At 43.7% G+C, this 144,179-nt stretch overlaps 2 protein-coding genes across 2 annotated transcripts; one reads left to right on the top strand and one right to left on the bottom strand.

Moving 5' to 3' along the window:
• The first annotated feature begins 7,795 nt into the window (after positions 1–7,795).
• GDPD1 (glycerophosphodiester phosphodiesterase domain containing 1) lies at positions 7,796–101,364 on the top strand. The gene is made up of 10 exons (XM_066599817.1): positions 7,796–8,335; positions 43,787–43,829; positions 59,590–59,725; positions 74,359–74,404; positions 76,455–76,576; positions 82,430–82,519; positions 84,644–84,777; positions 89,569–89,628; positions 93,558–93,609; positions 95,912–101,364. The coding sequence occupies exons 1-10, from the start codon at positions 8,200–8,202 to the stop codon at positions 96,032–96,034; spliced, it is 942 nt and encodes a 313-aa protein (XP_066455914.1). The 5' UTR covers positions 7,796–8,199; the 3' UTR covers positions 96,035–101,364.
• Positions 101,365–119,748: 18,384 nt separating this feature from the next.
• On the bottom strand, positions 119,749–138,995 carry LOC136625551 (eosinophil peroxidase-like). Its single transcript, XM_066599819.1, has 13 exons — positions 138,871–138,995; positions 135,520–135,613; positions 134,913–135,088; positions 133,551–133,671; positions 132,937–133,066; positions 132,412–132,612; positions 131,258–131,582; positions 130,930–131,090; positions 129,869–130,121; positions 126,897–127,067; positions 123,911–124,148; positions 122,788–122,999; positions 119,749–120,121 (listed from the first exon to the last, which is right to left on the bottom strand). The coding sequence occupies exons 1-13, from the start codon at positions 138,944–138,946 to the stop codon at positions 120,099–120,101; spliced, it is 2,181 nt and encodes a 726-aa protein (XP_066455916.1). The 5' UTR covers positions 138,947–138,995; the 3' UTR covers positions 119,749–120,098.
• Positions 138,996–144,179: the final 5,184 nt, after the last annotated feature.

The raw sequence follows: 144,179 nt of genomic DNA on the forward strand, positions 1-144,179 counted from the left end.
TTACAGCCATGCGTCACTCATTGAAGTGAATGGGCAACGGCTTTAGCGCTGCTGAAAACAAGGCACAAAGGGAATACTCACCTAGCTGATGCTGGCTGGGACTCTATGGAGCTCCATGCAGGCTGCTAGGCACTTGTCAAGCCGACAGAGGATCTTCTGCTAGTGACGGGGATTGAAATCCCCTACCTCCAGCAAGAGATTGCTCTGATTGGCTGAGTGTCCGCTGGCTCTGCCACTCGCAGCCAACGCTGGGTGCATGGCTGTGATTGGCTCAGCCTGCTGACACTCAGCTGCCCTCAGCCAATCAGAGCAATCTCTTGCTGGAGGTGGGGGATTTTAATCCCTGTCACTAGCAGAAGATCTTCTGTTGGCTTGACAAGTGTCGGGAGCTCCAGAGAGCAGTGGCAGGGACCAGACAACGGCAGCTCGGTGAGTATTGAGGGTTTTTTTTTTTTCAACATCCCTGGCTGTATTTTCAGCGGTGCTGAAAACCCTGGCATAATGCATGCCAGCGCTGCTGAAACACTGCGTTTCTGCAAACGCCTGTGTGAGGGAGGCCTAACTATCTTGAGATATCTTGTGTTAGATTTAAGAACTGGTGAAGATTAAAGATGACCTCTCAGATGTAATACAGACCAGGAGCATGCAGCAGGCGCACGCTTGCAAAGGCCTATGACAACACTACCTGTTCCGGTATGTAGCACACGGAATTTGCAGGCACATGTTGTGACTCTAAATCGTCTTTCACAAAAAATCAAAGTATACATAAATCACAGGCAATATTTTAAGCCAGTGAGGAGTCTCTCGCCACACTCCGCTCTGGGTTATAAGAGGGTCTTAAGCACAGGACTTCGCCTTCTATTAAAGGAGTTCCCTCACTAATTACCCTCTAAACACAGGTTAGGAGGTAAATGTCTGTTTGAAATAGTTACAACTAGTAGTGTAGCGTGCCAGCCAGGATGGGGATGGTGCCTTTGTGGCCGAGCATGTGAGAGGTAGTCTTGGGGCCAGACACCCCTCCATGGCAGCCACCCCCCTCTCCTCAGTTTCCCCCAAAACGGCAGCGACTGACAAATTGGTGTAAAATGATATAAAACAGCTACTCTTAAGGCCCATTTAGAAACAACGATTATTGCTCAAAATTCGCTCATCTTCCTTATTTTGAGCGATAATCGTTGTGTCTAAACACACGGCCGTCGTGCCTGTTTTGCTGATCGCTGACTTTTAGCTTGCGCTCCAGCTGTGCACTCCAAGAAGAAAACAGCAGTATACAGAAGACAAGCGGTCCCGCTTATCTTCTGTATACCTTGGCTGTTATACAGCTGAGCGCTCTGCGAAGAGTACAGCTGTATACAGACGATAGCGGTCCTGCTTGTCTTCTGCATACAGTGTGAACATCATTTACACACTGATAAGCTGTTAAGTAGCTAGTTAGCTACTTTACAGCTTATGCGAAGTAAATGCTCAAAACTGTCACTCAAACTGCCGTCTGAGTGAATTTTGAGCGATCGGCGCTCCGTGTAAATGCACACAACGATTATCGCTCAAAAGATGAGCGAATTTTAAGCGATAATCATTGTGTGTAAATGGGCCCCTGCTCGCATAGAGGTGATGGTATTAATTGTCGTGATGCCAGACCTGAGCCCACTGTGAACAAAGTTCTTAAGGGGAATGCGGGTAATTGTCCCTTCCCCTGCAAGGTGGTGGTGTACTTGGTACTATGCAGATGGTCTTGGGTGAGGAAGAAAGCTCCAGGAATCAGGTTAACAGGTAATAGTACAACTCCCCTTTAGTCTTAATTTCCACTTTATGCAGTTGACAATGTAAAATATTTATTTTGGATTTTGAGTATAATTTCTGTATATTCCTTTTACTTCTACCTTTCCTTTCTCAATAAAATCTCCTATAAATATGTCTCCTTTATACTGCCTTTCTATATTTCTCTTGTTCCTTGCTGTCACTGAACTAGACCTCTTCCTTCCCACCGCGCTCTCCCCTTCTCTCCCTCCTGCATTTACTTGTTCCTCCCTCCTCTGACTGACTCCTCACTCGCTGATTTTCCTTACTGACTTTTCAACTGGCATCCCGGGCGGGACTTTCCTCTATTTTTACCCAATCACAAGCCTCCTCTCATAATCGTTTCACTGTCTGCCAGCTAATACAACCACTGTTACCGTTCTGCAGAATGGCCACTAGGGAACAGGGCGGTTGTCGGGAAGATTTACAATAACCTTTACATCTCCGAAATCCTTTATTTACTAAACATATAAGGGCATATATACACAAAAAAAATCTTACCCCGTTAAACCTTATGTAGTGCCCACTTCGGGCTACTACGCTGAGACTCCCTGTGGTCCCAAGCCTTCCCCATGTGAATGGAACAACTAATGTGGGACAGGTGCATAGTGAAGCGCTCGGAATTCTCCATCCATCCTGTAGGAGTAAATAAGCGGCGGTCGTGCGTCTGCATTACTGCGGCATTCTTGCTCACTTTTTACTCTTGAGATCTGGGCATCACATGAACAGCACTGACACGCCAGAGCAGTAGGTTACAGAAGAATTTGTTTCCCAACAGGTCAGGTTTTCAGGATTTCCTCAGTATTGCCCAGATGATAAAATTGTCAGTGTGTCAGACTTTGCCACAGGTGTTCCTACTATAAGATATCCTGAAAATATGACCTGTTGGCGTCCCTGAGGACTGGAGTTAGGAAACACTTATGTAGTGTCTTAGACTGCTGATGCAGCCTAATGCACAGTGCAGATCGGGTAGTCAGAGAAGCCGTCCATCTTTGCTTGTCCAAGACCAGCGGGTTCAATCTTTCACATTGCCATCCACATGAGTTGGTGAACTTTATACTTATATGGAGCTGATGCCTTGACTGATTGTTGCACCCATCACATCTGAGTAAGTTTACTTACTTATAAGAGTTCTTATGTGTTGAGTCTCCGTGGTGTTATATTCAGATGCATTGTAATTTTAGTAACGCTAAAACAGACTTTTCAAAAAACTTTTTGTTCATAGTTACAATAATCTTTATATAGTGCCCACATATTCTGCAGCACTTTACAAACCACAGGGTGCATGTATATAATAACACATTACATATAGTACTAAAGCCAATAAACAACTTAAACAATAAGAATGGGGACACTGCTTGCATGAGCTTAGAAAAAGCGTCTCAGAAGAAGTCTTGGAGCCAGGAGTGTGATGATCAGACTGCAGTAGCAGGTAGGGTAGTAGACGGTGATAGAGGCAGTGCAGTGCTGTGGATGAGAGTGAGGAGTTTATCATAGTCTATCATGGAAGTGCAACGACTGGCACAGGGGAGAGTAAGGCCCCCTGTCCACAGCTGTGACGGAATATCACTAGCGATACTCTACTGCAGGGCGGAGAGCTGTCAGGTCTCTGCGCTGAGCCTATCTGACAGATAGGCTCACTGCAGAGAATCGCAACATGCCGCGATTTGAATTCTGCAAGTGGAGAATCGCTATGGTTCTCTGCTGGTGGACGTCGTGCTGCTATGGAAAGCGTTACCCGCGGCCGGATTGTTGCTGCGAATAACCCGTGGACAAGAGCTCTTGGGCAAAAAAAATGAGCCTGGCTGTTCTGTTCAGGGTGGATTAGGGAGGAGGAGACTGATGAGTAGTGAGTTACAGTAGGCCAGGAGTAATGGATCAGGGCAACAAATACTTTTTTTTTGTTTCTACAGAAAAAAAAAATGATGGGTTCTGGAGACGTTTTTGAGGTGCAAGTGACAAGTGTGCAAATGATTAAACATGGGCAGCAAAGGAAAGATCAGAGTCTGGTATAACCCCAAGAGAGTGGGCATGGTGCCTAGTGTTGTAGCACCACACACTCAAATGGAAATATCCGATCAGGCCTCCCTAACACATGGCGCTTTTTACCATGATTAACGTGGTGTTTTGAATGCTGCGTTGATCCTCGCTATAACATTCCCATTAAAATCAATGGCGCCTCGCAGAAATACATTCGATCACGTTGCTGGACGGCCTTTTCCAGCACTGTCTGCTCTATTTGTCTTGTATAGTGCACCTCGTTACCCATCAAAATGATGGGGTGCACTGAAACACGCTGTCGGCTGCAGGGAGCTGCGGACGCAAGTGAAATTTAAATAGCTGCTAAGACCGTGTTTGATATCGCAGCGCTTTGCTGAGTTTATTTGTGAGAGGGCCCTTGAGGGTTTGCATGGCCGTAAGTGTAAAACGCCACGGGGCTCCTGCAGCATTTTACAGCTGTGAACCGACTGTGCCCTGTATATGACGGCAAAATAGTTGATTAGATTTCCCGCGCCTTTGATTACCGGATGGCCGACGGATATACTTGTCATATGCAATGTATATACACGATAATAAAGAAAAAGAGCCTCTGTGTCACGTATATACACGGCAAAATAGAACATGCTACGTTCTATTTTGCGCTCGTGTATTAATTACATCCAACACATGTGAGCGGAACTGTGTATAGCAATGTAATTGATTGCCTGCGAGTTACCGTGTATCAGATGGGCGATAAGATTCTGCGTAATTTGCGGTAAACATGGTCGTGTTAGCTTGGCCTTAGGCTTTTTGCACACATGATTTTTTTGCTATCCGATTTTCGGACAGAAATCGAACTCATTTCGAATCGGTGTATTCGTGTGTTTTTTTTTGCACTTGGACAAATAGTTCACTGCTCCTGCTCACTCAGTTTCTTTCCCATTGCATCATCTAGGTTTCTTCTGGCATCATAGTCATCGCGCTCTACCTCTTCTCCTGATTTTTCTCACCGTGGAGCCATCTGACATCCTTGGCCTCCTATCGGCAGATGCATCTACTGCTGGTTACACCCTTGGGCCGCTTTCACTCTGAAGTATTTTGCATCAGTATTTGCAAGCCAAAACACAGCAGAGATGTAAATCTTTCCATTATCCTTTTTCTCTGTAGATTCCACCCCCGGTTTTGGCTTACAAATCCCGATGTGTGAAGTGATGTTAGGCCGTTTTCACACATTCTTTTGAATGTGCTTATACACCTGAGCATTACCTCCCCCCCATCTCATTGCACCATGATGCAATGCAGGAAACAAATCGCAGCACGGCCTCTCTTTAGCATCGCATCTCCCATTGTCTTCAATGCGGCCGGCGGCAGAATCACACCCCTTGCCAGGTGAACGTGGTGAAATGTGAGGTTTCCCCATTGAAAACAATGGGAGAGACTCCGCAATCCGCCGCCGCAGTGGAGGATCGCTACTTCCTCGAAGTGATGTGAGATGGTTTTACTATAGGACTGCCCTTACCCTGGCATGAAAATTGCGCACAAATATCCCCATTCTTTTGAATGGGTTCATTCACATTAGCGATGTTTTCCTGCACGGTACCGCCATGCGATGCTTTGCGGGAAAAATATTGCAGCATGTCCTATCAAGCTGCAAGATCTCCCGTTGGTTTCAAACAATGGGAGAGCTCCGCGATCCTCTTCCGCAGCTGTGACAGTCGCACCGGAGGATCCCTGCATCCCCGAAGTGATGCCAGGCTGTTGTCACATGCAAACACCTCGCATCCAGGAGGTTTTCACATGGATGGCGAGTGCGGTATTGTGCCGTGAATCACGTGTCCGTGTGAAATTAGCCTCAGTCTGTGAATATCTGAGGGAGGCCTCTGGTTTTCTTTCTTTTTTTGCAGGGCACGGGGCTTTCTGTTGGTTTAAAACTGAAATCATCTTCAGAGAAAATTGGTCAGAGGCAGGAAAATAGTATTTCCCCATTTTTTTGGTTTTTTTCGTGCTCTGTTTTAGGGTTCATTCACATGCAGCTGATTTGGCGCTGCTTCACATATTTTAATACTGGTTGTCTAAATCACCAAATAAAGGAGAATTTGAACCTAATCGTTCTAGTAATTTGAATGTTTCTGGAGCGCTGCGCCCAGTTATCAGTTTGGTTTATCTCTCCATTCACCCATGCCCACTTATGTGGAGCATTAAGTATCTGGTTGGCAGCACCTCTGTAATAACTTAGATGCTTCAAACCCATATAGCCTTTCCCTTTTCGTTTGGCCACCCCTACCATATGGGTTTTGCTCCACCCATTTTTTCTATTCCGCATCAGTAATTAACGTGTACGTGCACTTTCACACTGGATCACTTGTCCTCTGTCTGGCGGTTTGGGCTCCGTCCAGCAGCTGAAGACTGTCCTATATCGTGCTAAGCTTAGGGGCCATGTTCAACGACAGCGCTATACAGGACCGTCTTCAACGGCCGGGAGGAGTCGAAAACAAGTGGCAGAGCATTATAGCGCTCCAGCGCGAAAGTGCAGGCACTCGTTAAAAGCATTCAAATGTATAGATATGGATGCAAAAACACATCCGTCACACAATGTACCAGAAGGGCTCCTGCAGACTGGCGAGAAAATCACCCAATTTTCTTGCAATGCAAGAGTGAGTGAAAACGCCTGATTATGAAACCACTGATTTTCAATGGTTTCATTCTCATTTGTGATGTTTTCACTCCTGCGATGCTGCGTAAAAAAAAAACCTGCAGCATCTCTTTTCGATTTGCGATATCACCCATTGTTTTCAATGGGGACGGTGGTGGCAGCAGTGTCGGTGAGAACATCAAGATCCCCTGCCGTGGCTGTCACAGCTGGGGCGGGGGATTCCTTCAGCCCTGCAGGGATGTGAGGCTGTGGCATCCAGGGGTTTCTACATGTTTTTACACCGGCCCCATTAAAAATAGTGGGAGAATAGCGCGATCTCCTGCCGCAGCGGGGATGAAGGGAGCCCCTGCAGGGATGTGAGACTGTTTCCATGTGAATACGCCTCGCATCCTGGCGTTTTCAGAAGGATTGCGAGGGCGATATCAGGTCATGATTCACAGCCAGGTATCGCCCTCGCCGGTGTACCGGAGCCCTTGGGGCGCATTCCCACAAACAATATTCTCGCGTGAGGTTTGTGCGATGTGTCCAGCACATGCACCAATATGAAATCCATTCTTTTCAAGAAATTAATTCACACAAGCCATTTTTTACAAGCGCTGCTGCGAGGAAAACAAATCAGCGCGTTCTATTTTTCGCGGTTACCTTGGAACGCCTCATTGATTTCAACGACAGCGCATGGAACTAGCAGGCCGTGCGATGTGCGATTGACGTCAAAGGGAAACGCGATGCTTTCATGGGAGTGAAATGCATGTGAGGATCGCAATTTCACATTTTTTAATCAAAAAATGTATGGCCGTGAAAATCACATGTTGGCAAGAGCGATATGGCGCTCACCCGTGACAATGTAGACTAAGTGTCATTTTTTGACCGTCCAAACTGTAGGGAGGTATGCATGAGGTACGGACGAGGCTCAGCTCCGTACATCATCGCCTGTGGCGCATATTTACACGGTCATGCAGGGGTTAAAGGGGTTATATTCAGATACAGCGATCTGTTGGGGACATTTTCGGTCTTTCCGTTCCTCTTATACGGTTTGTTCTAATGAGAATAAAATGTTGTTTTTTTCAACTAAATGAGACAATTGTGCTACATTTCTGCATCAAAACGGCGGTGCGTGGCAATACTATCAGATTGGTTTATTTCTGACAGTGACCTATATGAGGCCTGCAGCCCTGTTCCACCTCACACACTACACCTCTGGGCTGCTGTGACTAAGCGGAAGCGGTTATGTATAAGTCTATCCAGCCTGTACGGCGGCTCTGTCACATAAACCTGAGGTAAACCTTGTGGATTGCGCATGCGCACTCCCCATCTTTGTTGGCTCCGAGGCGGGAGTGCGCATGCGCTGTCCTCTGGCAGTGACAAGTGTAGATAAACCGGCTAGGAGGAGAGGAAGCTGCTGCAGTGCACCCAGCCTGCCGGCCAGAGCACTGATACTCCCTGCATGCAGATTCCAGATCAGTCACGGCAAGGAGAAGACTTCCAGATCAACGCTTACAACTGGCACAGACAAGGTGCCATCCTCCTGGCACTGCCTGAGCATTTAGGGATACCAAGTCTTATGAGCGGCAAGAAGAAGATCTCTGCTGTCTCAGCGCCCAGAGCAGCAGATCACTGGGAGGAGATACCTCTGTGATCACCAGCAGATCAGATAGCAGCCTGCTATGGGATCTCACTGACCAAGCAGCAGGAGAATCCTCTATTATCACAGCAGATCGCATCAATCTGCCCATCCAGACTGAAAGAAGGCGATCGGATCGTCCAGCAACATGTCAGCAGCCTTCTACTTACTGACCACCCTGGGGGGTTATCTCATCACATCAGCGCTGCTCCTCAAATTCCCCAGCCTCCTCCATAAGAAGAAACGGCAGAAGTTCCGCTGCAGGCACATCTCCCACCGGGGAGGTAAGGGGGTAGGATGCTGTTAGACGTACACGTGTGCTGGTGGGGGACTCGGTGCTGGTGACCTTGAGGACTTGTCAGAAGGGATCTGCAACTAATGGCCACAATGTAACACAATCTAGAACACGGGATTCTAAAATACCCGACAAGTAGCAGTTTTGTATCAACTTCATCCCTTGGAGATGCACATCTGTCACTACTAGGATGAGTAGTCATTGGGATTCAGAAGCATGGCCCATATAGGCTATTAGTGGCCACTAGGGCTCGTGGTGGTTCCGCAGCGCTGCTGTAGGTATGATGTGACATGAGGAGTAGGGTTATGTATTATGCATAGTGTAGAATGAAATAGTAATAATGCTGAATCAGTGGGAAACCGCTCCATCTGTCCGCAGCAGATTTCTAAATGAAGCCAGCTTTCCACCAATGTAAGCGTATTTGCGTGCGTTTTTTTTTTTTGCGGAATGAAAAGTTGCATATTTGCGCACACATCGACACAGTCTACTGTACTTTTTGCACACTCAAAAAAATACGCACCGATGCCCTCAGCCATTGAAATGTGCAAATTCTTTAATAAGTGCCTGACGTGTTCTTTTACTACGCAAATGCGCAGAAAAATGGGGTGAGATTTTTTTTTTTGCGCCATGTAATTGCACACGCAGAATACATGCTTGTGAAACAATATAAATACGCCCATGTGAATCCAACCTCTGTATATTCACATGGACATTTTTTTTTTCCAGTAACGAAATTTTAGAACATTTTTTTAATGCGATTTTCCTACGCCATTTTTATCTGTTTTGCAAGCAATTTTATCGCATGTTAATAAAGCCGCTTCCCGGTTCTCTCTTTTTTTGTTCTTAATTTATGGTTACATGTGTTAAAAATGGATCGCACTGGTATCATGCGAATGCAATCCGTTTTTTTTTTCATCAGATCCATAGACTTCATATGAAAATCGCACCTAAATAGGACATGCTGGGATTATTTTTTACTCGGACTCTTCGTCCGAGTAAAAGAAAAGAAGCCCACGTGAATGTTCATATTCGTACATGCGTCTCCGTACATGTGCGTATCACGTGCATGAAAATCGCATGTTGTTTCAGTAGGAAAAATAAAAAATTGCATTAGGTCATCGATGGTTGATCCGTGTGGGTCATTGAAATCAATGGGTCTCTGACTCTTATTACTGACTGCAAGAGGATAGAGCTAACCACATCTAGCTCAATTGGAGTGAGTGCAGCGCCTGGGTTCAGCTGAGTTCAGCGGACGCAGATGTGAAACCACTGTAATATGTTGCCATATAGAGGAACCAAACTTCAGCACCATGTATGGTTCAGAGTGCTAAGGCAGCAGTATGCAGTCCTAAGCTCTCAGTCACAACCTGAAGGTTGGGAGTTCAATCCCTGCATGGTTCAGGTAGCTGGCTCAAGGTTGACTCAGTCTTCCATCCTTCTGAGGTTGGTAAAATCAGTACCCAGCTTGCTGGGGGGTAATAAATAAATTACTTGAAAGCGCTGCGTTATACAAATAACAAGATTTATTTATTATTTACGTGTCCAAGAACTGTATGACAAAAGAACCGCAGCAGTTCACAGTAAGGATGCCCGCGGCCGTGATGAACTCCGCCAGCAGAATATCGCAGCGGAGTCCGTCATGGTGCCCCCCAAAGACCCCATACTCACCTCTCTGAATCCACTGTGCACGTGCTGCGTGGCAAGTTGGCGCGCATGTGCAGTAGAGCGTGTGACGCGCCGGCATTGCAGGATGACGCAGCCGGCAGTGGTCGGGAATATGCACGGCCGGTTTCCATTGTAGTCAGTGGAAGCCAGCCTTCATGCGGAAGTATAGCATGATGGCCGGCTTCCATTGACTACAATGGAAACCGTCCGCGCATATTCCCGCGGCAAATAGAGCATGTCGCGATTTCTTTCACGCTGCCGAATTCCACCACCATTGAGCTATTAGGTTCAATAGAACCTAATAGCTGTGGCATAACGCCACGGATTTCCGCTGCGTGAAATGCGTCAGAAATTTGGCATTAGCCCTAAAACCTCATTTTATACAATTGTAATTGGAAATAGCTTTATTTCCCATGAGTCGTTATGAATTGGTGCTACAGTATATGTGAGTGCTATTTATTGTAGTGTTGTCCTGCCTGCGCTGTGACAGTACTCCCATTGTATGATACATCGCAGATACCCTATACCATTTGTATTAGGGGCGGTGGTTGGCTGGACTTGTTGGCACGTGCAGTTACATTGTAGGGTTTAGCTTTTCAAGTGCAGCGAGGCTTTACATCTTGCATACATCCAAATGTTGAGCACCTGCTGCCCTCCCATAGCCCGGAGAGCAGAAGATCAATTTGATCTCCTTATTCATTAGAAGAGCAGCTGCAATGTGCTTTTCATTAATGGACAGTATGATAAAGAGCACAGCTGCAGGGCACAGTATACAGAATATGCCAAGCACAACATGGCACCCCTGAGACCGCCTCTATACTGCACACATACAACGAACCACATTGGAATTCTGCTTTTACCAGTTTGGCTTAAAGTATTATAGAAGTAATCACATGAATCAGAGCTGAAATAAACATTTATATGATGCAGCATTTCTAGAAGCCCCGCGGACGGGCAGCATGGTGGCGCTGTGTACGACTGGTGCTCGGGGTTTGTGCTTCCTCCTAGCATTTCGGTGGGTTTCATCAGTTATTATTTCTCTCTGTACCCAGAAAATATATTGATAGTTAATGGACTTTTTAAAGAAATTGGCTTCAGTATCTGAGTCCGATATAGGGAAGTTAAGGTGGTTTCACACGGGTGAGGAAAACGGGTGTTTTTGCCGTGATTTTCGCCTGCTGCGATAGTCAGTTAAAAAAGCAGATTATGAAACCAATGATTGTCAATGGTGTCTTTCCCACTTGCGATGTTCAGGAGATAAAAAATGTTCTCTTTCTGCGTTTTGCGCTTTTAATTTTTTTTAATCTCCCATTGTATTTTATGGAGCCTGCGTTTTATCGCATCGCAATGCTGCAAACATGCGTTGCGATTGTAACATTAGAAACCCCATTGACGCTTGCGTTAAAAAATACGCACAATTTTATCGCAGATGGCAGCGATGCGAGATTATTCTCCCAAAAAAGCATCGCTGGCGCTCACAAAACGCAATGAATAAAAATGCGATTTTGCCACGATTTTCTCGTGGCCAAATCGCAAACACCATGTGGTATTACCCTTAGATTGTGATCCCCATGGGGGTAGGAAACAAGATCTTGGCACGTTCCATTGTATGCTGTAATATGGAGGCACCATATGGGTGCACATGGAGTGCTTTCAGAGTCTTAGGGCAGCTTCACACGTGCGTACGAGTCTTTTTGCGCGCTTATGAGCGTATTTTGCTGTACCTTTTGCGGCTGCAGTCATGGTTTTTTGCGCATGGGATACGACTACACCACAATTTAAATGGCTATTTAGCCTAATGAGTTCCAGATGTGTTCTTTATTGTACTAAATTGCGCAGTTTCTTGCGTATTGTGCGTGCACTTGTGCATCCCAAATAGACTTCTTTGGGGACCATTGGTGCACAAATGTGTAGAAAAGTAGAGCAGGTTACGGTCTTTCTTTGCGCACGCAAAAAAGGAAATGTGAAAAAAAAAAACATTGAAATCAATGGGTTCTATTCTTTGAGTATTGCACACACAATTTTGCGCATGCAAAAAGGCATGAAAAAAAACGCCTGTGTGAATCCGCCCTTAGTGAACCTTAAGTGTGCCACCATTACAGGCTACCTACACATACCTCTGGCAATAAGCAAACGTGGGTAGAAGTTTATACTTTTCTCCATAGTTTTCACTTAGCTTTTGCACAAAAGATTAACGGGAATACTGCAACATTGTAACAAGTATAGAGAAAGTAGATCAGCTGCAGACTGCAGAATATATCTGCATGCCCTTGACATTTTGGAGTTATGGACCTTTTGCATAGACAGAAATTCTGCCTGTTAGGCCTCATCTCCACGGGCGGATCAGATTCTGGGAGCCCGCAGCAGAATCTGACCCTGCCCGCAGCTGAGGACACTGCAGTTACCTGTCCAGGTCTTCTGCTTGCTCTCCGAATCTTCTATTACCGACTCTGCGGATGTGTGCAATACCTTTTTTTTAAACTCCTGCTTTCAAGCGGAATCTGCGGCCCATCCGCAATTGAATTGCGGATGTGTCGCGGAGCGGACAGCTTCCATTGACTTCAATGGGAGCCGTCCAGTCTGTTATTTTACTACAGGCAGTCCTATTGAAGGGATCTTGTCCAGCAACCCCTTTAATGCAATCGTTTATCCTCCTACAGATTGTGTTCATAGGCAGCACTGCCCTTTTACATGGGAGAGCGATGCTGCTGACAAGAGAGAATTTTTATGTCTGCATTAAAGACCTGATCCACCAACAAATAATCAAAAGCCCAGAGTCCGTATACAGATAGGTAAGACCCCATTTACACTGACAGGTGATCGCTCAAACGACAGTATGAGTGACAGTTTTGACTGATCATCTTTGCATAGTCTATAGTAGCTAAGTAGCTACTTAAGAGCTATTCAGGCAGAGCGGGACACCAACGCTATCGCTCGGTGAACAATACAACTGTTCTGCATAAGCAAACAGCTGCATTGTTCTCTGTGATTACAGCCAGCGTCCCGCTGTGAATTACCAGCGGGACACAAGCTGAAAGAATCTTATCAGCACTGCCGACTGTGATAACAGCCTGCACCGCTGATAAGAGTTCATTGCTCAGTTCAAGAAAACTAGAATCTTGAGCGAGAATCGTTGGGTATAAATGGGCCTTAAGACTATCTTCATTTATGGTTCAAAATATTTTTATTCAATTTTGTCTTTTAACAGAAATAAAACATAGATCATCCGGGGCCAGTAATTCTGGCCATATTGCATCATCAAACAATTTTATGTTGTTAACAGTAAACTATTACCAACTACCTCCTGTCTGGTTCTTAGTTGTAATCTGGAACATTATACCTTAAGGTATTTTATAAACCATTTAATATTGTTAACTTAATACAATAGTTGGTACGATTTGTCAGATATAGCTCTAGCAGAATCTAGAGTGTAGAAAAGAGAGAAACAGAGTAAAGTTAGAAGAATAGTATGAAGGGGAGGGGTGAGTGTGTGGGGGGGGGGGAATAGACTGACCTGGTGTTCCTTTCCCTTCAAGTCCGTTTTATATGCCTCTAGTCGTCAAGAGACGGTTGGATCCTGGGGGCGGGAATCATTCCACTTGTGACCCAATTGGAGATCTCAACCGTTTCTCGTTGCGAGGACCAGACATACCATGTCGTCAGGTATTTCTTGAGACGCATTTCATCTCTTGCACACAGTTCCTCCATATATCCGATCTCATCCAATTTTTCTATCCACATCAACCTGGTGGGGGCCAACGGTACCTTCCACTTTAGTGGGATCACTTGTCTAGTCGCCAATACAAAGAACCTCAACAGTGATCTCTTGGCCCCCGCCAGTGACCCCTGAAACATTGACAGTAACGCTATTTCTGGTGTCAGCCGGACAGTTTTCCCGCTGATCCAGGAATATAATGCTCCTACATCCCGCCATAGGGGGCCGATCATCGAGCACGACCACCAGATGTGTGTATATGTGCCCCTCTCCGTGAGACATCTCCAACAGGTATCCGAGTGCTGCGGGAAGATTTTGGCCAACCGCTCTGGTGTTTTATACCATCTCGTCAAAATTTTATAGTTCAGTTCTTGAAATTTGCTTGAGATATTCAATTTATGTGTTAGAATATAGGCTTTTTTCCAGTCCTCCTCGGGGGGCAAGTGGCCCAGCTCCCTCGCCCACTCTCTCTCTAAAGCTATCCCGCACCTCCCAGTGTCTGTTTCTATCATGTAGCGATATAGATCAGAGATTTTACTTTTTGTTTTTGGGTTGAGGACAAATTGGCTTTCGAACGTTGTGGGAGCTGAACCCAACAACCTTATACTTCCTTGGGATCTGACATAGTGGCATAGTTGGAGGTACTGATACCAAGCTCCAGCTGGGGGTCCCCGGTCCCCCAAAATTTCCTCCAGTGTTTTTAGGCCTTCTCCAGTGATCATATCTTTTACTCTTGGTATATCCCCTGGTCGGTTTTCTGTTAACATATTAACAAGAGGTGAGCCCTTAAGGAATGTCGGGATGTTTGTGTTACCCACTAGTGGGGTTAGTGGTCCTGGCCTCTTGATTAATTCCAACCTGGAGGCCACTCCCAGCCACACCGAGACCAACTCCTCTATGAATGGGGATAGCCCCAGCTTTTTGTGTTGTCCGCTACCTGGAATCCAGATAAGGCCTGCTCCCCTATATGGTATCGATTCTTGTTCCATAGTTACCCATCTTTTCTGTGTCTTGTTATGTGTCAGCTCTAGTATACGTCGGGTCAGGGTTGCTTTGTGGTAGAGTGAGATATTTGGGACCCCCATACCCCCTTTGTCTCTTGGCCCTGTAAGGGCCCTCCAGCTGCGCCTCGGCCTCCTACCGCCCCAAATAAATCTCATCATTATTCTCCTGATTCTATGCATGTATGTCCCTGGGAGACGAATGGGCACCGTCTGTAACATATACAGGAACCTGGGGAGGACGTTCATTTTTATTGAACTAATCCTACCGAACCAGGAGAGGGGCGCGCTGCGCCACCTGTCCAGGTCTTCTTCTAATTTTGTTATTAACGGTTGGTAATTTTTTTGGAACAGGTCTTCCATTTTAGAGGTAATGTTTATGCCCAAATATTTAATCCCCTCTTTCTTCCATCTGAATGGAAAAGATGCCTTCAGGGCTGCCTCTTCACTTTCTTGGATATTGACATTTAGGATTTCTGATTTGTTCAGATTTACCTTAAAGTTGGACACCTTGCCAAATTTGCGGAATTCTTCGAGTACGCAGGGGAGCGCCACCCTTGGATTTGTGAGGTATAATAATAAATCATCTGCGTATAGGGCTACTGTTTGTTCACTTTTTGCCACCTGGACCCCTCTGATGCTGGGATTGGCCCTGAGTGCATTTGCCAATGTCTCCATTACCAGGATGTACAGGTATGGTGACAATGGACAGCCCTGTCTTGTGCCGTTTCTGATCTTCACTTGCTGAGAGAGTCTACCGTTCACCCTTACCCTCGCTGTCGGGTTGCTGTATAATGCTTTGATCCACCCCAAGAATCTAGGGCCCAACCCCGACTGCTTTAGGGTCATCTCCAGGAATCCCCAATCGACCCTGTCAAACGCCTTCTCGGCGTCGACGGACAGCAAGCACAATGGTGCACCAGACTCTGTCGCTCTCGAGATCAGGGCCAAGGTCCTAATTGTGCTATCTCCTGCTTCCCTTCCCGGCACAAAGCCCACCTGGTCGCCATGTATCAGGCTAGGTATATGAGTTTTTAATCTACTCGCTAATAATTTAGCAAATAGTTTAGTATCTATATTGAGTAGTGAAATCGGTCTGTAACTCCCACAGCATGACGGGTCCTTGCCCGGCTTAGGGAGGACCGTGATTATCGCCTGTAGGGCCTGCGACGGGAAGGGACATGATCTCGAGATTGCATTGAATGTTTCCAGCATCAGAGGAGCTAGTTTCTCCATGCATATTTTGTAAAAGCGGGGGGTTAGGCCGTCGGGTCCCGGACTCTTTCCGATTTTTAATGTAGTGATTGCTTCCTTTAACTCTTGCAGAGTGAAGTCCTCTTCTAGTGCCCCCGCTTCCTCGCTTGTTATGTGGGTGAGGGAGTTTTCAGTTATGTATGTGTTCTTCTCTGCATCAAGGTTATTCTTGGGGTCCCCTAGGTTCCCCTCCAGGTTGTAGAGTTCCTGGTAATAAGTGTGGAAGCTCTCTAAGATCTCTGTGTTGCTGTGGACCATCCCCTTCCCTGGTTTATGGACCTCAAACACATATGTCTGTGCTTCTCTAGGATTGAGGGCCCTCGCTAACCCCTTACCGCATTTATTTCCGTGCTCATAGTGCAGTCCCTTGAATTTGTCCCTACGGCATAGTGACGCCTGATCTAGTATACGCAGGATTTTAATTCTAGTTGTGGAGATTTCTGCTGCTATACTGTCTGCGGGTGAATTTTTATTTGACGTTTCCAGGCCGTCGAGCTGTATCAACAGCTCTTCTAGCCTAGCCGTCCTCATCTTTTTTAATCGTGCCCCGTGCGATATAAAGATCCCTCTAAGGACGCATTTTAGTGCCTCCCACTTAAAGGGCATGGATGTAGGATCGTTTTTGTGAGTTTCTATGAATGATTCTATTGATTGTTGAATGTCCTGCAGGCAAGCTCCGTCCTCTAGCAAGTTATCATTAAGTCGCCACGTGAGGTTTGTTCTTTCAGTGTTTCCCCCCACCAAGGACCCCCAGACTGGAGCATGGTCTGACCAAAGGAAGGGGCCCATAGAGGCCGACGGCCTTCTGTCCAACAACCCGTGTGAAATAAACAGATGGTCTAGCCTGTGATAACTATTGTGTGCGGGCGAGTGAAAACTAAAGTCCCTCTCTCTGGGATGTAATGTTCGCCATAAGTCAACTAACTTGAGCTTTGCTAATTCCGTGCGAATTCTACGTGTCGTTGAGGGGGAAACCCCCGACTTACCCCCCGAGGAGTCTTTTGCCGGATCCATGATTAAGTTGAAATCTCCACCGAGGATGATGGAGGAGCCGCCTGCGAAAGCCGCCAGGGCCCCCAGCACTCGGATACCGAACTTCTTCTGGTCCTGGTTGGGAAAGTACACATTAGCAAGTGTTATTATGTCGTTATTCACTTGAATTTTTAAGAACACATATCTCCCGTTTTCGTCCATTTCTGAAGAGAGTAATCTGTGCGGAAAGTTTTTATGGATTACTGTGGACGTGCCGCCTGCTTTTTTGTCTGGGTGTGGGCTGTTATGCCAGGTAGTATAGTGGCGATATTTACACTTAGGTATCTTGGTATCCTGGAAATGGGTCTCCTGGAAGAAAACAACCATGATCCCCTTCCGGTGGAGGTGGTCCATGATCTGCCCCCTCTTAGTAGGTCCGTTCAGTCCTCTCACATTAAAGGTGCAAAATGTGATGTCAGCCATTGGTCACCGTGGGCATAAGATAAATTAGCTCTGCTAATGGTTGTAGGTCAGTCAGGTCGGGGTGAGGGTGGTGGGGTGGTTTGGGTAGGGAGAAGAAAGATAGAATTGAGCAAGAAGAGAGAGAAAAAGGTTCATCAGGTAGAACCTTGCGCAGTATCCAGCTACTGCGTTTGGTTTCAGGGAGAACTGCTGGCATATACAATGCCCGCATTCACACTAAATGTGATTGGTCGCCCTGTGTGAGGGACGTGTAGGTACCGGTTAGGACATGCGCCGAACCCCCGCGCCTCCCCCCACAACGCGATCCTTACGATAGTGCTGCAGCCCCTCGTTGGGCCCTGGTCTAAAGCTCTTGAGGCACCAATCATCATTTGCAATCTAAAAGAGAAAACAACAATTTAACTAGTACTATATCATTGTATAACTTGGAATGATATACTATATTAGAGTCTTGGATAACGCCCGTTTCCCGATCTCTGAGGAGCGGGTCATTCTGCTCCTCCGGACGCCAAGTGGGTATCTTCTGGTCTAGTTCGTTTTCTTCCCCAAACATAAACAACTTGGGTGAAGTAGAAGGTCGTGCAGTATGTTGTACTATTTCCTGTATGAGTCAGGTATGCGACTATGCTTGTATGCCAGATATATTTGGTGGATCATACACTACTGCATAATGCGTGGCGGGGTCCCGCAGTAAGATCAGGTGTTTCTGTCCATTGCCTTTTGCTTTTCCCGTCTTGGTTTGGGGTGTGCGCTCTGCCACTGCTCCTGTGCTGTGGGGGCCAGTACCGTCGGTACCATAGGCCAGTCCGGCAGCGCTATCATGGGTAGTTGTAAAGTACCCAGAAAGTTGGGCAAGTCTCCGATTGATCTGAATATGGCAGATTTCCCATCTTTTCTGGCTGTTAAAGAAAAGGGGAACCCCCATCTGTAAGGTATCCCTTTATCTTTCAGGGCCGTCAGCAGGGGTCTTAGGGCACCTCTCATCCGCAGTATGTGGCGTGCCAGGTCCTGCAGAAGAATTATGGGTCTACCATCGTGTTGTAGGTCCCCTTTGTCTCTAGCTTTTCTCAAGATTGCATCTTTATCTCTGAAGAAATGCACTCTGCATATTACATCTCTTGGTCTTTTGGGATCAGCATTTTTTGGTCCGAGGGCCCTGTGGATCCGATCTATTTCGATCATATCTTCCGCTTTGCGATTTAGTAGTTGCCGGAAGAAGGATTGCGCCCAAAGTTCTAAATGCTGCCCTTCTATTTCCTCCGGGAGACCCCTTATTCGCAGGTTGTTGCGCCGGTTTCGGTTTTCTAGGTCATCAAGGTGTGTAATAATGCCGGCAATTTGGTCTGCTTGTGCTTGGATGGCCTGTCTGTGGGTTTCTAAAATGGCTGACGCACCCTCCTGCGCCTCCTCAACTTGTACTATTCTGTGTCCTAGATGCTGTATATCGTTGTGGATATTTTCTAGCGCTTTTTTGTTAGATGCCTCTAATCTCTTGAAGAACTCGTCTAGCTCATTTTTTGTTGGTATGGCCATAATACGACTCTTCCAGGCTTCTTCACTTATTTTGTCAGGGGAGTTGCTAAATCTTTTTTGAGGTGGGCTGCTTGTGGTGCTGTATGCAGGGGAGTGTTGCCATGCTGTGCTACTACCTTCATCAGCTATGGGAGACTGCATTGTGGGTTGGGGGGAGCCATATTTGGGGCAGGGGCTGCTCTCTGTTGTACTCACAGTTCCTTTATATCCTGCTTCCTCCTCCTGTGATGTCTGCTCTGTAGCGTGGTGGTTCTTAGGGCTTCCCCCCGAACTGTGCTGGTTGCTGGCCGGTCTGTGTTCGCTCTCTGCTTCCTCCAGGTGCCCTCCGGGCGGCTGTGCCAGCTCTGCATTGCTCGCCTGTGCCTGCGCCTGTGGTCCCGCGGGAGCCGGCGCCATCTTGGACGCGGCGGCGGCTTCACCTCCGCTGCCGAGAAACCTCTCCAGCGCGCCCCTTCTGCCGACCGGAGTGCAGGACAAAGATCGCGGCAACTTCTTCTTCCCCATGTGGCGTCCGGGGTCCGTTCTCCGCTGCTTAATGGTGCCTCTTAAGCTGCTGGTAGGGTTAGAGACGCGGGAGTTCGCTTAAGGTGCGACTTATCCCGCCATCCGCTAGCCACGCCCCCCCGACTATCTTCATTTAGAGGTCCTTAGACAACAGGGGTCAATGATCAGACAAGCAAACAGTTGTAGGAAAGTTCGTGCGCAACTATTGGTCGTGTAAAATGGCCTTTTACCATTCTAGGTATACTTTGTCTTAATGTTTAGTTTGATTTTAGACAGCAGTTTTGCCTACAATACAAAGAGTGAAGTATTGCATACACAGTACGTGCCAGCTGTGTGTATTATCAGTCTTGACTTTGACAGGTGCAAGGCACCACGTAGCTTTTCCTTGTGACAGTCTGCACGGTCTGGTCTACTAATTGTTGGCTGCGTATCCAAACAATAGGCCAACCAGGGAAGTAGTATTGCAGCATAAGTGCAAACTACTCAGATGTCTTGGACTGTGAGAACATAGTTGTATTCATGGCCATATCCATATTATCTCCTATTGACTCATAGAGTCAATAGGAGATAATATGGATATGGCCATGTTCTATCCTGTAGTGAATCATTTACTACCATATTAGTGTCTTTTATTGATGTCATGTTGCTCTTTGTACCTTTTATCAGATGATGTACCGTGTATCATAAACCACATTTCCATTTGTGTCCATTAGGCTCATGCCAGGAGAATTGTTGCATTGAATAGTCATAATTCTGACCTCCAGTCATTCTCTAGTGATACAACAATCACATGACTCTCGAATACCCAGTGCTTTTAATTATTATGTGCCCCTTCCTTCTTCTTATAGTGGTCACAATAAGGGAGATGTATAAGAAAAGGGAAGAAAGAAAGTGGCCTGTTTGTTTTTGGCAACTTCTCCACTATTCCACCTCATTAATGATTGATACATGTATGTCTAGACTCTTAGATTCTACCCTAAGTTTACTCACTAACATATTTGCATATGTACGGCTTCCAAATTAATTTTCCTAAACGTTTGGGTCTTAGCCAGTAGACCTTTTAGTGGTAGAAGGATGTATACCACATTATTGCCTACTACTGGTTAATTCACGGGTCTCACAAAATAGGGAAGATCACCTGGATTCCTACGGGAACTTTCACATGGACGGAATTTTTCTACATTCCGCACAGCAAATCCGCACTTTAATCCGCCACTGGGAAATCCGTACCAAAATCTGCAAGTCTCATTGTGGATTTTGATATGCAATTGCTGGCAGAAGTAAGCTATCTGAATTCTGTATTAAAAATTCATTCTGAGCCATGCGAATTTTGGTGCGGAATTTACCATGGTTTGTGGTGCGGAAAAGGGCTAGAGCAAACACATCATGCTTGCTGCGTACTTTTATAAGAAAAAGTAAGTGAACCCTTTGGAATTACCTGGTTTTTTGCATAGATTACTATTAAAATGTGGTCTTATTAGTATTATTATCCAAGTCACAATAACAGCTAAACACAATCTTGTTCCGTTCACGTCTTTCATCATGTTTTTTTTCATCATGTACTGAGTACATTTCCAAAATGCAGAATTAAAAGTAAGTGCACCTCTGCGTTAAAAGGGATTTTCCAAGGCAAAAAAATTGTATGGACAAGAAATCGGAAAATAATCACTGCTCACTGATGAGATATGTCCTTGGTCCAGTGCAGCTGCTCTGGCCCTCGTCGCTCCAATCACTGAAGCTGCTGCAGTGGTCATGTGCCAGTTGTCGCCAATAGTATGATGTGGAAGCCAGTAATTGGCTGCAGCAGTCACATGAGAAATGAGAGGCACATGACTGTTGCAGCAGCTTCTGGGATTGGAGTGGCTAGAATATATTAACTGGTGAGTAGTGTTTGTTTTTGCTTTTTTTTCCTTTCCTTGCCCATCCATTTTTTTTTTCACTGAGAAAACCTCTTTAATGACTTCCCCAAGAGCTAATTGCTAAAAGGCATTTCAATTAAGGAGATGAGATGAGAAGTGTAGGTTTCACAGGTGCTTTGCCCATTAAAGTAAAACACACAAGCCTGGTTACTGACAAATCTGTTCTCCATAAGAAAGATTAGTTAGTGTGAACCATGTCTCAATGCAAACCAATTTTCAAAGCATGTTATCCATGCTTAGATAAATTATCTACAAATGCAGTGAATTCAGGACTGTTGCTACTCTTTGTAGGAGTGGGCAGAAGATCACTCCAAGAGTACAATAGGTGATACGAAAAGAGGTGAGAAATAACTCAAAGGTAACAGCAAGAAAACCTATGAAAGATTCTACAAACTGCAGAAACCTATGTTCACCTGTCTACTATTACAAAAAGTTCTTTTAGTGGATGATAGAGAAGTGGAACTTTTTGGCACAAATGCCCAATGCTATGTTTGGAGAAAAGAAAAAGAACCTTCACACCAACACCAAAACCTCATCCAACTCCGAAGCATTGAGGAGAAGACATCATAGTCTGGGACTCCTTCCCTGAATCAGGGCCTGGATGACTTGTGCTTAGAGATGAGCAAGTATACTCACTAAGGCTAACTACTCGAGCGAGTAGTGCCTTAGCCGAGTATCTCCCCGCTCGTCTCTAAAGATTCGGGGAGCGGCGGGGGAGAGCGGGGAGGAACAGAGGGGAGATCTCTCTCTCCCTCTCCCCCCTCCCCCCGCTCCCCGCCGCAACTCACCTGTCACCGGCGCTGGGCCCCGAATCTTTTGAGACAAGCGGGCAGATACTCGACTAAGGCACTACTTGCTCGAGTAATGTGCCTTAGCGAGTATACTCACTCATCTCTACTTGTGATTATAGGTCATCAATAGTTGATGATGGGGATCTACTGCTTGTCATTCCTGCCAATCAGCTGATCCTCAGGCCTACTGTCATTACAGTCGGGCCGGACGTGTCATCAATGGTCAGAGCTAGAAGTGTAATAGACGGCTTCACTTCCATTGAAATCAATGGGAGCAATGTCTCCTATTACACTTCCAGCTCCTCAATGTGATCACAGCCAGAAGTATAATAGGGGACATTGCTCCCATTTATTTCAATGGGCATCAAGCCATCTATTTCACTTCCAGCCCTGACAACTGATGATGACATCCAGCTCCGGTACACTGACAGCAGGCCAGAGGATCAGCAGAGATACCAAGTAGCGGACCCCACCTATAAACTATTGATGACCTGTCCTCTGAAGGTAGGTTGTCAATTGTAAAAACAAAGAATACCCCTTTAACTCTATTGAGATACTGTGGTATGATCTGAAGAGGGCTGTGCATGCAAGTCATCCCAGAAGAATTGATGAACTTTACCGGAGACATTTTGATGGAGGTGATAGCTGCTCAAGGAATACCTAGAAGTCATTAAATTCAAGGGTTTACTTACTTTTTCCCCTGCACTGCGGATGTTTACTCAATGTAAGACATGAACGGTACAACTGTAGGTGGGTTATTAGTTTACTTACATTGGATTTTTATGTAATTGGGACTTAGATAACAATCAGACCAAATTTTATTAGAAATCAATGCAGGGATCGAGGTAATCCAAAAGGGTTCCATTACTTTTCTCGCAACTGTTTATTTATACCATTTACTTAAACGAGAGCTGTCTAAAGATTTATCATTTATCTTCCTTTTATTGGAAGCTGCGGGCTGTCATCATTTTACTGTGTGAGCTGAAGCAGCAGTCAGTTGGTGCCATGTATGAGGAGGCGCTTTACTGGTATGCTTGCTTATGTGGGGCACTGCTCTCAGTATGTCTTGGGGGGGCGCTCTTCTGGAACTGTGTATGTGGGGCATGTTGTAATGTTTATGATGACCACTCTGCGGGCACTCTTTATCTCAACCCTGTGATGGTGCTGTTAGGCTGGGTCCACATGGGGGCTGATTTGCAGCGGAATGTCTGCAGTGGGCATCCCACAGCAGATCAGCAGCGGAAAGCCTGCCTACAAACTCGCACCATTTCATGCCAGTTTTATCACGTATTTCTGTGCAGAATTTACCCCCTAATTGAGAAGAGGTAAATTCTGCAGCGGAAAGCCTGCCTACAAACTCGCACCATTTCATGCGAGGTTTATAACTAGAGATGAGCGAGTATACTCGCTAAGGCACATTACTCGAGCGAGTAGTGCCTTAGCCGAGTATCTCCCCGCTCGTCTCTAAAGATTCGGGGGCCGACAGGGGGCGGGGAGCGGTGGGGGAGAGCGGGGAGGAACGGATCTCTCCCCGCGCTCCTCGCCGCAACTCACCTGTCACCGGCACCGGCCCCCGAATCTTTAGAGATGAGCGGGGAGATACTCGGCTAAGGCACTACTCGCTCGAGTAATGTGCCTTAGCGAGTATACTCGCTCATCTCTAATTATCACGTATTTCTGTGCAGAATTCACCACCTAATTGAGAAGAGGTAAATTCTGCAGCGGAAACGGCAATGAAATTGACCTGTTGCGGGATTGTATTCTGCACCGTTTCCAAACGTGTTTTATGTAGATTATTTCTGAAGCTTGTGGACGAGATTTTCAAAAGGGTCCGCGGCATATCCACCTCGTCTGGACTCTCTCTTAATTAAGGAACTTTGACAGTCATTTTTGTTTTCTCTTACACGGGAAGACTGTCTTGAGCGTCTGACAGCTGTCCCAATGATTACTGCTCCTGTGGGCCTATAGATTTCTGTGGGTGTCCGTTTTCAGGACATGTCACATGGGCATGGTCCCTAAGACACATATCCTGCACATTCAGCTCTGGAGGTAGTGAATGGAGGAGGGAAGAATGGGTGGAGGGCAGATTCCTATTCATGATCTTTTGGGCTTATTTACACGAGCGTATATCGGCCAGCGTTTTCACGGCCGGCCAATATACGCTTCAATCTGAGCAGTTCCCCCTTCCCTCCTCTTCACTGTCTCTTTGCCTCTCTCCTCCATTCCGGAGGGGGCAGTACTGGGGCGGGGCTAAGCTCTGCTCTGTCCCACTCCCATTGCTGGCTGCGGACAAGGGGCAGGAACTTAGCTCCTCCCCACCCCGCCCACTCTCATTGCAAACAACCAGAGGGGAGGAGAGAGAGACAGAGAGTCGGTGAGGGGGAGGGAAGGGGAGGACTGCTCAGATCGAAGCGTATATTGGCTGGCCGGTATACGCTCATGTAAATAAGCCCTTAGGGGAAAAACTGAATAAACCAATAAAATTAATGAATACAGGCCAGCCCAAAAACAGAAGGATCTGTATCAATGTATATTTACTGTACATTAGAATCCCGTTTGTTACTATGGGTAACAGATTTATGTTTCTGCACTACTTTCGTGCAGAATAATGAAGGTCATTCACTGACGGCTACAAGTAAATACTACAATGTTGAATACTGTGTTTCCAGCAAACCACTTGATTACAAGGTCTGCCAAAGGTTGAAAACCATGTTTTTCATGACCAGTTCTAGCAATTTGCTCTTAAATTTGTTTATATCTATTCACAATATGTATATAATAACTTAAAAAACATTGTATCAGGGTTTACGGGTCCGACAGTCACCAACCTGTCACGTACGGCACCCAGGGGCAGACTGCAGGGTCAAATTACTTCCAGCTCCCTGGATCCTGCACTCATGTAAGAGGGAGCCCAAATTGCACCCTGCACGGCCTGGCACACCCCAGCTTACCTCGCTGCTACCACTGATCGTTTCTGACAGGCAGGTCAGCACCTCGGTTTCCACAGCCGACACACAATTAACACACTGCGAGATTATGGATTGCCTAAAGTGTCAAGGACTGGCTAATAGCGTTTAAAACTTTATTCCAGGGGGCCACATAAGCTTTATGGCTGCCTTGAAAGGGCCATTTACAAGAACTCATCCCTCATTCACAAGAGCGTATTTGCACTATATGGTGTGTATTTGTTGCAGGTATGCACCAACTTCCAAGCGTGTGAATGCACGATTCTGTGGGTCCGGGGGTCGCACAGTGCCGAGAGTGAATTAACAGTTCCAAAAATATAACTGCTGTTGAGCTGGGACCTTAAAATGCTCCATAATCCCCTTTATTAGTTTTTTCTTTGTTCCCATATCAGTGGTGGGAAATTACAGACAGCGAGTCTGGGGGTGCATATTGGAAGGGCAAGGAGACAATGGGATCTCCTGTAAATGGCTAATCACTACAACAAAGGACTTCTTTGCTGTTACCAAAAGGAGCAAATGGGATTAAAGGCCCCTCTGGTACAGGTGGGAAGGCAGCTGAATGAATATTGATGAGCTCGGCTTGGCAGGACATGCGCTTAGCTTGTCCTAAATCCACTCAACTTTTCCCAGACCAGAAAAGTGGCAGATTGACACACAAAGATGGGTGATGACCTATCATTTCATCACACATTGCTGTTACTTATTCTGCACAGATCATGTAGTATTTGAGTGCACATAAACTAAAGCTCTTAGACAGCTGAACCTCCCGGAATCTACCCCAAGTGGTGTTGTTCCCGCCATGCAGTGCTAGTAGAATACATTCTCTATGGTATCATTATTTACATAGCAAACATATAATACCATGTTTAGACTTCTCATGGTGTTGATGATTCGTTGTCGCCAGCTGTGAGCATAGTTGATACAGCTGTCCGCGGATCGCTTCTGCATGCAACATTTATTAGCATGGACAGCTGTTTGGCGTTCAGGATGTTTAGTCATCTTACATGAATATCCAAGGAACTTTGGACCTTATGTATAAAAATTAGTGCAGCCGAAAATTGGGAGTCGTTACCCATAGAAATCAGTCACACTGCTTCTTTTATGTTCTAACCTATTTTATTTCTGAAGCTGGATTCTGATTGGCTGCTATGGATGACCACTCTATAACCCCACTTTAGGGTCATAAAATTATATGTAGATAATAACTTAAGCAGAAGTACAATCAGAGGTGTTACAAAACATTGGTCCTATATTACTGATCAAATAAATATGTACAGTTGGGTGCAGAAGTATAATTTAGCCTCTGTACATCATCACAGTGGATGCGAAACAAAGCCATCAATACATGATTGAAGTGTAGACTTTTAGATTTAAAGGGTTAACTCCAGTTCCAAGAAGTTATCCCCAATCCACGGGATTGGGGATAAATAGCTGATGGGTGGGAGTCTGACCGCTGGGACCCCCACTGATCATGAGAATGGGGGCCCACAAGCAAGTGCTGGTCAGGCAGTGCAGGAATGAAGGAAGCGCAGATCGGACAGTGCGGGAATGAAGGAGGCGCATTCTGATGAGATTCAAGGTGTTCTTAGACAGAACGACTGTCATTCAAAAAATTGTTCAAACAAGCAAAAGTGAACGATAATCATACGGTCTAATTGTGAACCAAGGACTGAATGGTGAACAAAAATAGTTCACTTTTCGTTCATCGTTGATTTTATGCAGAAATAAAACCCATCATTCGCTCATTCACTTATCATTCGGTTAAATCAGCAGTTGTTTGGTCGTTCTCATTCACAGCAAATGTGAAAGATGGTACGATTCTTATTTGAAGGAGCCAACGGTGTATCTGCCTGTATAAACAGACTGCACAAGTGCTAACGAGCTAGCCGTGATATCACTCGCTCATTCAAACGAGAATCGGCTCAGCTAAAAGCACCCTCAGTCAAATGCTGCAAAAGTAATAGGACAAGGCTTCACAGTATAGATGGATTATGACCCAACACATAGCACAAGAGCAGCCCAAGAGCTTCTTAAGGCAAAGAAGTGGAATATTCTTCAACAGTCTAGTCAGTCGCCTGAGGTCAACGTGATTTAGCATCTTGATAAAGACAAAATTGAATGCAGAAAGCTCCTAAAACAAGAGCCGACTGAAACGCTGCGGTAAAGGCAGAATGTCTTAAGGGAAGAAACTCAGTATTTGGTGATGTCTAATTGGTTGTAAAGTATTTTCATCCAGGAATGAAAAATACATTTTATAATTATATTAGTTTGTCCAATTACTTTTGAGGTTATGAAAATCAAGGGACTATGTAAGAAATGGCAGTGATTCCTAAGCAGTTATTGCAATAACTTTGTTAAACTCTTTGAAATAAAGGGAATCTGTCCTATAGTCTTGGCTTTCTTTAGAAGCTCAAAGGGATTTTCCAGCACAAAGCTATTGATGATCTTTCCTCAAGATAAGTTATCAATTGCCGATAGCATTCTGATCCTGCAGTACGATTCCAGACTGCTGCACTGTGTACAATAATATGTGTTTCTGGCACACAACGGTTCCAGAAACTAGCACAGTAAGTTAGCAGGGTGCCTCCTCAATCTGCTGTTGATAACCTATTCTGAGGATAAGTTATCAATAGTTTTGTCCTGGAAATCCCTCTAAACTCCTATAGCTGGCATAAAAATAGTCATCAGGCTGCTCAAAATTCGTTCCATTTGAATGGAAATCGTTCAGTCTTTTGAGTGGCTTGAAGACGTGAGGGGAGTAAACAACGTACTCATTGTGTATGACTCAATGAGTACATTGTTTACTCATGACTGGAGAAGACAGTGGAATTCTGTCGGACAGATAATCCCTCGCATAAACACACACTCCAGAGCAAACAACTAGTTCTACTTCTACTAAACTTTACTTTAGCTAACGAGGAAAAAAAGAGATGATTTCAAGCCATGATCTGTATGTGTAATTTTGTGCAAAAAAGTCATCAATTCGTTCAGTTGTTCGGCCATTTAAGTGATAATTGTTGCATGTCAATGGAGTTTAAGGAAGCCATCATTACTTTTTCTGAAGTCATGAACATACTGATTGGATCTTTTATCCTAAGCAACTTGATGTTATTCAGATGTCCTTGAAGAAACAGGGAATAGACTATTTGTCACATTTCTAAATCAAATTAAGGTTTTATTACAACTGACAAACTTACATGTATTCTGTTAAGTGTTTCCCACCAGGGGTTTGTAGGACCTCAACAAGAGTTCCACACTGGTCTGACTGTGATGCAACCACCGTACCCTGTGGCCACAGCTGACTGCAGATTTGCAGAGAAAAAGAAGGCTTTCTATGGAGCTTTCAGTCTAGCGTCTTGTCTTCTATATAGATGTGGGTGTTTCCGGACGTACATTTAATTCTAGTAGGATATATGGGTCCACATTATTGGTGGGCTGACCACTGCCCATCTAAAACATCTACAGAAGAGAAGTAGAACAGCACACCAATGAAATTAAATGCTTACATTGATCTTGTTATATCCAAATAACACTGCTAGTGCCAACACTTGTCATGCCACATCTTGGGTGCGATGATGCTTCATCAGGCTGTGGCATATGGTGAGAAAGAGTCCAGCTACTCTGCTGGACAATATGCCACAGCCTGATGTTGCATGACAAGTCTTGGCCCTAGCCTCCAAAACAGTGATACAGAAAGAAGCGACGGCCTGTGTCAGGACCAGGATGGGGCACTCCGTAGAGTGGCAGCAGTGGGAGTAAAAGGCATAGGCTGCACATGAGTGTCCTCCAGCTGCTCAGAAGCTCCAAGTAAGAGAGCACATTGGGTGAGGTAGTGTCTTCATCATAGGTAACAGAGCACTGCCTGGGGAAATAGTGAAGTTCCTAGCACTGCTATGAAGTAGTCCACCCCATGTATCAGGTACACCTTTAGGCTTCATTCCCATGAGTGCCCATACGCCGCATTTTCACGCCCGGGCACATATATGGTATCCATATGAAGCATTGGTTTCCAATGCAGCCATTCACATGGGCGAATACACGGCGCGTAAATATGCCGGCTGCGTGAAAAATAGAACATATACGCGGACGGTGTATATATGCCCAGCCAAAACATAGTTCTGGAACTATGTTTTGGCCAATATACGCCAGCGGGTTCCATAGACTCCTATGGGAGCAAGGAAAGAGAAGGGAGGGGGAGGCATTTATGCAGCGTCTAACGCTGCAAAAAGCTTACAGGTGCCTCTGTATAGGCACTGGAAGGCATCCCGAGGATTTTGGCAAAGCGAGAGTTTTCCGGGGTGCGGCGTATTTTTTCGCTAAAAACGACGCTCGCGGTTGTGTGAATGGACGAGAAACCGCTGGCCGTGATCGCTGAAAAACGCCTATTAAGGCGCTTATACGGAGCAGGCGTGAAAACGTAAAAACACCATAGCTGTTTATGCGCTTGTGTGAAAGAGCCCAGGTCAGTCAAAGACAAAGCTCCAGTCACTAATTAAGTTATTAAATGGGGGCACTCATGCACTAAACAGAGCTAAAGAGGGCAATACATGGCAGAAATAAGGGGGCAAAAAACAGCAAATGGGCATAAAATTCTGTGCCTCCTTAGTACCCATTTGTCATTTATTGAATTTTTAGTGCCCGCTTGTGACAGAAGATTGCTAAGAGGGCAATGAATGGCAAATGGGCACTCAGAAGGCACTGAATTTTAGTACTCATTTGCTGCCTCCTTAATGTCCTTCTGTGCAGTGCACCGTTTCTGTCTAATTGTCATTCATTGCTTTTTTAGTGCCCTTATGTGAGAGAAGGGTGCAGAAGTGACAATTAATGTCAAATGGGCACGGAACAGAAGGATACTAAGGTGACAATGAAAGCTTTAATTGTTGAAACTGTCATTTTCTGCTACTTTTGGGTGCCTACCCACTTGCGATTTTTTTTCCTGTGATGTTTTGCGTTTTTTCTCAAGAGCAATTAGTATAGAATGTGTTCTTGTCCATCTGAGGTTTTTTTTCCGTTTCATGGGGTTTTTTCACATAGGAACTGTCAGTTGCATATGTCTCCTTATTTTTCTCTTAATGCACCCATGATTGTCAATGGAGGGCTGCAAAAAACGCCGCGTAAAACGCGCGAAAATCGGCAACGCAAGTGGCGCCCTTTCTCTGCAAAAAAGGGTGAAAACTTTTGAGTCATCCATGCCCACAGATTAAAAAAATAAAAATTCTGTAATTAATTGGTAGGGGTTTCCCAAGGTAAGACTTTTTTCCGATGAGTTCCCCAATGCTGACTAGGTTATAGTGCTCCCTAGTTTACAACACAACACATTCTCTCGCTGAGTTCACCTTCCTTGTTTGCCTTGTTTTTACATTGAAAATTGCAGAGATTGTAGGAAAACGACTGCATTGCAGTCTGCAGCATTCTCTCTGTACTCCTGATTAGCAGATCAGCAGACGTGTGGAGTAGGTGCATGCATTCCTTGGCTGGGAATTAGACAAGGATGTTGTCTGTGTCTCTGCTTGTGCCACAAAGTCAAATGTTCTGTGCAGATAATGAATACACAGATTATACTAAACCCTTTTGTGTCTCTTCAGGACAGGCTTTCATTAGATACGTCCTTTTTGTCTTCCTAAAATAATCCGCTTGACCACTTTTTATTTCGCTCATTAAAATGTAGGAGGCGCAAATTAGGCCTTTTCAGAAGTAATTATATACATTTCCGTGTAATGGAGGCAGCATCATTACATTAATCAATCAGATACATGTCATATGGAAGCTGGGAAAAAGTCCCATAGAATTTCATTTGCATCAGAGCCATGCATTTACGCTTATATTTGTGTGGCGCACTGCACTTGTTTTGTGACAATTGGGTGTAAAAAGTATGATTTGGGACTTAAAATAACAATTTTGGCAATTGAAAGGCTGCTTGCAATAATTAGTGGGTGAGCATATTGGTAAAAAGGAGTTATCCGGGACTGAACTATTGATGACCTATGCTTAGGATAGGTTATCAGTAGTTGATCAGTGGCGTCCACCGTCCAGTATCCTTGCTGATCAGCTGCTTGTCTGGTCTTTGTGCTCATGCTCTGAGCCGATTTCTGCAGGAAGCAGATAGCTCCATTCTCACTACAATGTCCAGGCTTGGTGTTGCAAGCCAAGTTCCCATTCACTTCAGTGAGAGCTTTGCTTGCAATACAAAGCTTGGCCACTGCACTGAGAACAGAGCTGTCTGCATCCTGCAGAAATCAGCTCAGTACATGAGTACAGTGGCCCAATGAACAGCTGATTGGTAGGGTTCAGGGCTGCGGGCCCCAGCTGATCTACTATAGATGACCTATCCTAAGGATAGATCATCAATAGTTTACAACCCCTTTAAGGCTGTTTTTTTAATGCAAGCGTATTTTTGGCTTTAGATTACTCCTGTGAAACCCAACCAACAGCAGGTCTAATGCGTTGAACTTGCGGCATCAGGCTGGGATTTCTGGTTTGATTTGCATATGAAGATTTTTTGAGCCAAAAACTGGAATGAATCCAAAACAGAAAAAAGCACTGTATAAAGTCAATATTGTCTTTTGGCATCGAGTCCAAAAATGCATTGCTTTCATGTGAATCTGGTTTTATCCAGTTTTGAGATTGTCTTCTCTGTCATGATCTCGTAATACGCAAATACTGTGTACGTTTATGATTACAGCATTTCTGAATGCAGACTGTTAGATTTTGGAGATGTTATTTCTGTATGGGATGTGGCAGTGGATCTGAAGGTGATATATGCAGATATATGGGAGTTGTCACTATATACTATTAGGTACCGTATATTTCTGTTGAAAGGACCCGGTCAAATTGAGAGTCTGTTGTTCTATATTCCTTTTATCTTGAGACAACTCACCCCCCAACTTTGGAAATAGACTACCTCTCCATCAAGGGTGCTATGGGTTGAGGGGTTTCAGTTCTTCCATGTGCCTTAAAGAGTCAGATTCCTAGATGATAATTTTACCAACAATGTCCATTCTTCCTGGGCCTTATGGATAGACTTCAGGGATAAACTTTGCCAGCTTTTCCTGCTTTGTTATCGAACAGTACCCTTGGTTCCCTCAGTGAACCTAGATGTAGCATGCTGGCGGTCGATCTGGCTGCCCGCCTCCACGCACAGGACACAGGCCGATGGTGTTTGATATTCATGCCTGGTCTCCCGGCTGCCCGCCTCCACGCACAGTACACAGGCCGATGGTGTTGTTTGATATTCATGTCTGGTCTTCCGGCTGCCCGCCTCCACGCACAGTACACAGGCCGAAGGTGTTTGATATTCCTGCTTGGTCTTCCGGCTGCCCACCTCCACGCACAGTACACAGGCCAATGGTGTTTGATATTCATGCCTGGTCTTCCGGCTGCCCACCTCCACGCACAGTACACAGGCCGATGGTGTTTGATATTCATGCCTGGTCTCCCGGCTGCCCGCCTCCACGCACAGTACACAGGCCGATGGTGTTTGATATTCATGCCTGGTCTCCCGGCTGCCCGCCTCCGCGCACAGTACATAGGCCGATGGTGTTATTTGATATTCATGCATGGTCTTCCGGCTGCCCGCCTCCATGCACAGTACACAGGCCGATGGTGTTTGATATTCATACCTGGTCTCCCGGCTGCCCGCCTCCACGCACAGTACACAGGCCGATGGTGTTTGATATTCATGCCTGGTCTCCCGGCTGCCCGCCTCCGCGCACAGTACATAGGCCGATGGTGTTATTTGATATTCATGCATGGTCTTCCGGCTGCCCACCTCCACGCACAGTACACAGGCCGATGGTGTTTGATATTTGTGCCTGGTCTTCAGGCTGCCTGCCTCCATGCACAGTACACAGGCCGATGGTGTTTGATATTCATGCCTGGTCTTCCGGCTGCCCGCCTCCACGCACAGTACACAGGCCAATGGTGTTTGATATTCGTGCCTGGTCTTCAGGCTGCCCGCCTCAACGCACAGTACACAGGCCGATGGTGTTTGATATTCGTGCCTGGTCTTCAGGCTGCCTGCCTCCACGCACAGTACACAGGCCGATGGTGTTGTTTGATATTCATGCCTGGTCTTCCGGCTGCCCGCCTCCATGCACAGTACACAGGCCGATGGTGTTATTTGATATTCATGCCTGGTCTTCCGGCTGCCCACCTCCACGCACAGTACACAGGCCGATGGTGTTGTTTGATATCCTGCAGGCATTTAAACTGAATAACTATTCAGATTCCTGTGATCCAGTGAGAATTTGAACGATAACCTTGGGGAACAAAAAAGCACTTTTTTCACAGTTCCTGGAATTTTAGACCTTATTCTGGGTATTTTTGTGCCGTTGATTCTGAAAATAGTATCCAATTTTGTTCTAGAAGCTTTCATTTTTGAGATATTCCTGATGACATTATCTATTTTTTCCACCAATATTTGCTTACTATAAGTACATATGGTACATATCACCACAACTGCACATCAAACTTGGTAGGATGAAACTATTTGTAAAGACATTGAAGAGAAATGGAATGTTTTTCGGCTACAAAAGTAGAACATTTCCTGCGATGACATGGAGAAGCTAAAAGCAGCTAAATTCGATGGACCACAAATCTGGGAACTCATGAAAGACCAGTGTTTCCAAGATTCAGTGGACAACTTTGAGGCGCGTGCGCGGTCATTGTTTTGTATGGTTTTAAAGCATTTCCTTGGGAAAGTAAAGCCGCAAACTAATGTCAACTTGTGGAGAGGATGCTCACTTCTATTTTTGAACACTTGGTTGCAACATGAGCATCACATTGCAGGACCTTCAGTCATTTTGAATCGACTTGGTGATGTAAGTGGTGAACAGGGTGAACGATTTCACCAGCAAATAAGGACCATGGAAGAACAGGACTGTGGACGATGGGATACGCATATGATGGCGGACTACTGGTGACCGTGAAAGAACAGTACTGTGAACGATGGGATACACATAAGATGGCGGACTACTGGTGACCATGGAAGAACAGGACTGTGAACAATGGGATACACATATGATGGCGGACTACTGGTGACCGTGGAAGAACAGGACTGTGAACGATGGGATACACATATGATGGCGGACTACTGGTGAAACATCCAGTGCAAATGTCCAAGGATATCTCATTGCAGAAAATCACAAAGATGTAGTTTCAACATCTCAATGAAGAAACTCTTGTTTTATTTGTGTTCTAGGTTTTTTGGGATTTATCTTTGTACCTTTAGCTTTTGATTGGCAGTCATTACATGTATAATACAATCTGTGTACATTTATATGGACATATGGCATATCTTGATGAGCAGACCTGATGGAGAAAAACTAATGCCATTTTCAGAATCTATTACCACAAAATACCTCAAAAAAGTTCTAACATCTCAGTCACCAAAAATTGTGTTCCCTAGGGAATTGTTCAGTGTCTTTAGTGTCTATGAATAAGCCCTATGTAATCAACTGTGTATAATAAATCCTTCAAAGGACACAAAAGAGACAAAGAGGAATTTATGGCTCAAGAATGTTTATTCCGAAATCTCATATCCACATAAATTGCTAACAACAGTGTTCAACACAGAAACTGAAGAGGAGTTACACTCTATTTAAAAATACATATCATGCAGAGTTTAAAGGGGTTGTCCCGCGGCAGCAAGTGGGACTATACACTTCTGTATGGCCATATTAATGCACTTTGTAATGTACATTGTGCATTAATTATGAGCCATACAGAAGTTATAAGAAGTTTTTCACTTACCTGCTCCGTTGCTAGCGTCCTCGTTTCCATGGAGCCGACTAATTTTCGGCGTGTAATGGCCAAATTAGCCGCGCTTGCGCAGTCCGGGTCTTCTTCTTTTCTCAATGGGGCCGCTCGTGCAGGATGCCGGCTCCGTGTAGCTCCGCCCCGTCACGTGCCGATTCCAGCCAATCAAGAGGCTGGAATCGGCAATGGACCGCACAGAAGCCCTGCGGTCCACCGAGGGAGAAGATCCCGGCGGCCATCTTCAACCGGTAAGTAAGAAGTCACCGGAGCGCGGGGATTCAGGTAAGCGCTGTGCGTTTTTTTTTTTAAGTCCCTGCATCGGGGTTGTCTCGCGCCGAACAGGGGGGGGGGGTTGAAAAAAAACAAAACCCGTTTCGGCGCGGGACAACCCCTTTAAATAAGTGGTGGTGAAATACACTCAATTGTCAAAAAAACCTATCACCTAGAAAGAGTAGTCAGAATCAAATGAAACGTTCTATGTGTGACTGTAATGTTGATATAAGTGATTACAATATCAGAGCAAAAGGATTCTACTCTGATATAAACTTTAGAATTTACTGTGGAAAACTAAACACTTGAAGGGAGGCTCTAGTAACCTGTTGTACTGCCTCTAGCTTGGATACAAGATGTGATACAGATGGGCATATAGGCTCTAGTACTCTGTTGTACCGCCTCTAACTTGGATTCAAGATGTGATACGGGTGGGCATGGAGGCTCTAGTACCCTGTTGTACCACCTCTAGTTTGGATACAAGATGTGATACAAGCAGGCATGGAGGCTCTAATACCCTGTTGTACCACCTCTAGCTTGGATACAAGATGTGATATGGGCAGGTATGGAGGCTCTAGTACCCTGTTGTACCACCTCTAGTTTGGATACAATATGTGATACAAGCAGGCATGGAGGCTCTAGTACCCTGTTGTACCACCTCTAGCTTGGATGAAAGATGTGATACGGACGGGCATGGAGGCTCTAGTACTCTGATGTACCACCTCTAGCTTGGATGAAAGATGTGATACGGACGGGCATGGAGACTCTAGTACCCTGTTGTACCACCTCTAGCTTGGATACAAGATGTGATATGGGCAGGCATGGAGGCTCTAGTACCCTGTTGTACCACCACTAGCTTGGATGAAAGATGTGATACGGACGGGCATGGAGGCTCTAGTACTCTGATGTACCACCTCTAGCTTGGATACAAGATGTGATACAAGCATGCATGGAGGCTCTAGTACCCTGTTGTACTGCCTCTAGCTTGGATGCAAGATGTTATATGGGCAGGCATGGAGGCTCTAGTACCCTGTTGTACCGCCTCTAGCTTGGATGCAAGATGTTATATGGGCAGGCATGGAGGCTCTAGTAGCCTGTTGTACCGCTTCTAGCTTGGATGCAAGATGTGATACAAGCAGGCATGGAGGCTCTAGTATCCTGTTGGGCCGACTCTAGCTTGGGTACAAGATGTGATATGGTCTGGCATGGAGGCTCTAGTACCCTGTTGTACCGCCTCTAGCTTGGATGCAAGATGTGATGCAGACAGGCATGGAGACTCTAGTACCCTGTTGTACCACCACTAGCTTGGATGCAAGATGTGATTCTGGCAGGCATAGAGGCTGTAGTACCCTGTTGTACCGCCTCTAGCTTGGATTAAAGATATGATACAGGCAGGCATGGAGGCTCAAGTACCTTGTTGTACTGCCTCTAGCTTGGATGCAGGATGTGATGCGGGTGGGCATGAAGGCTCTAGTATACTGTTGGGCCGACTCTAGCTCGGGTACAAGATGTGATACGGTCTGGCATGGAGGATCTAGTACCCTACTGTACTGCCTCTAGCTTGGATACAAGATGTGATACTGGCGGACATGGTGGCTCTAGTACCCTGTTGTGCTGCCTCTAACTTGGATACAAGATGTGATACAGGCAGGGATGGAGGCTGTAGTACCCTGTTGTACCACCTCTAGCTTAGATGCAAGATGGGATATGGGTGGCCATGAAGGCATACATGTTCCATATGGTTTCCTGCAGCATATCGCTCCACATTTGCTGTAACTAAGCCTCTAGATTGCGCAAACACATAGGTTGTCCAAGTTGTTGTCCCAGATGGTTCCATACATGTTCCATTTGTGATAAATCTGGCAACTGGGCAACCACGGAAGTGTGACAATGTTGTGAAGGCATTCCTGTGACACCCTTGTGTGCAGCCAAGTATTATCCTGCTGGAAAATGACTCTTGGAAGCCGCCAAGAGAGGAACACATGCGGCTGCAGGATGTCCTGAACATATTGCTGAGCTGTCATTTTCCCTAGTACCACTACTAGGGGTGACCGACTGTCATATGCAATGGCCCCCAGATCATCGCACCAGCAGTGGGGGTAGGGTGCTGCTCTACAACAACGCAGGATTGAGGGGCTAAACCCTAAGTCTCTTGACATAAACACAGCCATCGTCTGTGCCCAAACTAAACCTGGAGTCACCACTGAAGATAACTCCGTTTCACTCTGTTACAGTTCAGTTTCATCAATTGTAGCTGCTTGTTTTGTTGGACGATTGTTTCTACTAGTGGTCTGTCGAGGCTGTCCTGAGCCCGGTCCCCTTGTGTGTATGCCCACGCACATACACTGGTCCCAACATCTCCTAACAGTCTGGTCAGAACAGCCCAGATGGCGGGCAATTTGTCCATACGACCATCCAGCTTCCCACATTCCAATAATGCACCCCTCTCGAACTCTGTTAACTGGGCAAAATATCTCCAATTGCGTCAGCAGAGGCATCTAATGGTCAACAAGCTCTACACAAATAGAAAAAGAGGTCACTATACACAAGTAATCTCTGAGCACCTTTTTAAAGGCCGAGGGTGGAACCACTTTTAGGACCTCCGATGGTAGGACTGTTCATCTAATCTTGTCACCACTCATTATTTGCATATCCGCCTGAGTTGTAACTGCATGCTGAATTTTGCAGCAAAACGACAACTTCTTCTAAGTGCTTGTTTTTTTTTTTTTTACAAAGAATGTGTCTTGCAACTTTACCATTCTAATTTTTTCTTCTTACTGACGTCATAATTAGAGATGAGCAAACCTACTCGTTTAGGGCGTTTTCGGGGAGCGCCGGGGGTGAGCGGGGGGTTGCAGAGGGGAGGGGGGGAGAGAGAGCTCTCCCTGTTCCCCACTGCTACCCCCCGCTCCACCACGCCACCCCCGGCGCCCCCCGAATCTTTTCGTCCGAGTAGTCAGTTACTCGGAAAAAGCGGTGCTTGAGTGAAAAAACACCCTAAACGAGTACGTTCGCTCATCTCTAGTCATAATATCTTTTAATTAAGCAATATGAATGATTACTGTGCTGATGCACTGAGATTGAGGTTTGCAAAGAAGAGTCTAAAAAGAGAAATCAATAGCATTTTCGTCAAAACACATCACAATCTATATAATAATAATGCAAAAAACATTGATAGCAAATGGGATACATTTCTCAATTTCACTGCAGTAGTTTGACAATTAATGACTTTCATGGTTTACATGTGGAAACTTTATGATTTTACTGCAGCGTTATTGGCTGTTGTAAGGAATATGGAAACCGGGGGGGGGGGTTGGGGTTGTATTGTCCCATTTGTCAGTCAACTTGACCTGCTTGGAGATGCTGATGAATTATTCGCAGCGTTTTAGTTTGTTGAGAAGTAATCTGGCCCCTTGCGTAAAAAGACACGTAAACCATGGCATTTGATGCTTGGTGTCTCTATGGCTGAAGGTTCATGTTGCAAACTTAGTGTTCCCTTTACATCCAAATTATTGATGATGTCACTAAAACACCTCCTGTCTGGTGGAGCTGGGTACTAAATAATTCAGTCTTCAAAGTATCAGCCTTGTTTGTACACTGATATGATATCTTCCTTACATATCATACATCATAAGAAGGGCATGACATTCATGCGAGATATTAATTTGTTACTATATGCTTCTAGATTATGTAAGTGTCAATTTTCCATTGACTTTTTTTTAATAATAATGTTCATGTAACCATCACATTCTGATGTCAGATTTGACAATTATACTGAGATAAGTGGCACCGATGACACAAGGTGCCGTTTATCTCTTCCTGCAAGAGAGATCTGTCACAGGTCACTTTTGCAAGAACTTCCATCTCCTGTGCCATGTCCCTATTGACTAAGTGACTAGTGTAAATGCATTTGGTCTGCTGCTGTCATGTCCGTTCAGTCCTGTTGAGGAAACTGACTGACAGATTCAGAAACAGGGGACAGGCTGAATGATGTGTAGAACACAGGGTAATGTCTGGGTTGCTTGACGTCCAAGACAACAGAAGTGGTAGAAACCAATGTGAGACTTAGGACCTTTCCCTTATTTGCTCCCAACTGGACCTGTCTACAAAGCAGAGCACCCTCCCCGAATAGGGCAACCTTGTTTCTGAAACCTATTATGATTCTTTGTGCATCCTAAATTGAAATATGGAGGGGAGGGAATATATGAGAACAAGGTAAGTCAGAATAAACAAGTTAAGGTCTGAGTATGACAAAAGTCAGTACCAGCCAAAGAGAAGCAGATAGTGATTGTCCAAAGCCCAAAGTCCAATAAAGGAAGGCACTCAAAGATCCTTGGAAGCTTAAAGGCAAAACACAACTAACCTTTGAGGAAAATCAGTATACTAATGTGTTACCGACATTCTCTGCAAAGGGGAGCTTGAATAAATATCCTAAGCAAGCCGCTGATACGATTACTCAGATGATAGACCGCTCAGCCAGCCAGCCTATCAGTGCTACAGCAGAAGGGAGATGTTTCTCTCTCAGTGTCATCACTGAATTCCACTGCGTATGCATTGGTAAGTGCATCATGTGGTCCAGCACGGGTGCTGTGATGTCACTCCGGATTGTAGCAGAGACAAAACAATGTTGCATAAGAAGTGAGGGAAAGGGAGTACAGGACAGTGAACTACTAGCAGAATAGTAGGCTTGCTACACACCTCCTGCATGAAATAACAGGGCAGCAAAAAAATGGGAACGACCACCTGAAAATCAGAACTTTAAAACAATTAAATGGTACAAATAGTGGCAAAGGAGTAGGTAAGAAGAACCTGTTATATTTTAGAAAACTTGTTGAAACTCTGGTATGCTTTAATGCATGGGGATCATATTGAGTAGGGGTTACTGAATAGGAAGCACTTTTGTTCACTTCTCTATTATAACATATCGTATACCACTTATTGATCCAAGCATATGCTAGGGTTTACTTATCACTAAGAACAGTGTAAGCCAAGACTGGAATAAGTGAAGATTGCTAAATGCACTGGGCAGTTAACTCTCAGTGGTTTATGTTATATGGAAAAAGTTGTATTGTAATATAAAAAAATGTCAATCTGGCTTTTCTATTGTGCAGCAGATTTTGGCCTATGCACCATAGTGAAATTATGGGTGAAATCTATGGCATTTATGCAAAAGAATAAGTACACTATGGATTTTAACAGTGATTGAAGGATGGCTGCATATTTGGACGTCAGTCCCTCAAGAGGAGTGCCTGTCTCCTGAATACAACAGACTCATAACTGTGACTCAGCTGTATTCTTTGATCACTCCTGTTAGCCAAACCACACAATATTGCCTTGTGCCATTTTGGCTAATTGTACAGTTGACCTATTCCGACAATATGTTGCACTTATATCCGCAGTATATACAGGTAGCAGATTCACTTTAAAGGGATAGTCCAGAATTAGGGAAAAAATGGCTACTTTTTTTTCAAGAAATTGTAGCTCTTTTCCTTTGCGGGGAATGGGGATAACATGTAGTACCACATACAGCCTGAGGACAATTGTGGCACTGTTTTTGAAAAAGAAAAGGTGTGTTGTTTTTTTTTCTAATCCTAAACAATCCCTTTAAGCATTTTCAACTGCATGACTACACTTTTCTCATCCAGCAGTTATAGGGTTAGGAAACTATGAGCAAACCTTGTTAAAATGCTTAAAAAATTCAGGCTTTCAACACTGACTAATCTTCAATACAATATTAGAATCATACATGATTTTTTTTTTCATTAGCTCCCTTTGATTTTAGTTAATAGTTTGGCCTTGATCTCCTCCATGTAGACATTTCTGCCTGCATTCCTTCCTCTTCGGTAGCAGCTTACATGCGTTAAACAAAGGCTTTCATTGTATATGTATTATTAGTAATATTAAGGGAGCCACAGGAAGGAATTCGGAGATACTATATGGATACCAATATGTTGATGTGGAATTCCTATTATCCCAAGGGGTGTTACAGGGCACTACAAAAGGCGTCTTGTAAGGGGTTTTCTGTTCCTCTAGTTTAGAGTCTGGCCTATTGAGATGGGGGTTTCGCTTACAAAGCACTTTCATAGTAATTGTTCCTCAGCTCTGCACTTTTGTTGTGTGTAAATGTCACATTTAGCACATCAATATGACTCTGCAGATCCTTAGATGACTCACATGTTTGCTGAGTTGTGAAATTCATATAAGGCGTCTTGCAGTTGTCACACTACAAAAGTCATGCTTGTTTAAGGGAAAACTTTAACTTAACACTTTGTAGGGCTCACGCAGATACTGTGGATGTACTTCAGGGCTTCCATAGAATACAATAGCCAGATCTTGTGTAACAGCTTGGAACTGATTAAAGGCCTTTTACACGGAACGATTATCGTTCAAATGAGCGAAAATTAACGATGATCGTTCAGTGTAAACACAGTTAACGATTAAACGTCGAACGATAGTTAAGGTGATCCACGCATTTATGCAAGGGTATGTTAAAGGGGTTTTGCCATTAAAAAAAATTCAATACTCACCTATTCCTCCCCCATCAGTCTTCTTACCGCATCTTCTCCTCGCCAATCTTCTCTTGGCTCCTCCAGTCCCCCGGGTTGTCTTACCTCCAGCCGGCCGGATCCTGATATGAAGTGTACATTCGCTGCTTTCTCCTTCCTGCAGGTCAGTGTACCCGGTCACTAGTGACGTAGTGTTCACTGCCTAGCAGGGAATGCCGAATCCTATGCCGGGCAATTATCGAGACCGTGCATGCGCTGTCTCGTGGTAATAGTATATGAAGTGGCAAGGCAGCGCGCATGTAGAGTCTTGGCATAGGATTCGGCATTCCCTGCTAAACAGCGAACCTTGGTGAAGACTGCCGGGACTTGAAAAAAAAACTGCACAGCGCTTGTCCGATGGCTCGCCCATTGAACCATCCGCAGTACAGGCCGTAAGAGAAAAGGCAGGTACGTGCGGCAGAGAGCTGAGATGAAGCCACTAATGAGCAATTTCGGTCCACTTTTACACGGGACAACTATCACTGGAAATCACTCATTTGATTGGTTTTTGGCCGATAGTAGGCCCATGTAAAAGTGCCTTAAATTGAATTTACCCTGGCATTCCAGCAAGGTTGGTGCCAAGCTCAGTGTGAGCACTGGTGCCTATCTCCTCCAAGCCATTTGGACAGTGGGTCTCCGTACAACTCAGGGCACTTGCCAAGATAGCTAGTGTGCGCCTCAAAAGGAAGCACTGCAGTGGTCTAGCAAGCAGGCAGAGCAGCGTATCCACCGATAGAGAGGGAAGACATAACTAAAGACCATAGCAGAGGAATACAGTGACTAGAAAGACTGGTGACAATGATGTTACACTACGCTGTCTGCTGCCAACAGAACCAAACGCCCTTAAATGCTGACATGTAGAGGGCATCAAGCAGCGTCCCCTTCTTATTGGGATAGTGATACTTCCTGTGCAGTCACAGGGGTCGCACACCCCTACGGCCGGCCTTGAATATAGGACTTGGATAAGAGAAGCTGTCCGAGATTGGGTTGCTACCCTAATTGTGCAATGTATAGCTGTTTCTATTTACTAGACCATGCCTGCTTGTCACTTTAAGAAGTGGTGACACATATTCTTCAACATTTGAGAATACAACATTGGTACAACCGCCGCCTGTACTACACAGATAGAGGAATGGTCAGATTTTCCTTTTTTACTGACTGTAGAGTTTCCAGGTGAGCCACAAATGGCCACAAACCAGAGTGTGCCGGTAATACCTACCACCATAATAGTGTCTGTGACTGCCACAGATGTCCCCTTAAACAAAAAGTGTCATTAGAAGACGACCTATTGTATAAATCAAGTTTTATTATTAAACACATTTTTAAGAATTGTTGGTAATTTTTTAAAAATGTCTAATGTCCCAATCTACCATTACTTTCTAAAATCCTGCAGTTTTCACATTAACCACTACGCCTACTAAGTTGACACTTCCTGTTCTGTAGAGAAAACTTTTCAGCAAATATCTCATGATCATCACAATGAAAGTTACCAGTTATACATAGATAACACAGGATACACTATCCAGAATAGGGGGGGTCACAGCTCACCTCCTCTGCCTTCCGGCACATGACACTTTTCAATGGAGCTGTTGTAAAGTATATTTCTAAATGCTGTTAACTGCAGCTGAGACGAGATAGCATCTCCCATAGTCATGTACAAACATTTACAATCATATGCTACCCCTGCCAAAAAAAAAAAGGTTTCAACTTGCCGGCATTGAGCTATTTTCTGACATGTTTTACTCCACAGTAGCATGCTTATGCACATGTTTAGGGGAAAGCTGTCACCGGGTTCATGCTGCCCAAATCACGGGTATGCTTATTGCCTCTGTGTATGAACCCAGCGATGGGTTCCCTTTGACAAAGAATGGCAGTGGTAAAAGAATGAATGGTTCCCTTTGACAAAGAATGGCAGTGGTAAAAGAATGAATTTTTGAAGAAAACGTAACTTTTTGTAAATGCCATGTTAAATGTAAATGAAAAGATTAATCTCAGAGCCTATAAAATGTAACAACTCTGTATAGTAATTCGTTACATGTAATGTACATATTTATTTTGTATTTCAGGTGCTGGAGAAAATCTAGAAAATACGATGACTGCTTTCAGACAGTGAGTGTTCTGTATATTGTAACTGAATGTAATATGTGTTTGTAAAATGTATGTGTTTTCTATGTAAATGGCAAAACCAGGATAGTATAAAAAAAGAGAAGAGTTTCCTATAGACGTTTTTTAAATTTTTTTGGATCCACACTTGAAAAAAAAAAGGAATAAAAAACTGCATCAAACTCCCCGTGTGTGAGCCTCGTATAAAGGTCATTACCAGGTTTGCCGAAGTCAGCAACATTTAAAGTAAAGAAGAGGTTAAGCGGAGGTCTGTGAAAAGTTTAAAAGTGCTATTTCATGATGGAAGGCACTTATAAACAAAAGTATATACCTGTAGGTATTTTAAGGGGTTGTACCAAGATTATCTCCAATCCCACAGTGATGTTAGAATGAATGGAGCGCTGGCCAAGCATATTTGTTCGACGCTCCATTCATTTCAATGGAGCTGTGGGATATACCCAAGTAGTTGCCACTCGGGTATCTCAGCAGGCCCATTGAAAGTAAATGGAGTATTTGCACGCTTGCATGACCAGCGATTCATTCAGTTTCCTCGCTGCGGGTGCCTTAACCCCGCATTGAGGAGGACAGGGGACATGGGACTCCCGTTCTCAAGATCGTGGGGGTTTGTTTTTATGCTGGAATCCACAGAAGTGCCAGTTTTGTTTCTACTACTATTGATGGTATTCATCGTCTGGCTGTGCACCCAACAGGGAGTATATCCATGCAGATATACTGAAATTTCAATATTCAGGTGAATATAGAATAAAAATGGTAATTAGGAAAAACTTTCTGACAGTGAGGGTGATCAATGAGTGGAACAGGTTACCACGGGAGGTTGTGAGTTCTCCTTCAATGGAAGTGTTCAAACAAAGGCTGGACAAATATCTGTCTGGGATGGTTTAGTGATCCTGCACAGGATTTGGACCAGGGGTTTGGTCCCTTCCAACTCTACCAGTCTATGAGTCTAGTCTATGAATCTATAATGGCAGTATTGCGGAGATGCTACAGGCGATAGCTGATCATGTAATGCTGTGCTGATGCATCGTTGGATTGCTGTGAAAATAGCATCAAGATGGTACCTGATAAGCATCAGACAGGATAATGCACTGCATGGAAGTGACTGCAATATACATAGGAGACGTCCAGAGTTTGACAGGCTATCGGGAGAGAGGGGCAATGATGGGAAAATGTGTTTTCTCTAAAGCAGCCCTACTAATGCAGTAGTACATTCCCTGCTCCTGTATTGTTGCATAACTGGGTACACCTGTCTTTCACAACTCTAGAAACGCCCATGGGAGCTGTAATGTAGCGAAGATTGATTGTCACTAGGCTTTTACAAACACATACAGTATTTTTAATAAATAGCAGAATACAACTACGAGAGTCTTTAGGCCTCCCTCACACACCGCTTTTTGAACGCAGCAAAGCGCCGTTTTAAATCGTGGCGCTTTGCCACGTTTTACTTTCATTCTCAGCCACAGTGATGCTGTGGCCGACACCAGCATTTATCATGATGAGGAGCGTTGCCCCAAAATAGAACATGCACCGCTCGAAAATCATGGCGCTGAAAAGCGCCCCGTTCGATCTGCTGTTTGAGCGGTCCCAATGGGAGCGTTGTACCGCAATTAGCATGGTGCTGGAAGTGTCACGCTAATCATGGTAAAAAGCACCTGTGTGAGGGGGGCCTTATAGTGATTGTCCCCCTTGAAAGCCCAGTTGATTTTGCAATTCAAACCGCTAAATTCCTAATGACTCTGTACTGCTGAATTTCTAATCCCTCTCTCCAACCTCCTCTAATCTAGTAGGTTTTGCAAAGTCAGCGCTTTTCCTGCACTAATGGAGCAGCAGGTATGCTGCAATATTAGGTCAATACCTATATATATATATATTATAACATGATGCCCGGGGGAAATCTTTGGGTAATCCATCCATTTACTTGTTACTTTAGCTGAGTATTGGAATTTTGTGCCTTGTAAGAACATCGTGAGAATACATTTTCTACCCTTGGGGTTAGAGGAAACAATCCCAGAACCCCTGTTGACAAACTTGCAAAATGATAGTTATTATACAGTTTTGACACATACTAGAGGGGAAATGTCAGAATTAAACTCCAGGGATGATACTATTTCCCTGCACATAGCATGCAAGAAGCACTTTTTGGGTTAAAAATAATATCTTCCCGATTCGGCGTTGCCCCCGCCCCCCTCCTTGTCGTTCTAATTAGCAGAGAGGCTTGATATAAGAGCCTAATGGTGTCCTAAAGCCGCCAATCAGGGCAAGAGATGCGTAAAGTGCTGGGGGCTTTCTGATTCCCAGCTTCACTGATTGCATGTCTATCCGACATCAAGTTTATGTTAATAAAAGAGCAGAAGCAGAGAAAGCCTTAGGACAGATCGCATTACAGATATTTTGTAAGAAAAAGAGTCCCTAGGTGCCGAAGAACATGGAATTTTTTTTTTCCTGAACAGATTTGCACAGAAAATCTCTTCCTCTGTCTAATCTACTGCAAATAAAGCAGGATATTACTGTATGCTGTAGAAAGTGTATGTACAAAACTTCCACTAGGGACTAAAGGCCTCCGCCGCTACCAGTTGCTATTAGTCACATGTTGCAGGCTTAGGCTACATTTACTCCGGTGTGTCTGATGTGTCTTGTTTGCCCTATGCTCTGGGAAAGTATGCATCAACTCTACCCATAGGGATCCAATTTAGCCCACAGAGGCCACAATAGTGTCCTTTTGGCCTCCTTCGGGCTGGTATAGCTTTTTCTCTGCTGTATGAAATAGCGCAGAATGCCATACAAAGGCATCCTGAAAAAAGTATATTATGCGGTATATATTTTTTCAACATGGATGTCTATGGGTGGCATATACTACCGTATAACAATATAGTGGCTCACATTGAAGGCATCTGTCAGAGGTTAACAGTGTGCCCAGGCCCTAGACACAAAGATGAACTCCGAAATGAATATATACAGTAAATAAATATCAGGTCATGGATGTAGCAGTAGTATTTACAATTACTTTTAGTTTATTACTTTTTTGGATTGTATTTACAAACTTTTAATCATGTACAAAACAGCAACTGCTTAAAGGGGTTGTCCCGCGAAAGCAAGTGGGTCTATACACTTCTGTATGGCCATAATAATGCACTTTGTAATGTACATTGTGCATTAATTATGAGCCATACAGAAGTTATCAAAAGTTATTCACTTACCTGTTCCGTTGCTAGCGTCCTCGTCTCCATGGTGCCGTCTAATTTTCAGCGTCTAATCGCCAGATTAGACGCGCTTGCGCAGTCCGGGTCTTCTTCTTTTCTGAATGGGGCCGCTCGTGCCGGAGAGCGGCTCCGTGTAGCTCTGCCCCGTCACGTGCCGATTCCAGCCAATCAGGAGGCTGGAATCGGCAATGGACCACACAGAAGCCCTGCGGTCCACCGAGGGAGAAGATCCCAGCGGCCATCTTCACAAGGTAAGTATGAAGACGCCGGACCGCGGGGATTCAGGTAAGTCCCTGCATCGGGTTTGTCTCGCGCCGAACGGGGGGGGCTGTTGAAAAAAAAAAAACCCGTTTCGGCGCGGGACAACCCCTTTAAGGCTGCCTGTCCACAAGCGTTGCGGTATCCCGCAGCGGATCTCCGCCGGTCAGCCTATCTGACAGATAGGCTGACCGCAGAGAATCACAGCAAATCGCAGCATGCTGCTATTTGCTGGCCGCGAGCGGAGAATCGCAATGATTCTCCGCTCGTGGACAGGGGGAGGCGCTCTCCATAGCAATGCTACGGAGAGCTTTCACTGCGTTCCCAGCGGCCACGATTCTCTGCTGCGGGGAACGCAATGAAAACCTGCCTGTGGACAGGCAGCCTAAGGGCTCCAGCATACTGGTAATAAAATCGTGTGATTTCCCAGCGCTGCAAGGCTGCGAGAAATCGCAAAATTATGAAAACAATGGCTTCCAATAGCTCACTTCACATGTGCGATGTTTTAACACTTGCGATGTAGTGTGAAAACAAAATCGCAGCATGTCCATTATTTTCACGATCTCACCCATTGTTTACAATGAGGCCGGCATCCATTCATCCCTGCGGAGAGTCACCTGATCACTGAACACCCTGCCGCTGCTGTCACAGTGTTCAGTGATGAGTGGGCTCCCCTCCGGGATGAAGGAATCCCCTGCTGCTGTGACAGCGTCCGCACGTACCTGTATTTCTCTGTATTGGGGATAGTCCAGACGGCTTGACGTTGAACATGCGCAGTATAGTTTTTCTTTTTAAATTTCTGCTTTACCTGTGCCGTCGCTAGGCGATGCCATGGGTACCCACGACCTTTCCGCAATGTCAATTGCGTAAGGGCCATGGGTCGAACGGGTTCCATTTACTTCAATGGAACACTGCGCAAAAATAGAGCATACTGCAGTTTTTTCTCCACTTGCGAAAAACGCAATTAGTTTCCACGCGTGTGCAGGAAGAAGCGCTTTCCCATAGCATGCTATGAACGGTATTTTCTACAGATCTGCGGTTTGGACGCCCACCGCAGATTCCACAATGCAAATCTGTTCATGTGCAGCCGGCCTAAAGGGGGTTTCACATCTGCGTTGTGGGTTCCGCTTTCCTGCTGCGTTTGGGGAGCAGGAAGGGGAAATCTCCACGGCCGAATTCTCTGTCTCAGGACAGAACCGAACATCGCCGAATGGACCCCACTGACTATAATGGGGTTGGTATGGTTTCCGCCTGGCTTTCGGATAGAAGAAAAAGCAGTGCATGCAGCACATTTTGAAAGCAGATGTGAAAGCGGCCTAAGTTGGTCCTCAACATAGTCTTCCAATAGCAAATAGGTGAGGGTCTGCCACCTGGGAACCCCCTGCCAATTAGCTGATGAGAAAGAACAGTGGACAGCCACTGTAAGCTCAGCAGGCATACATCTAAAGGGGCTGCAGCACTTGTGACCATATCAGGGTTTACCCAGGCACAGCAGCTTATCTCTCTCTATATGCAGTTGTGTCTGGTTCTATAGCTCAGCCATATTTACTTCATAATTGTTAAAGGGGTTTTCCAGCTTTAAGTTGATGATGCCTATCCACAGGATAGGTCATCAATAGTTGATCAACAGGAGTTCTCTACCTGGGACCCCTGATGACCAGCTGATTGCCGATGCAGCACACAGCTCCGTGCATTCTTCAGTGACCTAGAATGATACTGCAGGTACAGCTTCAGTTCAGTTGAATAGGAACTGTGCCCGCAGCACCATTCTAGGCCATTACAAAGTATACAGAGCCGTATATTTCCAGCACACACCAGCTCCGGACATTGACACAGCTCCAGTGAACAGCTGATCAGTACCGATCAACACAGAATAGGTCAACAACGCTTACTATGATCCTTTTGTCCCTGGCCAAAAGTGCTTTATCCCTCAGCAATATAACGTAACCCTTTCCAATCCACTCTCTGACGTCTGAAGACATTCTGATTGAAGGCTGTACAGCTCTCATGTCAGAAGACGTCCAGCAGGGTATTCTTACTGTATATTACTAGCCGCTCTGTTATCGGGGGCCTCTCCAGTATGTCCCATACCACAGTACTGGCTCTACCCAGCAGATGGCGCCATTGTATAATGGCAGAAAAAGAAAGCCCCCTAGGAAAACCCTGAATCCAAAATTGGATTGCAAAGGGTTAAAAAGCGTTTATTGAAGTTTGGACTTCCAGAATGCTATGATATCCCGATATGAACAAAATCAGATACTGTAGATTAAAATGTAATACATCTTTATGATTTCCTATGTATTATAGTAGAGTTTCAGATTGGAATTAATATTTTCTCTTTTTTTTATCCTATTTATAGAGTTTATTGCTGAAATCCATAGATCTGACACAACTATTGTAAAAAAGACTAATGTACAGTTTATTCCACAAATGTTTTTACCGCTTTCCATACCAGTTAATGGTTTTTAATAGCTCTTTGTATTTTTCTAGTATAAATAGTTGCTACTTTCATGGCCTGACAAAGTTAAGTGAGTTTCAGTGTGTTCTGGTTTAATGGCTATATAACCGTATAAATGTCGCCTTTATAACCTTGCTTTATTTTCTACCATGTTCATAAATATATCTTACGTTTTTACGGCAAAACTGTTTTAAAAATGTTTTTTTCTCACACAATTTCCTTCTATTCTTTTGAATCTTATAAAGCAATAGAGCCTAAGGCTACCTACACACGAGCAAGCGCGATATTGTGCTCACCAACGCGCAATTTGCCCGCAGATGTTAGGCGTTTACTTTTAAAAATGCCTCCCATCACTTCAGGTAAAGTAGCGATCGTCTGGAGCAGCTTTCGGGATCGGCAAGTGTTTCCCATCGCCGTGCGATGTGTTTCCCTGTCTCGTTGAACGAGAAACTCGAAATGGCTCCATTCACATGTGCGATGTTTTAGGGCTTGTGATGCAGCATTAAAACTAGAGATGAGCGAGTGTACTCGAGCGAGTATCGTCCTTACCGAGTACCTGACTGCTTGCCCGCAAAGATTCGGCTGCCGGAGTGGGTGAGCGCTGTGTTGCGGGAGTGAGCAGGAGGGAGCGCGGGGAGAGAGAGAGATCTCCCTTCCATTCCCCCCCGCTCCCCGCCGGCACCCGAATCTTTGCGGGCGAGCAGGCAGGTACTCGGTAAGGACGATACTCACTCGAGTACGCTCGCTCATCTCTAGTTAAAACCAAATTGCAGCATATCCATTCTTTTTGCGATCTTGCCCATTGTTTCCAATCAATGGGATCATCAATGGGAGATGATCACGACCCTCTGCCACTGCTGTGACAGCAGTGGCAGGGGATGCTCCGCCGCCAGGATTTTCAGACGGGGGGGGGGGGGGGGGGAGGTGGCATGAAATATAAGCCCTACCCCGAAAATAATCCATAACTGTTTAAAAAAAATACATCACCTTAGAAACGCTGCCATCTCTGGCGCATCTTCTAGCAGGTCCCCAACACTCTTTTTCAGCTTCTCTTCTGGCCGGGGATTGAAAAATCCCCACCTCCTGAAAGCGCTGCCTCTGATTGGCTGAGCACTGTGACCAATCAAGGGCAGCGCTCAGCTGGCATTCAATGAAGGAATCTCCTGCTGTGGCTGTCACAGCAGTGGCATTCAATGAAGGAATCTCCTGCTGTGGCTGTCACAGCAGTGGCAGAGAATCACAATTATCTCCCATTGACTTCAATGGGGCTGGCGCTGCTGCCGCCGGCCCCATTGAGATCAATAGGAGAAGATCAATACCTCCTGCCATGGCTGTGACAGCCACAGCAGGAGATTCCTTCAGCCCTGCTGGGATGGGAGGCTGTTTCCTAGCAGAAACACCTCGCATCCAGGGCTTCAGAAGGATTGCGAGAGGGATATTGGGGCATCAGTCACGTCCTGATATCGTTCTTCCCAGTCTACAAGAGTCCTAAAATGGATTTTGCTTTATCTCACTGTAATTTTGATATATGAAACTGGTTCGGGTTAGTATGGTAGGGATAACGGTTACTAATTGGGTCAATGGGTGGGAATTTTTTTTTACTTTAATAACTTTAATTGTGTGATTTTCTCCAGCCAGAGCTGATCAGGGTCCTAATAGGCTGCAATAGCTCTGACATACCAGTAGCAACCCAATAATCATTTTCACAACCATGTTAATCACTAGTCCTGGAAGCAGCATTGACACTTGTATGCAGTAAGTTAATGAATGGATACTTAAAAGTGGTATAATGTGAGTTTGAAAAAAAATGCAATTTAGGGAGATGGAGCAATACCTCTGTAGCGCCACCTATTGGATGGCAGTATTCCTTCAAATCAATTTTTGACACTTCATAATTCATACTTAACCATGAAAAAAAATGGCTAATTTCACCTATGCAATGTTTATGAAAGGCAAACCAATTTCAATATTGTTCTACAACATTTCTGATCGATATAGAATGGAACCATCAAAGGGTCATGGCTAAATAACTTGATCGTTGTGTATATAATGATCAGGAAGGAAGTCACAGTTACAAAACACCTCTACTTTAAAGTGGTTGTTCCACTTCTAGCTGTTTTGCCTCAGGAAGCAGACAGCTCCATAGGTTGTGCAGAGATCTGGGTTGGTACTGCAGGCTAAGTTTTACTGAAGTGAAAGGGACTGCAGTACCAACCTGCTCCACTGCACAATGTACAGAGCTGTCTGCTTCCTGCAGCAAAACAGCTAGAAGTGGGACAACCCCAGGGTCTTAATTGTTACTGACTGTCTGGTCTTAGACTGCACAATGTCTTTGATACACCATGATAATACGTTATACAATATTGGTGTAAGTAACTATATACGTAGCTGCATAAAACATTACTTGTGGCCTCTTAAGGTCCCAGTTATTATTAGCAGTGGCAATAAATATTAGAGATCCTATTAAATAGATAGTATACATTTCTATAGATTAATATTCATTCTTTGTAACAATTATTGTTTGAAATCACCGATCCCGAGAACAAGTAACATAGTATCATAGACATCCAGTTCAGCCTATTTCTCCCCAAATGCTGATCCAGAGGAAGGCAAAAAGCTCGCCAAATCTGGTGATCGGAATAATCCCAGGATCACGGATATTTCTGAAATAATTAGGGACTTTAACATGTAATATTGTATTGTCCAGGCCCCTCAAACTCTTTTATCGAATTCACCATCATCCTGTCCTCAGGCAGAGAGTTCCATAGTCTCACTGCTCTTACAGTAAGAGAGGGCGCCCTTGTTACAGTCACAGTCCTGGGTATAATAGATGATGGGAGAGATCTCTGTATTGTCCTCTAATATATTTATACATAGTTTTTAGGTCATCCTCAGCCGTCTTTTTCCTAAACTAAATAACCCCAATTTTGATAACCTCTCTGGGTATATTAGTTTGATCATTCCATTTATTACTATAGTTGCTGCCTTTGAACCCCCTCAAACTCTGATATGTCCTTCTTGAGTACCGCTCCCCAAAACTGTACACAATATTGCATGTGTCGTCTGACCAGTGACTTGCAAAAGAGGAAGAACAATATTCTGGTCATGTGCCCTCAGACTTCTTTTGATGCCCCCCATGATCCTATCTGCCTTGGGAGCAGCTGCCTGACACTGGTTGCACTAGTTAAGTTTACTGTTATGGAAAATGACTTGGGCATTTTACTTATCAGTTTTGCCCAAAGGTTTCCCATTTAGTGTGTAATGGCAACATGTATTTCCCTGTCCTTACATTTGTCAGTGTTAAACATAATTTGCCACTTTTCTGGCCAAGCCCCCAACTTATTCAGATCTAATTGCAACCGTATACTGTCCTGTCTTGTGTTAATTACTTTACACAGTTTTGTTTTATCTGCAAATATTGATATTTTACTGGTCAATCCTTCTACAGGTCATTAATAAATATATTAAAAAGAATAGGGCCCAGTACTGACCCCGGTGATACCACACTAGTAACGGTGACCCAACCAGAGTATGTACCATTAATAACCACCCTCTGTTTTCTTTCCTTGAGCCAGTCACTTTCACACATTATACCCCCAGACCAAGCATTCTCATTTTATATACCAATCTTTTATGGGGCACAGCATCAAACATTTGGAAAAGTCCACATGCACAAGATCCAGTGACTCTCCTCGGTCCAGTCTAGAACCTACCTCCTCGTAGATCAGATTGATTTGACAGGAGCGCACCCTCATCTCACCCATGCTGATATGGAGTTATACAGCTATTTTCCTTGAGGTATTCCAGGATAAAATCTCTTAGAAACCTTTCAAACATTTTACCCACAATAGAAGTAAGACTGACCTGTAGTTTCTGGCCGCACTTTTTGACCCCTTTTTAAATATTGGCACCACATTGTCTTTGCGCCAATCCAGTGGTACAGACCCTGTCACTAAAGAGTCCTTGAATACAAGAAACAGCAGTCTGTCTATCACATTACTTAATTTCCTTTAAACCTATGCCACGGGAACCTGGTGATTTGTCTATTTTAATCTTTTTAAGGCAGGTCTGCACTTCTTCATGGGTTAAACTTGTAAAATTTAGTGGAGAGTTTACATTACCACTCTGCATCTAATCTGACGTTTCATTTTCCTCTGTGAATACACTAGAGAAAAACCTATTTAATAGATTTGCTTTCTCCTCATTGTCATGGAATATAAAGTGTTAAGTTTCAGAATGCAATAAGTGTATGTTTCTTACCTTGTATTGGACTATTGGCCCTTAAATAGAAGATTAAGACCTATGCTTTGTAGTGCCGGTAACTAGGATTTTAAGATAAGAAGTCAACAGACAAATTAAATAGGGCTAAGCTATGTTAACAGAGAAGACACACAACTATTGCAGAAATAGTGTCTAATGCAACAGCAAGATCCTGACTAAAGTAATTTCTATGTCTGAGACGAGCCTTAAGAGCTTTGATACTATTTGGTAGATGTCAATAAGCCTTATGATCAATAAGCTTTGTCACCTACTGTGTGTAACACTGATCTTTGAACCAAGTAACTTGTGAATACGTCCTCGTTTTTCTGTATGAGAGTTGCTAATGTTGATAATAAAGTAGAATTCATTGAGTTCTCACTGGAAGTGTCTTGACATAACATGGAGTGATTTCATACTATTGATAGATAATTGCTAGCAAATCTTCTCATCATGGGCTTCCATATCTACCAATTTAGTACCTGGCAACGAGGTCATCAGATCGGTACCGGTGTGGTCCGATAACATCATCATCCTGTACAATTTTTTCTACATTATTTATTAAACGGCCAATACTTTAAATATTAATCATGTTACTATTTATATAATGGAAGAATAGTTTAGGGGTAGTTTAACCCCTTCCCGCTCCTGGACGTACCTGGTACGTCATGGCAGCCTGGTACTTCCCGCAACATGACGTACCTGGTACGTCCTGGAGATAGCACGGGATCACATGTGATCCCGCGCTATCCCGCAGCGGGAGCCGGCTGTCAGTCACAGCCGGCGTCCCGCTCCAACAGCAGGGGGGCATCGGAGATGCGCCCGCCGCTGTTAACCCCTTCCCTGCCGCGATCTAAGTAGATCGCGGCAGGGAAAGAGTTCACAGAGGGATCGCGATCCCTGTGTGTCTCCGGCCGGAACTCGCGATGTTATCGCGAGAGCCCGGCCTGTCACCATGGCAACAGGACGCCAGACACTGGCGTCCTGTATTGCCTGTGCCTATTATCGCTGTACAAGCGATAAGGCATGGCAGAGCAGTAGCTCTGCCATGCCTTATGACAGCGATCATAGGCACAGTGATGTAAGTCCCTCAGAGGGACTCAAATAGTATTAAAAAAAAGAAAAGAAAAGTGTAAAAAAAATAAAAATGTAAAAAAAAAAATGTAAAAAACCCCTTTTTTATGCTTTTTCTAATATTAGCATAAAAAAAGGGAAAAAAAACTAAAACCCCACATATTGGGTATTGACGCGTCCGTAACGACGTGTACAAAAAGTTGAACACGCTTTTTATTTTGTACGACAAAAAGCGTAAAAAAAAACGCTAAAAAACAGAGGCAAAATGCTAATATTTAGCATTTTGCCTCACAAAAAATGCAATAAAAGTGATCAAAAAAGCCGTACATTTCCCAAAATGGTACCAATAAAAACTACAGCTCGTCTCGCAAAAAATAAGCCCTCATAGAGCTCCGTACATAGAAAAATAAAAAAGTTACAGGACTTTGAATGCAGCTATAGAGAAAAAAAAAGATTTCCAAAAAAAGGGGGTTTTATTGCAAAAAAGTGTAAAAACCTAAAAAAAATATAACAATTTTGGTATCGTTGTTACCGTACCGACCCGCAGAAAAATTTTAGTGTGTCATTTATGCTGCATGATTAACGCTGTAAAAAAAAAAAAAAAATCTATGGCAGAATTGATGCGTTTTCTCTCCCTGTTATCATTAAAAAAAAAAAAAAAAAAATTTACGATATTGTCTATATACCCAAAAGTGGCACCGATAAAAACTACAGATCGCCACGCAAAAAACAAGCCCTTACACGGCCGCGTCCACGGAAAAATAAAAAAGTTATGGCTTTTGAAAAATGGAGATGGAAAAATACCAAAAAATCGCTTGGTCCTCAACGCCAAAATAGGCCATGTCATTAAGGGGTTAACTCTTTTTGGCAATAAGTCTCTCTGTCTCCACCTTCGCTGCTTTTATCTGGTTTTTGCATTTTTTTTTTCGTTATAGGTTGTTAGTACTTCTTCGCTGCCTTCTTGTTTTAGTAGTTTAAACACTTTATTTTAGTTGTGTATTGCCCCCTTTACTTCTTTATTATGCCACATAGTTTTTCTCCTATTCCAAAGCCTTTTACCCCTGTAGCGTATGAACCACTCACAGTAAGCATTTAGGATGTTTTTAAACATTTCTCATCTATTGTCTGTACTCTTATTTATGAGGACTTTGTCCCAGACAATAAAGTTAAGGTCATCTCTGAGCTGATCGAACTTTGCCTTCCTAAAGTTTCGTGTTTTCGTAGCTCCCGGATTAAAACTGCCTTTTGAAAGAGAAGTGAAAATTTATTATATTGCGGTCACTATTTCCGACTTGCATCTCTGTTATTCTGCCAAGTCTGTTGATTAATATTAAAGGAGATGTCCCGCGCCGAAACGGGTTTTTTTTTTTTTTAAACCCCCCCCCCCCCGTTCGGCGCGAGACAACCCCGATGCAGGGGTTAAAAAAACCACCCGCACAGCGCTTACCTGAATCCCGGCGGTCCGGCGTCTTCATACTCACCTGCTGAAGATGGCCGCCGGGATCCTCTGTCTTCATGGACCGCAGGGCTTCTGTGCGGTCCATTGCCGATTCCAGCCTCCTGATTGGCTGGAATCGGCACGTGACGGGGCGGAGCTACACGGAGCTACACGGAGCCCCATAGAGAAGAGGAGAAGACCCGGACTGCGCAAGCGCGGCTAATTTGGCCATCGGAGGGCGAAAATTAGTCGGCACCATGGAGACGAGGACGCCAGCAACGGAGCAGGTAAGTATAAAACTTTTTATAACTTCTGTATGGCTCATAATTAATGCACAATGTACATTACAAAGTGCATTATTATGGCCATACAGAAGTGTATAGACCCACTTGCTGCCTCGGGACATCTCCTTTAAATCCAAAATGCCCATCCCTTTAGTTGGGTAAGGTAATTATCTTTAGTTATTAACAGAAACTTATTACCTTTTTAAGATCGGCAGGTTTCGGCTTCCCAATTTATATCCGGATAGTTAAAGTCCCCCATAATAATAACCTCATTGTGATTTGTGCTTTTATCTATTTGCTTCTATAATAGATTTTCAGTAGTTTAGTTGTATTTGGTGGCCTATAGAAAACCCTTATAAGGATTTCATTATTATTTTTCCCTTCATGTATTTCTCTCCATAAAGACTCCACATGTTCATCTCTCACATTTATCCTCTCGTAGTGTGGGTTTTAAACAGGATTTTACATAAAGACAGACTCCTCACCCTTTCTGTTTTTTACGATCCCCTCTGAACAGACTGTAACCCTGTACATTAACTGCTGAGTCACAGCTTTTATCTAATCAGGTCTCAGTTACTCCCATTATGTCCTAGTTTTCCTCCAACATTATTGCTTCCTGTTCAGACTTCTATTGGTCAGACTTCTAGCATTAGTCACCTTATTGGTCAGGCTTCTAGCATTAGTCAACATACAGTTTAGAAGGTTTTGAGTTTTTTTATTTTAAGTGTATAATTAATAACTGTTCTGCCAGTTCTAACAGTTTTAACTCCTCCCACTGCTCCACCCCCATTTTTCTTACTTTGTCCCAGGTCACTGTCTCTACTGTCTTTCCCTCTCAGTGATGTCCCTTACCCCCTAGTGTCTAGTTTAAACACTCCTTCAAACTTGTAGCCATTTTCCCCACCACCACTGTATCCTCCCCATTGAGATGCAGTCCATCCTTACTGTAGAACCTGTAACCAACAACAAAGTTGGCCCAGTTTTCAAGGAACCGAAACCCCTCCTTCCTACACTAAAGGCCCATTTAGACACAACGATTATCGCTCAAAATTCGCTCAAAAGACGTATTTTGAGCGATAATCGTTGTGTATAACTGCCCTTACATCCTGCAGTTTTCATTCTCCCGTCGCTCATCATCGTCTTTAGGCGTGCTGAAAGACAACGATGAGCCTTATCAGGGATTCGCAGCGGGATACAACTGATACCATTGTTTCAGCTGTATCCCGCTCCCTGATAACAGGCTGGGTATGAAGAACAGAGCGGTCCAGCTCTGTTTTCCATACCTGGCACGGAGCGCTCAGCTGTATAACAGCTGGGCGCTCCGTGCACAAGCGGGGACACCCCGCTTGTCTTCTGCATCCTCAGCTCCAACTGGTCAGCTGTTCAGCTGGTGCTTGGAGCAGGGAAACAGCTGTATGCTGAAGACAAGCGGGGCCACTCCGCTTGTCTTCTGCATCCTTAGCTCCGACCACTCGGCTGTTCAGCTGACGCTTGGAGCGAGAAACAGCTGTATGCAGAAGACAAGCGGGGCCACTCCGCTTGTCTTCTGCATCCTCTGCTCCGACCAATCGGCTGTATAACAGCTGGCGCTCGGAGCGGGGAAACAACTGGATGCAGAATACAAACGCGGACACTCCGCTTGTCTTCTGCATCCTCTGCTGGCAGCGCTAGATGATCGCTCATCTTGAGTGGTCATCTTGCGCTGTAAATGACACAACGATGATCGCTCAAAAGTCGCTTGAGCGACATCTTTTGAGCGAATATCGTTGTGTTTAAATGGGCCTTAACTCTGAAGCCACTTGTTTACCTCCAGGATCTGGGCTTCCAAATGTACAGCACGCTCACATCTCATACAGCAGTTCAAGGACTGAACACATGAAACAAGAAGTACACTGGATGGTATCATCAATCATGGAGCACATTCTACATAGGGATCGTATAGATAGATTAAATAAAAGGAATATATGCAAATAAAGGCAGAAATTAAATACAAGTGACTCTTCCAAAGTCCCTGAATCCAAAGTCTATAGTCACCAACTTAAAGCGCACATTTTAGAATACAGCATGCACACTCACTCAGCTCGCACGCTCACTTATGTTGGCTTTATTCTGTAATACTTCTGCTCCTCTGTTTGCAAATTCTTTTTAAGCAAAAAGCTTTTATTCCAAGATGAGAAACAGCGAGAACAGGTTACAAACTTCTTGAGGTTCTTGCAAGACAGGAGTGAAACACCAAGTGGTTATCTTACATAAAGAATACACATATCATATGTTTCTCTCCATAGGTATGTGATGACATCACCTCAGGATGTGCACATCTCTAACCCTCCCCTCTATGTGAGACCTCTTCTCAGTTTGAGATACAAGGTGCCCTTGGGGCTCTCAGACTAGAACAGTAGTTTGTTTCTGTGTTGGCCTGGTGAGAAAATATAAATTTATCACAGTAGTTTAAATATTTGTTTAACTTTAGGGTCTAGGGTGGGCAATAAGACCATCAGATACAGAAAGAATACATATATAATGCACAAAGAAAGCACAAGAAAATAGAATCTTAGTACATGTGTCACACATATGCATACATCCCTGCAGCTAGCCCCAGCCGGGTTGTATACAGCATTGTGCCAGTTAGTTTGTGTAATTCCAATATACTACCGGTAGTGAGATGACTGAGCACAACAAGGTTGACTCTGGTCAAGCCTGATTCTCCTAGAATCATGAGCATACAAAATGTGAGAGAATATTACGATGACTAACATTACATTACCCTTGTACCTTACAGTGCAATTGGCCTTGGAACAGATATGCTGGAACTTGATTGCCATCTTACGAAAGATGAAGAGGTTGTGGTGTCTCATGATGGTAACTTAAAGCGGTCAACTGGTGTCAGTGTCAATATATCAGAGATGAACTACTGTGTAAGTATTTATATATTGAAGTGCTGTAAATATTCTTTGCCTTGAGAGGTGCTATCACTGTTGTGGAGGTGCAACACATGATGGTGTTGGAGTCTTGGAGATTATTGCCTTTGCATCATGACTGTTTAAAAATAGTCCTAAGGTATTAGCTATTTCGAATACATGGAATATCCAGGGCAAACCGTTGTGGAGGTCTCTTCTTTGTCTCATTCTTTCTGCTTGAGCAGCTCAGCACTCCTCTTTGCTATTATATGTTCGAGGACATACCGTAATTTCACAGGATTTAAAGCTTAAAGAGGCATTTACTATTGATGTCCTAGTCTCAGGCGCTCAGGATCTCCAACAATCAACTATAGCTCCTACACCCTTGATGACGCCAGAGTTCTGACGAAACTAGCTGTCTTTTGAGCGATAACCGTTGCGTCTAAATGCATGGACATCGTGCAGTTTTTGTGCACGAGTCGTTCATCTTTCAATTCTAGTTTTCTTGAATTGAGCGATGAACTCTTATCAGCGGTGCAGGCGGTTATCGCAGTCGGCAGTGCTGATAAGATTCTTTCAGCTCATGTCCTGCTGGTAGTTCACAGCAGGATGCGAGCTGTAATCGCAGAGAACAATACAGCTGTTTGCTCATGCAGAACAGCTGTATTGTTCGCCAAGTGATAGCGGTGGTGTCCCTCTCTGCCTGCATAGCTCTTAAGTAGCTAATTAGCTACTATAGACTATGCAAAGATGATTGCTCAAAACTGTCACTCAAACTACCGTTTGAGCAACTTTTGAGCGATCATCTGTCAGTGTAAATCGGGTCTTAGTTTATCTAGCAGCATTTATCTCACATGCTGGCAGTTCGTGCTCGGATCCAATTCCTTGCCATATCTTTAGTACATAGCAGTTTCCTGCTGCATGGCAGCGTGCACCATTTGCAGCAAGTGTTAGTCATGATCCTGATATTGGTGCATAATCAGCAAGGCAGGATAGTGTTTCTCTTAGACCGGTTTTGTCTATTGTATTACATTCACTCACACTACTCTGATCTTTTTAATTCATTGCTACTCTAATATATTTTATTATATATCAATAAAAGTTACTTTTTAAGGGAACCCAACTGAGGATTTCAGCTTATGGCAAAGTCTGTGGTGGGATTGATCTCCACCAATCAGCTGATCCTCCAGCCCATTTCCAGTACATTGGTGATCAAAGCCAGAAGTGTAATAGATAGGCTTTGCTCTCGTTGAAATTATTGGGAATGATGCATTCCATTACACTTCCAGCTCCTTATTGCTATCTAAGCTGGAAGTGTAATAGGAGGCATCACTCCCATTGACTTCAATAGGAGTGAAGCCTTTCTTTTACACTTCCACCAATGCGGACAACCAGGGATGAACTGCCAGGTATCCGGAGCCACAGATTCCCACTGATCAACTATTGATGACTTATGCTGAGGATAAATCACCAATAGTAAATAACTGGAAAACCCCTTTAAAGAGCCACTCTGGCGAACACACATTTTTCCATCCCTACCCTTCTCACTTGATTGCCTGTCATTCTCTGGAGGTCTCCTTTGTGTAATTCAGCCACTTCCCTGCAGTGCAGCCTCCAGTTTGATGCTTATCAGACACCATCATAAGGCTTAGATTTTTTCACTTTCAGTTCCACATCAATGCCATGATCAGCACAGCATTAGCTAAGGCTATACCATTTTTGCCTACTGGGGATCAGTTTTATTATCATTATCTTTTATAGTCACCTAAATAAGCTACAGACCATAACTACAGTCAGGAAGATGAGCTGTTATCTCCTCTGTTATAACTGTCTGACAGGATTCATCATCATCTATAACTGATAGGCGTGTCTATTTCTCTCTCTAGATGGTTTCTGTGGTAAATCCATACAATAGCATCACATAGACTGAGAATTGGACTAGAAAATGAACCCATAACCCCCAAGTAGATCTGAATTTTTCAGAATTGAGATCACATGACTATTTGAGGCAAATGAGGCCAGGAGTCTCAGATAGAGATAAATAACTAACCAAGGTAACACCAACTCACTTATATATACTGGAGGATGGCTACATAATGAATGAATAAAAAAATCACTGGAGTGGTCCTTTAAGTTTGGAATTTGTTTAATCAAGATTTTGCCACAGGATGACTATTGCACAAAATTTATTCAAACAAACGAAAATGTGCGATAATCGTTGCATCTAAATGCGAAGACTTGGTACACTATTCGATTACTTTTCATTTCTTGCTCACTTTCAACCAGCATAAAAATCATTGCTGGTTCGCTCACTTCTTGCTGCGTGCAAATTTAATGAGAAGGGAGTGATTTTCGGCAATGAGCTGCCTGTCTAAATAATCTGCACGAGTGCGAACTATTAATGGTGACGTCACCCACCCCTGCAGATCATTTAGCCAACAGTTGTCTTGTGTAAATAGGGCATAAGGGTCCATTTACACTGGATGATTAAGCACCTGACCGTCGTCCCAGCGATAATTTCTCCTATGCTTTCACACAGGAGCAGTGATTGGCTCAGTGAATGGAGGCGGAGCCGTCAGAGATCGGTCCTGCCTACCCACCTCCCATTTACAGTAAACAGGCACTTGTCTGTAGATGAATCACTGCCTGTTTACATGGGCCGATCGTCGTTTGCTTTTTATGCCTGCCTAAACTGAATGACGAACGATAAGAGAACGAATTATCATTCATCGTTCACTTGCTCATAGCATTTACACCGAACAATTACTATTCAGATTCCTGCAATAAAGCGGGAATTTGAATGATAAACGTTCCATGTAAACGGGCCTTTAGATGTATTTATATAGATATTACATTGTTCTGCAATGTATCTACTGTTTAACAGTTCTACTATTATGATATATCTCTCTTTATACTCATTCTGACCAATCATTGTATAATCTTTTATGAGATTAGAAGAATATTTTTCATAGAGTAGCAATAAATATTTTTAGGAAAATGTGCCATTTTTCAGCCAGTGAGACCTTTACTTGCTTTACCTTAGAAGTTGGCCTTCCGCACCATTCATTTAGTGAGATCATTGGATGGGATCATATCATTATATTGTGCAGGGTTCATACTATGAATAGTTGTCTCATAAGATGTTATAAAGCAATGAATACTCATTTTTAACAATATCACAGAGGACTATTACTTTCTCAGCATTACCATGTAGGGGCCCGATGATTAGGCCCAGTGCCGCAGCACCTTACAGGCAATGTTAACACTAGGTCAGATAGAGCATTCATGTTTTAAGAATACACAGCCAGCACTTATTTCTTATCTGGAACACATTCTTGAAGCATAATAATAGGATCCCTGCATTAATGGGGCATTGCAGATAACCCCTTTGGAGAATGACCTTTACTCTTGTAGACCAGGAATGAGTCACTAAAAAAGAAAAATTGCAGTAAAATTGAATTGGAGCATACACTTTTTGTCCAGAAATGAAACCCCTAGAAGGAGTTGTTGTTTTGCGGCAAGCAGTTACATCTCAGGCAGATACGCAAATGATTAGAGTTGTGGTGTGATTAGATGAACACTCTTGCCATCTGAGGCCCTAAAACTAGTTCCAGCCTATAAAAAGGCTCTTAGAGGCTCCTTGTGTGTAGTGACCTCTTTTTTCGCTTGTGTAGAGCTTGTTGACCACTAGACGCCTCTACGACGCAATCAAAGAGATTTCGCCAGTTAACATTGTTTGATAGGGGGTGCATTATTCGAATGTGAGAAGCTGGATAGTTGCTTCGATGAATTGTCTGCTGTCTCGGCCCTTCTGACCAGACCAGATAAGTTGTTGAGACCAGCGGATTCATGAGGGCACACACACAAGGCAACCGGGCTCAGGACGCCTTTGACAGACCACCAGTGGAGAGAATCCTCTGATCGTCAGACAAGCACAAGCAGCTTCAACTGTTTTGTTGACCGCCATCCAGAGACAGGTAGCACCATTGTTACAGGCCCCTGTGTCTGTTGGAACCAATTCCAGGCGCTTGGCTGAAGGACATTCGGTATTAGAGCACCCATTACGTGAACTGCCTATGAAATTCACCCACTATCACCTTCGTTTGCAGTGGTGTTGTGAGGGACAAAACTGGATTGCTAAGAAGTGGAACTGGGTTGCTGTCCGTGATGAATCCAGGTTTAGTGTGGGTATTGATGACAACCATGTTCATGTCTGGAGACGTAGAGTTGAGTGCCTCAACCCTCTAAGATGCCAACTTCGACAGCCTTCGAGCTTGCGCAATCTATAGGCTCAGTTACAGCAAATGTGGACCGATATAATAATAATAATAATAATCTTTATTTGTATAGCGCCAACTTATTCCGCAGCGCTATGCCGCAGGATACCATAAGACAACTGTATGACTCCATGCCCGCTTATATCACATCTTGTATCTAACCCATAGGTTGCCTAACAGGGTACTAGAGCCTCCATGCCCGCCCGTATCGCATCTTGTATTCAAGCAAGAGGCGGTACAAGAGGGTACTAGAGGCTTGATGCATGCCCTTATCACATCTTGCATCCAAGCTAGAGGCGGTACAACAGGGTACTAGAGCCTGCATGCTTGCCCGTATTACATCTTGCATTCAAGCTAGAGGCAGTACAACTGGGTACTAAATCCTCCATGCCCACCCGTATCACATCTTGTATCCAAGCTAGAGGCAGAACAACAGTGTGCTAGAGCCTCCATGCCCACCCGTATCACATTTTGTATCCAAGCTAGAGGCAGAATAACAGTGTGCTAGAGCCTCCATGCCTGCCAATATCACATCTTGCATCCAAGCAAAGGTGGTACAACAGGGTACTAGAGCCTCCATGCTTGCCCATATCACATCTTGTATCCAAGCTAGAGGCGGCCTAACAGGATACTGGACCCTCTCTTTAAGGGGTTAGTTGTCCACAATAGTAATAAATAATTCTTTTGCTCTGATATTGTAATCACTTACCTATATCAGCATTACAATCGCACAAAGGGAGTCTCATTGCATTCGAAAATTCCTTTGAGGGGCTTGATCTTTATTTTTTACAATCAGTGTATAAGCTTTGTTCAACTAAGTGCCAAAGTTCTCCAGACAGCTGATTTGTAGCTATTGATTTATGCTTATGTTAAGTACTGATTATGCAAAATGCTGGTGTTTGTACCTTACTATCTGTGTTGAACACCAGTCATCTATTTCTCAAGAAGTACTAAGTGCAGCTTAACTTTTGTATTTTTGGGCTTTTGAGATCTTAAATCTATGTTCACATGGCAGAATCCATCACAGATTTTTCTGTATGGATTCTGCCTCTAAAAACCATGGCTACGCTTATTTTGCCACTTATTTTGTTATGGATTTACACACGAATTTATCCCTGTAAACAGGCAAAAATTGGTTGCTGAATTCCTGACATGATTCCGTGTAGATCCCATTAGGAAGTGTGATGTCACTTTTTGGCGCAGACCCGCATGGAACTGTATCAGAAATTCTGTGCACAAATTTTGCCCATTCGCAGGGATAAATGAATGTAAATATGCCGGTTAGCCACTGATTCTTGTCACAACAGAACCCACACTGAAAAATCTGGAGTCCACCGTATGAACATGCCCTAAAGCAATCTGTATTAATGTTTTATCACTCCAGACATAGCAAAATAGCGAAAACCACCTTCTGACAAGCATCTTTGATTTATGGGTTCACGTCTCAATAGTGCATTTCACTTAGCCCCCTACCTATGAGCCACGTTCCTTATGTTCGGTAATTGCTGCAGCGTTCAACTGTGCAATAATAGGCCTATATTGTGCTACTATAGTCTTTGTCAGTTGCACACTTATTACTGATGGCGACAGCACCTCACTTATGGTCTTTGGTTTGGGAGAGTATGATCGCTGTATGGTTTCTCTCAGTAACTGATCTCCGGTTGTTTCATCCAATTACACACAAGTTCCAGGGCTTAGTGTGTAGCAGTCAGGCTGCAGCTTGTGGCCGCTCGCCAAGTAATCCTCAACAAGTTCCTTGCAGCTCTCCAATGTCTCTCTTTCTTTGTTGCAGGAGGTATCAGTTCCTTTGCCCTGTATCCCATTGCGCCATTTTTCTGGCAGTGGTCTTTGCTCTGCAGACCTGGATGTCCTTCACAGAGTCTGCTCACTATCACTTCTCCGGTACATCAACTTTTCCTGCTCCGTCTCACTGCCTGTGTCGCAGCTACAATCCCTTCTCCTAACTCACTTCTTGTGACTTTAGGACCTGTGAAGGGCGGCGTTCTCACCCCTATCCATTACCCCCTATGCCCAGGGATTGACTCTGAACTGGTGACATTATAGAGGAGCTGGTCTCCCTCCTGGCACTCCATAGTGTCTGTGTTAACCCCCTGTGAGTAGCCCCTTACATAGTGACACTGGTGTATCAAGGGGTCGCAATTGCGACCTGGCCCCTTAGCTAGAGGGGCCCATGGGCCCCCTTGCCATATACTGATGCACACTATTTCACCGCCGCAGCCCTAATCTAGTGTGCGGGCCGATTGTGGGTGGCGCTTAGTTAGGGAGGGATTGTAGCTGCGTCACAAGTAGTGGGACTGAGTGGGAAAAGTTGTTGTGCAGGAGCAATGCTGGTGAGCGGACTGTATGAGGGACATTCAAGCCTATAATTCAAATCCCTTGTTACAGTTAAAAACTCACAGCTCATTGTTAACACATGAACCATGATGCTCAATCAGCAATCCGTGCGGAATACACCTTCTGTGTGCTCTCGAGAAGGATCTCCACTTTTGGAATATCTTGTGAGCATTCACTGTGATTTCAGGTTATCTCGGACTATTTATGCTATTGTATATTATATATATTAAATACACAAATTAAAGAAGATAATTGGCTGTATGGTGCATATATCTGTTGATTCACCCAAATAGGAAAGCACTTCATGTTGGAATATATACCACTTTCATATGACCTTTCCAGTAATAAATATACACATCAGCTTTCTATTGGATCCACCACATCAAGGTATTCCCATTAAAATCATTTATAGTATATTCTCAGTGTATACCATAAATTACTGATAGGCACGAGTCCCACTTCTAGTAATCCCTGCTTGCTGATTCCGGACCGCCACACTCTGCATATATTGAATTGGAGATGTAGACAGGTGCATGGCCTTCTCCATTAACACCTATGGCAGTTACAAAAGGCTGAGCAAGCAGCGCTAATAGAAAATGAGGGATAGCTTTGATGTATATAAAATTACAGTGCAAATTGTGTAATTCATGAAATGCGGGAGCTGAGGTGATTAACATTCCTTCGCTCTGGAGGCTGAATGAGCACATGCTGATTTATCTAAAGACACACACTTATGTTGGAAAATAGGAGAAAGGTCAGGCATTGTTACATTGGTGCTGACTGTGCTGAAAAGTAATTGCTATGAAGTATTTTTTTCATTTGTACTTACTATTTGAAGCTCCTTTTCACAAATATAAATGACATTTTGCTAACATATTATATATTCTGATTATTATTATTATTTTGCACAAAGCATTTTAAATACTGTTGTTCCTAACGATAACCAGTGAGGGATGTAGGGAGCCAGACGTTTATCATTTAAAGGGGTTACTCTTCAGGAGGCCCGTGTCCATAACTCCTACTACCATAGGACTTTATAGAGTGCTGCTCTCAGTTGGGGACCTTCTTCAAAGGACCAGAACTGAGGAAGTAACTCTGTAAGACTTAAGTGTTCTGTTACATGGAATGGCTCCTATTTAATACAATATTTTCCTGCAGCCGACAAAATATATGCTTGGTTGCAGCTTTCTTGAGCATAATCTATTAGAGTAAGGCCTCATGTCCACGGGGAAAATCAGGCCCGCTACGGATTTTAATTCTTCTTTTGCCCGTGGACATGTGGCCTAAGTCTTATCTCTGATTGGAACTATTTGTAGTTTCCCAGACATTGCTATACTTAAGACTATTACACATCCATTTTATCTGTATTGTATGGATCTCTAATATGATGTCCATAGGCAACTATGAGCCCATACTATACCACCCTGCCTCAGGCACAAAGAGCATTTATTTTTTACTGGGTTACATTAATCCATAGCTAGACAAATTGTGTACAAGTGGAGAAAATTCAAGACTGTTGTTATTCTCCATAAGAGTGGCCTTCTTGTTAAGATCACTCCAAAATAATAGTGGTTAATCCCAGAAGGGGTCAGAAAGAACCTAAGTAGCAGCAAAAGACCTACTTCAAAACCCTCTATTAACGTGGGTGTCACAAGTGCTTTGCCCATTAAGTAAAGGCATACAAAGCCTGGATATTGACAAAATTGTTCTTCTCAAGAAAGGTTAGTTGGTGTGAACCTTCTCTCCATGCAAACAACTTTCAGAAGGCGTGTTATCCATTGTTAGACAAATTATATATGAATGGAGTAAATTCAGGACTGTTGCTGTTCTGCCTAGGAGTGGTTGGAATTCAGTCCATAAGTACAACGGGTCTTTCTAAAAAAGATGAGAAAAAACTCAAAGGTAATATAAAAAAGATATAGAAAACTGCAACCTCCAGAAACCTCTATTCATGTGTCCACTATTAGAAAAGCAATGAACAAGAAGGGTGTTCATGGAAGGACATCATGAAGGAATCATGGTCCCCCCAAAAAATAAGATTGCCCAGTGCTACCCTAGTGTCTATTAGAGTGATGTAAGAAACTGAGCTAATAAATATCATAGTTCACAATTATCCATGGTTAGAGAGACATAAGGGCTCAGTCACACGGTCGTTTGTACGTGTGTCTGTCAGTTGCGTTTGCTGTCCACATCTATATAGAACCAATGCTTTTCAATAAGAGCGGTCACATGTGCGAATTTTACATGCACACAAACGCTTGCAGCGACAATGATAGGACACCGGTTCTCAAAACGCAGGTAAGTGCGTCAGCTGGTGTTTTTTGTATATGAAACCCCTGGATGCGACTCAATGGGGTTGGCGGCAGCAGCACCAACCCCATTGAGAACATATAGTGAAGATCCAGCTGGCTCTAATGAAAGCAATGGACTGCCGGCAAGCCCTGCAGTGATTTTCAGAGAAGGGCTTAAAATATATTCCCTTCCCTGAAAAGCAACCCAAAGATTTGTAAAAAAAAAAAATCTATACTACTCACCTCTCTGAAGCTGCCGGGGCTGAGGCGCGTCCAGCCGGCTCTTCTCCTGCACTGCTATGAAGAACTTTCAGCAGGCGGGGATTTAAAATCCCTGCCTGCTGAAAAGGCTGGCTCTGATTGGCTGAGCCCTGTGACCAATCAGAGGCAGCTCTCAGCTATTAAATGACAGCTCAGAGCTCCCTGTAGTTGGTCCCTGCGCTCAGCCAATCAGAGGCAGCACTCACCTATTCATGAATTCATGTAATTGATTGCCTGCGAATTACCGTGTATTACACAGGTGTACAGCTCCTGTGTAATACGCGATAATCATATGCCTGTGTGAGCCCGGCCTTTGACAAGTTATCTACAACTGGAGATAATTCAGAACTCTTGCTACTCTCCCTACGAATGGGTATCCTGTTAATATCACTCCTAGGGCACAATCATGAAAGAGGTGGCAAAAAAAATAAACAATAGTAACAGCAGAATTTATAGAAAAGACTCCACAAACTAGAAATATTGACTAAAAGTGGTGTTCCTGGAAGGACACCACAAAAGATACTTCACTATTGCCTGCAATACCATGCTGGGGCACTGCACAACGTACAGAGCTATCTGCTTCTTGCTCTATACACAGTGATCAGTGCTTTGGTGAACAGCTGATCAGCACGGGGCTCTAAGCTGTAGTCTCCTGCCGATCATCTATTGATGACCTATCCTAAAGATAGATAATCAAGTTTTTTGACCTAAAAAAAACTTTATCCTGACCTTTATCTGTAAATTAATTATATCTTGTTAGGCACCAGCTGCCAACCCTTGCAACAAGGTACCACACTAGGTTCTGGAGCTCCAGCTCTTAGCGGGAATCATGGCCCAGTCTCTGACAAGACGTCTTTTGTGTTTAATGTTGATCATTGTGATGTCCGCTAAAAACATATATACAATGTATGTATGTGTATGTCTATAACTCAGTAGAAGGTATGAATAGTACAGTTGCAAACCAGGAAAAGAGTCATTTTTACAGGCTTCATTTACTCTTATGAGGTATGTTTAAGTGAATTTTATGTAACCTGACATGCTTTAATACAGAAATATTGTTACTCCAGTAACCTTTTACGCTGTCTGGGCTTGTTTGGATACCCAAGATCATTCTTCATAGCAGAGATGTTTTGTAAATGCTAAAGCTATATACACTCTTTGTAAAAAAGGAGTTGTTATTTAGCCACAAAACTCATCATGCAGTTACATTTCAGGCAGATATGCAAATGATTAGGATTGTGGTGTGATTAGATGAACGTCTTGTCACCTCAGGCTCTAAAAGTGTTTCCACCCTTGGCCTATAAAAAGATTCTCAGAGGCGCCTTGTGTGTAGTGACCTCTTCTTCCGCTTGTTTAGAGCTGGTTGACCACTAGACGTCTCTACGACCCAATTGAAGAGATTTCGCCCAGTTAACGCTCGCCCGCACACAGCAAGAATGTCCCTGGAATGCTTCCACTATGTTCCATGGCCTGTCCAGTTGCCAGATTTATTGCCAATAAGACTATCTGGGATGCCAACGTATGGTAAAATAATTGGCTCAGTGACAGATATTCACAGTATTGGACTGTGGTGCTAGGACCAACCAGTAGAACTGATTCTGGGGGCCCACTGTACAACTACTGTACATGCAAATATTACCTGATCCTCATTCGCAAATTTCCTGCCACCATATTCTCCATACACATGGATGGAAAGGGGGCTACGTTTTTGTGTGGCCCAGTTTTCACTGAAGTGTATGAAGCATAGGGCAGGTGAGAATTAGTGGACCCCCATTCACCCAATAGGTCAGGATTCCAAAGATGGCATTCATGGCATATTTTGTAGAGCTGAGATCATACCTAACAGCCATACCGTAGTTTATGGGGCTCAAAGGTCATGACAGGTTCCCTTTATGTTTAAACTGTTTTATTGGTATTAGGTAACATAGTCATACAACGTATGGTGCAAAGATTTATCTCTCTACGCATGAATACAACGCCCGTATATATTGAGCACAGCACATCGGGTATCCATATATGATGAGATATCAGTCAAGTAATTGTGAGCTGTTTAGGACTGAAAACTTACAAGGATCCCTTAAGGATTCCCCAGTTGCTCATAAAATAGATATTAACACAAACATCATATCCATAGCAACTGCCATATTTGCCAGTATAGCATTAAAAATATAACCTTTATTAAGAGACTGATTATTACCTAATATTTGTTAAAGGAAAATGGAACAGATAATAGACTCAAGAGAGAGAGAAGAAAGAAAGAAAAAGAGGGAAAAAAGGGGGTGGGGGGTGGGTGAAAGGAAAGAGAAAGGGAGAGAGGGAAGATGGAGGTGAGAGATTGTAGGGGAAGGGGAAGTAAAGAGGAGGTGAGGGGATAAAACGTATCCTGTCTGGTTGTGCTCATTTAACTCAATATTTGAGACTGCCTTGATCTGCCTACCCCAGACATTCCTGGAACTCTGCTGTCTCTAAGAAAAGGTCCAAGCTGACCACTTTCCCATGCAGTCCCCGCGCTCTGGGTAGTCTTCTGACATTAATTCCTCCATGTAATTCAGGTGACACAATTCTTGGAACAAATTCAAGTATCGTGGGGGTCCGTGTACTCAGTCAGTCTCAGGGATCACGGCTCTGACCGCTGTGAGAAAGCGGCATAAGAGGCCCTTTTTAACCCTTTCCAATCCACTGTCTGACGTCTGAAGACATTATTATTTAAGACTGTACAACTCCAATGTTGGAAGACGTCCGTCGGGGTTCTCTTACTGTATATTGCCAGCTTCTCTGCTGTCGGAGCCTATCCGTGTCACCTCATGCAGTACTGGCTTTAGCCAGCAGATAGCACCATTGTATAACAGCAGAAAAATAGTAACCCACCATAGGAAAACCAGGATACAAATTGGATTGAAAAGGGTTAATCGCTGACAGGCTCCCTGGGATAATGGAGAGCAGTGCCAGCTGTGCCGACTGAATGACCACTCCATGTGTCACCCTTTCATACAGGCGGAATACATCATTCCAGAAAGGCTTCAGGTCTGGGCATTCCCACCATATGTGGAGCATCATCCCCGTTGCACCGTTACACTGCCAGCACTGGTCTGAGACTGATGTGTATATATATGAATGATTAGAACTGGGCACCTATACCACCTGGAAAAGGATCTTATAGTTCTTTTCCTGGGCGGCACATGCGGTAGCTTGTGTGAAAACATATGCCCTATCCCAATCAGGGTCCAGTACCAAAACGGTCATTTCTCTCTCCCAACCAAAGTCAAATCAGCGGATGTCTGGTATAATGATACTCAGTAATATACTTTATATCTTAGAAAGGCCATGGAAGCATCTCCCAGTTGGAAGGGTTTTGTTTAGGAAGTGAGAAAGGCTGATAGTTATCTGTGTTCGAACCAGGAGAGCGTCTTGTCTGGATGGCTGGCCAGGAGTGTGAGCAATGAGGGTAACACCCCCCTGGGGCCACCTCTGCCACTTTTACGTTATCTGATACATTCTAAAACAGAAACCTGTGTGCGTGGAAACCGGGTGGAAATGCCGGGTTGCGAAATAAGGGAGCCAAGGCTCCCCTGTGTATTGGGAGACTCTTTTTGGGCACCAACTTGTCCCATACATCACAGGCAATTCGAAGCAACCGGCGAAAACAACATAGAAGAGGGTCTGTCTTCAGGAGACAACCAAGGCAGATCCTGTAAATTAGTTCTGATCGTGGTCATCTCTACCTCCACCCACTGTTTGATAGTGGAATAGAAGTACCATTCGAGAAGTCTGGTAAGTATAGCTGCCAAATAGAATAGTCTAGGGTCCAGGACTCCCACCCCTCCACGTGTTTTATGGCGAGAGAGAGAGAGTATAGAAGCTCAACCTACTCCCTCTACCCCCCATACACATCTGCGGAAAGCTGCTTGGATTTGCTTCAAAAAGTGAGCTGAGATTTTAATAGGAAGTGTCAGGAATATATAGAGGAATCGGGGAATTATGTCCATTTTAAGAACGTTGATTCGCCCAAACCAGGATAAGTGTTTCCTAGAGTACGTGTTTAACTCTCGAGTTGTTTTCTCTAACAGTGGGGCGTAATTTATGTTTAATAAGTTTTTATTAGGACTTTTGTATGGTTTTACACAGGAATAATAAAAGAAACACAACAAATAGCTGGTCTCACAGGACCACAACAATAACATAGAAATTAGAAAAGGAAAAAACAAAAAAGCAATATCGTACCAAAGCAGGGCAGCTACAGCACTTGCTATGTATCTGTCATATACTACCTTGATAAACTATACTTGCATATTAAATCAGTGCAAAATCAGGTCCGTCGCCGCGGCTGGGCCTATACTCATAACAAACCAACCTTCAAACTCCTGAGCCAATAGATGGAAAAAAAGAAAATTTAAATGGAAAAAACAGGAGTTAATAGATCCTGAAACCAAGAAAAGGGGAGAGAAGAAAAAAAAAAGGGACATCCAACAGAAAATGAGAGAAACCCTCCAATGACTGTCAAAGTAAGGCCACTTGGAACCCAACTGCAGGTTGTCCAGGTAGTGGCCCTACTCCACTGCCTCGTAGGAAATCCGACAACACCCACTCCTCATCACCCCATTATGTCCTGGAACTCGTAAGAGTCGCAAAATGTGTTCCATATTGACCAGACGCGTCTGTTCGAGCATGTCACCATAGAGGTTGGGCGTAATTTAATTGGAACAACTGGGATGGGTAGGCAGGGATATGGATACCTAAGTACTTTAGGGATGAAGATCTCCACCTGAAGGGGAAGTGACTGGCTAACTGTTCGAGCATGTCTCCTCCACTGGAAGAGATATGTTTAATGCCTCGGTCTTGTGCATGTTAACCTTAAAATTGCTAAGCTGGCTAAAGCATGCAAACTCTCTGAGGATGACCAGGAGAGAGGTTCGGTCTGTAAGATGTACATGAGGAGGTTGTCAGCGTAGAGGGCTCATGCCCAATAGTAATACCACGTATGTCTGTGTTATTGCAAAGAGCTATGGCCAAGTGTTCTATTATGATTGCATATAACTTCAGGAAAAGTGGGCAGCCCTGTCTAGTTCCATTTTTAATGGAGAAAGGTTCAGATAGGCCATTGGGCCTTACCTGCGCTGTAGGATCAGAGTAAAAGCCCATCAGTTTAGACAGGTTCCCTGTAATGTCCATTTTTGCCTATTCTTGGATTGATTAACTTCAGTCGTGAAAACAGTCCGGAAGTATAAAGTATAAAGAAAAAACTGTTGTGTTGGTAGGAAAATACAGTGGTCCTCTCGACTTCAGGAGGATTGTTATTATGTATATTGGTCATTAGAACCCTGTAATGGCTCATAGTGGGTGAAGATGTCATGATCTTGATTTCTACACCTTGCCCTTTATGTTTCCATATCAGTCACATAGATTAAATCCTGTTAATGAAGCTAAGATATTTCTGCACAAACCTATAAGTGTTTTTGTGTCATTTCAGGATCTTCCTCCATATTTGTGCCAGCTGGATGTGACATTTGAAAAAGGTAAATCCCTTAGTGCTATTCTGCTATTTGAATAGCATAGTCCATGTTTGACAAGCAGAGATAAGCAGCTGAGGGTTATTGTGTCAGAAGGCTTGATGTAAATGTATCATTATTCTTTTTAATACAGGGTGGGTCACAGAAGAGTGATTCGGCACCCCACTCTTAGGCCTCATGTCCACTAGCTAAATGGAATTGCGAAAATGGTCCCTTAAATTGATTTTTGCACCCGCGGATGTCATTTTAAAAGAATTGCGTTTTTCACGCGTGGGAGAAAAAACACGGCATGCTCCATTTTGCCGCAGATTCTGCGTGGATCGGCCACATTGCTATCACATTGATAGCAATGTGTGCTGATATCTGCATGCAAAAAAAAAATACCATTTAAAGCAAATCCGCGCAGAATCCGCCACGGAAATCCGCGGCAGATTCTGCGCGGACTGTATTTTTCAAGTGGACATGAGGCCTTAGGCCCAATGTCCACGGGTGGATTTTAATTATAAAATCCGTGCAGGGGATCCGCACCTCTAGCCACCAATAGCGATGCATTAGCATCCGCAAAACAATTTAAAGCATGCGGAAGGGATTTATTTTTCCCGGCATGCGGATCGCACGCGTGGGAAGAAATCACAGCATGCTCCATTTTTCTGCGGATAGTGTGGTGCGGCTTCCAATGAAGTCAACGGAAGCCGTCCGATCTGCGGCACAGCCACAGCTGTCACTGTGGACGTGCCGCGGGACAGCATGAGATTTAAAAAAAATAATTGCACTGCGCATGCGTCTGGCACGTCGCCAGCACGTCACGACGCATCCGCCGTTCTAAAGAAAGATTTTCTGGCCAGTAAGGAGGTGACCCGCGCTGGAGCTAGACAGGTAAGAAAATGTCTTTTCCTCTCCATGTCTGCGGGCACGGCTGGATTCCGCTTCTGGATTCAGCAGTGGAATCCGTGTGTACAAGTGGACATTATGCCTTAGGCCAGCTGCATGCAACCGGGTCGGATTCTACATGCAGGAGCTCGCAGCGTCCGCGCGTACCTGTCATTAGGTCATCATTTCTGTACCGCGGATGGTCCGTACGGCTTGCCGTTGGACATACGCAATACAGATTAATTTTTTTAGTTAAAACCCTGCTTTTCTCGCGTCATCACCTAGTGATGATGCAAACTCTGCGACCTTGCCGCAATGTCATTGCGGAAGGGCCACGGGTCGGACGTTTTCCTTTGACTTCAAAAATAGAGCATGCTGCAATTTTTCCTCCACGAGCGGAAAATGGCAATTGATTTCCGCTTGTGTGCAGGACAAAGCACTTTTCCATAGCATAGCATAGCATTCGTAAGGTATTCGCTGCAGAACCCGGAGGCGGACACCCACTCCGGATTTCGCAAAGCAAATCCGATTGTGTGTAGCCGGCCTTACGAAAACTGTCTAAAAAAAAAAATCTGTCTTTGTTGCCCATAGCAACCAATCAGAGCACAACTCTAATTTGTGCTAAGGTAAAATGAAAGCTGCGCTGTGATTGGTTGCTATTTCTTATACTGCTGAGGAAAAATGAAAGCTGCGCTGTGATTGGTTGCTATGGGCAACAAAGACAGATTTTCTTTTAGACAGCTCCCATAACAGTGTGGTGCCGGCCTACATGTCTATGGCCCACCCTATAGTAGTGTGCGGTTCCATATCACAGAGCGGCATACGTTGGCACATGTCACTATCATACTGTAACCTCAGTATTTCTCTGTATGAAAATAAAGCCATTTGACCGTTAACATTGAAAAGGGTTTTTTCCACACATCAAACTCACTTAGTTACTATTGTGACCAGATATAGGAAACATTATTAGACAAATGAGTGTATAATTTAGTGACGGTACGGCACTACTGCAACACCTAGTGGAATCTATGCCACGACAGATTGCTGCGGTTCGGAAGGCCAAAGGACGTCCAACGCTCTACTAGATGGGGGGTGGGGGTGATAATTGCATATGTTCAGACCATTATTCCTTAGGTTGTACCTGTTGGCTGCATTGATGGTAAATGTTGACCCACATTCTCTGCAGATTGCTGCTGTGATGGTGGGGATGACAGGCGAATCCCGCTGCTGAAAGACGTATTCGAAGCGTTTCCAGAAACCCCAATCAACATCGATATCAAAGTGAATAATGGCATTCTCGTGAGGAAGGTATCTATCATGTCCGTTCCATTCAACGGTAGAGTTCTTAGGGCACTTTTACACTGAATGATTATCGTTTAGTTTATCGCTGGATCATTAGATAATGAGGGATATCGTTCGGTGTAAATGCTGCCAGCAGCTGAACAAGGAACAATAATTCATTTGCTTATCATTCGCTGTTCAATTTGCGCAGGCATAAAGATCAAAGGACGACCTGCCTGATCACTGTGAATGGAGATGGGCGAGCAGAAGCAATCTCCGCCCGCCTCCAGTCACTGAGCGATCATCGCTCCTGGGCGTTACATCGTTGGCGCGCTCAAACGAAAAATAGTTGTCATTCACATTCACTGTATAAGTGAATGAGAATGACTGAACAATAAGTGAACGAGCCAACAATAATTTTTAGTCCTGCATACGACGAAAGAAATGTGAACGTCGTCGTTGGCTGTGTTTAGACTCAATGATTATCGTTTATTTTCGCTTCTTTGAAGGGCCTTAAGAATAACTTTTTGCCTTTTGTGACCATTGCAGCAAAAGTGCTTGTGCTTTTACACTAAGGGCTCATTCACATGGCCGTATGAGTATAACTCACAGAAAAGACGGCAGAGATTGCGTACGACTGCCATAGGCACTGCGTATGCCTGGAATTATGACGTCACGGGCATGCGCAATGTGACTTTTAAATTTTTTTCCCAAATTCACCGCTCTGTGCAAAGCGGGGCTCCGTATTACATGCTGCTCTGTCGCAGGCACTTGCGAGAGAAATGGATGTCCCCTCGCAGGTGTGAATGGAAGAATGAAAGTCCATAGACTTTAATTGCCCCTATTCACCGCGTAATACGCAGTGACAATACGCCCATGTGAATGAGCCCTAAAACATGTAAGATGAAGAGTGCTTTCTTGGATACACTTGGTGGAGAGGTTCCTAAAGGGGTTGTCTACTTTGAACAATCTGTTCTTGCAAAACAAATATAAGGACAGTAAGGGGTGATCCGGATATCAGGACTCACCTGTTATCAGCTGTTTTGTCCATAGAAGGTATACATTTTATGGTGTGTGTAATAAATCATCCCAGGCACACATTGCAATCAGTGGGCTATCCATGTACTGAACAGCAGAGCTGACTTTTCCAGAGCAGGATTCACCCTTTGTAGCAGTGCTCTGCTCTGGCTAAGGGAAAGAGAAGGTTAAGGCCTCATGTCCATGGGGAAATATCTGCAGCGGGTCACCCGCACATGTGATCTGCCCCCCATAGGGATGCATTGGCCCCCCCAGGTAATTAAATACCTGCGAATGTCATTTTCCCCTGTGGCGCGGATAGCATGTGTGGGAAAACACCCGCAGCAGGCTCTATTTTAGTGCGGGTCTCCCTTACGGACAGGTCCCGCGGCTTCTATTTACGCCTATGGAAGCTGTCCGGTCCCACAGCACATCCGCAGTTGTATTTTTGCTGTGCCGTGGGAAAGCAGGCATTTTTTTAAAAAAGAGTATGTGCATGGCGCATGCGTGCGGCACGCTGCCAGCGTGCCGAGCACATTCACCGGGCCGAAGTAAGGAGATCCGGCTGCGACAAAGGGGAGATCCGCAGCATCCGGACAGGTGAGTATTTCTGATTTTGTGGCCTCATGTCTGAGGGAAAGGAGGGACCCGCAGCGGGATTCTGCATGGAGAATCTGTGTGGCCTAAATTTTCCTGTGGACATGAGGCCTAAGGTCTTATGCCCACGGATGGATTTCCGCCACGTTGTACGCGGCAGAAGTCCGCGGCATTTCACTGCAGCTATTAGGTTCTATTAAACCTAATAGCTCAATGTACATGCTGCGGAATTCCACCGCAGAATTCCGCAGCATGAATTTACCCGCGGCATTTCCTATTTCCGGGCATACACACGGACGGCTTCCATTGTAGTCATTGGAAGTCACCTGTCACGCTATTCTTCTGCTGTAGCACAACGGAAGTATAGTGTGAATACGCGCCCCGCCCACCGCCGGCCGGCGCGTCATGCGCTGTACAAGGCATGCACACCGGCAGCGTCATGCGGGAGCTACGCAGCGGATCCAGGGGTGATTATGGGGTCCTAAGGGGTTGCCGTGACGGACTCCGCTGCGGTATTCTGCTTGCGGAGCCCGTCACGGCCGTGGGCATAAGGCCTAAGGGCTCAGTCAGACAAACGTATATATGTGCGTTTTTCCACACGGAAAAAAACGCACCGCATATGCGGGTGAAAATCCCACACCTGCCATAGAAAGAACATATGAGTGACAATAGACGTGGTCATGCGAATTTTTTCCTGCACATGTGGTGCGTTTTTTCCCACACGGAAAAACGCTCGTATATCCGCTCCTCTGGCTGAGCCCTAATAGCTTGAAAAACCCATTTATTATATTCAAGGCTTCTCTAATGCAGGCAACCCCTCAGTCTAAGGGACCTTTTACATGGGATGTAATATTCCACAACAGTGCTACGGAATATGCCCTCCTGCAGTATATTCATTAGCAAAAAACGTGCAGATTTCGGTGCAGAATTGAAAATACTGGAACCCTGCTGGCAATTGCACATTAAAATCCACAGTTAGCAGTGCAGATTTTGGTGCAGAATTCAGGAACAGCATATTCTGCAACACAGTTTTGGACTATTCCGTCCCGCGTGAAAAGTCGCTTAGAGCTAATGGAATGCACTTTCCTGTAAGATGGATTTCCACTGCCATGTTGTTGTGTGCAGTTATGTAATAATATTTCTCGCATCACTAGCTCATTACTTTGGGTAAATTTAGCATTTCCAACTGTCTGATCATTTCTTCCTCATGCAGCTTAAATAAGGAAGAACAACTTTATCACTAAAACAAACCGTTTCCAAGACATCTCTACCATTTCCTTCCTATATCTTTTTCAGAATGGATTTGACACTTGGGATTTTCTATGCTGTTTGTTGATGCTGTGTTTTTTCCTTGTCGGAGAATTCCCTGTGTCATGTGGGAGTTCTAATATATATCCATCCAGCGGCCAGCACTCTGCCGCTGCCAGGCAGCACCATTAATTCACTTGTTTATTGGCTTTAAGTGACGGCAGCAATATGCAGGCTGCAGCTTTTTTCTGTATCAGCGAGAGTGCTGAGGAAATTTACTGCAGTCCGCAAATATAATAAAGTGCTGTTGATGATGGAGATAAGGTTACTGCTCGATTAAGTGGCTTCTAACAATCAGAAGATATTAACTATTAGTTAATATGCTGCAGAATAAGTTGGCCCTATACAAATAAAGATTATTATTATATTACTACGTTAACGGGACAATATTTCTACATAAGGGTGGCTTTACATGGGACATCTATCAGCCGAAAAGTCACTCAGATGAGCAATTTGCAGCAATAGTTGTAATCATGGGATGTGAAAGAGTACCGAGCGAGAGCTCAACTCAGTAGTTGCTAGTCGCTTCATTTCAGCTCACTAGTGAGCAAGTTCTCCCTCCGTGTAAACAGGCAGTTGTTCATCTTTGAATGACTACCTGTTCACAATGGATGGAGGCAGGCAACTGGAAGAGATCTCTTGCACGCTCCATCTCCATTCACTAAACAACTTGTCCTGAGAAGAAAACCTCTTTGGGTGCCTTCACACTGGCAGAATTAGCCTGCATTATTCACTAAAAGACGTAGTTTAACTTGCCGCTGCGGAATTCCGCTACAAAACCCCCAGGTCTACCTGAATTGATAATTGAATTAAGCCATTTTCAATTCTGCATCAAATGGCACATGGAAATTGTAGCGTGGAATTTACCAAGTCTTGCGGTGCATAGAGCAAGCTGAGGCCTTGTTTGCCTGAGTGCAAAATTTGCGCAGAAGTTAGCCGCGCAAAAAAATTACAGCTAACTTTGATAAACATTAAAAAGTTACCTGCCGATTTCCCGCTATCAAGTTCTGAGCTAAATTAGTGGTGAAATTACCAGTTCACACGATTGGGAGCTCCGTGTCGCTGAAAACAAGCGCTGCTGCGAAGGAAGGAGAGAGATGAAGGAAAGCCCCACAGAGCTACTCCCCTTGTCTCAACGGGGCTGAAGGGATATCCCCGCTGCAGAAAGAGAGAGAGGCTCTCCTGCAGGGAAGAAGAAGGAATCCCCCAGCAGCAGGGAGACCGGGGTTTCCCTGCAGGGGAAAAGAAGAGATTTCCCTGCTGCTGGGGATTTCCTTATTCTCCCCTGCAGGTGAACCTCTCTCTCCCCGCTACTGGGAGTTCCTCGTTTTCCACTGCTTTTCGGAGTTCGTTGACATCTGAACAGCAAGTTTAAAATGTCCCGCTGTAAGCTCATCTTAGTCTCCTCCTGGAAGAAGGGAAGCCTCGGGGCGATGAAGGGAACTCCCGGGGAGAACCCTCACCTCCAGGGAGACTAACAGGAGCTTACAGCATGTAAAATGTGCTTCTGTGTTTAGCAGCGCAGCAGCACTCCCTCCCCCTTTATCTCCCTTCCTCTCCCATTCCCATTGTTTAAGGCCCTTTTAGACAGGATGAATGTTAGGCAAACAATGCCCGACACTCGTCCCCGCACATACTCGCTGTTGGGCACCTGCACGGGAGCTAGTATTGTTAGCTCTCAGCGGGGAGGCTGGAGGAGATTTCTCTCCTCTCGCTCCCCGGGCCCTCTCCATTGACATAACGTGCAGCATAAACGATCGACGATGAGCTCATCGTTCTCTTTAAACAGCCGCCGTTCAGTAGTGAACAGCCGCTGTATTATCTCAATGGAGAGGGGCAGGGAAGCAAGAGGAGAAAAATCTCCTGCAGCCTCCCTGCCCCCCTGCTGGCCGCTCTGTGAGCGAGCTAGCACTACTAGCTCCTGTGCAGGAACACGGGAGCGAGTACACACAGGGACGAGTGTCGGGCATCGTTTGCTCGACATTCGTCCCGTCTAAATGGACCTTTAGAAGTTTAAACTAAACAATCGGAATGTTTACCTACTCAACCCCCTCCCCCTTCCTTGTTATCTCGCTCCCATAGGAGTCTATGGAAACTCCTGCGCATCGTACACCAAACATAGGCCAGGTCCTATTTTTGCACACAGCACGGAATTTCAGTTGCTGCAAAATTTGTATCTACTTAATTCATACTTTACGTTGTATCATATTGCTTTGTCAGTTTGCTTTTGAGTAAGTTTAATTGTGATTTGTCAGATCTAGAATCAACAGAGTACATCCAAGAACTAAGAAGCCGATGACCACCATAGCACACATATAACCTTCGGATGTATCCATAGTCCACATCTCTGCTTCCCATCACCACATTCTAGCAGGATTTACACAGACATATTTGCGTATTGTGAGTGCAATACGCAGAAAATAGAACCCATTGATTTCAATGGGCTCGTTCACTTGTGCATATTTGGAGTACGCAATTCTTTTAGGCCAAAAAAACGCAGCATGCTCTATTTTTCCTGTGCATTCGTGCAGAGAAAGAACATGTCTTGAACTCATTAAACTAACTAGCAATGGCTGAGAGCATCAGTGCATGGTTTTTTTTTTGGCGTGCAATTGCGCCCGCAAATATACAACACCCAAAAAGCAAAAATGCAGCGCAAATGTTCCTCCGTCCTCAATTTGCCTTTCGCACAAATGTTATTCTACTACTTGTGGGATTTCCATTAACGGCTTGTTGTTCTTCCTGGGGTCCTTGCTGAATACCTATGTTCTTGTTATTATACCGGTTAGAGATGTTTCTTTCTAGCTCCCCTGAAACACATTCAGCTATTAACGTGAGAGGGAACAAATCCAGAGGGCGGCAGACGCCCCGCTGTGCCGTATTGTGCAGGAGCATTTTGGAAATGAAACATGTGGGAGGAAATGTTCACTTTAATGCGAGTTCTGCGTATTCCGGCAGGTCTCCGAACTGGTGAGAGAATACAAGAGAGAACACCTGACTGTGTGGGGTAACGCCGACTACGAGATTGTGCAGAAGTGCCAGAAAGCGGTGAGTGCAGATTAACTGTGTGCAGAACATCATGGGGATTGCTGCTGCTGGTGCAGTCATACACTTCATATATAATAGTCAGAGATAGGATTAAAAGTCATGCTGCTCTTATCCATGCTCTTTCAAGGGGGGATTAGCCTTCTGTCCTGATTTCTATATAATACTTCTTATCAATGTTAGTTGCCATAATTCCCTGACTATTATTGAAATTAGACATTATGTTGTTTTTATGTTGATTATAATATTTTGCCTGTATCCCCATTATCACAGAGATTACAGCTTTATCATTTCTCAGTTCTTAGACAAAGTAAGCATCCCTCTTCAGTTTACTGAAGCTCTGATATCAGTAGTTTTGTTGCAGATCAATAGGCTTTTCTATCCAAAAAAATGTCACCAGCCCCATCTGCTGGACAACTCTACATAGTGCAACAGTCAGGGAAGGATGTGTATTGTTCGGTGGGGTTTCCAATGACCTGTGTTTGCTAACTTAGGTTCATTCACACAGCGAGAATCTCATGTGTTGCGAAACGCATAAAACGTGCACGAATATGAACAGCATTTCCCTCGGAACACCTCGCCCATTGTTTTTAATGGGACCGTAAAAGACATGGCGTTGCACTGGCATGCCATGCGATGTGCATGAAAGTAAGATGTGATGCTTTCCATGTTTTTGAATGGAAGACGCCTTGCATCGGTATGAAAAACGCACATTAGTAGTTGCGGTATCTGACTGAGTGTCTCGCCCCCAGATCGCGCTCACCCATGTGAATGTAGCCTGAGGGTGCGTTTACACGAGCGTAGGCGTATTTACGTTCGCACGAGCGCAGCGTATAATTGCCCGAGAGAACGTTTTTCGCCGATCACGACCAGAGCTAGAAAGCGTATTTTCGTTTGTTCCTACCTTGCAAACTATCTTTTCGGCCACCGAATATGCATTGGCGCGTATTTCGGTCGCATATGTTCCGTTTTTTTTTCGGGTTGCCGTTTTTACGCGCTGTAAAATCGCCCATGTGAACGAATACATTCGAAACCATTGCCTCAGATGGTCACGTATATACGTTTGGTCGCAAAAACGCGCTGTTTATGCGCTCGTGTGAACGCACCCTTATAGTGTAAATCCACGTTTAGTGAGTCTTCAGTCTCATGACCTTCAATGTTCTGACACTTCTCACATGGGCGCATGTGCTAATACACTCACCGCTATGGAGCGTATTAGCGCATGAATTGTGTTTTTTCTTTTTTGGATTATTCAACCTACACGCTAGTGTACGGGAGTTTGAAAAATCAAGCGGGAAGACAGGTCCTGCCGTATCTTTTCTCGCACTTAGAATCCCGCTAGTGCAAACGAAACCATTGCAATCACCCTACTTCCTGATCTGCCATCCCGTGTCTCCAGTAAGACACTTGAAAGCAGGCAGTGGACAGCAGGTTAGGAGGAAGGGAGACCCCTAGTGGCCGCATGGGACTTTTCAACACAAAAACATCATTTTAGGTAAATAAAGTAAATAGCAGTTTGGCGCATTAACACAGTGGCTATTGTATCAGCACACGTTGTTTGAAAAACTACTGATCATTTAAGTATGTTACTTTTTTGTGCACTTTAGGCCTCTTTCACGGAATTGGTGGGGAAAGGTTTGAAAATATAAGCCCTACCCTGAAAATAAACCCTACCTGGATTTAAAAAAAACCCCATCACTAACAGGCGCTGTCCGCTCCGCAGCTCCAGCGCATTGCTTGTAGTTTTCAGCCAGCGCTTCCTGGTTTGGAGGTTCAAAAACCCCGTCTCCAGAAAGAGCTAACTCTGATTGGCTGATCCTCGGCGCTCAAGAACCATTCAATGCAATGACTGTGATTGGTTTATCTAGTGCTGCAGTGACTGGCTGACCCGTGGCGCTCGAGAACCAATCAGAGCCAGCGCTTCCTGGAGGCTGGGTCTTTGCCAGAGCTTCAGGAGAAGTGTGTGGGCTCTAAATAAATGCGATTTGTAGCACTATCGTATTACGGGAAAATCATGCAATTTTGTCGCTTGTCTGAAAGCAGCCTAAGGGACAAGATACTGATCCTAGTTGAGGAAAATGTCAAAGGATAAGCAAAGTAAAAGTTGTGTTTCTGTTATAATTCCAGAACTGTGACATCCCTCTGTTTTTCTGCTTTCAACGGGTTCTGCTCCTGGTCGGACTCTTCTACACAGGACTCCTGCCCTTCTTTCCGCTTCGGGAACAATTTTTAGAAATTCCAATGCCTTCTATAATCATGAAGTAAGAAATATTGAGATCTGTTCCTACATTTCAAAAAAAGCTAAGGTTTACCTTTCATCATCTATATGAATGCTATGTATGAAATGTATTTATGTATGTTTACACCAATCAGTCATAAGATTAAACTACTGACAGGTGATGCAAATACCATTGGTTATCTCGTGACAATGACACCCTTAAAGGGGTAGGATATATTAGGTAGGAAGTGAAAAGTCAGTTCTTGAAGTTGATGTGTTGGAAGCAGTACAAAAAAGGGGAAATAAGGATATGAGCGACTAGGTAGTTGAGCCAGAATGCTTCTGCTATGTAGTGGTTGCTACCTACCAAAGTGGTCCAAGACAGACAATTGGTGAACTAGAAATAGGGTCCTGGTCATCTAAGACTCCTTGATACATGTCAAAGCAAAGACTTGAATTCCTGGTGTAGGGCCACAGAAGAGCTACTGTAGTAGAAACAGATGACACTGGTTATGATTGAAGGATGTCGGAACACACTGTGCATTGCAGCTTGCTGTGTATGGAACTGCATAGCCATAAATGGGTCAGAATGCCTGTCCACTTGTCAAAAGCACCTACAATGGTCATGGAAGCATCAGAAATGGACTATGTTGCAGTGAAAGAAGGTGATCTTCTTCTTTTATGTCATATGGATAGCTGGATATATGTGTACCTACTGGGAAAGAACTGGTGCCAGGTTGCATTATAGCATGCCGGCGGAGTGATGCTCTGGGAAATGTTCTGCTTGGAAAACTTGTGTTCATGTGACATTCATGTGAATGTAATTCAAGGTATTCTGGCTTCCATGTGGATGTAACTTTGACAAGTACCAGCTAAATAGTGTACAGACCAAGTACACCACATTATGGCAACAGTATGCCCTAATGGCAGTGGCTTTTTTCAGAGGATAGTGCACCCTGCCAGACGGCAAACATTCTTCAGGAATGGTTTGAGGGACTGGACAGAGTTCAAGGTGATGACTTGGCCTGCAAATTCTCTAAATCTTGTACGATTAGGCATTTGTAGGATGTGCTGGAAAACCAATAACTCATTGGACTTAAAGGAGTTGTCTCGCGAAATCAAGTGGGGTTCAGCACTTCTGTATGGCCATATTAATGCACTTTGTAATATACATCGTGCATTAAATATGAGCCATACAGAAGTTATTCACTTACCTGCTCCGTTGCTAGCGTCCTCGTCTCCATGGTTCCGTCTAAATTCGCTGGCGGCTTGCTTTTTTAGACGCGCTTGCGCAGTCCGGTCTTCTGCTCTGAGCACGAGCCGCTTCAGTGTGCTCGCCGCTACAGCTCTTCTGCGCATGCGCAGACGAGCTGTATCTTCTCGGGAGCGCGCTGGAGCGGCCATTCTGCTACCATCCTCTCTTAGAGGAAGGTGCAGAGCCGCCCAGCCATGCCGAGAAGCCGCCCAGCCACCCAGCAGAGCCGCCCAGCCCAGCCCAGCCGCCCAGGTAAGTGATGGGTGACGGACTGACGGGGGTGATGCGTGACTGACTGCCGCTGTGGCCCCGGAGCCTACCGCTGGGCCCCGGAGCCTACCGCTGGGCCCCGGGGCCTACCGCTGTGGCCCCGGAGCCTACCGCTGGGCCCCAGGGCCTACCGCTGTGGCCCTGGAGCCTACCGCTGGGCCCCGGAGCCTACCAGCTGGAGAGCCGGGGCGTAGCGCTCGGGAGCCGGGGCTAGCGCGGGGAAGCCGGGGCTAGCGCGGGAAGCCGGGGCTAGCGCGGGGGAGCCGGGGGCTAGCGCGGGGGAATCGGGGCCTAGCGCCGGTTACCTGCTGCCTGGCGGTGGGTGACTGGTCGGCTGCGTTCAATCCCGGGGTCCGGTCAGCGGCTGCGGGGCTTCTGGTTGTCAGGGATACACAGCTGGTAGCGTCTCGGGAGCGCGCACGTCGGGCTACAGCAAGCGACGGGAAAAGAGCCGGCCGCCATCTTGGGGAAAGTTTTTATAAGTTGCTGAAACGCTGGAACTGTAAGTACAAACCAGCTAGAAAAGTCATTTACAGGGGGGCTTAGTAATGTATGCTTAATAAGGGGGACTGGGCAAAAAAAAAATTTCACTGCTTCCTCGAGACAACCCCTTTAAATCTGCTGCCAGCATCTTGTACCAAAGGACACATTCCGTGTTCTTGTGGAGGACACATTCCGTGTTCTTGTGGAGGACACATTCCGTGTTCTTGTGGAGGACACATTCCGTGTTCTTGTGGAGGACACATTCCGTGTTCTTGTGGAGGACACATTCCGTGTTCTTGTGGAGGACACATTCCGTGTTCTTGTGGAGGACACATTCTGTGTTCTTGTTCATGTTGAGGGACATAATAGAAAGCTCAAGATTTTGATTTTGCCTGCAAATCCCCCCAGATCCCAATCCAGGCAGTGCTGGAAAAACAAGTCCAATCTATGAGGCCCCAAAGGCTTTGCTTCTAATGTCTTGGTGCCAGATATCACAGGTCACCGTTAGTGGCCTTGTCAAGTTGACGCCTCCACAGGTCATAGCTGTTTTGGTGGCACAAGAGGCACCTACACTTTATTGAATGTATAGCTTTTATTTAAAGGAATTGTCTGGTTTTGTCCATACCTACACATTTGCCCTATTAGGCTTGTGCATATGGAGAATTAGATGGGAATCTGTACTTCACACTCCCCTTTATTAGCCAGTGTACTGATTTCACTGGGCACTGTAGGATGCTTCATTTATGGGAAAATAAGGAGTTTTCTGGAGGCTTCCTTCAGTGATATCAACCTGCTGCAAGCCTGTTCTCTGTCTTGTTGGGCAACCACTTTAGGCCTGTTTCACACAGGCTACAAAATTGCACAATTTTGTAGCGACGCGACATTGCTACGAAACGGTAAAGCTCATAGTCTCCTTTGGGTTCTTTCACACGAGAGATGTTTTGTAGCCTGAAAGATCCCATTGGAGACTACAAGCTTCACATACATGTGTTTTGAAGTGATGTTGCATTGCTCCAAAATCGTGTGATTTTGTAGCCCGTGTGAAACAGGATTTAAGGACATTGGATTATACAGAATGATTCAGGGATTATTCTGATTGCTAGATTAGAGTTAGGAAGGAATTTTTTCCCCTTAAATGGGGAAAATTGGCTTCTGCCTCAATAGGTTTTTCTTTCGCCTTTCTCTGGATCAACATTGGGGGTTAATAGGCTGAAGTGCATGGACATGGGGCTTTTTTTGGCCTTACATACTATGCTACTGGAATAGCAGATCATACACATCTCTGGACCGTGTTATTATACTAGATTGACAATTATATATACTAGTATTATTTAGCTCAGTGCCCTTACATAGAGTAGCACAGGAGACCTGATAGATCCATTCTTAAATTGCAGTCATGATTGGTGTTATTTCTAATTATTTTTGCTGAATCTTATTAGTATATTGATAAGTTGCAGTTCCATGACATGTACATTCTTGTCCACTGGGAAATTCAGGCCCGCGCGGATACTCTATGCAGAATCCCGCAGCGGGTCCCTCCTTTCTTTTAGACATGAGGCCTGAAAATAAGATATACTTACCTGTCTGAATGCTGTGGATCTGCCCTCCGTCGCGGCCGGATCTTCTTTCTTCGGCCTGGCGGATGTGCTCGGCACTCTGGCAGCGTGCCGCGCGCATGCGCCAGGCACATCTTTTTCTTTTTTGAACTCCTGCTCTCCTGCGGCACAGCAGAAATACAGCTGCGGGTGTGCCACGGGAGCGGACAGCTCCCATAGGCTTCAAAGAAAGCCGTGGGAGCCGTCTGCGCGGGAGACCTGCACGAAATGGAGCATGCTGCAGATGTTTTCCCGCACGTGCGATCTGCGTGCCAGGGAAAAATGACATCCGTAGGTATTTCACTACCTGCAGGTGTCCAATGCATCCCTATGGGCGCGGATCACACGTGAGGGACACCCGCGCGAATTTCTTAAATCCATTTGGCTAGTGGACATGAGGCCTAAAGTTAGCTATACACATGGGATCACTTCCATCCAAACACATTTGCCCATCTTCTCACGACTAACTTAGAAATATGTACGCTCAGTTGACCATGCATTTTTATTATAATGAGTAAATGGGAAGCAGTTTCAAAACAATTCTGACAGCTGCTACACAATATATGGAGCTGCACTATTTTTGGTGCACCCCAAGAGCTGATTGGTCGGGGGGTGCCAGGAGTCACATACCCAGTGATTGGCTATTGATGAACTTACCTAAGGATAGGTCATCAATAAAATAATCCCAGAATACCCCTTTAAAGGGGTTGTCCGGTTACTGGAAACCTCTTTTCAATAGCAACCCCTGCGGATGCCAGGATCTAGCACTGCAGGTCGGTGCGGACGTGGCGATTCCTGTGACCAGTCATGTCCCAGAAAATCAGCTAGCCAATGTGATGCTGCAGCATCACCGCCCATTCTCCTGGCATCTGTGCCCCGATGCCAGGAGTTCAGGAACATGACACTACAGCCTCTCATTGACTGCAGCGGACATGTGATTTCATGCGACATTATCTGTCACAACAAACTCCAGGGCCGCAGCGGGCTTCAGTGCCGTATCCCAGCATCCATGGAGGAGTAAGTATTACTCTATTTATTATTATACCCTAGGGGGTCCTATTGAAAAGGGGTTGTCCAGTAACCGGACAACCCCTTTAAGTTCCATTGTGATAAGCATTATATTACTTAGGTATGAAGCAGTTAGGAAGAAAAACAATTTTTATTACATGCAAACTGATTTAACTGACTGAAAATGTTAATTTTAAACTGTGCTTTTTCTATCTCCCTGCAGACTTAAAGATCCCTCAAAAATGAGCAGAAGTCACAAGTTTGTTGTGTGGCTGGCAGATGCGTAAGTAATGATTTAACCTATTTTTATTGAAAAAGGATGTTTAGGAGCTTTATATGTATGTATATATACATATCGTGGCAATGTCTGTGTGGGAGGTGGGGTCGGCGACAACACAGCGGCACACTCAGTCCATATAAAAGTCCAAATTACCTTTATTTTCTGCAATATTCAGCGGTAGCAAGGAAATCCAGTGCAAACACATCAGCCACTGGCAGCACATACACTTAGTGCTGTGAAAGATAATAAATCCTTGCTTGTCAAGGCAATAACTAAACAGTACTTCCCTCACTACTTACACAGTGGCCTAGCGCCTCTATCCGTACCCAACAAGGTGTCAGTCTGAAGGCGTCCTTCCCCATCAGACTCATGGCCGTACCACAGCCTGGTCTCCCACAAACATCAGGCTTTCGATCTCTCTCTCTCAGAGCCTGGTGTAGCTCTGGCTTCTGGCAGCAGTACTGCTTTGGCATTGAGCTCTGCTCTCTTAGTAGCAGCTCTGGCTTCCAGCTTTCCAGCCCCAGCTTGCAGCAAGGAATTGAATGTGTCTGGATATATATATATACACACACACTCTTTGTAGAAAGACAATCAAGCACCTAGAAGAAGTTGTCGTTGCAAAACTTGGCATGCAGTTACATCTCAGGCAGATATGCAAATGATTAGAGTTGTGGTGTGATTAGATGAACAGTCTTGCCACATGAGGCCATACAAGTGATACCACCCTTGACTTATAAAACAGCTCTCAGAGGCTAATTGTATGTAGGAGACCTCTTTTTCCACTTGTGTAGAGCTTGTTGATCACTAGACATGCCTGCACGTTGCAATCGAAGAGACTTCACCCAGTTAACATTATTGGAGTGCGAGAAGCTGGATGGTCGTATCAATGAATTGTCTGCCACCTGGGTAGTTCTGATCAAACTGTTAGGAGTTGGTGGGACCACTTGATGCATGAGGACACACACACAAGGCAACCGAGTTCAGGATGCCCTAAGTAGATCAATAGTAGGAGGATCCTTTGACAAGCATCTCCAACTGTTACGTTGTACACCATCCAGAGACAGTTACAGCAAATCTGGACCGATATGCCTCATGATAACATATGCAACCTAAATGCCTCCATGCTTGCCCGTATCCATCTTGCATCCAAGCTAGAGGTGGCCCAACAGGGTACTAGAGCCTCTTGTCAGGTTTGTGCTGCTGGGATTTGTTGTTCTACAGGTTTCCAAGAGCACACCTTCACAGGTGGGATAATTGAGCTGGCTGGGTGTGGAGTTTCTCCAGCCAGCCAATCCCCCTGGTCTGCTGCACATAAATACCAGCCCCTCTGATTAGAGGATGCTGGTCATTTTACTCATTCTGTTCTATTCAGAGCTAGTTGTTATGCATGTTAGTTTGAAGTGTCTCTCTCACCTTCCATGAGGACGGTCTGGACACCTGTAGTCCTTGTGTGCATCTTATACAGACCCCCTCTCCCTTCCCCTTTAACAGGTACCACAGTTAGACATGCACCAGATCTTTGTATGCATACAAGGTTAGGCCTTGTTCACACCTGCATTGGAAATTTCATCCAAATTATCGGAAAAAAGCCGCATGCAGCATTATCTTTTTCAGTAGTGTGCCAGACTACATGGCCGAAGCCCAACAGACTCAATTATCTTCAGTGGGGTCCATTGGGCTTTGTTTTGTGTGGAATATTACAGGAAAAAATTAACCAGCGTGCAGTGCTATTCCAGTAAAACGCAGGTAACAATGACAGAAGCCTGACAGACCCTGTTATAGTCAATTTCTTTTTATTTGTGGTATGAGTTTGGTTCTTTGGCTTTATTTATCTGCTGGGTTAAGTTGTTGTGCTGTATTTGTGTTATGAGCTGGGTTCTGATGACATGTTTTATAAAAGTTCGATTCGGGTGCTGTGTTTGGTATGAACTTGGTCCTGGAACTGTCCTGTTCCATGTGGTATGCATTACCTGGTTTGTATAGGTGTGAACAGCAACGTACTCTGAGTAGGTGGCCACACATGAGGTGTACGAAGTTGTGTTCTGTGTGTATGAACAGTGTTGTGTCCTGTGTTTTGTGCTTCTCTCCAGGTACCTAATCAAGGATAGCCAGGTCCCAGATGAAGACAATGGGGCCGTCCTTATTAGGGCACCTACCCCGCTTTTAGGCAGGGGTGCCCCCACTTCACCTGATTAGTAAGGGAGATGTTTCCTTCTATCTTTGACTGGTGGGGTGTACTTGGTCCTTGCGAATACTATGTGAGTGTGTTTGTGGTTTTATTAGGACACCATCTTGCGTCCGTGCTGAGGCACGGTGCCTCAATGCACTGTGCGGATGTAACACCTCTATGTCCGCCAGTTTCACATCTTACATCCAAGCTAAAGGCAGTAAAACAAGGCACTAGAGCCTCCATGCCCACACGTATCACATCTTACATCCAAGCTAGTAGCAGTACAACAGGATACTAGAACCTCCATGCCTGCCCATATCACATCTTGTATCTAAGCTAGAGGCAGTACAACAGGGTAATAGAACCTCCATGCCTGCCCGTATCACATGTTATATCCAAGCTAGAGGCGGTACAACAGGGTACTAGAGCCTCTATGCCCACCCGTATCACATCTTGTATCCAAGCTAGAGGCTGTACAACAGGGTACTAGAGCCTCCATGCCTGCCTGTATCACATCTTGTATCCAAGCTAGAGGCAGTACAACAGGGTACTAGAGCCTCCCTGCTGCTCGTATCACATCTTGTATCCAAGCTAGAGGAGGCCCAACAGGGTACTAGAGCCTCCATGTCTGCCCATATCACATATTGCATCCAAGCTAGAGGTGGCCCAACAGGGTACTAGAGCCTCCATGTCTGCCCATATCACATCTTGTATCCAAGCTAGAGGTGGCCCAACAAGGTACTGGAGCCTCCATGCTACCCGTATCACATCTTGTATCCAAGCTAGAGGTGTCCCAACAGGGTACTAGAGCCTACCTCCAGGTGTTCAGGTTTCTGCAATGAATTATTCTTTTTCTCTGATATTGGGATTACTTAATTATATTAATGTTACAGTCACATAGAGAAAGTTTTATTCAATTCCAACAACTCCTTCTAGGTGATGGATTTTTTTTGACAATGAGTGTTTTTACCTGTATGGTAAAATGATTGCTCCCAACTTGTATGAACTCAGTGACAGATATTCACAGTGTTGGACTGTGGTGCTAGGACCCACCCCTCCCTCCTCCATATCACACCTGGGCGAATGATTCACACCACTTCCAGCACTAGGTAGAATGGTTAAGTAGATGCCTTCTTTTATGTGATATTCTGAGCCTATCATCTGTATGATGCTGCAAAACTTGTGAAGACTCAGTTTTCTGCTCCTTTCCGACTGCAGAAAGAACCTGCTGCAGTTCATCCATTTCATTGATGTATAGTACACTTAGAAATGCTCTTCTGTTGTAATGTGTGGTTTCAATTATTGTCTTCCATCCATCTTTTATCTGACATTTATAAGCTAAAATCCCATTTACTATGTCGAAATCAGCACTTACTGAAATACTTAAATCGCCACATAAGACGCATAGAATCAATCCACGGTCAGAGTCCCTCCAATCTTCAATAACATTCTAGAGAATGGTGTACTAACTTCAAGGTGATCCAGTAAGTAGACCCCTCTATCTACCGCACCTAACAAGATTTTAATGGGGAGTGTCCATACCTGGGAAGGCATTGGGATTGGGACATTAAAATGGTAAAATAGTCTCATGTCCTTGATAACATGAGAAGATCTCTTATCACGGCAACCAACATAACCAAAAGACAAAGCATGTAGCTAAATAAATGAATTAGCTGACTGTCATCTCCTTGATTTATTTTACACTCTTCATCTTCCAGATCAGAGACTTTGGATTTGATGTGATGCATTTTATTTGTTTCAGATTAATTATGAGAAAGTCTCTATTTGAGCACCTGAAAGCTCGAGGAATTCAGGTAATCTAAACATACATATTTATATGTGTATTATGGATATATAGGTACAAACCTGTGATGGGTAATGTGGTGCGAACACACAAAAAAAGAACAGACAGCACCTAAAAATCGCGGCATTAGCAAGGCCACTTCCGCAGGTCTGCAAAGCCCCATTAAAATCAACGCCATGCTAATTGCAGTAAAAAGCAGTGAGTGTGAGAGCGGCCCTTAATCCCACCACAGATAGTGATGGCATGGATTTACTATGACTTTCTGATTGTTCAGGGTCCGACTGCCAGGATGCCCATGTGATTATAGAAGGCCAGCAGCACTACTTTGGCACTGCATCTGCTTCGCCGTTTTTCCTGCACTCCCTGCCACTAGCTGTACAGAGGAATGCAGCACAACTCTATTCAAGTGATGGCAGAAATGCAGGGAAAACGTTGACGGGAATACAGCACTAAAGCGGTGGATGCCCAGCAATCAGAAAATGATGGCTTTTCCTAGTGATATGCCAGAACTTTCTATGATAGGGATAACTCTTTAAAGTGTATCTTTAGCCAAAGATGAAAAGCTTAATGGGACTCCTCAATCCTTAAAGAGGTTCTGCCAAGTTTAAAACATAAACCCTACCCACAAGATGAGGGTCTGATCTGTGGATGTTGGACCGCTGGGACGCCCGTCAATTTCAAGTACAGGGGTCCTTCCATTAGGATGGATCAGAGGTTGTGCATGACTGCTGCTCCATTCAACTCTATGAGTTTGCTAGAGGCTGCTCAGTACAGTGTTCTGCAGTCCAATAAAGATGAATTGAGAGACAGCGCACACATTCCGCTTCCACTTCACTCACACAGTTATCTTGTTTGGCATGGGTAATAACGTTTGTACTCCCGCTGCTCATACAGTTGTGGATAGAGGATAAGCACAGGAGCGATAGTCAGGTGCTTATGTGCCCAACAGTCGTGCTGTGTAAAGGTACCTTAAGGGAATGATGGGTTTATTCAAAAAAATGTTCCATTGTAGCTGCAAGATATTGCACAACAGGGAGGTGATAATATAAAGTACACTCCCCCTATCAAGTCATGTTAGCTAGCTATCCCTGAGGTCCAGTGCAGAGTAACTGCCCTGAGAAGGACGACCCCATCCAAGGTCTAGCCCTAAAATATAAGCCCTAGCAAAAAAAGCTAGTTGTTACACTTAACTAGGTTGTGGTTCACCTAGTTAAGTGCAATACAAAAAAGGTTCCAGAGGACACTGTTAAAGGGTACAGAGATGTAAACACCAACAATGGTAGAGCAGATACTGCATATGGCAACATTATCCAAGTCCATTCTTTTTTTATTCTGCATTGGTGGTTCTGATTTATTCCTAAAGCCAATATGTGTGTTTGTGGTTGTTTGCAAGAGTTTACATTAAAGGGCCCTTTTTTCATTCTGTAGTTATCCCCCAGTATATATAAGTTGGCTAGTGTTACCTTGGTTAGTTATTTCTTTCTGTCTGAATAGCTAAGATAGTGCTATTTATGAATGAATAGCTAAGGACTATCTGTCATTGGCTGAGCGCTCAGCCAATAGCTAAGCACTAGCTGCTATCGGCTGAGCCCTCAGCCAATCAGCACAGCCCTTTCAGGAGGCGGGGATTTAAAAATCCCCGCCTGCTGAAAGTGCTGGACAGCAGTGTCGGGGAGCCAGCCGGAGGATGTGTCTGAGCGGTGAAGAGGTAAGAAATTTTTATTTTTTTTTAACCACTTATTGATGATTATTGAGGAAGGGCTTATATTTCAAGTCCTTCCCCGATAATCATACTGCGGGGCTTGCCAGAAAGCACTGCTTTCAATGGGATCAGCAGCAGTGCCGATCCCATTAAAAGCAATGGGATAGCAGCTGTGGCAGAAGTCCGTGCTATTCTCCCTATGTTTTCAATGGGGCTAGCTCTGCTGCCACTGACCCCATTGAAAACACTGGCGATATGCTGGTTGTATGTCGGCGTCTTTCTTGCACTGCAAGGTGAGAGTTTTCACGTGCTCTCGTAGTGCAAGAAACAAATATCGCCAGTGGGTGTCCACCCTTAGTCTTGTATATGGATTTTTTTTTTCATTTTAATGTGAACCAATTCAAAGTTATGTTTTAATTTTACTATATCTCTAACTTTTCTGTGACAGGAAGTTTCCATTGCAAGAGATAGTAGCTGTTATGTTGCTATTTTCTCTTTCGCCTAGTCATCCCGGATGTAGCGTCCTAACACTCTCTCAGCTCTTCTTAGCAGGCAATTTATATGTAATATTTTTTTTGCAGCCATTAATAACTTTGTCTATTAATTGTAGGTTTACATTTGGGTATTAAACAATGAAGAGGAATATAAAAGAGCCTTTGATTTGGGTGCCACTGGTGTAATGACGGATTATCCTACACGACTGAAGGAATTTATGGAGCAATACAGTCAATGAGACGGGTTTAAAGAGCCAATCACCTGAGTGACGTTACTGTACAATAAAGGTCATCATACCTCATGCACGAGTGTCTAGTAAATACTTAAATACTTATACATATGTATTTAAGGGGATCTTGTATAGTTTACATTTGTAAATAGTAGTAACAGAATCAGGACAGAACCACTATGCTGTAAAGTCAACATCTTTTCCTATGGACTGACGTGGAATGTACGCAGTATTTACTAATGGAACATTGCAAATTGTTGCATAGAATTATGTCGGATTCATATTGTTATTGCAGGGGAAGGATGTGTACAGGTGACAAAATGATGTCTTGTATGATAGTCCTTTGGGTAAAAGTGCTTGTATAAAAGGGTTCTCTTGATGTAAAAAAACTGAATTGAAGTGAGCATACCATATCCCCACCAAATGTCAATGGAAAGTCATAAACCCCAGCAGTAACTGTGATGTCTATGCTGCACTGTATGGTCCTCTTGCAGTTGGGTCTAGTTACAGGGTGAAAACCTAGGTCCGGTGGATGATGCTCCTGTTCTGCTGTGGGCCAGTCTGACCTTGCTCACATTTTATAATGAATTCCATGTAGTGATTAGGTCTTCAGGAGCAGATCTCAGGGATCTCGGCTACAGGCCCTCCTGTGTTTATTAATGTGGAGTGTGTCCACAGGCGAGGGATGGTTACATATGTACATATTCTTCCCCTGTAGACACGCACTATGCATCCTCACTTCAACAAGCTTTTTCGCGCCTGGGGGATCCCTTTTACACCCCGTGGAGGTTATGAGCCTTGCAATATATTAGGTGCACTTAGTGTTGAGCGAACCAAACCACAGAAATTGCCTAGAGAGGGACACAAACTTCTGCCGCAGTTGCTGATGATGATCACATAGCTTCTGCCTCACAATTATAATAGAGGAGATCACAGCTCATCCTCATGACTGTATAATTGTAGTCTATAGCCTCTTTAGGTGAATATAGAGTAATATTTAATCAAACTGTCCCCTTGCAGGCAAAAACGTCTCCGAACCAAGCTTTTAGCGCAGTACTACCGGAAACAATGTTCAACTGGTTCAGTTCGCTCAACACTAGTCTTGAACACTGGTGTATAACACTAAGAGTCATAAAAGCCCCATATAACACTCTCAGAGTGTTATACGAGGCTTTTATGGCTCTTAGACAATGTTATACACCAGTTTTTAAGGGGTTCTTGTGATCTTCCAGTTTGGTTTTAACTAATTTGGAGAGAACCAAACTTTTTGCAGAAGTTCGGTGAACCGGCCGAACCAAACTTTTCAAATGTTCGCTCATCACTAGGTGCAGTATACCTATAAGTACACAACATGCATATGAATAGCAACACTTGAGTATGTAGTAACCTATTTGATGTTTCCCATCCATTCTGCACTTACTGACAGCTGGCAGTCCATGGTGTATACACATAATAGTAATGGTGACTTTTTACTGACATGTTTAATAGTAGAACAAAGCCTCATCATATTTATTGAATAAGATGTTTGGTTTTCTTAAGAGGCTGTGCTAGTTATTTATTAATCTCTGAGCTGCAGTTATTCTAGAGACAGTACGATCCGACGGGTTACTACCACTTCATGGGAGGCCGTTGATTTAGACTTCCATTGACTTTTATACAAGACTCGTGCATTCAATGCAATTCTCAGAATCTGCACCAGCACTGACTGTACAAGCCAGTAAATATTCATCCACCGTGTGATTTCTTTATCATCATAAGATATACAATTATTTTCGTACATTTGCATAATACAAATCCCCGTTTAACAACCATTTTGATAAGATGTTCGCGGTCCAGTTTTATACCACATCAATAATTCTGTCATTCTTGAATAAAATACAAATGTTTATGTAAATTAAATGTATATTTGTAAATTTGAAATTACATTTAGTTTACCCAAAGATATTGAAAGAGTGCCTCCACCTTATATTTCTGTGCGTACAAAGGGAGGTATAGCGGATTTACGTATAATCAATCTCTGTAATATATACTTAATACCTGTCGCTTCTCATTTTGCTTTTGTAGCTCTTTGTATATTATTTTCCGGCAATTCAACAACTTCTTTTTTACTAGTAGGGAATGCACCACAGCAGCACTCTGTAGCTGGGACCCTCAGACAACTTTGTACGGAGGTCTGGCCATTCATTGTGACAGCAGACAGCAACCAGCCCAAGCATTTGCATCTACTGTGTTTTGTTGCATCAGACCATTTTAACCCTTTCCAATCCACTGTCTGACGTCTGAAGACATTCTAATTGAAGGCTGTACAGCTCCGATGTCGGAAGATGTCCGGCAGAGTATTCTTACTGTATATTACTGGCCACTCTGTTGTCAGGGGCCTCTCTAGCATGTCCCATACCGCCGTACTGGCTCTAGCCAGCAGATGGCGCCATTGTATAATGGCAGAAAGACAAAGCCCCCTAGGAAACCATGAATCCAAAATTGGATTGCAAAGGGTTAAGCTGCTGCCAACTACACCGAATGATCACTTTATTAGGGGCACCCAGCCTGATCAGTGTCAGCTTGAATCCACATTCAAATGTAAAAATTGAGCAGTCCAAGCAAACTTTGAACAAGGACTGATCATCAGTGCTAGACAAACCAGGGCCGATCATTTTAAAAGAACTTCTATCTTTGTGGGGTTTTCTCATGCAAATTTGTTGACACTATACTGAGAACATCGATGCCCACTCTCAACCACTTACATGCCAGTATCAATGTACATCACGGCATGAAAACAGTCGGTTGCCATGACAATTGGATGCCCTACATTGGTGTCCAGGCCTGCCACGGACTGTGATTGCTATTGTGAGTGATAAGGCATTGCAGTACAATCCTACAGGGACATAAAAATGTGAAAAATAAAAAAAAAAGTGTAGAAAAAAAACATTAAAAAAATAACAATAATCCCCTTTTTAGTGCACTTTCCCCTAGTTTGTATTAAAAAAATGAACTTTTTTAAAAAACCCACATATTTGGTATCATTGTATCTGTAATGACCTGTGCAATGAATTGAACACACTTTTTATCCTACAACTAAAAAAATATGTATTTAGGCCGTTTTCACACGGCCGAGAAAATTTTGCAAGATTTGTGTGTTGCGAAATGTTGCACAAATATGAGCCCCATTCTTTTAAATGGGGCCATACACATTAGCAATTTTGTCCTGCTCACAAATCGCAGTGAATAAACATGCGATTTTCTCGCAGCAAAATCGCAATCACCCATATGAAGCCAGCCTTCGGCCACATTCAAACAGCCTTGTTACAGGTGCATTTTAGTGACCATATTGCAAATGAGGGTCTTTGCCTCATCGTAGGTCTACTGACCAGAACTGATAGCATGGCTGGGACACTTTTTTGTAAAACGGGTGCTAAAATGCGATCGCTATACAATAATGGAATGCAGCGTTTGACTCTATTCACACTGTGTTTGCAGGTTATATTCAGCCTATGCTCCAAGAAATGCTGCAGGCATACGCACCAAATGGGTCCATAGACTTTTATGGACCAGACATCTGGCTGGTATATGTCAGCAGACTTTTTTTTCAACTGTATTAAAAAGAGTTGTTGGCTATGCTTTTCATACAAAGGCATCCTGCTAATATATTACATAGACTTATACATACAAATGTACACACAGCCAGGAGTCATGCACAGAGCAGTGATGCTATTGAGGTGCATGAGGCCTCTACTGTCCCTCCCTCTGCCTCCAATGTAATGCAGTTTTTCTCTGACAGATTCTGTACGAATCCAACAGAAAATAAATTGTGGCAGGCTCTATCTGATGCCATATGTGCAAAATAATTGGACCCTAGAAGCATTGCTTGCATGGTTAAAGGCCTTGCACATACTGCACCCAAGAGAGCCAGTACAGCAGCACACCAAGGCCTACAGGTTTACAGTGCTTGCAGGCATATACTGACATGTGCACACATACAGACTCACTAACATACTGACACACAGACATTCAAACAGTGGTGCAACTCCTATTCCTTGTTGAATATGAACAAATCCTGAAACTAAATGCAGAGCACAAACCCTGATATTACTACTAAAAACGGAAAAGCGGCCATCATTATTTCTAAGGAACAATCCAACACATTTCTTATGAATTAAAGGGGTTGTCCAGTTGTTAACTATTAAAAGTCTATCTGCAGGACTGGTCATCAATAGTAGATCTGCAGTTGCCTCCAGTCCCGGACCCCCAACAATGTGCTTGTGCACTGAGCTGATTTCTGCAGCTCCATTACCACTGTAGTGGCCAGGCTTGGTATTGCAGGCAGAATCCCAATTGAAATGAATAACAACTTTGCCTGTAATACTAAGCCTGACCACTACAGTGGGAACGGAGCTGTCTGCTTCCTGCAGAAACCAGCTCAGTGCACAAGTGCATTGTTGGGGGTCCTGTCCTAGAAGTATCTGCATACCTACTATTGATAACTTATCCCAAGGACAGGCCATAAATATTTTACAGCTGAACAAGTCCTTAAACTCTGCTATATGGCATAGAATGATTTGTTTTAGTAAAAAAGTGTAGGTACTCTTTAGGTAAAGCTGTGAATAGTAGGAAAGGCATATTATTTAGCTACGCTCATGGAATGTGTGACATTAATGCTTATTGATACAAAGACTGACAAGAATCAGCAATAGTACGCTATTCATTTTTGTAACTAAGGCGCATTGAATGGTGATACCTCAAGCGTTGTGGAGGTAGAGAACGTCATCTGAAAATACTGTTAAGATCTATTTTAAATAAAATGTTTGTTCTGAATAAATATAACTGTTGTATAAAGGGGATATTTGGAAATAAGTTATGTAACTTTTAATGTCCATTTGTAAAATGTCAAAATCACTTCAAAGAATAAGACTGGAGGGTCGTTTATTTGTTAATCCAGGTTGAGTTGTTCTTCTCAGTTGTAACCGTTACGTCGACATGCATGTATGAGAGGCCATGTTGTGCATGTATCCATAACACCGAGGCCCACCATCGCTTTACAAGGTTACATGATGTTACTGGATACTGTCCACAGTTGCATGGTACATTTGCCAGCATGCCATTGTTCCTATTTATTCTGCGTCATCATTTTCTCATGGATCTGTGCCTACAATTTCTGCATCGTATAGATTGAGCCCATCGCCGATTCTTTGCTAATATACAAAAAAAGCCATGACACGTGAAAACAGCAGCAAAAAAATCACCTGGTCTGCAAAAATGTCTTCACTGAGTACTAATTGTTCTATATAGAGTTCAGATCATGGAGAAACTCCTGTAATAAAATCTTTTGTACATAAACTGTATCACCTGTTGTCTTCATTAATGAATTTGCTGATAATGAGTAGAGATGAGCGAGCATACTCATTAAGGCGATATACTTGAGAGAGAGCATCGCCTTTTTCGAGTACCTGCTGGCTCGTCCCTGAAGATTCGGGGGGTCTGCGCGGGGCGGCGGAGGGGAGCGGGGTGGAGAGTGAGAGAGATCTCTCTCTCCCTCCCGATCCCCTCCGCAACCCCCCGCTCACCCCCACGGCCCCCCCGAATCTTCAGGGACGAGCCAGCAGGTACTCGAAAAAGGCGATGCTCTCTCTCGAGTAAATCGCCTTAATGAGTATGCTCGCTCTTCTCCAATAATGAGGCTTTATTCACACAAATGTTTTATCGTGGTTATTTTGCTGCGATAAAACGCCGTCTGAAAATCACGACCATCTAAAGCACTGGATTCAAACCAACCGCTTTTACACTGACCGGAAAAGATAGGTATGGACCTTTCTTTTGCCGGAATACGCTGGCCGGTCCCATAGACTCCTATTGGAGTCTATGAGAGCCGCCGGAAAAGGGAGATGCGGGGGGAGTTTGGTAGTGGCTCTGCTAAACTCTCTCCGCTGGTAAAGTGAGGGGACGGGCGGGAGATTAGCTCACTAGCTCTGCTAAGCTACCGCCGTGTCCCGCCCCCTCCCCTTACCAACAGCCAGCAAGGGGTGGAGAGCCTGACGGTATTCCGGGCTGCGGTGTATAAACACCACAGCCGGGCCATCTGAATGAGCGTTAAAACGAGAGATACAGCTGAGACTTGGTCGCAGCTGCCTCTTGTTCGGGCAGCCGAAAATCACAGCACTTGTGTGAAGGAGCCCTGTATGTGAAATGCTCATATGATATACAGCTCAACTGCAGACCTTTATATCGCAGACTGCAAATAAACCCTGTGTAACATTGCAGTCATTCGTTAGTCCACTGTTGCATTTTTGAATCACTCTCGTATCTCTACAGAACTTTACTGGTAATAACAGAATATTCATACAATTTACTTCATATCATTAAAAGCTTGAATGGTCACTGTCTTTTCACAAAACTTTGCATAAAATAGTTACAGGCACATATAAGAAACTTTGCAATGTATCATATTAAGAAAATGCTTGTTTGTCCACTTATTAGGCTCCTTTCTTCCTCAAGTCTTGCTTCTAAACTGTTCATTTACTCTGATTGCAAAAATTTGTTGATAGGCAGGGTGGACTAAGAGCTCACTGAGGGATCAGATTATATGCTGTCAATAGAAGTCTTTGGAGAGGGGCCAGGAGAAAAGCACAGAGACAAACAGAGAGATGCTGAAGTGCTGCAGCAGCTAACTGTAACTGCTTTTACTTTTACACAGCTGCTGGATTTACATTTACACTGCTCAGTACTTTTCTATAATGTGTTTCATGCTGATGCTTCTTTGTATATGAGAGATAGGAGGAGCAAGATCTCATCTTGCTGTGTGCAGTGTATGGCAGATGTTATAGGAACTAGTCTACAGTTCAGTAAAAACTAAAAATTAGAGATGGAGCCTGGTGATAAATGCAGGACACACGTCATATAATGCCCAGAAATAGTGTTATTTATTATGTAGGATGTGATTGTTCTCCATAAGAGAAACCAAGTAATCTTGTAGATATGATACCTTTTAATGGCTAACAAAAATACATGACGTTATAGCAAGCTTTCGGACCTCACAGGGTCCTTCCTCAGGCATTAATGGAACAACTCTAAATACGTATTTAGTAAATACAGATGATCACATGGGAGGGCAGGAATATGCTGAACTTAATTTGCACTAGATAAATACCACAAACAGAGGGTAAGAGTGCACAGACACGCTGGGATTAATAGCATTTAGATAAATAGCAGGGGAGATGACCATAACAGTAAATATTAGTCCAGTGACAAGGAATGTGAACTCTCTTTTTCAGACCTGCAAACAAGGAAGATGAAACAATACCTCTGCAGCGCCACCTATTAGATGGAAGCATTCCTTCAAATCAAAGTATGAGTTTTTCAGACTCTCTTTTTCAGACCTGCAAACAAGGAAGATGAAACAATACCTCTGCAGCGCCACCTATTAGATGGAAGCATTCCTTCAAATCAAAGTATGAGTTTTTACCAAGTATGTGAAACAATGATTGAGAATAGTACCCCTTTTGGGTGCTCTCCTTAGTGAGAGACAATGCCATCCCCCGGCCCACTGCACAGGTGTCTCCACACACCCCCAGGGTTCTCTCCTTAGGGACACCCCTCTTGACCTCTTTTGGACCTTTCATATTCTCCACTGATGCAAGAACCCCGCTCCGAGGTTCATTCCATTCTTGAGAATATCAAAAATGGGCATTAATTTATACTCCCAAATTCTTCTGTGACACTGCGACTTGAAGTTGCCCTTCAGTATGGTAACTCTTATCTGTTCCATGTTGTGTCTGTGACCACACAAATGTTTTGCCACGGGTAATTCAGTCTTTCCCTCTCTAATTGTGTGGTGATGAGATCTCACCCTAGCTCTCAGTTTTTGCCTTGTTTTCTCAATATAAAGCCCCCCAACAGAACATTCACTGCACAGGATCAGGTACACAACATTGGACATGGAACATGTGAATGACCCAGGGATCTTATAGTCCTGCTGTGTGTTGGGGATTTGTATCCTGTCCGGGGTCAGTACATGTGAGCAGGTCTTGCAACTCCTTACCTTACAGGGATAAGTTTCTTTTTGTGTGTCAGAGGGCAATGCACTCCTGATTATAAAGTTCCTCAAATTTGGAGGCTGCCTGTAGCATAGATGGGGAGGGTCCGGGAATATGGTTTTCAGACGGCCATCCTTGTGTAGGGTATGGTGGAGTTTCTTTGCAGTTTTACTTAGTATCTCTAGCTGTGAATTGTAGGTCACTACTATAGAGGCACATGTCTATTTTTTTCTTTCTTCATGTATTGGAATAGTTGATTCCTGGGTATCCTGGTGGCTCTGGTGATTTGGTCAACAATTAAGGTGGGATGGTAGCCCTAACTTTGGTTCAAAAAGATTTTATTAGGACATTAAATGTAAAGACATGATAGCAATGCGCCTCAGAGGGCTTCACACATACTCAAATCCACATGGGAGCGTAGGCAACTACACCCCGTTACACCCTCTCTCAATTGGCGGCATAAATCACACTGTCCTAGGTTTTACGTTTGCGAATACTTAAATAATCAAACATAAATTTAAAGTAAAATATAGCAGAGGTTAAAAAAACAACTAGTAAATAAGGTGAGGGCTCTGGGTCCCTCTAGGAGAAGAAAAAGGAGAAAAGACAGAGAAAGGAAAAGAAGACAGAAGGGAGGAGAGAGGGAGAAGGGGTGGGGGGGCAGAAACAGCGCTAGCCCTGCACTCCAACCAAGGTCCTAGGGTCCGGCGGTGGTCGGGAATCTCTGAGGGCGTGCTGCCCGAGTCATATCGGAGAGACCTCTCCGCGTCAGATCTCGACCAAGCACACCTCCGGTCCCCCAGTCCCGGACAGAGGTGGAGGAGGATGGGCAAGAAGTCTATGAGGGTACCTAACCAATCATGACCCATTCTGCGGCCCCAGGTGTGGCTCTGAACTCTAGCCAGGGACGCCAAAGTGCCTAATAACTCGGGGTTTATGAACTCATCTGCCCTCATCCCCTCAAATCTTGCCAGCTCATTAATGGCCTCAACCTAGTGATCTCTAGTGGGATAGGTATTGGACCGCCAGAACCTTGGGATGATTTGCCTCACTGCTTGTACCAAAAAAGCACAGCAGGCCTTTCTTCGTCTTGGATATTGAACCCGGGAACATGGATAGCACAGCCACTTCCAGGGTGAGTTGCACATCTCCACCGCATAGGTTGTTATAAAGTCTTGACACCTCTTTCCACAAAGAAGCTATCGGCGGGTATTCCCACCAAATATGGGACATACTTCCCAATACGTTCGGGCATCTCCAGCACGTAGGAGAAAGTTGAGGGAGCATTTTGTGCAACCTGACCGGGGTTCTATACCAACGAGACACCATCTCAAAATTTAGTTCTTGAAGTCTGGAGTACACTGACCCCTTGTGTGTCAAGGCAAAAGCCTTATCCCACATAGCTGGGGGTAGACTCCTGCCAAGTTCCTCCTCCCACGCATACACATAACCCAGACGGGTGTCCCCCATTTCCCGCTCATGCAACATCCTGTACAGCAATGATATTGGGTGGCTAATAGGCTCCGTGGACATGCAGAGTCTCTCAAAAAGGGTGAGGTCCCTTGTCACATGAGACCCAGGGGCCAGGGCATCCACCAAACCCCTCAACTGAAAGTATTCCAGCCAAGCTCCCGGAGGGACGGCACGCCCTGTGAATAGCTCCGTCAGCGGTCTCAGCCCCTCCCCACCCATCACGTCTCTCAGGCATGGCACAGAGTTCGCGGGGGCAGTCGCCATGGTCTTGCGTTGCATGAAAGCCCTGAACTGGGGGTTGGCCAGTAGAGGCATGAGAGGACCCGGTACCGAAATAAGCGTGTTTCCCCTTGCAAACCTGTCCAGGCTTCCATCAGTTGTCTCAGCAGCGGTGATAGACCGGGGAAGCCCCTGGTCAGGCCACCCGGGACCCAAAAGATACCCTGGGTCAGTCTAGGCTCCAGGTCGTGTTCCATTTCGACCCATAGTTTAGAGTCCCGGTGTCAGAGCAGGTTCAGCACACAGTTTGCTATGTTGGCTTTATAATATAGAAAAGTCCGTGAGACCCAGGCCTCCTCTCAGCTTGCTTCTAGCCAAAGTGCTATATTTTAGTCTGGGGCTGCGGCCTCGCCAGACAAATTTTGTGACCAAGGAGGGAATATATTTGAAAAAAGATCTGTGTATCTTAATTGGGAATGCCTGGCATATGTATAGAAACCTCCGCAGGGCATCCATCTTGATCGCGTTTATCCTACCCCCCCAAGATAGAAAAAGAGGGTCCCATTTCCTGACATCCCTTTCTAAATTTGCTAGGAAAGGTTTGAAATTCAGGTCGAACACGTCTGCGGGGCCTTCCGGGAGCTGCACACCTAGGTATTTGAAGGAATTAGCCCGCCATTTAAACGGAAATAACTCCCTTAGGAACTGTACCTCAGTTTGTGGAAGGGAAACGTTCATAATTTCAGTTATTTGGAGATTAATTTTAAAGTTGCTCATTGCACTAAACCTATTGAATTCTTGTAGTAATACTGGGATTCCCACCCTTGGACAAGACACATATAGCAAGAGGTCGTCTGCAAATAAGAAAAGTTTGAACTCTGCTTGCCCCAGCCTTATGCCTCTGATAGGGTCATTTCTCCTTATAGCATTGGCCAGGGATTCCATGGTCAGTATGTACAAAAAAAGGGACAGTGGGCATCCCTTCCGCGTTCCATTTCGTATGTGAATGTTGTCTGACAGGGCCTCATTACCCCTAACCCTAGCTGAGGGGTCCCTGTACAGCGCCATTATCCAGTCCCTCATGCGGGGCCCCAGCCCACCCTCCTCAGTGTAGCCTCCAAGAATCCCCAGCCAATTTGGCCCTGGTTGGGGAAATAGACATTGGCGAATGATATTACAGAGCCCATAACCTCCAGTTTCAAGAAAATGTAGCGACCCTGCGTGTCCACCATCTGGTCAACCACCACATATTGTAGAGATTTGTGCAATGCCACCGAGACCCCCCTGCTTTTTTCTCTGGGTGAGGGCTGTGAACCCAAGCGGTATAGAATTTAAATGAAAAACGTGGAATGCTGTCAACCTTGAAGTGGGTCTCCTGTAGCATGGCCACCATAATCCCCTTCTTGTGCAGGTGATATAAGACCTGATTCCTCTTCTCCGGGGCATTCAACCCTTTAACATTATATGTGCATACAGTTACCTTAGCCTTAGCAGCGTAGGCGGGCAAAACGTATATGTCAATCTCATGCTCAAAGCCCCACAGCATCTCTGGACGGGGAAGGACAGGTGGAAAGCAAGAGAGGGCAGAAAAAAGAAGCAGAGCAGACAGAAGAAAAAAAACAAGGTAAACATGAGGCAAAGCCCTAACAAACATTCTTAAGTACTATCTAAGGAAAACCCTTAAGTAGCAGCGCACTGGCTGCTCACCCTACTGGGGAGCGAACGAAACCTGACGTCGAAGCAGCGCCCCTTGACGACTACGGCTGGAACATATGGAACACTGGTAAACTCTTAAGGCTATAGAGACTTGACACCTTATTCGGTTATAAAAATCAAAACTCAGCAGGATCTGGAGGGAGAAGAGCAAACAGAGACACAAGAATGTGTATATGCGGGTATAACATCAGTTAATGAACTTTGCAGAAGAGCGAGATGAGGCTCCAGCAATCAGCGTTTAGCTCTGTCTCCGACCCTCTGCCACTGGGAGCCCAAGGCGGGGGCAAGCACCCCTTCTCGTTGAGGCCGATCCGGGAGCCTGTTCGAATGAGCTCAGGAAGCCGGGCAACTCCCCTAGAGACCTGAAGGTAGCCCTTTTGTTTCCTTTACGGGCTTGCAGCTGGAAGGGGTAGCCCCACTGGTATTGAATGTCTTTTTCCCTCAGTGCCGCCAGAAGCGGTTTCAGCACTCTTCTTAGTTGTAACGTGCAGCGGGTCAAGTCCTGTAAGATAAGAATAGGGGAGCCCCGGTGTGTCAGAGTTCCAGCCTCTCTGGCGTGCTGCATGATCATGTCCTTCTCTTCAAAACAGTGCACTCTACACACGACATCCCGTGGCCTTGCAGGGTCTGTGGATCTCGGGCCCAGCATGTGGTGAATTCTGTCAATTTCAATTAGTTCGTCTGGCGGACGCTTAAGCAGGCCATTGAAGAATTTCTGGGCCCATACAGCGCGCTGGTTTTGCTCAATACTTTCCTCCAGACCCGTTATATGTAAATTATTCCGCCTGTGGCGGTTCTCAAGGTCATCAAGGTGAAGGCAGAGTTCTGAGATTTGCGCAGACTGGGATTGGATGACTTTTCTGTGGGATTCTACAACATCTATCAGCTTTTCTTGTATTTCCTCCACTTCCCCCAGGTGCTGGCCCACATGTAAGATATCTTTTTGTAAGGCTGTGATGTCCCTTTTATGTGACAACTCCAGCTTATGCAGGGAGCCATCCAGGTCCCTCTTCGTGGGTAGTGCGTGTAAGTGTGCTCGCCAGGCCCATTGATCATCGTCCCAGTACAGGTCTGCTGGGGACTGCTGGGGTGAGCCCTGCAAGCCTGCTCCAGAAGCCTGTAGAGGAGGGGTATTTGAGAGGCTGAGGGACTCCTGGGAGATCCCTATCTCTTTTGCCTTGAATATGGCCTGCCCCTCCCCCACTGCTGTGGCTGGGGAAGGTGGTGAGGAGTGTGGTGCTGCATAGTGGCTTACTGTTCTGGAGCGGTCTTTGGCTGGCCTGGATGTTGCTCCTCCTGAAGGCTGTGGGTGTTCTATGGCTGTGGGCATCTGTCTGCGGCCCTCCGCGCTGCCTCCTGTGTCCTCCGCTTCAGGGGATCTCTCCCCCTGCATGCTGCGCTACGCCGAACCTCTTGCCGGTGCCATCTTGTTTTCGTCCTGGCCGCTGGCTGCCTCAGTTTGTGGCCACAAGAACTGCTCTAGGCTGCCCTTCTCGGGATCCGACAGGCGGCCCGGGGTGCTCTGGGCTCTTCTGCGTCCCATGTCGGCTCTCCACCCCGCCGAGGATGCCTTTGAAGCCTAAAGATTGTCGCTGCCGCTGGAGTTCTTCACATAAGCTTCTCACTCCCACATCAGGTAACTCCGCCGGTAGCCCTGATTTTAAAATGTATTTTTGAGATTGTGTAAATATTCCTTTCTTTCTGTTGGGTTGGAGCAGATCCAGTTGTATCTGATGGCCTGGCTGTAGACGATGGACTTTTTGATGTGCTTAGGATCGGAACCGTGCCATCTGAGGTGTGGGGCGATCAATTGGTTTTCAGTATAGGGATGTCTGTATTGTTTGAAATTTTTATGTTCATGTCCAAAAAGGTGATTTATGTATACGAGTGGCTTAATGTCAGGTTTATGGAGGGGTGAAATGCATTGAATCTCATGGAATTTTATTGGTTCTTGTTCGGTGTTGGTCCAGATGATTATATTGTCATCAATATAACGGAAGCAGGCCAATTGTTTTCTGGGGTAGGAGGCCAGAAAGTCGCTCTCTAGTTTACCATGAAAAGTTTGGCATATTGCAGTACCATTTTACTGCCCATTGCGGTTCCGGCAAGTTGCAGGAATATCTCTTTGACAAAGGAAAAATAATTGTGTGTGAGGATGAATCTTGTGAGTTGTAACTCCGATTCAGAAGCAACCCCATTGGCCTCAAGGTGTGCGTGGCAGGCAGTCAGTCCATCTTTGTGTGGGATATTAGACTATAAGAACTCCACATCCATGGTTGCCAAGATGGCGCCATCGGGGAAGGGACCTACAGTTGACAGTTTGTTCAGTAGGTCCGCTGTGTCCTACTTTATGTAGTTTGGGAAGCATAAAGAATACTCCAACACTGGGGTTCTCCAGAAGACGCACATACCGAGAATTCACTCAACACAACAGCTACACTTTCATTTTTTTATTTTTAATTCTTTGTTATGAATCTGAGAACTAAAAAAGTTAGGAAAACCGCACACGATTGCAGTGCATTTAGGGATGAGCTTTCCAAAGACTATAACATGAAAATACCAGGATATGTACCAGAAGGTATATACTTTAAGTCCAAAACACAAGATGTCTTCCAGGAAGAGGAAGAGCACGGTTTGTGAGGCTTGAAACATGTAAATTGTTCATCTTCTTTTCTGTCTGCTTCTATGAGAATGCTTTTAACTTCATATGAGTGTTGGAAAAACCTTGTGTTTTGGAATTGGATTCATCCGTGGCAGAGGCAACTTCCTTCCCTGAACCATGTTACTAAGATTCCATTATAGTATCAAAAAAAAAAATCACAGAGGTGAGAGAAAAAATAAGGACATTATTCACTGAAAAGGAAGCCAGTAATGCAACACCTGATAGACTGCAGGCCAGGCACAATCCCCGTAGACCCTAGTAGAATGCAGTTGGCCATACGATAATAAAAAATACTGATAAATGCGGGTGTTCTGCATTTTGGCCAAGACACATAAGCTGACGCGCCAACGGCAAGGCCACCACACATCTGTCAGAACCTATGCTATCTCACTGTTTTGAGTAGTTCCTCCAAATTATCAAATGGCCCACTGCATTCTTCTAGGGTCTACGGCGATTGTGCCTGGCCTGCAGTGTATCAGATGTTGCATCTTCCTTTTCAGTGAATAATGCCATTATAGTATCTGGTGTGGGTTAGCTGGTTTCACTTTTTCTATATAAATCAAAGTGCTGTGCTTGATGAAAATCTTGCATAAAAATGATTGTTTTTAACTGCATCTGAAGAATGATGGCTGGAAAAAAATCACTTTAAGGGCGCCCACCCACTGGCGATTTTTTTCCCTGCGAAATTCGCAGCATTTTTTTCTCTGCAGGGGTCTATGGGACTTGTAATGTTAAAATCGCGATCGCGCAAAATCGCGATTTCGCGGTAAATTGCGATTTTGCGCGATCGCGATTTTAACATTACAAGTCCCATAGACCCCTGCAGAGAAAAAAATGCTGCGAATTTCGCAGGGAAAAAAATCGCCAGTGGGTGGGCGCCCTAAGACATTACTTGTAGAACCAGCTGCTAATAGTTCCTAATAGCACTTGACATGCCGGTTCCCACAGGCTTTAGCAGTGACTATCTCCAGCATTTGGAGGAGGCTCTCTGCAATATATTCAATAGCCTCCTGGAAGTGTCACTGGATACCCCTTTAGAGATGGACAGATTAATTGCTTCTTGGGTCCTAAATCTGCAGACCCAGAGCGTCCTTGGGATGTTATTTGCCGCATCCATAGATATCCGCTAAAGGAAGTCATTATGTATAAGGCAAGAGAGCAACGCTCCATACTATTTCATAGATTCCAACTACAGTTGCTGCCAGATCTCTCCCGCGTCACACTTTTGAAGCGAAAGGCTCCGCGAATTCTCCTGGACGAGAATGGCCACTACAACTTGGCCTACACCGGGGATTCTCCTTTCGCTTGCTGGTTTGCCATGAGGCTCATATGGAGGAACTTCATCACCCGAGAGACCCCCCTGCTTTTTTCTCTGCTCTAGGTCTTCTATGGATCCTTTCCTGCCTAGTCTACTGCTTTCGGACCTCCTGTCACACTGTGGCCAATGGAGAAGGGCAAAAGGTAAGCTTGTAGAAGCTCAACTGATGGTTGAGCTTATGAAAGCTAAATTATAATGACATTTCAGTTTTGGGGGATTCTGGGTGTTATTGGATGTAATTAAATATAGTGGACCCTCTCACTGTATGACTGTCTTGGCTCCATGGGATGCGTTTGGACGTCTATCAAAGAGCCTATAGCTCTCCCGTATGGAAGACCTGTGAAGCCTGTTTGGGTTCCACTGTCGTGCAGGGGGGTAACATTATCCAAAACATTAAGCCATTACTGTTAGGTGGCTTCTCTGGGAGACTCTTGTAGAGCTGGTACAAGAGTAAACAACATTTTTACAGTTATATACCAATGTGGGTTGTGGTGCCCTTTCTCGGGAGGGAGGACGCCCCCGTAGAAAGTGCTTTCCATACTGGGAAGCGTTTACGCTATTTTTTTGGGTACAGGTGCTAATTTTCTTTCAACCAACGAGGCATAGACACCCTCCTTGTTAGTCAGGCAGGAGTGTTCGCCTCATTAACTAATCTGCCTAACTTCTTGCTTCTTCTAATTTTCGCTCCAGGCACATCCCTACCATCCGGGGAAGGTATTATACTACATGGTTTCATAGTTTGAACCCTTCTGCGAAATCCAGAGGAGTCTGAATTACAGTTCACAAGGTCAGGAGGCTGGAATCGGCACACGTGACAGGGCGGAGCTACGCGATGACGCGTAGAAGGGGGCGGAGCCAGAACGCTGCCGCCGAACCGAGCCGAAGGCAGAAGACCCTTCTGCGCAAGCGCGTCTAATCGGGCGATTAGACGCTGAAGTTAGACGGAGCCATGGAGACGGGGACGCCAGCGCAGGGAAGGTAAGTGAATAACTTCTGTATGGCTCATATTTAATGCACGATGTATACTACAAAGTGCATTAATGTGGCCATACGGAAGTGCTGAACCCCACTTGCTTTCGCGAGACAACCCCTTTAAGATTAAGCTCTGGAACAAACTATTCATGTTAGTGAATTCTTATCTTCCCAATCAGAGTCCCGTAAGAGTGGGTAGATCGCATTTGGTCCATCTGGCAGACTTCGCACAGGGGATAGTGGTGCTGTGGGGCAACTTCAATTTCCTGCTACACCCAACTGTAGATTGTTCTGCCTCCTGTACCCTCTCCACCATGGAGTTACGAGCACTCTCACAGGCCATCAAAAGACTTCAACTGGTAGATATCTTCATGCTCAGCCATTATGTGTTAACTTGGGATCCCAACGCCTCCATAGGAAATGCAATCTGGTCAGATCATGCCCCAGTCTTCCTTACCCTGACTGTCCCTGATGTCAAGTTGAGGCTCTGGACATGGAGGTTAAACGATAACCTTCTGAAGGACTCTGTGTGCTGCTCTGACTATACGTGATTTCATATCACACCATCCCCTAGACCCGACTCCCCTACCAACACAATGGGAGGCATTGAAATGCGTAATGCGGAGGGTCCTCATTAAGTATGGGACATGGCTTAAAAGAGAAACATTGGCCAAAATAAATTGCCTATTATCTAGAATCAAGACACTTGAGAAGTCGCATAAAAACTCGGGCTCCCGGGCAGTATTAAATGAACCCCTTAATATCAAAGAAGAAAAATCTGCATGAAGGGTACACAATCCTGCTATGATAGTGGAGACATTTCGGGAGTATTATCATGACCGTAACAACCCTAAAGGCTAATTTGATGATACAACTCCTGGATCTTTGTACACTCTAATGACCTCCTACACAGACGAGACAGCTTTGCGAATCATGCCTGAGGCCCTCAGGGATTCACTAGAGAAGGACATCACTGAGGAAGAAATCAGTGAGGTCTTTAAAAAAATCCTCTGCGGGTAAATCCCCAGGCCCAGACGGATTTACCCCCAAGTTCTTTAAAATCTTACCCCTATTATGAAGGCCACATTCAATCAAGTATCTCCTTTCCCACATATGGGACACATTATAATACTCTCCAAACCTGGAAATGACCCATTCTTTTGTTTGAGTTATCGCCCCATATCACTGATTAACATTAAATGCTTTTCAAAGGTGCTGGCCAATAGACTGGGACCCACTTTACCAGCTACCATCACAGTGACCAAGTGGGCTTCATAAAGGCAAGGGAGGTGAGAGACAATACCAATAAGACCCTTTTTTGTTAAGCAAAGCTAAAGCTCTGAACTCCACATTTTGCCTCGTTGCAGTACACACGGAGAAGGCCTTTGATTGCGTACATTGGGGCATTCTCAGATCCTCCTTTAAACAGCTGAGACTGGGCCTGGGGTACTTGAATAAGACCCTAGTTTTATATAGCAATCTGTTGGTAGTGATTCGCGTGAATGGCCTCCTGTCTGGATCGATCCCTATTAGGAATACTACCAGATAGGGATGCCCCTTGTCCCTACTCCATCATGATGGAACATTTGGCAGTGGCATTAAGGAATAATTCTGATGCACATGGGTTACTGATTGGCTCTCACTCGTGTAAAGTAGCTGTTAAGGTTATGCATCTGTAGCCTGTCGTTGTACAGGTTTCCTTGTGCACACCTTCACATGTAGGGGTTAATTAAGCTGGCTGGGGGTGGTATTCTCCACTAGCCAATTGTATGCTGCAGATAAATACCAACAAACTCTTGTGAGAGATTGGTGGTCATTTTAGTGCTTTATGTATCACTGTTTACCCCACTCAAAGCTGGGTTATACATACTAGTCTGTTGTGTGTCTCTCACTGTCCCAGAAGACGGTTGGGACACCCACTGTCCCTCCCCTCCTTGAGGTTTCTGGGTTTTATCAGCCAACGGGTTTCTCCTTATTTCTTGGCAGGTGCGGTCTCCAGACGTCTAATGTCACATGTATGTTTCAGATGGGTGATGCCTGACACTGTTCCCTGTATGTCAACACGGTGGCTGACTCTCTATTCCCCTGCTGTGAGGACACTTAGACTGGCTATGGTTTACCATCTGTATGCATGTGAGCTCTGGATGAGGTTCCTGTTATATGTTGTATGCACAACCATGTGTGTTGGTGTGAACGGTGACGTGTTTGATATGTCTGTGCTAGGGGCCACACATGTTCTCTATGTGCAGTCCTGTTCTGTGTTCAGTGTATGTGAACAGTGTTTGTGAACAGTGTTTTGTTGTGTCCTGAGTGTTTTGTACATCTCTCCAGGTACCTAATCAGGGATAGTCAGGTCCCAAATGAAGACAGTGGGGCCAACCTTATCCGGATAATTACCCTGCTTTTAGGCAGGTGTGCCTCACTTTCTCTGATTAGTAAGGAACAGGGGTCCTTCTATCTCAAACTGGAGAGGTGTAGTTTGTCAGTGTAAATGCTGTATAAGTTGTACTACACTGCAGCAATTTTCACCAGACTGCTTGACTGGGTTAACCTAGAGGTAGCATTGACATGGTCCCATATTCATATATTACCATGAGTACTCCTCAAAGATAGCCCCCCCCCCCCCCCACTATATTCCTCATTCATCTTTGTCAGCTACCTTACTAGATATTAGGGAAATGGTGGGAGTGCCTGGGTCTTCAGTGCTTCTGGGACATGGTCTTCCAGATATACCAACAAGTTAGACATAGCAAAGTTGCTGTCCCCCCAATTAGCCCTACTTTCCATTCGTCCAATCCAAATATGGGCTATGTGGGCCTTTTTCCAAGATTCCTCAAATTTCCTAAATTTACTGGGGTGATTGTTTAAAACAATTGATTGGGCACCCCCCATATTCCCTCCCCATTTGTGTTTTTTATTTATCTATATATATAGAGCTGAAAGCCCTCACTGACTCACTGACTGACTGACTCACTGACTGACTCACTGACTGACTCACTGACTGACTCGCCAAAAGTTCTCCAACTTCCCGATGTCGTAAAAACATGAAATTTGGCGCAAGCAAAGATTATCTCCAAAATAGGAAAAGAAATTGGGTCCCAACTCGATTATTCAATTCTAGCGCAAAAGAATTGGCGTCGAAATTTAACGTACATAATCTAAATCTGTCACTTCCCAATGCCATAGAAACGGGAAATTTGGCACGAGCATTGATTATGTCATAAATAGGAAAAGTTAATAGGTCACAACTCGATTGTTCAATTCTATGCGCAAAAGAATTGGCGTCAAAATTTTACGTACATAATCTAAATCTCTCACTTCCCAATGTCATAGAAACGTGAAATTTGGCAGGAGCATTGATTATGTCATAAAAAGGAAAAGCTAATGGTCCCAACTTGATTATTCAATTCTATGCGCAAAAGAATTAGCGTCCAAAGTTTACGTGCGGAATGTAATTTTCTCACTTTCCGGTGTCATAGAAACGTGAAATTTGGCATGAGCATTGATTATGTCATAAAAAGGAAAAGCTAATGGGTCCCAACTTGATTATTCAATTCTATGCGCAAAAGAATTAGCGTCCAAAGTTTACGTGCGGAATGTAATTTTCTCACTTTCCGGTGTCATAGAAACGTGAAATTTGGCAGGAGCATTGATTATGTCATAAATAGGAAAAGCGAATGGGTCCCAACTTGATTATTCAATTCTAGCGCAAAAGAATTGGCATCAAAATTTTACGTGCGGAATGTAATTTTCTCACTTTCTGGTGTCATAGAAACGGGAAATTTGGCACGAGCATTGATTATGTCATAAGTAGGAAAAGCTAATGGGTCCCAACTCGATTATTCAATTCTATGTGCAAAAGAATTAGCGTCCAAATTTTACGTACAGAATCTAATTTTCTCACTTTCTGGTGTCATAGAAACATGAAATTTGGCACGAGCATTGATTATGTCATAAATAGGAAAAGTTAATAGGTCCCAACTCCATTATTCAATTCTAGCGCAAAAGAATTGGCGTCGAAATTTTACGTACGGAATCTAATTTTCTCACATTCCGGTGTCATAGAAACGGGAAATTTGGCACGAGCATTGATTATGTCATAAGTAGGAAAAGCTAATGGGTTCCAACTCGATTATTCAATTCTATGTGCAAAAGAATTAGCGTCCAAATTTTATGTACGTAATCAAATTCTCTCACTTCCTGATGTCATTTTATATAAAGGAAAGGTCGCATGGTTACCTCCCCGTGGTGTTTCCTGGGTAACGCAGAGAACTATGCAAAATGGTGAACATATGTTTTTCCTCGGTATCTCTAAAGTAACCACGACTTCATAAGATTTTCCGTGTGAACACCAGATAAATACCAGTACCAAATTAACTCAGGCGAAGCCGGGTATATCAGCTAGTTTATATATATATATCTAATTAAATATTACATTTTCATTTTTGTTTTTGTTCTCTTCCTTCCACTCCTCTAACTCCTTCATTTCTCTCTCACTTAGTTTCTTCTTTTTTCTTCCACCTCTTTCACTCTTTGTCATTACAATGTTATGATTGTTGTTTCCGTTGCTTTACTAGGTAAAAATTACATACGTGATGAGGATTCGCTCTCCTTGGTGCCCTTTTATTATAAGGGAACGTTCACATACATCCCTACATGTTATATACATAATGTTATATGCAGGACATTACTTTCTCGATTGGATTTCGAACAAATGGTTCAGCAGTCTTAATCAAGGTACTCAATGTAGCAAACTCCAATGTAATAATTTATATGCTTGTCATTATGTGTATCTAACTGTATTGTTATACAGTACTTGAAAATTAATAAACATAAAACACCTTGATAAGACCATTCCTTTATATTCATGTGTGACTGGTAATAAACTGGTATGGCAATGATTGCACAGACCTTATTATTGGGTTGAGCCTATGGGGTTTATTTTAGCAATTATCAGCATCTCTAGATAAACTCAGTTTACTGTTATATGTATTTCAAGCAGTTACATTAATCTGTTAGTGCAATGCTGTCACCCAGGGGCGTAACTATAGAGGATACAGGGGGGCTCATAAGGCCTCTCTTTTCCTTATAGGGAGCCCAGTACTATGAATAAAGCATTATAATTTGGGGCCCTGCTACAGATTGGGGCCCAGGAGCTTCAAGTTACGCCTCTGCTGTCACCTATGAGCTGTATAATGATTTAGCCCTAAAATAAATGTCCAGTCCTCTGTAGCTCTTGAATAGGCTCTGCACCCAGACTTCACTTATGTAACAGTTTTAATTTGAATCTTCACACAACCTTTATGTATCTTGTATGCAGTTTTTTTCTCCTGTGACTCTCTCCTTGATATTTTACTGAGACACATTCTCCTAATAAAAATTGCATGTGCTTGTGACTCCTATATGACTCATTGGACTGCAACTGACCCATGACAGTTCCTATCACTGATGTTGCTGTGCAGCCCCAGCCGTATTCACTAAGGACAAACCAATCCACAGTGCACTTCATTTTTTTTGGTCTGCATCTACAGTAGATTTGCTGCAGAGGACTGTAGAAGAAACGTTTGGAATGGAAATCTACAGGCATTACCTGTGTGTTCTTTCCAATTGTGTACAGATACAAGATAGAATTGGTTAATAAGTAGAGGATTACATAGCTTACAGAGCCACATCTCAAGGTGGGAATAATTGTCTGAGCTGGTCATTTGTCAATCACCAACACTTTACTAGTACACTTTCCGGGTGCCACTCTCCGACTAACTACTTAGGTGCTTTGGATACGCCATAAAAGTCTCAGAGGGAAATACGCCATTAAAGGGGTATTCTCATCTCAGGAATCCTACTTCAACATGTTCAAAATCACAAAATCATGCACTCACATGTAGGATATTTATTTCCAAAATGCTCTGTTCTCCAGATCTTGATTCCCCTGGTTGTTTACTGTTTATTGCCAGGTAAACTGACTATCTCTTCTATGGAAAGAAATAGCAGAGTACAGCAGTTCCTGGTGGCAGAGCCACGAACCAGTGAGCATTCGCAACAGAAACCCCAGCTAACAGGTTAAGAAGAAAGGAGAAGGAAGTATGCAAAAAACTGCCTTCCTGCTATTTCTTTCCCTAGAAGAGGTGGTTGGTTGTGTCACTACAAAAAAAAAAAATTTAACGGCTGGGCATGGGCTAAACCAAAAAAAAAAGGTCAGTCTTTTAGGTGACAGTCCCTTGAAGAATACTGCTCCCTCTTCGATTTCTTCCTACCTCTCTTACTTCTTTTTAAAGTTGATATATTGTGGATTTAACATCTGTGCCACAGGTCAATATACATTGTGGATTTTTCTCACAGCATGTAGATGAGATTTCTTAAATCTTTACTGATACTGTGATACACTACAGAATTTCCGCATGCAATTATATTTGCAATGTGTGAACATACCCTAATAGACAGAAAGTGAAGTTAAAGTTACCTAACTTTTCAGAATAGGCTGTCATTAGAGATGAACGAGCACCCAAATGCTCGGGTCCGCGTTATTCAAGTCGAGCTTTTCGTAAAATTCGAGAGCTCTACTCAAGTAACGAACCCCATTGACTACAATGAGAGACTCGAGCATTTTTGTATGTGGGACGCCAGGTCCTGAGTTTTTTTTTTTTTCTTGGTTCGTGTGTTCTCTCTCTCTCTCCTCCAGACAAAAAAATTTGCCATTGACGCGCGTTGCGTCACGGCAGGGTCAAAACGGGGAGGAGCCAAAAACTGGGGCAGGGTCAAACATGACTTGATGCTCGTTCGAGTAACGAGCACCATCGAGTACGCTAATACTCGAACGAGCATCGAGCTCGGCAGAGTATGTTCGCTCAACTCTAGCTGTCGTGTGTATACGAGGAACAGTGCTATTTCTGATCATTCTAAGACTTGTATCCTGTATTTTCCAATTTTCCCATCCGCGGGCTATATACCCGAATCCTCTTAGAACTGATAGAAGAAGCCTGGGTGCTGTGCTGCAGATCCTGTTCACTAAATGTCTGACATAAAATCATGCTGTAGGATAGTGTATAGCAAGAGTGAGCAGTGAAGATTTCTGTACCTAAAACACAGTAAAGAGTGACTTGCTTTTAGTCTGGATGCAAAGTCTGTGTGAGTCTCTCCTTCCCTCTCCCACCCTCTGCTATCTATATATTTCAATGAGCACAATGATTAATCCCTCCCCAACCTCTGTTCTAAAGTCTCCACATCTCTCATCAATTAACTGAGAGCAGTCAGTGGACAGCAAGCTAGGAGAAAGGGAGACCTCTAGTGGTCAGGACTTTAGAGTGAGATTTAGGCCTTCCTCACACAGACGTTTTTTCTTGCTTTGAAATTACATTTATTAAAGTTTCAAAATACAAATATGAATATACTTGAATTAACACAAATATAATTAAAAGCGATGTAAAGTCCTTACTAGTGCTGTGATCTCTGCTGATGGGCAGAAGTGATCCAGGCAGTATATTAGAAAGTTACTCTGGGCAATTCTAGCACTGACCTCTGCAACATCTTTTACTTTCTATGCATAACTCACTACATACTGACTCTTCTCATCTAGCTTATTATAGCAGCTATGCGATGAGCCGTCCTCGTCAGGAAGCCATTTAATTGTATATAAATCTTGGCATAGTTTGGAGGTACATCATATAGACCCTTGTATCTGCGACTCCTTTATTCTTCAGGATCTTCAACTTCTGGAAAAACAAAATGATAAACATAAAAGGATAAATGAATATTTTCATATAATGCTGCTAGATGCAATAAAAAGCTGGAATTATCTTTCGTCTGATATACAGTGGCAGCTCCCATAGACTCCTATGGGAGCTGGAAAAAAAAGGAGGAGGCATTTTAGCAGTTTACAGGTGCCTCTATTTAGACATTTGAAGGCATCCCAAGGGTTTATGCCGAGCAAGGATTTTCCGGGGGTGCGACGTATATTTTTGCTAAAAACATCATACACGGTCGTGTGAATGGACAAGAAAACGCTAATTATTTCTGTCCGTGATCACGGAAAATCGTCCATTCATGCGAATTCAGTGCGCGGACAAGAGAACATAAAAACGCATACAGTCGTGTGAAAGAGCCCTTAATGTAATTCTAATTTGTCAGGGCTTACTGTATAGTAATGTTGTTTTTGGATGGACAAACCAGTGTAACATGCTGCACTATTCTATCTAGTGAGCAAAATAAAAGTCGTCATCCTTATGGAGCCATTAAAAATCCATGGCATTTGCCAAGAACTGTTACAAAATGGATCCATCATAGTATATATGTTGGGGCTGTAGAAACAGAATCCACGTCACATGAGAGCCTTAAGGCCCTTTTACACACAGTGATTATCACTCAAAATTGGCTCTAAAGCCATCTTTTGAGCGATAGCCGTTGTGTGTAAATGGGTGCCCATCGCTTTTCGTCCTTCGCTGAGTTCAGCTCAGTTTAAAATCCGTCATCCCTGATAAGAGAGACCGCACGCTGAGTTCTTCACGGGCAGAGCTGTCCAGCTGGAGAACAATAGCAATGCATTTGGAGAACAGACCACCCGCTGTTCTCTAAATACATGCAAATGAAGCTAGTTAACTAATAATGTGCTGATTAGCCCATTAGCAGCTAATACAAAATGATCGCTGAAAACTGTCAGTTTCTGACAAATTTTGAGCTATTATCTGTGTGTGTAAATGGGGCTTTAGAATGGATAATCGTATCCGTGCTCCAAAGAGGAATCAATATGTAAATAACAAATATTGTATTAAATGTAGATGGATTCACCTGGTGTGGGGAACCTATCTAGATGACAGGTCTCCGCACCAAAAGTCCAAATGAGCATTTAGGAATAGTCACACCCACCAATCCCCACCAGATCTCAGAAAGGCAGGGAGGGTGACAGTGGAGATACTCAGGGCTTCAAAACCTCGGTCAAAGAAAGTAGAAACAAGGAAGTACAAAAAACCTTCTGCACTACTATGCGTGCTTGTCCGATTACCAATCAGTGTTTTTTCTTACTGAGGTCCACTAGATCTCCTCTATATCCAGGTTCACGGATCAACCAATCATCAAGAGATGGGAAGGATGGCTTCTAATAGTTTATTCCAAAAAACATTTTTTCCACAAATAAAAGACGACAAACAGGTAGCTAGGCAACGCACCTCAAAGGCTACAAATTGCCTTCTTTTTTGTTTGAAAAATCGAACAAGCAAGCATAGTAGTGCCAGAGATCTTTATTTTTTACTTCCTCGTTCCTACCTGTGAGCCTTAGGCCAGGCTCATTCGACCGGGTCAGATTCTGCATGTGGGAGGCTTGCAGCCAGCGGCCCTGCGTACAGTGCATAATTGTATTGCATATGATCGCGTACACATACAGGCGGTCCTGCGTAGTACAGCTTTTTTCCTTGTTTGTCTGTATTTTCCGCGCCGTTGCTTAATGATGATGCTGGTACTCGCAGCCCGTACATAATGTAATTGCGTATGGGCTGCAGGTATATCCACGACCATAGAGCTCAATAGACCCTATGGTCACGGTTTCTGTGATTAAATAAATCATGCTGCATTTTCTTTTCTGCGAGCAGATTACCTAATTTTTGTTTGTAACCTATGTCCATATACCCTTAAGGTGTTCATATATAGCAGATTTGATGTGAATTTTCCAATCCATGTTAGGGTGCCTTCACACTGGCGACAAAAACGTGCGATTTTCGCACGATGCAACAGTGTGTGATAATGCATGATTATGAAACAAATAATTTTCAATGGTTTCATTCCCATTTACAATCTTTTCACTCATGTTGCGTGAAAAAAAAAATCGCAGCATGTTCTATCTTTTTGTGATATCTCCCATTGCAATATTGCAATGGGGGACCTCTGTGATCCTCAACCGTAGCATGGATGAAGTGAATCGCCACAGTGATGCGAGGCTTTTTTCACATGAAAACACCTTGCATCACAGGGTATTTCACATGGTGGGGAGCGCGATATCGCCCTCGCCAGTGTGAAGGAGCACCTAAAAGTACAGATTTTGATGTGGATTCGAGGCAGATTTCACACCATCAACTGACGGAGCGAAGCCTACTCCTGATCTATGTCAAGATTGTCACCATATGCTGTGGATACTGACACAGATTTTGATGTGGATCTGCACAAAATCCGCAGTGGAAAATGTGTTACAGATTTTTCTGCAGATCCATACCAAAATCCGTCATGTGTGAACACAACCTTAGGGTTATTTTAACTATTGCAAGTTCCAGCGGAAAAGGGGCAGGATAGAAAACAGTGGCTGGTAAAGGGGCATAAAAATGTAAGTATAAGTGTAAGTAATTGGCTGGTTTTTGGCACTTGTACAATGCAACATCCCTACTGAAGAACATACCTGATCCGCTCTTCCTGCGCCTCCAAGGGCTCAGATCAAATGTGCTAATCTGGGAGCAATTTACAAAATTTCTTGGGAAGGTGTTTGCTGTAAACACATTCCGAGGAACTTGGGTGATTGCTGTGTTGTCACAGATGATTCGAGACATTGTCACTTTCTCGATAGCTCTTCTCTGAGCTGTTGTGAACTCCGTAGGTCTTTCATAGTAAAATCTAACAAGAAAAGGTAGAATAATGATCAGCTTATCTTTACTGGACCGCTACATTTCTATAGTGCAAAAATGGGAAAAACGCTAGAACATCCACATAAAATAACGTTTCTGCAGAAAGACATTAGGGGGAATTTATCAATCCACTTGCACCAACTCTTTAGGTAAAAAAAAAGTCTCAAAGTTTGGCCCATCCCATAAAATTTGCGACTTTTTTCTACATTAGCCATTCTTGAAAAGTGGCAAGAAAAAGTGGGTGGTTGCTAGTGGGAGGGAGCATGGCCAACAACAGTGTAGCATATTTTTTTAAAGGAAATCTGTCATCAGAATTTTGGACCATAAGCAGCAACCATAGCGTAATCAAGTACATTTAATACACTCCAGACATATGTTTTTGAAAAAAACAGAAGAATGCTCATTATTGCAAAAAAGTAAAAGGTTAGAGTTCTATTCTGATGCTATGTATGCTAATTGTCCTGTTTTGAGTCATGAAGGCGGGCCAGTGGAGCTCCAAGTCAGGGTTTATTCATTGCTCCCTCCGCTGCTTGCCTGCCTCCCCCTACCGTTGACATCAGCGGATTGGCCCCTTGCCCAACCTGCCAGAAACAGGCATTCCACTAAAGTCAAGGTGTCTACATTCTGCATCTTGCCTCCGTAGCTCAGTGCGCTTGCACAGAAAGAGTATTGTGTGATACTCTGCCGAACTTTGCTTCCAGTGCATACGCAATGCTTCTGGGCACCATTGCAAAAACCTTAACACATCAATCATGTGCCATTTTTAATACTTACGTCTTTTTATGTAGAAGTGGGGCATTTGGGTTCCTCTCAGGCAACAATGCTCAGGTGCAACTGCTTACCTATGCTTGTGGTTGGTAAGTAGAAATAGATGTCTACTATTGTTTCTGTTGCACTTACCTGTCTCCATCACGGGTTCTCTGGAACTGATTGCCGATTAAACAAGCCAGCAGTTCACCAACTCTAGCATTTGGCAGTAGAGGCTCAGCAACAGCTGCCACCCAAATGTCAATATTTTTCGGTGTTCGATAAAGAGAGATAAATTTTTCAGCTAGTGGCCTATTTCTCAGTACTTGAGCGAGTTCAGCTACATTTCTGGGCTCAGAGAGGCCACAGAGTCTTCTCCAGTCAGTGTATCCTATTGAAATAAATCAATAATATGCAAGACATTACATTGCAAATAACACCATTTCAATAAAGATGGATGGTTAGATGAAAAAGTAAGGACAGCATTTCTAATTATTTTAAAGCTTACCTGAGTTTTCAACAAGGTTTATAAAATATAACTGGTTCTTCTTATCCACTCATTTGCTAGTTTGCACTCTTTTTTTATGTTTTTTTGAGTTACAATTCTCAGGTGGTCTTCCCTATTTTTCTGCCATTTGCGATCCACTTTTAGGTTGGAGGCATATCTCAAGCCTACTATTCTGCTAGTAGTTCACTGTCCTGTACTTCCTTTTCTAATTTCCTATGCTGCATTGCACTCATCTAATCAGCAGGGAGACAATATCTGAATGCCCACCTCTCTGCTGCCTTAGGGTGATTGTAAAAGTTGGTCATTCAGAGACATTCTGGTCATTTTGGTTAGTAAACTGAAAATAACGTGTGCACACACCAACACACTGTAATCGAAGGAGAGGCACAGAATGTGGAAATTGTTTACACAGTGGATGCAGAACTGTCAGCCTGCAGCCTGTGATTGCACGAGAGTCTATTAATGACCTATCTAGAGGAGAAGTCATCAATAGTTAAATCCCGGTGAACCCGTTTAAAAGTACACATTAATAAAAGCTATGTTTTTCTCAACCTACTCTTACTTTGAATCCTGTATCTAAGGCCTCAATGGAATCCAAACCTGCCCAAAGCAGAGGACCATGCTTACTGTCCAGGTCTTTTTTTCTTGTTCTGCGGATGTGTGCAGAAGCGGCAGCTAGCGCACATGTGCAGTACAATTGTTTTTTCAAACTCCTGCTTTCCCATAGAATTCACAGCCCGTCCACAATGTCAATTGCGGACGGGCTGCTGATCGGATGGCTTCCATTGACTTCAATGGAAGTCTTCGTGCACGAATTGCAGGAAAATGGAGAATGCTGCAATTTTTTATCTGCAAGCAGAAACCGCAATTGATTTCTGCTCGTGGACATGAAGGATCGTTTTACCATAGCATGCTATAAAGGCTTATTGATGCGGAATCCGTAGCGGAACGCCTGCTCCGGATTCCGCAGCAACAATCGCCACAAGAAAATTGCGAGGAAAAATCACAATTTTGTTCATGAGATGTTTAAGTGTCTGCGTTGCTTTTTCTTGCAAAAACATTTCTGCCACTTGCGATTTTCTTACGCGTTTTTTTCACGCTATTTTGCCACAATTTCTTAACATGAAAGTCAATAGGACTTAGGTCAATAGGAGTTAAAAACTCATCGCATCGCACAAAAAGATTCAAGTTTTTGCTTTGCGATGCAACAAAAAGGAGGGAAATCAAAGGAAAACATGGAAGATTTAAAAAAACGTAAAACGCAGAAAGATAGGACATGTTGCAATTTTTTTCTCGCAACATCGCATAAGTGAAAACATCGCAAATGTGAAGGAAACCATTGAAAATCACTGGTTTCATAATTCAGCGTTTTCACCCACTCTCGCATTGCACAAAAATCACGCGATTTTATCGCTAGTGTGAAGGTGCCCTTAAGTTTGAATTTGTGTCAAAGTACACCCAGAACCATGGTGGTGAACCTATGGCACACATGCGACAGAGGGCACGCAGAGACGTTTCTGTTGGCTCGTGCACCGACAACTGCTCACCATGGTAGTGAATACCAGCCGGGGTGCTGCGGCTCCCTAGTTGGTAATCACTCGGTGGATGTTGTTAGCGACGCTGATCATGGGTGCATACTCTCACGGCAGTGTGTGCACCCCTGATCATCCTCCCCTGACCTATCTTCTTTGGTTCCATAGGAGGAGAAGGCAGGAGGAGGCCGGGTGCACACACTGCAGTCCACAGCAGCGCCAAGAAGAGAGGGACCGGTGCTTAGACGTTCGCAGCTGAAATTTCTGTGGCAAATTACGCAGCATTTCCGCAACCAAAAAAACTGTCAAAATCCACACCATTGGTGTGGATTTTGACTGGAAATCAGTCACTTATCTGCAGTGTAGGCAGCTATGCTTTTCAAAACCATAAAATCTACAACTGGAGTCATACTATGCAGCACTCCCCCTCACCTTCTCTGGTGGCTGCTGTCATCCTCCCCGGCTTCCGATCCCAGAGGCCTGGTCATGTAGGGCGCCACTGGTCAGGTGAGGCCACTACAGGCCACAGGGAACCAGAAGCTGGGTAGTGCTGACAGCGAGAAGCCTTCAGAAGAGGTGAGGGGGAGTGGCAGATAGCATGAAATCAGCTTCGAATACGCGACTGATTTCCAGTCAAAATCCATACCAATGGTACTCCATTGCTCCAGCTAGGGAAAAAACACAGGGCGTTCCTCCCTGTTTATTTTGAAATGGCCATTTGCTTTTTCTAACAATAGAGGTAAAATCCATACGTCGTGATAAGCCCCGCCCCCTGACGTGTTGGCACTTTGTGATAAATAATTGGGTTTTGAGTTGCAGTTTGGACACTCGGTCTCCAAAAGGTTCGCCAACACTGACCTAGAAGAACTGATGCTGTTTTAAAGGCAGAAGCTGGTTCTACCAGATATTAATTTGATTTTGATTTTTCTTTTGTTCATTCACTTGGCTGTTTGTTAATTGACAAAAATACATGATTAACACTTCTATTTTTGAAAGAATTCTTACTTTGCAGCAGTTTTTCCACACCTGACTAAAATTTTTGCACATTACTATGTGTATTTGTACATTATACAGGGGCTTATCGAAATTATTAATTTACCTGGTAATCCATGATCACGGCCTCGTTGCAAATTGATTGCTCCCAAGTCAAGACCAAGACGTTTGAACAGCTCAAAAAGATGTTCTCTGAGTTCATCAACCAAAATCTGGTTTTGTCTGTTCAACTTTGCTTGATTTGCCATGAGGCCTCGGAGAAGAGGGTCAATTCCTCCTGTAGTAACCAGGAAAGTTGTGTTTGTGAAATATGTGGCTTAAAGATATTCTGTATCTACATTAGATTTAGGCTAAAGGCAGGTTTATACCTTAAAAAAACTGGTAGCTTTAGCTTTGTTACATAAAACATGAACCTATTACGTTACACTCATATCTTGTTTTAGGCTTATACCAAATGCATACTGAAACATAACAGTAGGCTATGGCAGTGGCATTGTTTACAACATGTGTGCAATTTGGGTATGTTTGGTGGATCTAGATAGTTTTTTTTTGAGGGTACTGAAAAGTGTAGGCAGCTATGCTTTTCAAAACCATAAAATCAATAACTGGAGTCAGAAGGCAGCTAGAGCCAGGTGTCCAGAGTGGGTATAAATTTTGATCTGCGTATAGAAAAAAAGTAAAAAAATTGTCTTCTTTACTGTCGAAAAAGGGACACGTCTGTTGTGGGGCACAAATCATGTGAAACCTTTATTATTGAATTTTACTTGATTAAATCTGTTTTAGCTGAGTTTTTTATTAATTAAAGGTGCAAGCATCATTACAAAATATAAAGGAACTCACCCTTTATCTTTCCAGGCGATCCAGTCCTGCAACTCTGATAGTCTCCCACTGTCTCAGTTTACATGCAGGCAGCAGTGATGTTTTATACTGCTGGTGACTGTTGTAACCAAAGATAGAGAAATCTAGTACCTTTAAGTAGGCCTGATGTCTTTAAGATATCAGTGAGAGGTCAGTCTGACTTCTCCATGAGCCTTGGGTTAAACATAACAAGTAAACAGTTCTTACAATTGTAAGACAACCTTTTTCTATCCATATTGTACCACCTTCTTTCATTAATCTATATAAGATGATGAAGGGGCAATTCAGTGCAGAGTTGTTTACCCTTTGACCAAAGGCGTAACTTGAAGCTCCTGGGCCCCAGCGCAAAATCTGTAACAGGGCCCCTAACTATAATGCTTTATTCATAACTAGCTTACCCGTCGCACGTTGCTGCGAAGACAGACATACATATATACATTCGGTTTTATATATCTAGATAACAACCAATCACAGCGCAGCTTTCAAGTTACCTCAGCGGTATAATATATAACAACCAATCACAGCGCAGCTTTCATGTTACCTCAGTGGTATAATATATAACAACCAATCGCAGCGCAGCTTTCATGTAACCTCAGTAGTATAAGAAGTAGCAACCAATCACAGCACAGCTTTCATGTTGTCTCAGCAGTATATTATATAGCAACCAATCACAGCACAGCTTTCATGTAACCTGAGTAGTAAAGGAAGTAGCAACCAATCACAGCGCAGCTTTCATGTTGCCTCAGTAGTATAATATATAGCAACCAATCACAGCACAGCTTTCATGTTACCTCAACAGTATAAGAAATAGCAACCAATCACAGCACAGCTTTCATGTTTCCTCAGCAGTATAAGAAATAGCAACCAATCACAGCACAGCTTTCATTTTACCTCAGCATTATCAATATCCAGCAATTGTCAAGCGAAACATTCTGCAGATGCATCATTTTGTAGTTGAACACGCATCCCGTTGCTCATAATGCCTTTTGCTTTCGTGCTTGAGATGGAAATTAAACGATCTTTGTCTGGGGGGCATAAATGTCGATAATGCTCGCACGCGTGCCACCTATCGTAGGATAGTTGTACTATGACAATAATCTTCGGAGCAGTGTACTCAAGAGCTTCCCAAAGTTTCATGGTGATTGGATGAATGGTGTAGTAATGCATAAAGGACAGACAGAAAGACAGACATACATTCATTTATATATATATAGATGACATCAGGAAGTGAGAGCATTAGATTCCGTACGTAAAATTTGGACGCTAATTGTTTGGCGCTTACAATTGAATAATCGAGTTGGGACCCATTAACTTTTCCTTTTTATGGCATAATCAATGCCCGTGCCAAATTACATCAGGAAGTGAGAAAATTACATTTCGTACGTAAAATTTGGACGCTAATTCTTTTGCGCATAGAATTGAATAATCGAGTTGGGACCCATTAGCTTTTCCTATTTATGACATTCAATGCCCGTGCTAAATTTCATGTTTCTATGTGAGAAAATGACATTCCGTACGTAAAATTTGGACGCTAATTCTTTTGCGCATAGAATCGAATAATCGAGTTGGGACCCATTAGCTTTTTTTATTTATGACATAATCAATGCCCGTGCCAAATTTCAAGTTTCTATGTGAGAAAATTAGATTCCGTACGTAAAATTTGGACGCTAATTCTTTGGCGCATGGAATTTAATAATCAAGTTGGGACCCATTAGCTTTTCCTATTTATGACATAATCAATGCTCGTGCCAAATTTCAAGTTTCTATGACATTGGGAAGCGAGAAAATTAGATTCCGTACGTAAAATTTGGACGCTAATTCTTTGGCGCTTAGAATTGAATAATCGAGTTGGGACCCATTACCTTTTCCTATATATGACATAATCAATGCTCCTGCCAAATTTCATGTTTCTACAACATCGGGAAGTGAGAGAATTAGTGGCAATGATGGAAATCGAATGATCTATGTGGGGGGGTCGTAACTGTCGACGACACACGCACGCGCGCCATTTATCGTAGCATAAATGTACTATGCCTATAATCTTCCCAGGAGTGTACTCAACAACTTCCCAAAGTTACATGGCGATCGGATGAATGGTGTAGTAGCGCATAAAGGACAAACAGACACACAGACAGACATACATTCAATTTTATATATATAGATATGTGGAAGTCACCTGTCCAAAGAAGTAAAACAAATAATCATAGTCTACTTATGTACCTTCTCTCACAACTCTCCATGTGTTGAAAAACGTAAGGTGCAGAGGGACAGCAGGCAAGTTTCGTGAGGGCCGGTAGCCATTCACCAATCGATAAATAAATGGCTGGATCATTGTGTGACCCATACGGAAGACCAAGCTAAACACATTAGATGCCCCTGGGTTCACGGTGTCATCATAACTACTGTATGGAGGAACCACCCGAGACATACATGAACCCAACAGCAGGGGAAGCCAATCCTTGTAGTTTATTTTCTGGGAAAAAAATGGTAAATGAATGATTAAATACAATATCTTATTTGTTGGAGTTTATATAGCTAAAAGAATATCACTCCTATTAAAGTAATAAAACATTAAACATATTAGACTTGCTAGTAGGCGTCCTTTTAACCCTTTCCAATCCACTGTCTGACCTCTGAAGACATTATGATTTAAGGCTGTGCAGCTCTGATGTTGGAAGACATCCGTCGGGGTTCTCTTACTGTATATTATCAGCCTCTTTGCTGTCGGAGCCTATCCAACATGTCACCTCCTGCAGTACTGGCTTTAGCCAGCAGATAGCACTGTTGTATAACAGCAGAAAAAGAGTAAGCCCCCTAGGAAAACCAGGATACAAATTGGATTGGAAAGGGTTAAAGCTGGGGCTGCACACAGACTTTTGTCAAGAGTAGTAATAAGAAACACATGTAATAAGGAAGTTGTGTGCAAAATGCTATTCAAGCCAACTTTTTACATTGAGGAAATGCTACGGAATTTCGGCTGCAGGAATCACTGCTTAAATTCTGCCGCATTTACAGTACAGGCCTTGTGGAGAAAATTTCAAGAATCTCCTTCGTAGAGCGAAAACTTTCTGCAACAAATCGGTACAAACAAACATAAAAAATATGTCATGCTGCATCAGGGGCTGTGTTATTGAGGCATTCTCCGCCAGAAGCATTTCATATAGAGGCACATGTAAACTGACCCCAACATAGATGCAAAATAGCGCAAAAGAGAGGGCAGAAATTTGGGCAAATTCTGTTTCACCTGTCAGGCAATTTTAAACAAACACAGAATGTCGCACCTGTGTAACGGCGCCAATTATTTTTCTGGTTTCTTGGAAAAGTGTTTCTCCAGTCCAGCGTGGATTCATCCTGCGTAACACTGCAGCTATGCGGTTGTGTTCTCGCACAAACAGTGTGTGAAATGCAGTTAAACCAGGCTGCTCACTGACACGACCATCACCTGAAGATAAGAAGTGGTTTATTCTTTCTGTGTGCAGAATAACCCCACGACCGAGATTCGGAACTTAAAATTTCTTTGCCCTATATTTTTTTTCAGTCATAGTACAAAGTCAGCAGAATATATAAGAGCTGTGCAAACAGCAGGAATTTAATAATCGTATTACTTACCGGCTAAGAAGCAGGGAAGACCTGATGTTTTATTAGTCTGCTCACAGAAATCTGGTTCATGAGATGGACCTGAACTGAAAGGTAGGTAGGGCCGGCCATTATCAGTAAAGTTCTTATTAACAGCCATGAGACCTCTTACATTGGTGTTGTCACGCAGGCTGTTGGCCAACTGATCAGTACTACCATATACTTGACTGGCATCAATGTATGATGTGAGGATATTCATCTGTTCAAGTTTACTAGAGCCTGGATGAAAAGCTGGACTTGAGCGAATCAAAGGGATACAGTCACTGAGGTTAGATATACGAGGATCATTTCGGGGGATCTGTGGAGTTAAGCACAAAATAAAATTTGAGTCACATTGAATTGACTACATCTTTAATATGAAAATGACCGAGAACGACCAAGTCTAATAATGTAATTTACTATATCTGAGGGTCGGGACCCCATAGTCAAATTATGGTCTACCCCCACAAGATAATAACCATCTAGCCACTCTATAATCATAAGGCCTCTCTAAACACTACCTGTGCTACCTTTTCTGACATCAACCCCACGGGAGAAGCTCCTCTATCTCAGGTGCTAGACCTGACTGTTTCAGTGCATTAGATTGGCTAATCCCTACTGATTTAAAAAATATTAGCTAAACTTGTGTGTATGGGGCTACGAAACAGTCCCTCAAAGGTAGCTGTTGGAGGAAAGAAGGCTTGGGTATGTTGGGTTTCAACATGAAAGGGATCTGCTAGCTGTTTATGTCTCACTCCCGACTGAAATAAATGGATGGGGGAACCTGGAAAGATAGCTGCTGCCCAAATGATCATTCAGCTAACAGTTACCTAGTACTCAGTGTGCATCTCAGGAGCCTGCAGGCCCAGATTGTCTGGTGCCATAGGGTATATACTTATATAGTGGTCACAGTGTGACCAAAAAACACACTGATATGCGGTTTTCCTACAACTTGCTGCAGTTTTTAAATTGATTGTTAATGTTTTTTGTGATTTTGCAAGTAAACAGCAATTTTACCTGCAAAACACTGCCTGCATTCTTCATTAATGCGCCTGCTCCTACTACCTGTATTCTTCTCGTAGTCCTTTTCTATTGTTGTTAACTTTATGCTGATGTACACAAAACTAATTTTTTTGATAAAAAGTTACCCGTAGGGGAAAGCATGGCTGCACTCGGGCACAGCTCGTTTCACAGTCAATTTCAGAGGCTGATTTTCTTGGTGTTTCTGGTGCCAGATCCAGGTCATGATCAATCCACTGTCCCCACTGCATGAACATTAGAGACCGTCCTTTGTCCAGGGTCTGTTCTTTCTCTGGGAATTGGATAATCTGATTGGACACATTCCTGGCCTGCAATACAACAGAAATACTACAGACAACAGCAGCAAAAGTAAATCTAGTCATCAATGCAAACATATAAAAGAAAAGCTTAGAATTTTTCCTATTTTATTTCCTTTAAAGGGTAGAGAGCAAAATATATATATCTGATATCTCCTATAGATACATCAGAAGATTACATTTACCTCTTTCTGCACTGCTCATACAATTACAAGACCTAGAGTCTCCAAGACTGCTTATAATAGAGGGACATAATAGCACCAACGAAGCTCATGGACTTTGAGGAGGGCTGTGGGTCCCAAATCACACTGAGATATAGTCAGTCTGCATACTCACCAGAGGTAAAGGGAAGCCATTGACCGGCCGATTTTCTGTCCAACCTTTAGGGAGCCCTCTCCCATCCTCATATTGAGATGGTAGCAAGCGTGTATAAGGCCTATTGGAAACTCCAAAGTTGGGAAATCTCCTGAAGAAACAAATGTCAACGTATGGATCTCTAAATGCTTAACAAATGTATTGTATATGGAGCTGGTATGCACAATATTACTCTCTCAATCCCACTGTCACTGTGGTCATTCATGCCCCAATGCATCTGAAGTCAAAAATAAAGCAACTTTGCAAACGGTGTAGGTTAAACATTTCCTGCCATTCGTATCTACAGCTCTTGTGCATGCTGTGTGTCTCCATGGTAATTAGACCAACATTCAGTAAGTAGTTTAGCAGGAAGCAGATGGAAGGGAGTATGCCAGCAGGATCAGACCAGAAAGGGTTTGTTACTACAGTCTGTTACCATGAAGACACATAATTCTGCATAGGAGCTGTCGCTGCAAAACAGTAAAATATTTTTAGTAAAAACCTTTTGTAAAGTTCCTTAATTTCTCATTGCCGGTGCATCAGAACAATTAAAAAATGGTTTTGAAGCTGAACATAGCCTTCAAAAGCCTTCTCACCTGTTGTTGCACTCCCCTGTGAAAGTTCGATACCGGCTTGTGGGACAAGCTTTTGGAAGATGTAGGAAAGCATATCCAGAAACCTTATGCAGCATGTCTATCTGTTTGGTTGTCAGCATGTCTGTTGAACACATAATAATTTTATGTACTGTTAGTTCATGTACAGTAAAACTAATTTAACCTGTCAGCTACAGTAAGTTAATAGATGCCAATTTAGACAAGGAGGCACTAAAGGAATCCATGATGCTGAGACTTATGATGCTGTTTGCACAGTCCTCATGCTGGAGAACTACTTTTGATAGGGTTGTAGCTAGAAGAGGAAGAGTACAGCTAGGGAAGGGCCTGATGGGGCATGAATCCTAGGTGCCCTGGTGGGGCATGCGCCCTAGGTGCCCTGGTGGGGCATGCGTCCTAGGTGCCCTGGTGGGGCATGCGTCCTAGTTGCCCTGGTTAGGCATGCATTCTAGGTTCCAGGGGAAGCTCCATGTAGTCATACTGCCAGGGCAGTTTAGATACAGGGTTAGGCCACCATTTGGAATCCTCATCCCTGTAATATAAAGCTTAGCTATAACTCCTCTTTAGGTATTTTCTGACTATATTTTCTTGTGTCCTCCTTATTCAATCTATGTTAATTTCAGGCACAAACTGTAATATGAGGATCTTGTAGAAAAGCACCACAGATATTGCCTTCCTGGACGCATGTGAGTGTTATAATGAAAAACAAATTCATTAGGGACACCCCTGAAAAATACCTTTTAATGAAATTAATTTAAAAACAAGGCCTGATATCACAGTTTTTCAACCATTACTTGGAGTTTCACTGACAGTGTTTCTCCTGCCAGTTACTCTGGGGTTTCGCTCTGTATCAGCACACTGACCAACTAATATTTGGTTATTTATGGTCCCTTGGGTCTGACCAATGTGGTTTCCCATGAGTATAACTCTTTTTATAACTAACTGTTCAGGGATCTCTTCATCTGTTATCCCTGACCTCTTAATTATGATGTGTACTTTGTGTATTGTTTGTCCTTCCTTTGATATCAGCCCTTGTTTTTATATTTATCTCATTAAAAAATATTTTTTAGGGGTGTCCCCGGTGAATTTGTACTACATTTTGACATCTCCCTTGGCTATACTGTAATTCTGAGTGGTATAATGAATGAATGTGAGATCGGAATTGAATGCCATCAAACCTGAACCCTTCCTGCACAAGTTTGTCAACTTTGCAACTTTGACAACCGATATTATGATTTATTGAGTACTTACTACTACCACCATTTCCTAAATAACATACAACCTGTGGTATTCAGTTTTTACAATAGCTGTTGTCATTGTAAGCCACTTCTCTCTCCTCTATGGTACCTGAGATGTTGAAGGGTCGACTGTAGATGCTTTTAACCTTCTCAGTCAGAAGTTCAAGGCTGACCTCTATGTAATCAGCAGCTCGGATGAACGTTCTGCTTGTTGCCACTGGCTGCTTGAAGTAGGTCATGACATCAGATGTAGTCCAAGTTCCTTGCTTAAGACGCTCTTTAAGGCTTAAGATATAAGACATCCAGTTAGGACACACTTATAATAACAAAACGGCCCTGTATGATAATAGAATGCTGATTATTACATAAACTATATTACGAATGAGGAAAAACACAACGATGTATGTCTTTGTCAGCCTTACAAACTAACCTCTAATCACAATAAACGTGTTCAACTCTTGTTTATGTTCATTGTACCATTTTTTCCCATTCTCTCTGGGTATCTTAATCTGTAGCACTATTCTTGCCATTAATAACTCTGAAAAACTAAGGGAAACCTGAAGGAAACCCATAGTTATATGGATTATGCTTCCCTTAAGAACAGAACCCATGACAATAGTGTGAGCAGAGCCTTAGACCTTTATACCTTAATGAGCTTATATAAAATATAATAAGTTATGACTTTGAATATTGTAGTAATTGTTTACTGGACTCACAGATCACGAGTGCGCTTGTAGGCAGTATCTACCAACTTCTTTGCTTCCTGGACTGAGCTGAGAATGAGATCATTGTCCAGCTCCTCCACTCCATCTGGATAGTAGAAAGAAATTCAATTATATGAGCCAATGATAATAAACAAGAATCCAACACCACATATGCTACCCACCAAGTATTTACAGGCTAGCCAGTCTATTTCAGCACATTTTATTAACTACTACTAAATACTGTGCCTAGCTCATATATTTTAGAACAAATCCTATAAGCCATTCCTGTGCCGAGGTGCTCACCTCTGGTTCTTTCCATTGTAAAGCACACATGCCCACTCAGTCTAATTAACCACTAAAATCAATAGTTTTTCCCCAATCATTTAAATTTCATAAACCTTCAGGAAAGCAAGGAAAAGATGTTGACTTTGTAATGTCACCATTACATTTTCATCTATAACGTCTAAATATTATTGATAGCCAACTGTGGCGTAGGCTACAAAAGCTCAATTTTCTTCATATAATTTTTTTACTATTGAAATTATTTTGCATTGTTTAATTTTTTATGTATTACTTAGATATACAATATCTAACCATCACAGCATTACATTTATACAGAACTAGTCAATGGTAGAATCTGACAGAAGAAGAGTGAGTACAATGTCTAGCACCTCCTGTCTCTATTTTGCTTCCATTAAGAGATATCACAACATGAGGGCATGATCATGTTCACACGTTGCAAACAAATAGTGCTTGCTTAATCATAGTATGCTGTAGATCAGCACATGTGAAACCAATTAAAAGAACGTACAACCAATCGCATCATCATGACACTCTCACACTGCGATAGGTAATGAACATATTTACTAACATAGCCCAATGCAGAAGCATGAGTATAGAAATAAAGCCTGTACAGAGATATTCATATATGTACATGAAATAATTTCTCTAGTTTAATCCCTTTGGAAACCCTATATCTAGGTACAATATCCTAAAGACTTCCCTTTTTTTATTAACCTTTCCTGAAGAACTTGATGGTACTGAAATTGATACCATGGAATTCAATAAAATGCTATACTGTGCCTGAAAGATTTTCTTTTTTACCTTTTTCTCAATGTCTGACACATGCTGCATTATTCAATCTTTGATTTTCTCATTGTGTGTCCCACATACAATAACTTACATGTGTCACACAGAATCGCATATACAACATAGTGTGAGTCACAGTTAATATAGTGATTTAGTTTTTGCATTATGATGGCTTAACACCTGCGCCTGGGATTCCGCTTTCCTGCTGTATCCAAGGAGCAGGAAAAAGGGAATCCCCAGATCCGAATGGCTCCATCTCAGAATGGAAGCAAACAGCGCTGAATGAACTCCATTGACTATAATGGGGAACGGTCGATTTCCGCTTAGCCGCCCGGCTTTTGTATGGAAGAAAAAGCACTGCATGCAAAGCTTTTTCTTCTGGTACTTTGAGCCAGATCTGGGACAGAACCGCCAAACAGAGGTTCCAACGCAGATGTGAAATGGGTCTTATCAAGAGTCTCTTTAATTGCAAACTTACATAACTTGCAAGTTTTGTTATTCTGAAAATAAAACCTAGGGAATAAAATGTTGCCTACTGTGTGCCCCTTTTCACTACAGATCTTTACCCAAGTTTTCTACTACTTATAGTCTGGACTTTAATGAAATTCAGAAAATTCTTTACAAATTATCTATCTATCTTATATCTATCTATCTTATATCTATCTATTTCATATCTATCTATCTATCTATCCATCCATTATCTATCTCATATCTATCTCTCTATCTCATATCTATCTATCTATCTCATATCTATCTATCTATCTATCTATCTATCTATCTCATATCTATCTATCTCATATCTATCTATATATCTATCTATCTCATATCTACCTATCTATCTCTCTATCTCATATCTATCTATCTATCTCATATCTATCTATCTATCTATCCATCCATTATCTATCTCATATCTATTTCTCTATCTCATATCTATCTATCTATCTCTCATATCTATCTATATCTATCTATCTATCTATCTCATATCTATCTCATATCTATCTATCTCTCATATCTATCTATCTATCTATCTATCTATCTATCTATCTATCTATCTATCTATCTCATATCTATCTATCTCTCATATCTATCTATCTATCTCATATCTATCCATCTATCTATCTATCTATCTATCTCATATCTATCTATCTCTCATATCTATCTATCTATCTCATATCTATCCATCTATCTATCTATCTATCCCATCTATCTATCTATCTCTCATATCTATCTATCTATATCTATCTATCTATCTATCTCATATCTATCTATCTATCTATCTATCTCTCATATCTATCTATATCTATCTATCTATCTATCTCATATCTATCTATCTCTCTATCTCTCATATCTATCTATCTATCTATCTATCTATCCCATCTATCTATCTATCTATCTATCTCATATCTATCTATCTATCTCTCATATCTATCTATATCTATCTATCTATCTATCTCATATCTATCTCATATCTATCTATCTCTCATATCTATCTATCTATCTATCTATCTATCTATCTATCTCATATCTATCTATCTCTCATATCTATCTATCTATCTCATATCTATCCATCTATCTATCTATCTATCTATCTCATATCTATCTATCTCTCATATCTATCTATCTATCTCATATCTATCCATCTATCTATCTATCTATCCCATCTATCTATCTATCTATCTATCTCTCATATCTATCTATCTATATCTATCTATCTATCTCATATCTATCTATCTATCTATCTATCTCTCATATCTATCTATATCTATCTATCTATCTATCTCATATCTATCTATCTCTCTATCTCTCATATCTATCTATCTATCTATCTATCTATCTATCTATCCCATCTATCTATCTATCTATCTATCTATCTCATATCTATCTATCTATCTCTCATATCTATCTATATCTATCTATCTATATCTATCTATCTAATATCCATCTATATATCTATCTATCTCATATCTATCTATCTATCTATCTATCTCATATCTATCTATCTCTCTATCTCTCATATCTATCTATATCTATCTATCTATCTCATATCTATCTATCTATCTATCTCTCTATCTAATATCTATCTATCAAATCTATCCATCGCACTGACTTGAGTACAGCCTAAATGCATTGCTGAATTTTACACTATATAATCATTGTTACAAGTGGTGAATAAAGCATACACAACAAAAAGCAAAACACTCTGCAGAAAACACAAAAAAATCATGTTGGAAGGTCAATAGAAAAGAGATGCTAGAAAAAAAAAAGTTAAATTACCATAAAAAGAAGGTGTAATAATTGGCAATGATCCAAGAACCAGAAGGAGACAACCAAGCCCCTGCAAGGAAGCCATGCTCTTGCTCCTAAAATGACAATTTAAAAAAAATAAAATCAATGAAACATATTATCAAACATATATGATAACACACAACAACATCTTAAAGTCTAGTATAATCCAAGTTAAGAAAACATGTTTCTTTTTATGATGTGGCACCACTGGGCTTGCACTTTCCTATGTGTGAGAAACTCTACAACAAATGATGTCTCACCTTTTTCCTCTTAGATGCAAGTTCCTCGAAGCAAGGCAACTTTATAAAGGCCAGTTTCAAGGCGGGTCTAATTGGCTTGATAAACTCTAGAGGGAAGTCTTGTATATGAAAGTTGCACTAACACAATTACACATTCAAGAGAAAGAGACTTAAGTAATGCAAGCTGATAATGATCTAAATGTCCATATTACATAATATTCTGCACGAATACTATTTGAAATAATTGCTATGTTATCTAGTCATTGTAGGACTGGACCAATTGCAACTAAACCGCACTTGGAACATAGCCTACTTTTGATAAACTGTAGAAGAAAACTTAAAGCCAGCCATACTCTACATTTAAGATAGCTGTTGGCCAAATGCTTCTTCTATCTACAACTATTCTTCTCAACTCTCCCATATACATGTGCTTGGACAGGCTAAGCATGAATGTATTTTCATTGAGGAGAGGGGAAAATAAGCCTCTGTAGATCCCACTGGCATCATTCTATCGTCTGCAGGAAGTTTTTTCTTTCCTCCAACATCTGCTATTCGAGGGAGAGTCAGGTGGGCACTATACACATTAGATAGTTGACCAATTTCACTGGAATCTTCGAGTTTATACAAACTTTACCTCTCTTGTATGTGAAAATCCCCTATGTGTGCCTAAGGACAGCTTTATGTAAAGCCAAAGAACAATTCTCAAAGACGGTCTGCTTGTCTAAACACTCTGCACGAGCGCAAACAACTACAAATGAATTAGTGGTGATTAGTGAGAATTGTCCTGTGTAATAGAGGCCTAACATTAACTTGATACAGTAATTAACCCCCTTAAGGACCAGGCTATTTTGGTCTTAAAGGACCAGACACTTTTAAGGCTGGGTTCACACGGGGTGGAATTGCACTACTTTCTGCACAAAAATTCCGCTGATATTTTTTATCCCGGGATAAAGCAGCAAAGTGGATGAGATTTGCAAAAATCTTGTCCTCACGCTGTGGAGAAGCCATTGTGGCAAGTCGCAATGAAACTGACATGCCGAGTGGAATTCACAGCCGCTGCATGATAATTATATCACCGTCTCCGCTGCGGCCTGTTTCCTCTCTATGGGGAGAGTTGGACGCAGCGGAATGCAGGCGGTGGAGCCGCCTCAAAACTCGCTCCGCAAGATGGTTCTACTGCCCTATTTTTTTTTCTTCAGCTGCCAAAATTATTTTTGCTGCGTTTCTTTCCCCATGACATATATTTTATTTTATCTCTTTTTACTGCCTTTTTTTTTTAGAGTAAAAAGCTAAAAAAATTATTTTTTAAAAATTCATAGTTTTTTTTTTTAATTAGTACTTTTACACTATAATAAAGTATGGGAATGGGTTCCTCGTTTTGTTTTGAACGTTTTGATGTATAATATGTATAGTTTTGGATTGCATGGCGCATATGACGACGGTTTGGGTAGACGTTGGCGGTGGATCATTTTCTTTTCTATGTATATATTTTTATTTTATTCTGTAATTTCTGTAAAAACTTATTTTTGGAAATATTTTTTTTACAATCTATATGCGTCATATAAGACCTCTGGGGGTCATTCAGATGGTCTTTTTTTTATTTGACACTTTCCCACTGCAGCTGAGGCATCCATAAGACCCCTAGTTACAAGGAAAAACATCCCTTTGTAGTGACAATAGTCACTAACAGAGCTGATCAGGGGGCACCGGGCGGTTGATTGCAGGAGCAGAGGCTTTAATCCATCGCCGTACATCTGCTATTGGCAGGGATTAAAGCCAGGACCAAGCACCATATATTTACTGCGCTTGGTCCTTAAGGAGTTAATATATCTCAACACAGAAACTTTTTTTATAGCACAGGAGAAAATGTACATGTTTGTGTGTTCTGACATCTTAATGCAAATAAGGAAGATGGAACAATACCTCTGCATAGCCACCTATTGGATGGCAGCATTCCTAAAAATCAATGCTCGACTCTTTAAACAAGTCTTTTTCAACACTGATTGGGAATTGACCACAAGCCAGACTACCATACACATACAAATGTTTCAAGGTTTTTGTCCCTTATCCACGTGAAGTAGGTTTTTGGCTTGGCTAGTGAGAGGCCTATGATGTGAGTTGGGAGGGGAATCATCACACCTTAAGGAGAGCACCTAGGAGGTGAGTGAGGAGACTTATAATGCCATGCAAGCTCCTCTGGGAAATATATGCAAATAAGGAAGATGGAACAATACCTCTGCAGCCTCATCTGTTGGATGGCAGCACTTCTGCAAATCAATATCAGACCCTTTAAACGAGTCTTTATAACAATGATTAGGAATTAACAATAAGCCAAAAATCCATACACATACAGCTGTTTCGGGGTTTTTGCCCCTCACCAGTGTGCAGTAGGTTTCTGGCTTGGCTAGTGAGAGGCCTATGATATGGGTCGGGAAGGGTATCATCTCTCCTTAAGGAGAGCACCTTGAAGGTGTGTGAAGAGATACCTAGGAATAACTTGCATGACCTTATAAGCATCCTCACTATTTTTGATCAAAAAATTTTTTTATTCGTATTTGTTTATATTATATGCATGCCCCGACTAAGCGACAATTCATTTGCTTCTCATTCGTCATTCAATTTCTGCATGCAAACAACTGAATGACATATTGGCCCATGTAAGCAGGCAGTAGTTCATCAATAACTGCCTGTTTAGTGTGAATGGCAATGGCCTCCATTCACTGAGCGATGCTCGTTCCTCTGTAAAAGCACAGGAAAGATTATCTCTGGGACAACCTGTGAGGCATCGGCCCCTGACAGGAAGAGACAGAAGGATTTGAGGGAGCCTACATCCACAGAAGATCTGTTATTTCTGCAAGATGTTTGGAACAACCTCCCTCCCGAGTTCAGAAAAACTGTGTGCAAGTGTACCTAGAAGATTTGATGCTGTTTTGAAGATAAAGAGTGGTCACACTAAATATTGATCTGATTTATATTTCTCTTTTGTTCATTCACTTTGCATTTTAATTGACAAAAATAAGCTGTTAACGCGTCTACTTTTGAAAGCATTCTTACTTTGCAGTAATTTTTCTACACCTACTTAAAACTTTTGAATAACACTATATATTTCTAGATCTATATGCATCCCACACACACACACACACATATATATATATATACCCATACACTCAAAAGTTTAAAAAAAGCACCTAGAAGAAGTTGTCACTTTGTTTCAAAAAAAGTTAAACAGTTACATCAGATATGAAAATGATTAGCGTTGTAGCGTGATTAGATGAACGCTTTTGCCACCTGAGGTCCTAAAAGTCATCCTACCCTTGGCTTACAAAAGGGCTCTCGGAGGCTACTTCTGCGTAGTGGACCTCTTTTTCCACTTGTGTAGAGCTTATTAACAACTAGATGCCTATATGACACAATCAAAGAGATTTTGCCCAGTTAACAGATTTTGAGAGGCAAGGATGCCCTCAACAGACCACCAGCAGAGAGGATCGTCTGACTATCTGATAATCACAGCAGCTCCAACTGTTTCATTGCCCACCATTCAGAGACAGGTGGCTCCATCATTACAGGTCCCCCCCCCAATATCTGTTGGAACCATTTCCAGTCACTTGGCTGAAGGACATTTGGTCTACACATGCCCTTTACATGTACTGCCTTTGACACCCATCCGCCATTGCTTCAGTTTACAATAATGTCGTGAATGATGAAACTGGACTGCTAGGGAGTGGACCTGGGTTGTCTTAAGCAATCAATCCAGGTCTAGTTTTGGCACATATGACAGTCGTGTTTGTGTTTGGACACCTAGGGGTGAGCGCCTTAATCCTGCTTTTGCTGTGAAGTGGCTCACTGCACCCACTGCTGGAATGATGGTCTGGGGGTCCATTGCATATAACAGTCGGTTACCCCTAGTAGTGGTACGAGGGACAATGAGAGCTCAGTGATATGTTCAGGACATCCTACAGCCACATGCGTTCCTCTAATGGCAGGGCTTCCAAGAGGCATTTTTCAGTAGGATAATCCTCAGCCGCACACAGCAAGTGTTACACAGGAATGCCTGCACAACATTAACACACTTCTGTGGCCCCCCAGTCACCAGGTTTATCCCCAGGTTTACAGTCACCAGGTTTACATAGAACATGTATAGGACCATCTGGGATGCCAACTTCGACAGCCTACGTGTTTGCATGATCCTGAGGCACTGTTACAGCAAATGTGGACCTATATGCCACAAAATACCATATGGAACCTGTATGCCTCCATGCCCGCCAGTATTACATCTTGAATCCAAGCTAGAAGTGGCTAAACAGGGTACTAGAGCCTCCATGCCCACCCGTATCACATCTTGTATCCAAGCTAGAGGTGGTACAACAGGGTAATAGAGCCTCCATGCTCATCTGTATCATATCTTGTATCCAAGCTAGAAACGATACAAGAGGGTACTAGAGCCTCCATGCCCGCCCGTATCACATCATGTATCCAAGCTAGAGGTGGTACAACAGGGTACTAGAACCTCCCTTCAAGTGGTCAGTTTTCCGTAATAAATAATCCTTGTGCACTGATATTGTATGTTAGCGTTATAATCCCACATAGAAAGTTTCATTCTATTCCGACAACTTCTTTTTTTTTTTAATGAGTGTATATATACACATTAGGGCTCCTGCACACTTGCGTTTTTCTTGCGTGTTTTTTTTGTTAATGGGACTTTCTAATGTTAACCCCTTCCCTCCCTATGACATAAGAGTATGTTATGGGAGCGGGGTACTTCCCGCAAAATGACGTATCCTTACATCATAGGGATAGTGCGAGATCGTAGCAGATCTCGCGCTACTCCGCAGTGGGAGCCAGCTGTCACTAGTAGCTGGCCTCCCACTGCAACAGCAGGGGTGCATCGGAGATGCGCCCCCCGCTGTTAACCCCTTCCCTGCCGCGATCTAAGTAGATCACGGCAGGAAAAGGGTTCACAGAGGGAGCGTGCTATTTTTACTTCTATTGACCATCCGCGGGTATTTATCTACCCGCGGGTGGTAAATGCATACCTATGGGATGCGGATCCGCGTGCGG

Source organism: Eleutherodactylus coqui, chromosome 4 (genome assembly GCF_035609145.1).
Source record: "Eleutherodactylus coqui strain aEleCoq1 chromosome 4, aEleCoq1.hap1, whole genome shotgun sequence".
In the NCBI taxonomy this organism is placed as follows: Eukaryota; Metazoa; Chordata; class Amphibia; order Anura; family Eleutherodactylidae; genus Eleutherodactylus; species Eleutherodactylus coqui.

Coding starts and splice junctions, on each gene's coding strand:
- GDPD1 (XM_066599817.1), top strand. CDS start 8,200: ATGTCAGCAGCCTTCTACTTACTGACCACCCTGGGGGGTTATCTCATC. Junction 84,778..89,568: donor ATGCCTTCTATAATCATGAA/GTAAGAAATATT, acceptor ATCTCCCTGCAG/ACTTAAAGATCCCTCAAAAA. Junction 89,629..93,557: donor GTTGTGTGGCTGGCAGATGC/GTAAGTAATGAT, acceptor TATTTGTTTCAG/ATTAATTATGAGAAAGTCTC.
- LOC136625551 (XM_066599819.1), bottom strand. CDS start 138,946: ATGGCTTCCTTGCAGGGGCTTGGTTGTCTCCTTCTGGTTCTTGGATCA. Junction 133,067..133,550: donor ACAGGGGAGTGCAACAACAG/GTGAGAAGGCTT, acceptor TTGTTTCTTCAG/GAGATTTCCCAACTTTGGAG. Junction 131,091..131,257: donor TCTTCCCTGCTTCTTAGCCG/GTAAGTAATACG, acceptor TCTTATCTTCAG/GTGATGGTCGTGTCAGTGAG.